This window comes from Rhizophagus irregularis, chromosome 26, assembly GCF_026210795.1.
Source record: "Rhizophagus irregularis chromosome 26, complete sequence".
Classification (NCBI taxonomy): Eukaryota; Fungi; Glomeromycota; class Glomeromycetes; order Glomerales; family Glomeraceae; genus Rhizophagus; species Rhizophagus irregularis.
In genome coordinates this window covers 1,235,421-1,376,911 of record NC_089454.1, presented here as the reverse complement: position 1 = coordinate 1,376,911, position 141,491 = coordinate 1,235,421, and the positions used below count along the sequence as shown (strand labels likewise).

Sequence of the window (141,491 nt, the reverse complement as noted above, 5' to 3'; positions counted from 1 at the left end):
ATTTGATTTGTGCAGAACACTATGCCAAGTCCACCCCGCAATGTATTTCAACATCTTTCAGAACTGCCATCTAATGATGATTTAAACTTGGATTTAAAATTGGATTTAGTACCTAATTCTCACAATTTATACCCCTATTGTGATAATATCTTACCAGATATTTTACCAGAAAAAATAAAAAACCAGTTAATATATATATATACAAAATCTACAAAATAAGCCAATCACAGAAAAAGAATGTTGGTCTTTTTGTATAATGCATTATGGTAAATTGAATATTATTCCACATGGATTATACTTCCATCACGCATAATCAAATTTGAAAAAGATCTCATTGAAATTATTAACGGAAATATTTCAAGTTACTATTAGGATATTGCATTTTCAATATATAAAGAAGTTGGATATAATAAAGCCAAGGTGCCAATGATGCTCATAAATCGATTTGAAGTTTTTCAGGTTGGTAATTATCTGTTTGAATATAAATTTTGTTTATATTTTATTAATTAGTTTTACTAATTTATTACAGTCAGGTTATTATGGGTTTAATGGGTTATATAATATTGTTAATACTTTAATAGATTTATTTGTTAACTCTAATAATCTTACAAAAGACTAAATGTACCCATTAGACCCTATGGATTTTATTTACGAAATTCTAATACCAGAAGTAATATTACGTCTGATTGAAGAAGACCGTAATAATAGTATAACATTTGAAATGCGAAAGAAATTTTAAATAATAATATTGAATTTGGAGTTTATATGCATAGCAACGAAATACAGTCAACTCTCTTTATAGTCACACATTTGGGACAGTCCATATTTGGTGATTATGAGCAAACAGTCTTATGACTTTATCTTTTATTATTAAATTAAAACGAAAAGTACAATAAACAGATCGAACAATATTACAAATATCAAATATAAGAATTAAACATAAAAAATAAAAAGAACTAGCTTCACGATTCATACAAGTAAAGAAATCTAAACAAAATAAAATTAAGTAAAGAAAAACTAAACTATTACAGAAACGCATACCCCATCTTTACCCGAAGGCCAGTGTGAGTCAACTATCCAGCATGTCCTAAGATCCAATCCGTTACCAAAAAGAAATCCTAAGTAGAGGCTGAACTGTTAAGCGGCGCCAAAAATCCAAATGCGAAATCCAAGATCCCCCACGGATTATAGAAGAGGAAACCCAAAAAACCCAGGAATCCAAGGAAGCTGTCGCCAAGGAAGGTGTCGAAGAGTCAAGAGGAATGTTAGAGGAAGGTCGAAGAATAGAAGAAGGCCCAAGAGCTGACGATTTCATTTTTTTTGTAATGCCGCTGAGCTAATTCCCAATGATGAAAGAAAATGGATCGGCACAACCAGATTTGAACATAAAGGTCAAAATGAAAGTCGTGCAAAGGTGTATCTAAGATAGACCATATGGTAGGTGAAGAAAAATAAATTCCAAGAAATTCTGTCAAAGATATCGGTATAAGTCCTCTTGTGAGTCGCAGGCAGGAAATTGAAGGAGGGTCACAATCCCAACAATTAAGAGCCATAAATTCAGCAGCAAAAGAGTCCGGTAAAGGGATTAAAGATGACGTGGAAAGGAAATTATCAAGATAAGTAGTCCGAAGAGCCTATAGTAATGTTTTAAAAGTTTGTAAAGGACTAAATTCCGGTAAAATATAAGGACAAGTCCACAAGTGGTCTAAAGTCTCAGGAAAGGAATTACATTGAGGACAAAGCCAACTTGGATTATAAAGATGAGGCTTTCGTCTCTGAAGAGTTGTAAGCGTTGGAAGCATATCTAAAAGTAGCTTGATACGGAAACCACAAAACTCGGAACGGCCATTCCGATGAGAGACAAAATGCTTATTGTTATTGAGACAAAATTTGGTGCAAGCCCAATCAATATCAGAAGTTGAAGAATAGGAATTAAATCTTGGTAATACAGCAAGAGTTAAAAGACTTTTGGCGTCAAAAATATTTCTAATAAATTTCCGGATATTCATATCCACAGGTAAGGAATTAAATTGTAAAATACAAGGAGCCATCAATTCCAATGGTGGGCAAGAAGAAAGATGTGAGTCAGTATGAGCGGCTTTGGCTAATGCATCCACATGATTATTCAAAGGGTCGTCAGCATGAGCAGGAACCTTGATCAAGGTAACATCCAGATTCTTTTGCAACATAATAGTGCGTATGGAGGACCACAACAGGTGGTTGGATTCTTTAAGCATTCTGGGAATAAAAGGAGCATCCACATATAAAGACCATAAAGAAAGTAATTGAGCACAATCAGTGGCGACAGTAATCTTTGAATTCCGAGGAAAGGAGTCTAATCCGTGCAATAAAGCAAAAACTTCTGAACGTAAAGCAGAAGGAAAAATGGAAGAGATGATATTATAATGGGATTCCAAAATAAATCCATCAGGATCTATAGCAGTCCATGCATAAGCCATCGAGGATGCCGGATGACTAGGAGGAGAAAGAAAGGAACCATCAATATAAAGGGTAAACACCGAAGAAGGAAGTTGGATATCAGAAATCCTAAGCACTACAGTGCATACAACCTAGTCCCAACAAAAAAATTTTTAAGCGGCCAAATTTTTTACATTATGTAATACTAATCCTGTAATTTTATTGGTCAAATTTATTTAATTTAAGTTATAATTCTTAATTCTAGCCAAATTTACATAGTTAATAATTAAACGAAAGTAATTTTGGCCAGACTTACATGTAATTCTGGTCAGAATAAAACGGCCAAATATTTAATTTAATAGTAAAATATTTCAACTTTGAATTGCTACTACTTTATTAAAAAATACTTTACAGGAAATTTAAAAACATAGTTTTATTAAGCTTAATCTGGTTTATCATTGTACGTTTATACTTTATGTTTATCTTTTTTTTTGAATGAATAGTAGTGATTTAAATTTCATCAAATTTAATTGCTAGGACTAAGTTGTATGCACTGTAGTTCATTCGTAGGAGGTAAGCGGACCGGAGCAAAAAGATGAAATAGTAAAAGAGATTTGGCATAGCCTAACGAGGCAGAAAGTGAAACCGAACAAGTATCCGCATGTATATAAGTACGAGGTTTCGTAGGATAACGGATCAAACTTGATAACGGAACATAAGAGAAACATCCTTCAGAGGGACATCGTTTAATCAAAGTCTTAGAGGTAGAGGATCGCGGAATAGCAGAGGCACAACCTTGGCATGCAGTAAATTCAGAAAGTAAATCATCAACCGATGACGCAATCCAATGTGAAATAAGAGCTTCATTACGTGGAGCAGGATAGGTAGTAATCACACGGCCAACGAGGAAAGAGTTAGTATTGCGATTAAAAGAAATAGCCCATTGAGGGTTAAACCAATAATTTCGACTAATATCTATAAAAGAAATAGAAGCTACGGTATGAGAACTAGGAATTCTAAATTGTTGTAAAATAAAAAAAGAAGGTGAATTAGGAATAACAATAAGATTGAACAAATAATTAAACCAAGCAGGCGCAGATCCTTTGTTCGATACTCGTTTAAGAAAGCGTAAATCTTTTCATGAGAGAAGTCGAGAGCCACACGGTGTAATCAATTGAGCAAGAAAATGAGTGCAGAAATTTTTTCGAACATTTTTCATGGAAGTAAATAAATCTTTTGGTAAAATAGACCAGAGTGGAATCGCCGGACGTAAATCTTTCCTTGGAGGTCGGAACAGTAAAGACCACGTGATATTTAAACGAGAAGAGAACAATAAAGAATTAAATAAAGAATGTGTTCGCAAAGAAAGGGTGTGGGACCATGGTTCCAGGTCAATAGTAGAAGGGCAGGCATCACAGTCCAAAAAACCTTGGAGATAAGTAATCATATAATTAGCAAAGAGCTTATATGAAGGGTGAGAGAAAATTTTCTGCCATGAAGCCACATGAGATGATAGAAATCGACCAAACGCTTGTTGAATAGAGAAAGGCAACAGTGTGAAGAGTGTGGAAAGAGGAGTGACTGAGGCCAAACCAGCCTTCTGACGAATAAGAGAAAGCATTGGAGAAACCATGCGATTAATGGTGGATTCTGCAAATAATATGGTTTGTAGGCGAAATTCTAGCCTTGGAAGTAGGACAACATTATAAAGATAAGCTATATGTTGTGCTAAAAGTTTTTTAGGACTGAGTAGAGCGGCCATGTCTTTGACCATGGAAACAGTTTGGTTATGAACGAAACGAGAAAAAGCCGAAAGGTTAAACCAAACACCTAAAAACCGAAAAGATGTAGATAAGGCTAACGCCTTTAAAGTAAGGGTATGAATCGTATTTAAAGAAGATGGGAATAGATCAAATACAATAGTTTGAGAAAATAGTTCAGAAGAAAGAAGGATATATTTTGCTGAATTTGCTTGAGTATTATTTAAAGTGTAAAATTCAGCAGTGATGGAAAGGCGATCTTCAATTCCTTGTTTAGATGAAGCAATCAAAGTAGAGTCATCCATAAATGTAATATGTGAAACAGGAAGATTATGTTGTTCATATTCAATTGGAGAATAATCCAATAATGCAGAAGATTTCAAAATAAAGGGATCACAAGCTTCTCGATTAAGTGTGGTAAGTAATGGATCCAAGTATATAACCCATAATAATGGAGAGATGATTTCACCTTGGTCAATACCAATTCTAACTCTATATCCAGAAGTATCACCATGATGTGTAATAATTTTATTATTACGCCTTGTAAAAGTTAAAAAGGTTAATGATAAATTTGATCAATAAAGACGGAATATGCGGGCGAATTAAAGCCAGTCTAAGCATGTTCAAATCAATTGAGTCAAAGGCCTTAGAAATGTCCTGAGAAACAACCCATAGTTCTTGGTCATCGCTTTTATCAAAGCGTCGTTGATGAATAATAGCATCAAGCATCTTAATAGGAATGTCGGTGGAGCCACCTGGTAATCCGGCAAAATTACCACCTTGGAGCACTTGATTGTCGGCTAGGATTTTTGATAGTCGAGTTGTAACGACCTTAACCACACATTTTCGTACTGTTTCCAATAGAGTAATAGGTCGCGTATTCTTCAATTGGGCGTCAAATTCATGAGGCTTTGGAATGGGATAAACAAGCGCTTCACGCCAATCGGCAGGAATATCTCCATGAATGAGACAAGCATTGGCTAGTACAAGGGACAAATTGAAAGTTTCTCCAGTTAAATGTTTGAGCATCTCATAAGAGATCTTGGAAGGACCAGAGGCTTTATTATTAGGCATAGAATTGAGAGTGTTTTTCCATTCATCGGCCAGAATAGGAGACATAACTAAAGTTGCTTGTCTAAACCTCTTCAAAATCCTACGATTAGTTTCGTCAAAATTTTACTATAGATTTATTATAGTTTCGGCAGAGTTTCGGCAGTTTCGGCATTTATAATAAGTTTCAGCAGTTTCGCCATTCTCCAAAGTTTCGCCAGTTTTTTAATATAACTTTAATATAGTTTCAGCAGAATTTTGCTTTTCGGCGAAACGCCATCTTGCCTAAACCCTTAGGTTTCGGCAAGCAACCTTAGACATAACCAAGTTATATAAGGACGAATCAATATCTGGAAGAGGAGTATAAGCTCGTTGCCATCGTGGAGGAAATGAATCCGTAGAAGAATACTGGACCAAAGGAGGAGTGACAACCGATTGGAAGTGTTTAATAGCAGCTTGTTTGATATCTGAAGGATCAGTAAGTAATGCGAGTTTGGAGTCAATAACAACCAAAACTCTATCAAGGACGATAGAACGATGTTCCACCGATAGGGCTGAGGAAATAAAAGAGCCCGGGGATGTAGAGAAATGTTCATCTTTAAGAGCAGTATAATATTCAATGGAATCTACACGATGCTGATGAAATTGTGTGGAAAGATAAGCTGAGACCAAAGCTTTTTGTGAACGTAAAAATTTGACAAAAGTAGGAAGCGGTGTTGTACTATAAGAAGGTATAGTATAATCTGTTAAAAGAGACTTAAGGAGGATTAATTGGGTTGGTAAAGAATTAATCATTTGTAAAATTTGAGCAGGACGACCAGGCCTAGATGTGGTCAATTTAAACAATAATCTATCCAAGAATTTGTTGACAGCAATAAGCATGGTAAGTTCAGGAGGATATTTATGGTGATGAGTATTGGATACATGTTGGAATGGTAGAGAATCAATGGCACCACCAAGAATAAAACGTTTAAGAGCGTGCCAAAGTTTGTCCAATGAAAGAGCTGAAAGTGAAGATACTGAAGGGTGGTGTGTGGTCAAGTATAACTCAAGACGTGAGTTTACTTCATTGGAAAATTTGTCCCAAGTGTCATCTTTCAAATTTTTATAAAAAAAGATGGTGCGTTGTTCGCTTTTCTGCTTTAATCGAGCTTTGGATAAAGTAGCGAAACATGAGCTAAAATCAAAGGCCGTTATAAGTACACGATGATCAGTAAATTGATTATCATTCAGCTTAGGACAAGTTGCAACTTGAGAGAAAAGACCGGGAGCAGGAAATCCAGGGGATGACCAGATATAATCAAGTCTTGAAGAACCATTTTGATGATAAAAGGTAGGACTAGAACCTGAAATTGAGGAAATATGGGATTGGTGATCCGTAAAATATCGAGAAGAGAGTGATCGTAAAATTTTCAAATGATGTTGAGGAAGATGTGAATGTGAAATTTCATCTGCATTAAAATCACCAAGGATAACTACGTGATAGTTATTGGAACGGGCTTTATCAAGCCATAAATTAAGTTGAACAAGAATAGCATCACGTTCTTTATAATGAATAGAATGATAAGGAGGAATATAAACAGAGATAATAGAAATTTTTGTCTGATGAAAAAAAAGATCTAATTTTAAAAGACGACCTTTCTAGGGATCAATCTTCTGAACATGTTTGTGTAAAGGATGGCGAAGTAAAAGACCAACACCATCATGTGGTCGCGAATTAGAGGGGGAAGGAGCCCAATAAGATTTAAAATTATATTGGGAATGTTCATTTTGATAAAGAAATTTAGCACGGGAAGAAGTGAGACGAGTATCATTTAAAGATAAAACGCCAAAAGAAGAATGAAGGAAATAATTTAACAAATGCAGTTGTCGTACAGGGGAACATAATCCATTAACATTGACTTGTCCAAAGTTAATAAGAGGGGAAGAAAAAGGAGGAGAAGGGGGATTATTAGGACTATTAAAATTAGGTATCGCACTATCAGGGGGGTGAAATCCCTGTGAAACACCCGATACAAGTTGGTGTTCAATCATTAGAAGGGGAGGGTTTTGAAGGAGAGAAGGAGTCCAATTTTTCCATAATCGAACCAAGTTGGGCAGAAAGATTCTTTTGTGTAGTAGTAACATTAAAAATTTCTGATTGCAAACGGGAAGTGTTAGCGTCGGGGGTGATATTAGTAGGTCGGGAAACAGGTAAGGGGACATGTCGTTTTGATAGGATGGAGCTAGGATCCAAAGCTGAGAAGGAAGCGTCAGGAGAAACGTCCATGAAGAAGAGGAAGTATGGGGAGGAAGATTGAAACCAGAATTCGTGTCGGGCGGGTTGGGCATCGTCCCATCCATTATCGTAAGAATAATTTTGATTTTCGTAGTCATCGAAGGCGGATACAAATCGAGTCACCAGGGGTTATCGTAATTCATCGTTGATTAATTTCAGATAGCCTATATTCATGGGTCGTGATAGTATCATTCATCCAAAAGACAGTTTCCTCGAGAGTATGGAGGGTGTTAGCGATCTCTTTAATCTGCGCCTTTAGGTCATCAATAATATGTTGAGGAAGCGTAGGGGCAGAATTGTTAGATAAAGAAGTAGGTGTTGTAGAAATAATAGGATGAGGTCTGTGCGGAGGTTGAGTAGGTCCGGAAGAATTTCCATTGTTCCTGGGATTATTATTATTATTGTTAGTCCGGTTACTACTTCGAGGAGTATTGGGACGAGAAGTGTTAGACTTATTATTGCTGTTGTTAGAGCGGGATGAAGAGGAATTATTATTGCGAGATCGAGAATTGGAACGCGATCTAGAACGGGAATTAGAATTGTCACGTGATTGTCGTGAATCCTGACGGCCACGTCTAGGGCCAGCATTGAAGCGAGAGTAAAGTTTGTTAAGGCGATCGTCCACTTTTCGTGTGGGGCGAGGGCTACATACAGAAGGAGAGCAACCCGAACGTCCACAGATATGACATGAAGTGTGAGCTTCATTAGGAGGGTGCCAAGTTAAACCTTTGCCGCGGAAAGCCACGGTCATCTCTTTGGCAGCTTCAAGAGATTCAAACGAGGAGAAGTTCAAATATACATAGGGTTTAGGCTTGTAGGAGCTGATAGATAGAGGAACGTTAAGGGCTTTAGCGTTAACTTGAGTAGCAATTTCCAACAGATCAGCTTCTTTAATATTCTTTGGGATGTCAGCAAGGATAGCGACATGTTCTCTACGGCTGTCGCGTTGGGTTTTCGAGAAAGATGCCGGGCAGACACGTAAAGAATTACCAAGGCAAATGATCGCCCAAATATCATTAAATTGGGTAACTGCATCCAGCGGAGGAAAACTGGATATGTCCATTATAGTAATATTTCTTAGGAGTAAGTTTGCACTTGATTACAGTACCATATCGGGAAAATGCCTGACGGACTTGAGTCTCAGTTAGGAAAAGTGGGATATCAGTGACGAATAAGGACTTCATCTCGTCACTAAGCTTGGCGTCTGCAGGGGAGTAATGACTGAAGGCCAAATCGAGGAGATCAGCACGTGGAGAGATGATACAATCGGTATAATCATCATGATTATTAAAGAAGACAAGGATTTTCTTGTTATCGCCTGATCCATCGCATCGTGCGCGAGCGCCATAAGAGGAATAACGGGAGAGTGAACAATCCACCTCATCACACATAGAGCGATTGGTGGTGAATTTAGCTTTGAGCGCGTCAGGCGCGTCGCGTAGATAGGCCGCAGCATGATAACAAGAGGGTGCAGATTTGATAGCAGCAGCATTACCATCGGGAAATGGTCGTCGTTCTGGGACATCAAAGACGACAGCTTTGCCTTTACCACTGGTGTTAAAGGGAGCATGGATAGAAGCGTCAACAGTTTCAACAGGAGTGGTAATATTTTGAGGAGATGTAAGCACTTGGACTTTGTTGACAGGAAGACCTGAAGGAACAGTAGAAGTAAAGGTGGGAGCGAGGAGCTGAAGGCGAAGTTATATCGAGCTTGTTCATCGCGTCATCAGAGACAGTACGTGTACGTTTATTGGGTGCGCCAGCGGTACTAGTGGGAGATAAAGGTCGGTCTCCAGAGGGAGTAGAAACAACAGGACGCAGTGGTGGCGAAATATCCGGGTTAATAACAGAAGGAGCTGGAGGTGTAGTCATAGTTTAGAGCTCAGTAAAGAGGAAAGCAACTGTGGAAATATTAGTATTTTGAACGAGCACTTAGAAATTTTCGAACGAAAATTTCAAAAATAAAATTTTATTAGTATTTTCAAAATTTCAGGAAAGAGTTGCGATGATCCTCCATATTTGGTGATTATAAAGAGATGTGACTATATAAAAAATTTCTTATATTTGTATATCATAATTCCGGCCAAAAATTAACATAATTTTAGCCATAATTATACTTAAAACTTTATTGTATCGTAACTTCGCCAATATTAATCGTAAAGAGATGATCTTACCGCCATTCGATTCGTCTTGATGAGACGGTTCTAATGGTATAAAATACGTTGAAATCCAATCACTAGATTAATTTCCGAAATTAAAAAAATATTAATGGTTTTTGTGTAATAACTCTGCCAACATTGATCCTAGAAAGACGATCTTACTACCATTCGATTCATCTTGATGAGACGAATCTAATGGTATAAGATACATCAAAATCCAATCACTAGATCAATTTCCGAAATTAAAAAATATTAAATGGTTTTTAAGTAATAACTCCGTCAATATTGATCACAGAGAGATGAACATACCACCATTCGATTCGTCTCGATGAGGCGATTCCAACGAGCTATAAATCGTCTTTTTACAATCACTAGGTAACGAGAAATATAGCAAAATGTTAAATGGCGCAGTAAACGTAAGATGTTTAACATTTTGTTGAATAACTCGTCAGCTAGTGATCGGAAAAGCATAAAACTATGGAAGGGTACTAGATGGTTGATGTTACCTGTCGAAAGTCCTCCATGAAAGTAGGTGCTCTCTAAAGGTCGTAAAATAAATTGAGTACCAGTATCGTGCAATGGATTAAAGATGAGTAGGCGGCGTATACTAAAGCTTAGATCAGCCTAAAATGGCTCGATGGGGGATGTCTTCTACATGGTGCTGTTACCTGAGGAATTAAGTACTCGGTTTAATGGTTGCCTATTGAAGATGATAGGACACAGATCCGAGATTAGTCTCATAAGAGGCAATGGGTGGTCTGGCCGTAAACAATAGCAAAGGAAAAGCATAAAACTAGGGTTGGTCACCCTATCTTGGTGGTTAGTCACTGAGACCCTCATTAAGCCTGAGTATGGTGAGGTCGCAGGTTCGATTCCCATGACCACGGAAATAAAAAGAATTTTACTGCGGACGCTACAACCAATAGCGTGAAGGTACGGGGATTAGTGTAGTTGGACTGCATCATGGTGAATTAGTGTGTACGGTTAGGCCGCACATTTCAACTAAGGGTCATGGTGTCCTTCTAACGTTCCCTATGAGGCCATTGGCATGTGCGCAGTCCTGTCCTTGAGGTCACTACTATACCTTGGGGGGGACTTCCTGTCCGGGTGGTCGCTCTACGATACCGCTTGGGGTCAGTAATGGCTAGATGGTCGTCCACAGATGGTAAAGCTGAGGGTGCAATGTCTTAGTGGTAGTTAGACCTTCTGTTAGGTCTTAGACCAACCAAGGTGTTTGTGCACAGAACAGGTAGCATGGCTATGGGGTTCGATTCCCTACTCCTTGGGTCCTGGTTAGTGATCCCTGGTGGTTGATACCCACCATAAGGGGTGATCCTGGACAGATGCCTGCTACTTCCTGTCTGAGTGGTCACTACAAAGTATACCACTTGGGGTAAACAACTGTACTATCGGTGCTAGGTAATCGCGGGCTGTAGTGGCCTTTGAGTGAGACTTAGTACCTAAAATGGTAGTATGGAAGGGAATGCTTAGATGGTTGATGTTACCTGTCGAAAGTCCTCCATGAAAGTAGATGCTCTCTAAAGGTCGTTAAATAAATTGAGTATCAGTATCATGCAATGGGTATAGGATGAGTAGGCGACGTGTACCTAGCTTCAGATCAGCCTAAAATGGCCCGATGGGGGATGTCTTCTATAGTGGTGCTGTTACCTGAGGAATTAAGTACTCGGTATAATGGTTGCCCATTGAAGATGATAGGACACAGACCCGAGATTAGTCTCATAAGAGGCAATGGGTGGTCTGGCCGTAAACACTTGCAAAGGAAAAGCATAAAACTACCACCATTCGATTCGTCTCAGTGAGACGATTCTAACAAGCTATGATACATCTTTGTACGATTATTAGATGCCAAGTTATTTAATATATTCTTTATATAACTGTGATTATAAACGGTTCTTTTTAATATAACAGATAAGATTTTTGAGGATAGGTGTGATAGTGACTATAGATAGATTGTGACTATATAGGATAGATTTTAATAATAAAGTGTTTTTAACATTCAACTGGTGTGACTATATAGTAGAATGTGACTATAACGGGAGTGACTATAGAGGGAGTTGACTGTAGATGATTGATTAATACTATTGTCTTTTAGTTGTAATAAAGACAAATTTTGAGAAAATAAAGATTAAATTTATGACATATGAATGTTGGCAATTTTTTGTTTTAAATGGCTTAATAAAAATATACAAGAAGCAGGAAACAAAAATAACGATTAATAAGATTAATAATTTGAAATTATTTAGTGGGTTATTAAAAATAAAGTCTCCAATGTGCAAATGCAAGATACAGTATGTCAAATCTATGCATGTGACCATGTGATACTAACAAATAATCAAAAACGATAGAATTTTTTTTTCAATAATCAAAAATGATACATTTATTTTTTTAATAATCAAAAACGATACAACAGTTTATACAACTAACTTCTATAATCAAAGAGCATCACCTCCTTAATTAAAAATGATATATTTGCCCAAAAAATTATCTGATTGATGATCACTTGACTAAATAATAAGTTGAACAAAAATTTACATTTGCAAAACTTAAATTATTAAATGTAAAAAAGCTGTAAAAAAACATATTTTACTAATAAAAAACCCATTTTTCATATATATGGAATTTTTAACATATATTATTAAAAAGTAAGTATATTTTAATAAAATATAAAGTAAAATAAAAATTTATATAGCCTTAGTAGCTATAAATGTTTATAAAAGTATAATAAAAATATTATATAAAAGATGGTATCATAATAGATATTTTCAAACAATAAAAATAATTATTTTATATTAGAGTTTGTATTACCATCTTTAAACGCAAATATATCAAGATTCACTGATCCGTTTTTTATAATTTTAGGCTCGTTGGAAAGCCCTTGTTCTGGACTTTATAGGCGAAAAAAGAGCTCGCCGATTGAATCATTAGATCCGGAGATATTTATGTTTAAAGTTGAAGTATGAACTTTTTAACATGCTTAAATGCAAATATCTTGGGATCTACTGATCTATTTTGTATAAATTTAGGCTCTTTGGAAAGCCCTTGATCTGTTCTATATAAACGAAAAAAGAGCTTGCCGATTGGATTACTGGATCTGGAGATATTTACGTTTTAAGTTGAGATATAAATTATAGTAATTGCTAAGAATTATATTAATTTAAAAGAAATATTTACCAAATTATACATGCCATCCAAATTATTTTGGGCTGCCGTAATTATAAGTAAAATCCCAAATTCAATTATGACATCCCAAATTATTTTGGCACTTTACATAGTAAATTATATATAAATTGAATGAATTACGACATCCCAAATTATAATTAGTATTTTGTATAATAAAAATGTAATAAAATTAATATTTTAATTAAAGGTAGACAAATCAGCCCATATGCATCTACTTTTGTCCAAGTAGTATATGTAGTAAGTTGTACTTCTGTCATATGATTTTATAGTAAACAATAATATTAAAATTCAAAGTTAACGATCTTTGCATCCAGTGATTCGATCTTTATGATCTTTACGCGGTTAGATTTAGCTCATCGAGAGGATTCCAATGATATGTATTTCATATCTGTAGCATCAATATTGACAGAGTTATTCATGTTTAAAATTTTATATTAAATTATAATTATAAAAATCACATGACTATGATGTAATTTCAACTATTTCGACTTTAATTTCGACTTTTGACCTTTCCAAGTCAAAATATTTCTACTTTTGGGCTTTAATTTCGACTTCATGTATATTCTGGAATGAGTCTTTTTTTGATAGTTTATTTTTAGGTCAGTTAAAAAAGAATGTGAAATATTGAGTCTAAATATTCAAAAATTCTTATAAATTTAACTTCACATTGATGATTTTATTCAAGTTTACCTACAAGTATAATATATAATTAGTATGTGATGTCCTTTATTTTATATAATCTTGAAAGCTTTATGCTTTAAAGGTAAAAGTAGTAAATAAATTAAGTTCTCTATAGAATACAATATGTTTATAATAATAGAAGTAGGAATATTCATTATGATAACTTGAAATCTTTTACATTTTTTATGTTATTTCAAATTCCAGATTGCAAAAAACTATCTTACTAATAATCCTCTTAAAGAAGCTGTCTAAACTTCTTTATTTTATTAATCCAAAGTTGTCTTATTAAGGTTTATAAAAACTGTTAACATGATATATTTTTTCTATATTTTCAACTTCTAAGCTTTGAGATAGTTTAGAATATCAAGTTAAATCCATATAAAAGGAATATTATATATAATTATTTTTCAGATATTGTCCCTAAAGAAAGCTTTATATCCAGTTTATATAATTGAACTAATTTTTCTCTAGTATATGCAGTTGCTTCTTGACTTTATTATTGAAGTTTTTATTATTAGTTTAAAAGAGATTTTTTCTGCTATTTACTTCAAAAGTACTATCATCACTATTGGTATAAATTACTTTTCTGTTCTTGTTTTTTAAGATAAATAACTTGACTGATATATCCAAAAGTTTTATTTGTTATACAACAAGTTTGACCAGTGATTGATATTTTGGTTCTTCAAAAATTTTCATATTTGTAGATAAGGTGATTGGAATAGCAAATATATTATTGGATGAATTTGATGCTGAAATTTTTTTTAGAAATGTGATTAGTGATAAGAGTTCTTATAATACAGTTGCACCTCCATAAGCGCACTCTCTATAAATGCATTCCCTCCTTATATATATACCTAGTTTGGCTAAATTAAACTAAAGACTTAGAGTTAAGCATACATCTTTATATTCTACATATATATATAATTCTAAATTCTGGATATATCAAAACACTTTTCATAAATATATTCATGTAATAACTATATAATATTGATCAATTATTAATAGTCGTTGATAAATAAATTGACAATTTACATTTTTTCAATAAAAAATAGGGTTCAATCTTTTTAATACAGATTATTTTTTTATATGCAATTTTTTCATTAAAATAAAAATATAAAATAAAGGTAAACTTAAATAAATATTTTCTCCAATTACTAATATTGATTTCTTTTCTATTGGCTATTCTTTAAGTGCATACTCTCCTTAACTGTATGTACATGGCCAGGCCTCAAATGCGTATACTTATAGAGGTGTAACTGTATTTTGTATTTTTTTTTACTAATTGATTTTTGATAAAATTTACTATATATAATCACCACTGGATATAACGAACCTGCTGTTCCAAGCGTTTTAGTTTAGTATATGGTGAATTCAATATATGATATTTATATCATATACCGAACTGTTTAGTATATGAATTTTATCCAATTAAATTATAGCAGCATATACTGTAATATTTAAAGTTCAGATGATTACATGACAGATAACACTATATTTTATTTAAAATTTATGTGTTCATCAATTTTTTAAGTATTTACCAGCTATTTAAATGAAAATTTTATCTGATACTAGCAGAAATAATTTTTTCGGTAATCTATTCTTTTATATTACTAATTAAAATCACGTGATAGTTCGGTATACTAAATATGTAACTAATATACTTGGGCTGGCTAAAATAAGTTCGGATGTGGTATATAGTAATTTATTATGTGATTTCATTATATCCAGTGCAATTAATTATAAAAAAATCAGTTTTGTGAAACTTGGTTCAATACAACAAGTTTACAGTACAAACAGGTTCGTTATAACCAGTGGTGACTGTACTTACAAAAAAATTCAATACTAATATAAAATGTAGATTATCACAATTTTATATAATTAAATAAATATATAAAGATTTATTATATACAGTCGGCCCCTTTATAGTCATACTTCTTGGGACTGAAAAAAAGGGTGTGATTATAAAAAAAGTTATATGTTGTGACTATAGAGGAAGTTTTTCTAATATATTTATTAGTACATTAGGTCAAAACATGATGTGCTTATAAAGGGGAATTTTATATGATGTGATTATATGGGAGGTGACTATATAGGAAGTCGACTGTACTTAAAAATAATAGTAATATTAAATTGCTTAAGTAGTTTGAAAGTAGTTTATTAAAAATTGATAAATTTCATTTATAATAACTAATCTTTTAGCTAAGTTTAATTAATGAAGTTAAACAATTTAACTGAGAAATCAATATTTTTAATTATTACTAGGAATTGGATTCAAAACTGATTCAGTTATAAAGTAGTTTGAAGCAATTATATATTTTGAAGATTATTTGGTTTTATTGGCATCAATTTTTAGGTAAAGTTACTTATTAGAGTAAAGTAATTTGAATCATCTGTATTTAATAATTTCAAAAATTATTCAAATCACTTTTAAACTATTTAATATTTTTAAAAAATAACAACTTATTTTATTATAAAATTACTTATTTATAAATACATAATATTTATTTAATATTTATAGTATATATCTTATTAAATTACACTAAATTTATTAAATTTCATTTAATTTATTGATTACATTTATTAATATTTCATAAAGAATATTTAGCAAATTTTTACAATTAACTTATTTTTGGGTAATATACAATTATAATGTTGCTTATTTTTAGTATTTACAAACAAATGCAGTAATAAAATTCTATTATAATATATAGAATCCTTTAATTCCACATAATTAACAATAATTATAACTATTCAATTAATTATAATACATTAAATTAAACAAAAAAACTTCTTTAAATCTATATAGTATAAAAAATAAAATCTATTATTATACATTTTAAATTATTATAATTGTAATAATTTATAAACTGCAGCAGGTAACATCTTTATTTTTTAAAACTAAAGTAGCATCTTAAACTATTAATAATAATATGCAAACATTATAACCTATAAAATTTTTTACTTATATACAAAGTTTAGGGTTGTTGATTTATAGGTAAATTTAAAGCTTGGCCAAGATTAAAATCACAGTTACGTAAAATAATTATTTAAATTTATTTCATTAAAATGTAATTTTATTACACAAATATATAATAGAATTTTATGTGGCTTATTTTCAGTTAATAAACATAACTATATAAGCTGTTCGAATTTACAAAGCGGCTAGATACTACAATGAGGTCAATATAAATAAGCTTTTGACTAATCAACTTTTTATTTCACATTTCACCTACATTAAAGAATAGTTTTAGTTCATTATATTTATCTGTCTTCGGCCCATTCATTCTCCTTTCGAATCTGCTCTTCCTCTTCGGGAGTAAAATCATTGACTATATTAAACGTATTGCGAATCTCCTCGGGAGATTTGCCTTTGATCATGTTGGCGACAGTTTTACAACCAATATCCCTAAAAATTTAAATAAAAGGATTATTACTAAAAGATTCATTAATTTATTAATACGTAGCAAAAAAAAAAAAGAAATTTACAATAATGGCTTGATATCCAGATAATTAGCAGCCTAATAATTTTGATTTTGAATAAAACATAAATTAACAATAATATAAAACTTGAAAACTGCTTTTCATCGTTAAAAATAAATTTTTTACCAAAATAATCTCGAAGAGCATGTCTTGTTCAACATTTAAAAACCTTTGGTCCCAGTCATCAATTTCAGTATTTCTTCTGCGAGAGTCATCGTCATCATTGGTGGGTTGAGGGTCGTTTACGTGGTGTTGACACCATTCCAGGACCTAGACAAAAAATACAAATTTATTAATCATTTTATACAACGACTCAACATAAAAAACAAACACTTTAGTTTATGAATAGAATTACCTTTTTTAGGACTTTTTCATTGACGTTAGGAAGCGGAATGGATTGATCGGTTTCGCCAACGTCTATCATAAAATAGTAAGGTAAACGCGTTAAATGTTAGGGTATACGCGCAAGTAGAATCCTGTTATTTTAACAAACAAGATCTTAAACCAACATTAAAGATATATTACTAAAGTAATATATAGAAAGGAAGTTTATATTCCTTTCACTTATATTATAATTTACACATATTTAACTATTACAGAAATTACCTTCAATCATGTTCTTAAGTAAGATGGAACGACTTGCTACCGGTATTTCAACTTTGAATTCAACATCGTCACAACTTTTCAAAGTTACCTTCTTGCCTTCGCTGCTTTCACTGGTCATTTTTACTAATTGTATTTAAGATTTCTTTACTTGTTTGAGTGATTAATTATTTTAAGGCGAAATATTAAAAGTTGTGTGTTTACTTTTTGAGAAGCTTGCTATTTCTACTCTATAAAGATAGAACGTAAGCTGTACATGATCTGACACGAAATTACCAACAAATTTCCGCGGATTACACATAGTTCTAGTTCTTTCTTTCTTAGTCGTAATCTTCCGCAGCTCATACAGCTGCCGGACTTTATCTTCCTATTTAAATTTACAATTTTGGAACAACCAATAATGATATGACTTTTATGATGTGGTTTATGAATGATGTGCTGTAATTATTATTTATAAATCATCAAATATGATTAATATATATTAAATAATTATGAAAGTTTATATTAGAATTATAACATATTGCGCAAAATACACTAATAATGAGGTTGCGTTTGACCCCAATGATGTGAAGATTGTGGAGGATATTCTCGATATATATTAGAATTGTTAGAATTTGGATATGTATCATAAGACAATATGGGCGATTGGTTGGAAGGAAAAGGATAACTATCAGGTGGATACGAAGGTGAAGTAGTCGAATATGAGTTATATGCATTGTGATAAGAAGATTGCGACGAAAGGGGATAAGAAAATTGTTGTTGTGGCGGTATTCCGGGCGGAGAAGGTGGTAATGAACGCTCATTAGGACTTGTGGGTCGTGAACTGTATCCTTGATAAGGTCCCATTGGATAAGGTTGCGGCGGATTCGGTGGACGCATTGGACTGTAGTAATAGTCTTGACCAGGTTGAGATCCGAGTGGAAAATGTGGGGTTGATTGTTTTATTGGATCAGCTTCTACAACATCTTCTTCGAATTCAGCAAATTTTGGAACATTTTGATCCCTAAAACCACTTATTCGTTGTTCTGAACGGAAGTCTTCACTTTTGCTATCATCAAATGACGACGATTCTTCTGATTTTCTTCTTCGTTTATTCATAATTCTCCCTACAAAAAAACTTATTGTAGCTAAACCAGAACTTACAAGACATGCAATCACCAGGTAATACGCGATATCAAATTCTGCTAAATAAACGGATCCAGCTTTATTGTTTATAGGTTTAACAATTCCATTATTAAACAAGATAAAATCTACTATAAACGCAAAAAGAACGAAAACAAAAGCAAGAGCAGAACTCTGTGCTGCTACTCTTATGAGGCCTCTATCTCGATTTTTGCGCGTATGCGCAAATGCACCAACGCACGTTACGATAGATAATGTAATTAATGCTATACATATGTAAATTATTTTTTTTGTTATTTTTTCTCAAGAGAGTCGACAATTAATGATCATTAAAGCTTACCAACTATATGAACCACGGTCAAATAGCTTAATGCTATGTTCACAGCACCAGGTAAGTCAGGAGCCAAATTAGGATTTAGTGAAGTGCTCGCATCTAATTTTCAAATCTAATATTTAGAAAAATACTTGATATCACACTCGAATAAAGAAAAAAATTGTGCTCACCAAAAGCAAACCCTATTTTTGGTGATGTACATCTTTTTGATTCGCCACTATTTTGTGCGCAATATCCCCATAATCCAATTGTTAATTCTTCAGAAGTACTCTTCCGTAATATTTTTACGAAATGTAATGTTTTGATGATTGGCGTTATAAGGTTTACTATTAAAAGTAAACCAAAAGAAATAATAGTCAAGATCGTTCCCGGAGTTGCTTCGCGACCAGTATAAGTCATAATTGTTAAGATTTAATAAAATATCACTTAATTAACCTTGTCGAGGAAAAGTCCAAATTGCCTTCTTGAGTGATCGGCTGTGATAGGAAGGACAACACCAGTGGTACCGACAAAAGTTTCGGGTTCACGTGATTTGGACGTATTGTCACGTGAATTTGACTTTGACTAAGAAAATAAAGTTTATCAATAATCCAGGCAAAGTAGATCAGTCCCTGCAGCGTCCTGTCTGTTTCTAAAAATAGATTTTTCACCGATATCATCCAACCGTGTCTTCATTTTTATTAAGATATTAAATTAACAAAAAAAAAGCATTTGAAAAATTTTGATTTAAATATGCTAAAATTTAGATAAACTAGAAGTTGAGATCTAATGTATACAAAAGATCTATACAGTCGAAATCGCTACTTATTTTTATTGACCATTTATTTTCTCATCCCCATTTTTAATAATCTACTGTATTACAATATATTAAATGATAATATTTTTTGTTAATATTAAAATTAATGTAATAATATATAATCATATATATACAAAATAATATATACTGCAAAGAGCCAAAGGACCTATATTAGAAAAGATTGGTGGAATAAGTTAATTACTTTATATTACTGTTATATTTGTTTAAATGACTTTTCACATCAGAATAATATAACACCGGATAGGTTTATTTCACCATTGTTAATTGCTCAGTAGAGGGAGACCTTTAAATCATCATTTGATAAATTTATTATGGAAAAAAGAAGAAAAGAACTTGTAAATTACATACCATTATTCTTATGATTTGGCAGGAGGACGAGTAGACATATTGCGTGCGTTTCTACTTGCACGCTGTGAGTTTATACCATTGTGAGAATAAGAATTGCGATGATATTCATATCGACGTGAATCATGATATTTTGCTTTTCTTTCTTCAACAACAACATGTCCAAAATTCGGGACATCAATTTCTTTTTGATTGAGAGCCTGTTGGTAAGCTTCTTGATTGCCAAATTCTACAAATGCACATGACTTGAAAAAATTCAAAAATAAATTTTTAGGTAAACATTTGTGGTCATAAATGAACCGACACAACCAAATTATCCATTGTTACCTTTGCTATAACAACATCCACATTTTTTACAGCTCCAAATTTTGAAAATGCTTTCTCAAGCGTCGTTCTGTTCATTCCATCGATGATTCCTTTGACATATAATGAAAATTCTAAATAGAAATAAAGTTAAGTAAACGCTTATGTATAGATAAATGCAAGTTTAAAAGTATTAAATACCTTTATTATTGACAGTATTACCGCTGTTTCTTGTGTTCTGATCTCTCTGATCTCTCTGATCTCTCTGATCTCTCTGGTCTCTCTGGTCTCTCTGGTCTCTCTGGTCACGATGTTCACGATTTGATTGTTGAGATTGTGTCCTTGTTAACGGTGGCTGAACAACTCGTCCTTTAGATTCTGCTGCAAGCTGAGAATTACTCCACTTTTGGGAATCACTAGCAGCCAAATTAGCCCACGTAGAATGCTTCGATGGTGACCGTGATTCTGTAGGTGAAATTGTCTGATTGGTAGCATTTGAAGATGTAGTTGCCAACTTTTCAGTTTGTACATTGATCGGACTTGGCTGGACTTTTGAACGAACATCTGATAAATTAGAGTTTTCAATTTCGGTAGAATTTTCATCTACAACTTGATTTATTGAATCTTCTGTCGGGGACTTGGCTAAAGATGGAGTTTCCGTTTTTGTAGGCGGGATATCGGGGACATTGTCTTCGATTACTTTTGATTCTCGACTTGACTCTTGAGCCGATTCTTCATTAAGAGTCCCTGTAGATGAAACCGTATCTTCTCCATTAGCTGATTTTTCTTCATTTAATGTGGACAAACCATCTTCAATATACGATGGTTCTTGATCTATTGATTGTTGTTTAATAACATTGATATTTTCATCTTTCAAATAACGAAATATATCACTTAAAACGTAATATCTGTCATTGTCATCCGTATGTTTGACAAGAATAACGGTACGAACAAACTTTTTATAAGCTTCGCCTTTATTGGAAATTTCTCCAATAACTTGAATAACCACTTTGCCGTCAAGAAAATCCAGACTATCAACATTAATGATTTTTATCAATGTGTCTTTTAATTGCATTTCGGTAATATTTTTTTTGATTTCCTAATATAAAAATTTTATTAATTAAGAAAAATTTTTTGTTAAAATTGAAAAAATCTCTAATTAAAAAACTTTTTCGCATATTCATATTGAGGCTCTTAAAGGCTTTTAATAACTTGAATAAAATTATGACCATTATAGGAAGGTAACATGGTTTAGAAATACTAATTAAATATTTAAAAAATATAGAAATAAACTATTTTCTATAATGTTCTTTAACAAAGTATACCTGCTCTCCTTGACATATTTTAACTTCTTCGCCCTCCAAGCCACGAATAAGACTTGATTGCTTGTCATAAAATTGAAACAAAGTCTCAGGATTCTCTCGTAAGTGATTACAGTACTCTCGTACAAAAAGCCAACCAACTTCTTGCGCCGAACGGTTAGAATTATCATTTGCAGTAGACATTGTTTCCCAATAGAACTAAATAAAACTTGGTCTTTATTCCTGAGTAAAAAGTATAAAAAAGCACTCAAATTCAAAAGGAATCAAGCAAAAAAAAAATCAATGAAATTTAATAAAAATCTGATTAGTGACTCTCGTTTGACAAATTTGTAAGCAGTTAGTTTTGCCGGATTATTACACGTGACACCTGCGGTAAGCCGTAAGCTGCGGATTTATTAAGTTACATAGTCAAAGTGAGTCAAATGCCAGCACTATCTAACAAAGGAAAGATATACAATTTTTTTTTTCGAATATAAATTAATAAAATGATCAAATATTTTTGGCCAAAAGTTTTCGCAAAAAAATGTCCCAGACAGACGGTAATTTTAATAAAATGCAAAAATATTGTCTTTTAAAACTGTTAAGGCCTTTTAAGAAAGTTTAAGACAAATTTACTTTTATAGGCCAGTTTAATTTTCCAAAAGAAGAAGAAAAAATCCTAGAATTTTGGCGTGAAATTGATGCTTTCAGAACACAAATTCGATTATCCGAAGGAAAGCCTTCCTTTTCTTTCTATGATGGACCTCCTTTCGCAACTGGATTGCCCCACTATGGGCATTTGTTAGCAGGCACAATAAAGGTATTTATTTAAGCAAGCGCGACGTGTTTTAGAAGGATCAAAGCTTGTAGAAATGAGTAAAAATTGATTCTCCATTAATTGAAATAGGACATTGTGACCAGATACGCTTCATTAACAGGACATTATGTTGAGCGCCGATTTGGTTGGGATTGCCATGGGCTTCCAGTCGAACATGAAATAGATAAAACTTTTAACATTAAGGTATAAGGAACAACCTAAAATCATGCTTATTATTACTTATATATTTATATCAAAATATCGTTACAGGGGAAAGATGATGTTTTGGCGATGGGTATAGATAAATATAATTACGAGTGCAGAAGCATTGTCATGCGGTATGCTGATGCTTGGCGAGAAACAGTAGAACGCATTGGTCGATGGATTGATTTTGATAATGATTATAAGACTCTTAATACATCTTTTATGGAAAGTGTTTGGTGGGTTTTCAGCCAACTTTATAAGAAAGATCAAGTATATCGTGGAGTTAGAATTATGCCTTTTTCTACTGCTTGTACAACTCCGATTGCAAATTTTGAGGCTGCTCAAAATTACAAGGATGTTAATGATCCTGCAAGTAAGATCTATTTTTCCCCCTTATATAACCTAATTATCTTTATAATATATATGCGAATTATCATCTATTTCTTAGTTGTCGTTTCTTTTCCATTGGTTAATGAGCCTGAGACTTTATTACTTGCCTGGACAACAACTCCGTGGACCTTACCTAGCAATTTAGCACTTTGTACACATCCTGAATATGAGTATATTAAAATCAAGGATGAGCTGTCCGGACGAACATATGTACTTTTAGAAAAATGTTTGAATGTGTTATATAAGGATCCGAAAAAAGCAAAATATACTATAGAACAAAGGTTCTTTGGTAAAGACATGAAAGGATGGGAATATATTCCAATATTTGACTATTTTGTTTCCCAGGTATAAAAATTTAATATTCTTATTATCTATCTTAGATTTATAGAAATTTAATTGCTTATGTTATTACCATGTTAACATATAGTTTAAAGGTAGAGGGTTTATTGTTTTAAATGATACATATGTTACGGATGATAGTGGAACAGGAATTGTGCACCAAGCTCCAGCATTTGGCGAAGAGGATTACCGTATATGCCTCGAAAATAAAATTATTACTGAAGATGGGTTCCTTCCGTGCCCAGTTGATGAACAAGGTCGTTTCACTCAAGAAGTGGCCGATTTTGCCGGAATCTACGTTAAAGTACGTGTAATTATAAAGTATAAACCTAGAATAATGAAAATAATAACTATTTAATCCCTACTAGGAAGCAGATAAAAACATCCAAAAAATTTTGAAACAAAAAAACCGGTTAATTATTCAATCTCAATTGAAACATAGTTATCCTTTTTGCTGGCGGTAAGTAAGGAGTATTTAGGAATCATACGTGATATTCATACTTTAAGCTGTTTCTTAACTTTTTGGTGTTCGAATTAGATTGGTAACGCTTATAAAAATTTAGTTCAGATACGCCGTTGATATACAAAGCTGTTCCTTCGTGGTTTGTTAGAGTCAAACCAATCATAGACAAATTACTAAAAAATAATAAAGAAAGTTATTGGTGAGTTAAGTATATTAGCAAAAATTTATAAATCTAATTAATTCATGATAGTCTAATGCTTTTTTGTTTCATTCAGGGTCCCTGAAGCTATTAAAGAAAAGCGATTTGTTAACTGGATCACAAATGCACGTGACTGGAACGTTTCTAGAAATCGTTATTGGGGTACTCCGATTCCTCTTTGGGTTAGCGATGACTATGAAGAGGTAAATGTACCAATTTTTTTTTTTGCTTTTTTTAAAACTTTCGTGCTTATCTCTCATCAAAATGTTTCTAACATCACTTATTCCATTATTCATAGATTGTTTGTATTGGTTCGTTAGCAGAATTAGAAGAATTGTCCGGATGTGATAAATTAACTGATATTCATCGTGAAAAGGTTGATCAAATAACTATTCCTTCGAAAAAAGGAAAAGGTCAACTGAAAAGAGTAGAAGAAGTTTTTGACTGTTGGTTTGAATCTGGCAGGTTTGAAGGATTTTTATAAAGTTACTTTTCGCAGAATTTTACTGAAGTGTTTTATTTTACTAATAATGTTTATGAAAAAAAGCATGCCGTATGCACAATGTCATTACCCTTTTGAAAATAAAGAAAGATTCGAATCCTCTTTTCCCGCTGACTTTATTGCAGAAGGTTTAGATCAAACACGAGGATGGTTTTATACTCTTATGGTATTATCAACGCATTTGTTTGATAAACCTGCATTTAAAAATTTGATCGTTAATGGTTTGGTCTTAGCATCGTATGTACTCTTTTTATATTACTAGGAATTGTGGAAATTTTAGTTAATTATTTTTTTTTTTTTATTTACAGTGATGGGAAGAAAATGAGCAAAAGTCTCAAAAACTATCCTGATCCCATGTTTATCATTAATGCTTATGGTGCTGATGCATTAAGGTTTGGGTTTAAAAAACCTGTGTATATAAAATTTACATATATTGATATACTATGTTTTATTATGAAGGTTATATCTTATTAACTCTCCAGTAGTCCGTGCTGAACCATTGAGATTTAAAGAAGATGGAGTTAAAGAAGTAATTTCAAAAATATTTTTGCCTTGGTATAATGCCTATAGATTTTTCATATCACAGGTGGCCCTTCTTCAAAAGGTTGGTTTGATCTGATTCGATAATGAAAAATAATTTGAATACTTATTTATATCTAATAATTAAATTTTCATTATGTACAGGAATCAGGCATAGAATTTCTTTACAATCCATTAGCAAAGAAATCAACAAATGTTATGGATAAATGGATTTTAGCATGTTCGCAAAGTCTGATAAAATTTGTGAGAGAAGAAATGAAAGGTAAAGAAAATTTTCATTTTTCTTCATTTCAAAAGTAATATATTATTTCATGTTACAAGTTATTATTCATTACTAGCATATCGTTTATACACGGTTGTGCCTCGGCTACTTGGTTTGATTGAACAGCTGACAAACTGGTATGTTAGATTTAACCGCAAGCGCCTGAAAGGAGAAAATGGCCCTGAAGATACTATAGATGCTCTCAACACACTTTATGAAGTATTATTTACGTTATGTCGTTCTATGGTAAAAAATTTAATCAATACACAAACCTTAGTCTTTGCTTAATTAAAAATTAAAAAAAACAATTTTTTTTTTATAGTCTGCATTTACTCCTTTCCTTACCGAATATATGTACCAAAGATTACAGAAATATTTTCCATCATCCGGTACTAATGAGGAAGTTCGTTCAGTGCATTTCTTATCATTTCCAGAAATTCGAGAAGAATATTTTGACTTAGAGATTGAAAGAATTGTTTCACGTATGCAAGCAGTTATTGAAATGGGTCGCTATATCCGCGAGAAAAATAATATTGGTCTTAAGGTTTGAAATTTTTTGTATATTATACCTTCGCAAAAATTAATTAAATATTTATTTACAAACTTTATTTATTGCATCATATAGACACCATTAAAAGAACTGATTGTCATCCATTCAGACTCTCAATATCATTCTGATATCCTCTCATTGAAAAATTATATTATTGAGGTATCAATTAAATTCAATATATTTATTAAAAAAAATCGGTGCATTTACTTATAATGATTTCTAAATAATTAATAAGGAACTGAATGTTAAAAATCTTGTCGTCACATCTGAAGAAGATAAATTTGGTATTAAATATCGAGCAGAAGCAGACTGGAAAGTATTAGGTCAGAAACTGAAGAAAGATGCTGTAAAGATTAAAGAAGCTTTGCCTAAATTGACTTCTGAACAAGTCAAAGAGTTTGTTAAAAATGGAGAGATTACAATTAATGGGATCAAAATTTTTGAAGAGGACTTACAAGTAGTCAGATACTTTGAGGATGCTAATAGTCATTATGAAACAAATAACAATAAAGATGTTTTGATCCTTTTGGATATCCAAGTTTATCAAGATTTGCAGGAAGAAGGATATGCACGAGAAATTGTAAATCGTGTGCAAAGACTCAGGAAAAAGGTAAAATGATAATTATTTATTAATAAAATTTAATATTCTTTATAATAAATATATAATATTTTACCGGTTAATAATTTTACAGGCAGGGTTGCAACCTATCGATCCAATTTTAATGTATTATAAACTTACAAAGGATACTGAAAATCGGATTGAAAAAGTTCTACAATCTCAATCAGATTTTATTGTTAAAGTTTTGAAACGTCCTCTTTTACCTATTTCTGAAAAGTCTGAAAGTAGTGAAATTATTATAGAAGAAGAACAAGAGGTAAATATGATGATTAATTTATTTGATTTGTACTTATTATTAACCATATATTATTTTTTCATGTTATTAGGTTAATGAATCAACTTTTATTTTATTTTTTATTAAAGATTGGTAATATTTTTAAATATAAAAGCAACCAGTATTTAAATCCATCCATCGTAATGTAATTTTTACTTACCATTTAATGATGTGTCACTATCCATTGGAATATAATAAATATAATATTTTAAATAGTTGATTAAAAATTTTTAAAAAATTAAGATTTTTACAATAATTATAAATGATTTTAAAATATTAAAAAATCACCGAAAATACTTGTAGTATTCTTTATTAAATAATTTTTTTATTTTGATTTATACAAAAATGCATAAAATACAATATGTAAAAAAGTCTATCTATATTATGCAAGACTTATAAATAAAATCCAATAAAATTATGCAGATTTTTATGGACTAATATTGCAGAATTTTTATATACTGGTTAACTAATATCTTTAGAAACTTTGAGATTTTTATCATCTGTAAAAACTTTACAAATTCCATGAATTTGGGATTTCCATTACCTGTAGAAACTTCACAAATTTTATAAACTTCAGAAACTTTTGGATCTTTATCACCTGTAGGAACTTTACAAACTCCATAAACTCCATTGAATCTAATACCATTATTGGATACATCCAATAAAAGACCATTTGAAAAAAGGAAACTTCAGCAGTAAGTCTTATTTTCTGCTTTCTACATAATATTTTCACAAACAAAAGATATTTAACAGTATTTGTTTCTTTTTTATGGACAGATATATCTACAATATTTTCATAATTTATGCATTCAGAAAAATAACTGAGATCTGACAAAAGAAATAGAAAAGAAATTTGCTAGAAAGATGTTAACCATAAGAGACATTAATCCTAAAGTGTAAACATCTACTTTAAAGAATTATATTAATATTATTCTTAATGAAAATAAAGAAAATTTTAAAAATAAGACTTAGAGTAAATTATTAGATACTGAAAATGAACTTTTTTGATTATATTATGAAAAATTTTCATCAATTTATAAGTAAACCAAATGTTCATCACAAGTCAAAAGGACACTATTGTCCAAATTTCAAAAAATGCAAATTCCACATTTTCCTGGAAAATGGTGAAAATTTGTGAAAAATGCTGTATTATACTAAGCAATTGTTTGAAATAATATTGTTACAACATTGTCCGATTTAGCAAATTTTATGAAAATTTGGATGTTATATTATATCTCAAATGTAACATTTAAGGTTGCTTGCCGTAACCTAGGGGTTTAGGCAAAATGGCGTTTTGCCGAAAAGTGAAATTCTGCCAAAACTATATTAAAGTTATATTAAAAAACTGGCAAAATTTTGGAGAAAGGCGAAACTGCCGAAACTTATTATAAATGCCGAAACTGCCAAAACTCTGCTGAAACTATAATAAATCTATAGTAAAATTTTGACGAAACTAATCGTAGGATTTTAAAAAGATTTAGATAAACAACCTTAGTAACATTTCATAATATTATTATAACATTGTCAATTAAAAAATTAAAATCAAATTTTGCTTTTTTTTTGTCAAATATTTCCAAATGGTACATTTTTATGAAAATTCTGCATTTGCCACCAATGTAATATTATTGTAACAATATTTCATAATATTGTTATAACATTATCAATTAAATCAAATTTTGCTTTTTTTTTGTCAAATATTCTGATTTTCGTCAAATAGTGCATTTTTATGTGTATCTTGTATTGTCACTAATATAATATCATTATAACAAAAATCAAATTTTACTTTTTTTGTCAAATATTCCAATTTTCTGCTAAATAGTGCATTTTTATGAAAATTTTACATTTTAATAATATTTCATAAAATTGTTGTAACATTGTTAATTAAAATCTAATTTTGTTAAATATTTTGATTTTCTGGTAAATGATGCATTTTTTATAAAAATTCTATATTTTTAGTAAATTTTACGTCTTTTTAGTCAAATGTTGCTTAATAATAAATATAGCATTACACTGAAAAATGTAGTATTTTACTAAATTATACTAAAAAGTATCACAATTATCACATTTTTTGGAAAATTCCATATTACATTAATTGCCGATCTGCCTAAAATCAGCACTGCGTTACTAATAAAATTTGGGAATAATAGCGATAATAAAAAAAAGCATTTTTTGCATCTTGCGTGCAAAATAAGTTTCAACCATTTTACAAACAGAAATATCATAAATACAATATTTTCTTTCATTTTATAACAAGTCATATTTGCCAAAAAATTTTATAATTATATTTCTGTAACTGGGTTTCTTCAATTTTCACTTGTTTTTAATAATAAAAATATTTCAAAAAAGCTTTTAAAAACAACTTTAGAAGCTAAAAATTATAGGTTTTTAATGTAAATAATGCAATATAGTAAAATGAAATATTGAAATTTGGTATATTTTAAGGTGTAAATCTGACGCGCACGCATAGTAAACTCATTATTTTGCAATATGAATGTATAACTTTTTTTTGCAAATTCATTTTTTTCAAGTATTTTTTCAGTATATCATATGATTTTTTTTATACAGTGTATACAACCTAGTCCCAACAAAAAAATTTTTAAGCGGCCAAATTTTTTATATTATGTAATACTTAATCCTGTAATTTTATTGGTCAGATTTATTTAATTAAAGTTATAATTCTTAATTCTAGCTAGAATTATACGTAATTTTAGCCAAATTTACATAGTTAATAATTAAACGAAAGTAATTTTGGCCAGAATTATATGTAATTCTGGTGAATAAAATGAACGAAATATTTAATTTAATAGTAAAATATTTCAACTTTGAATTGCTACTACTTTATTAAAAAATACTTTATAGAAAATTTAAAAACATAGTTTAATTAAGCTTAATCTGATTTATCATTGTACGTTTATACTTTATGTTTATCTTTTTTTTTGAATGAATAGTAGTGATTTAAATTTCATCAAATTTAATTGCGGGGCTAAGTTGTATCGCACGTAGTCAATATGTTATCTATGAGATATCCTTTTTTGAAGTTTGTGTTCTAGTACAAAATCGGCAAATTTAACCCCAAATTTTATTAGTAACGCAGTACCGATTTTAGGCAGATCTGCAATTAAATTATACTGAAAAATGTAGCACTATACTAAATTATATAGCATTACACTAAAATATACTACAATTATACTAGACAATAATATAGTATTACACTAAAAAGTACTATAATTATCATATTTTTTAAAAAATTTTACATTATACTAAAAAATGTAACATTATGCTAGAAAATGTGGAATTGCACTAAAAAAACATAAAAAAATACTATAATTATACTGGATAATATAGCATTACACTTGATTACATTAAAATGTAAAAATTTTTTATTTATTTATAAAAATCACAAATATTATTAAATTTATAATTAATATTAATAATGTATCAATATAATGTATTATAATATGTTGTTTAATTTAATACTAAATCTTATCATATCCGCCGATCTGCGGAATTAACAAAATTCGTCTAAATTAAGGAATTTGACAATAATTTAATAAAAATTAGGTAAATTAAGTTTTGCAAAAATGATCACACTTGTGCTACATGATCATATGACAGATATTAAGAAATTACTTCAACAAAAAGTAGCGTTAAAAAAATTTTTTTCTTTCGTAAACTCCCTATTAAACTCCCCATCAACTTCCCCATCAACTTTTCAAACAGTTTTTACATCAAGTAAGTTAAGAATTTTTGCAAGTATATTTGTAATTATTTTATATTAGATACAACTTGGAGCTGTTTTTTTATTTTTTTTTTTATAGTTTATAGAAAAAATTTATTTAGAAAGCAAAATTATTCAAAAAAAATCTTTTCAATAAATAAATAACTCTAAATATTAATAATGATGTTTTAGCGAATTTAGATTATGTATTGATTAGTTGTTTAATTAAAATCTATTTGATATTTATTATTAATTATTTTTCAGTTAATTTTTTTTCGTTAAATCATTAAATATTCTGAATTTTGTAAAGTTTTTCTTTTGTTTTTTTTAATAAACTAACTTTATAATATTTTTTTCCTTTTTTTTCTAGAAACTTCTTTTACTGGCTTCGGATTAAAGAGGTAAATATTTTGGGAGAGATCTTAAAAGTTTTTTTATATATTTTTTGACATTTTTTCTTATGTAGGAACGGGTTTTGATCGATTTTAATCGGTACTGCACCACATAACTGATGATCGGCAAATTCCGCAAATCAGCGGATATGTTACTGAAGACTTCCTTTTTTTATTACTATAAATAGGCAAAGAGAGTAGTAATGGTTTTCTTCCTATAGGTACTTTATGGTCTTTATCTGTTTACAGAAGAGGAGCTTTTCGTAAAGTTTATTAGTTAGATATATATATACATCTATCCTATTTATATAAAATTATATATCACTTGTATAGTTATATTATGTGATATTACTTGATAATTACCACAGCTTAGCTGCAGTATAATAAAAAAAAAATTAAGCTTTTTTTAGCAAAACTTAATTTTTTTTCTTACGGTCTTTATTTCCACTTTTTTATCATTTCACCTTTTCTTTTTCTTTTTTCCTTTTTCCTTTCATTCTCCTCATCCCTTTTCATTTTATTTTTTTTTCCTTTTCGTTCTCTCCTTTTTTTTCATTTTATTTTCCTTTCCCTTTCATTTTTTTTATTCTATTTTTTTATTCTTTTTCATTTTCTCTTCTCTTTTCATTTTATTTTCTCTTTCTCTTTTTTTCTTCCTTTCTTTTTGTCCTTTTCCTTTTCATTTTCCCTTTTCTCTTTTCATTCTTCTTTTTCCCTTCCCTTTCACTTTTATTATAAATTAAAAATATTAGAAATTTCCTTTCAGAAAAATAAAAGAGTAAATTTTAAATCATTTATTAATTCAAAACTTTGATATTTTTTGAAAACATTTTAAAAATGAAACGGTAAGTTTTGAGGTGTTTACCTCAAAACTTTTTTTTAAAAAATCTTTTTAATTTTCTTTTTTTAGAAAACATTATATATACTATTAGTATACTATATTTTCATATTTTGCAAACAGTATATTTATAGTATTATTACATACTGTATATATTCAATATTTTACATACCCATATGGGAGGACCCTGAACAATACTGATATAACTCACATTTGAGAATATTATATTATACTCTGGAAGGAATGGTCATCCGTATAAGACCTCATCACACATGTCACAACACCCTAGAGTGGTCAGCACCATATAGGATACTAACATCAGTGGGTTGTCATATAGTACATCCTGAAACCATCTTGGGCCAAGACCTAATCCTATATGGCCTTCTCTACTAACCATTCACCCACTGTAAGGTAGCCTCTAGCCAGTATATTTTTGTCAAGAGTTCTCCAGCTAATGGTACAGTAGTGGTTTTCGTGATATCGAGTAACCTTCTATACCACCATCTTAGGTACTAGGTCTCACTTAAAGGCCACTACAGCCCGTGATTACTTACTACCGATGGTACAGTTGTGAACCCCTAGTGGTAGTTGTGAAGGTACACTAACACAAACTATAAACTATAACCACCAGGACAGGAAACCTCAAGGAATCTCCAGGATCACCTTTTTATAGTGGCTACCATACCACCAAGGATCACCAACCAGAAGCCGAATACGGTGGGAAATAGAACTCCATACCTATCCCCAATACTATTGGTTCAGGAATATACAGGTTGGTCTAAACCTATTAGAAGGTAAACTACCATGAAAACATTGTTACCATTTATAAAACTCTTTCCCGAATACATTTTTTACAAAAATTTCTGCGTAATAATTTTTTAAAAAAAATAATCCCCTTTATTAAATTTTATTACATAAAAATAAAAAATGTCTATGGATAAGAGCCGAACATCGAACAAAGAAGCTTTAGACTTCGTTTCCAAGTTTAACGAAATTTATTTTCAAACTTTTACACACCACTTAAGTTCTTTTGTACAGGACGGTTTCCTCAAGGACTTATTTGAAAAAAACCCCTCAGTACCTAAGGATAAAGCCCAGATACTGATAGAGCGGTTTGGCAAAACAGCCAACCCTGCGAACTTCACTTCACAAGCCCAAGCTATGAATATACAACCCACCATCCTTTCGCTAATATTTTCTATAGCGCTATATGCTGCGTCCAGGTCTTGAGATAATTTTTCACACCAATTCCTTTGCAATTTTGGCGATATGGGTGATGACGATGATGACGATGATGATGAATCTCAGAATACTGATGATTATCTGATGGATGCATCACATATGCCGCTTGATGAAGATGATCTTTTACGCCAAGGATTCCAAAAACCACCAGATTCAGTACCTATTAAGCTTCCATCAATGCCTGATATAGTAATGACCCCGGTTGATCCTCCTGTAATACCCGAAAACTCCCAGAAGAAAGATAAATAAAGGCGCGTGTTACAGATGATAAACAAGTCGCGAACCAATCAACAAAGGCAAAACCTGATGTGAAAACATCAGCCAAAAATTCCCATAAGGGAAAGAAATCATCTGAACTGGAGGCTACACAGATACTGACAGGATACGAAGCTGTCGGAGAGGAGCAAGAGCGAATCTGAGATATAATAGTTTACGATATCCCGTATACCTGGGACCTGCAGAAAATACTAGCAGAGTTAAAACTTTGGGGGAACGCTATTAAATGTTCCATTAAACGGCAACATAAGTATCAGACTCTTCAAGTCAAAATAGCACTTTCCTCTTTTGCCCTTTCCCAGTTTAATAAATATTGGACGACAGACCTGGGAGGTATACCTGTTAGATGGTTCCCTGCAAGTTGGACTTTACGAGAAAGAAAACAACGTGAAAAGTTCCAAGCCGTTATTCATGACATTCCGGAGGATATGACGATGGCTACCTTGTGGATGGACTGTAAACCATGTGAACTTTTAATGAAGTGCAGTGCTAGCTCATTTAAAGTTATTCAAACAAGTAAAGGAAGGAGGAAACTTGTGGCCTATTTTGAGAATTGGGAGTAAGGTTGCTTGTCTAAACCTCTTCAAAATCCTATGATTAGTTTCATCAAAATTTTACTATATATTTATTATAGTTTCGGCAGAGTTTCGGCAGTTTCGGCATTTATAATAAGTTTCGGCAGTTTCGCCTTTCTCCAAAGTTTCGCCAGTTTTTTAATATAACTTTAATATAGTTTCGGCAGAATTTCGCTTTTCAGCGAAATGCCATCTTGCCTAAACCCTAGGTTTCGGCAAGCAACCTTAATTGGGAGACCACACTAAGGGCCTTAGATACGCCACAGTTTTTCGTACCTGATGGTAAGGAGTTAAAATGGTGTCGACACTCCATTCCTACCTTGAAGAAAACACACAATAAACTGAAGACTAAAAATACACCGAGTACGAAAAAGTCAGGTAAGTCTGATCAAAATTTGGAAAGTAAACAGCCTAAGAAGAAGGATAAACCTACATCTTCAAAGAAAGTCCCAAAAAATAATAACCAGAAGGAGAAACACCCAAAAAATCAGAAGAAGGCAAAGAATACCTCGAAGATTAAGGGTGGTAATAAAGATAACAAGGTGGTTTTAGCAGAGATTTTAACTTTATTACAGAAACTAGTTTAGTTTATGCTTTAATTAGCGGTTTTACAAATTTCAGAATTGTATTATTTTTTAGGATAGAATAGATTTATGTGTATGCACCACAATTTCTTGGAAAGGGGACTTGTCCTCTCCACTTTTTTTTCCCCCCCTATTTTTCACCCAGTGTGTTCTTCTGGATTATTATCGGTAGTGGTAATAGTGCAGGTCTTTTATTTTCAGGAAGTTCAGGTTGGGCTCCAGCTCCTCTGGAATTCGATGGTAGGCTTTAGTTGGGTTGTATTACTTCAGAATCATGCTCAGTTTTATAGTCCCTGCCGGCTTTACATAAAATAAATAAAATAAATAAATATTGTTACCATTTATGGTACCCATCTAGCACGACAAACTCCACACAGTAAAGCTTGTCACACTCTTAGTGGTATAGTTCTTACCAGTGATCACTAAGACAAGACACCACCCCTAAGGTATGCAAGCAGTGACCTCAAATACAGGACACTGAACCTACCAATGACCTCTTAGGGAACGTAAAAAGGACATCAAGGCTCTTTGTTAAAATATGCGGCTGTTACCATACATACTAATACACCAAAATGCAATCCAATCCAACTAATCCCTATACCTTTATGCTTTTGGTAGTAAAAATTCGTTTTATTTCTATAATCAGTGGAATTGAACCTGGAACTAGTGCTTCGATCCGGATGAAATCTGTCATCCGGATTATACAAAAAAAAATCCGGATTATATCTGGTTTGATTTGGATTGAAATCCGGGTCAGAAATCCAGGTGAAATCCAGAATCCGGATCAGATTTCATATATAAAATTTTTTAAATTGCATATGACGATCCATATTAGAGATAATGATACTTATTAATACAATTTAGTAGGTTTTTTTTAAATTTTGTAGCCTTTTTTCCGATTTGATTATTGAATTTGAATTAGCTTATTTTATCGTAATTTGGACCGGCACTATTAATTTGGCCTGAGTTACAAATTTTATTCAAATTTTGATAAAATCAGGCTTAAAAAACAATATTGCGTCTTAAATTATGATTTTACTTAATAAGATTAATAAAAATGTAAAAATAATTTTCACTTTAATTATATTAAATAAATTAATAATAAATAAATAATTTTTTACTAATCATCAATTTATCATTGTTCATGACAAAATTTATATATTACAAAATTATTTATCAGTTGCGAAACTAATAGACTATTTATTTATTACAAAATCTATAAAAAATATTAGAAAAAAATTTTTTTTTCTATCCGGATTCTAGATGAATCCGGATATTTTTCATCTGGATCAAAATCCGGATCAAAACCGGATATCCGGATGAAAAAAAAATCTGGATTCATCTGGATTCATCCGGATGGACTAGAAACGGATCGAAGCACTACCTGGGACCTCACCATACTCAGGCTTAATGAGGGTCTCAGTCATATACCACTGAGATAGGGTGATCAACCTTACATAACTCACATTTGAGGATATATTATTATACTTTGGAAGGAATGGTCATCCTAAGAAGGATCCCATCGCACTTGTCACATTCCCACAGGGGCAGCACCATTTTCATGATACTACACTACCTATACGGGGTTTGTATAGCACGTCCTAAAACCATCTTGGGCCAAGACCCAACCCCATGTGGCCTTCTCTACTAACCATTCACCCACTGTAAGGTAGCCTCTAGCCAGTATATTTATTCACGAGTTCCCCAGCTAATGGTACAGTGGTGGCTTTCGTGATATTGGGTAACCATCTAGAACCCTTCCATATTACCATCTTAGGTACTAGGTCTCACTCAAAGGCCTCTACAGCCCACGATTATCTATTACCGATGGTACAGTTGTGAACCTCCAGTGGTAGCTGTGAAGAACTAATAACACAGACCGTGACCACCAGGACAGGAAACCTCAAGGAATCTCCAGGGTTAACTTTTTATAGTGGCTACCATACCACCAAGGATCACCAACCAGGAGCCAAGTACGGTGGGGAATCAAACCCCATACCTTATCCCAATACCATCTGTTCAGGAACATACAGGTTGGTCTAAATCTAACAAAAGGTAAACTACTATGAAGACATTGCAACCTGACTTTACCATTTAAGGTATCCATCTAGCACGACTAACTCCACGCAGTAAAGCTAGCCACACCCCCAGTGGTATAGTTCTTACCAGTGACCACCAAGACAAGACACCTCCCCAATGGTATGCAAGCAGTGACCACCAAGACAGGACTCCGAACATACCAATGACCTCTTAGGGAACGTGGAAAGGACATCGAGGCTCTTTGTTGAAATATGTGGCCGTTACCATACATACTAATACACCAAGATGCAATCCAATCCAACTAATCCCTGTACCTTCACGCTATTGGTGGTAGCGTCCGCAGTAAAATTTGTTTTATTTCTGTGATTGGCAGAATTGAACCTGCAACCTCACCATACTCAGGCTTAATGAGGGTCTCAGTCACATACCACTGAGATAGGGTGATCAACCCTTATAACTCACATTCAAGTTTGCGTAAAGTTTATATTAAAATTTTTCAAAAGTTGTGTATTACAGGAGTAGTTTCAAAATTTTGTTATCTTACATACCCTGTTTTTAATACAACCAGTAATTCGATTTTAATAAAATTTATATCATTAGATTCGTCTCGACACAGGTCAAAATATAATATACCGGTCATCAATCGGTCATATAACTGATTGGTACCTTATTGGTAACTGATCTGTTACTGATTCATTTATTCAGATACCAACCGGTCATCAATCAGGCATTTATTTCAATCGGCTACACATCAGTTGTATGACCAATTGGTGCCAATTGGTGACTGATTGGTGCCAGTTTAACAATCGGTAAACAATCAGCCATCTGTCATCTATATTGGAAGTTGACCGATTGGTTGCCAATTAGATATTGTTGACCATCAGTCATCAATCAGCTATCAGCAGGTTGAATTATTGTCAATTGGGTACCAATCAGGCATATGTCCAATTGATACAGATTACAGCTATTTGCGAAATAATGGACCACTTACAGCTATTTGTGAAAATAATGGACCACCTAATTCATTTTTCGACTGCGTATGAAATTTTTATACGCAGTCATATGCATGGTAATATCTTTCCAGACCGTCAAACTCATTTTTTGAATTTTTCATATGCAGTCATCCGCAGTTATATCACAATAATTCTAGCATGTATAACTGTGTATAGCTGTGTATGAAAATTTCATACACAGTAAAAAATCGGATCAGGTGGTCCGTTATTTATGCAAATAGCTGTAATTCATTTTTCGACTGCGTATGAGATTTTCATATGCAGTCATATGCATGGTAATATCTGCCCGGACCGTCAAACTCATTTTTTGAATTTTTCATATGCAATCATCTGCAGTTATATCACAATAATTCTAGCAGTTAACTATGCGTATATGACTGTGTATGGCTGTATATAAAAATTTTATACGCAATCGAAAATCGAATTAGCTGGTCCGTTATTTTGCAAATAGCTGTAATAGATGATTTGTATGTAGCCGATTGATGCTCATTCAATAAATGTGCTTTATGATTTTATCTGATCTAAAACTTATTTTTAACTGTTACTAGTAAACCGAACAATGATGGAAATCATAATAAAAATGTATGTACCCACATTATTTTTATATTGCATAAGCTAATAAATGATTTATTCTAAATAATAAACAATTTTGTCACCAATTGTATTAAAAGATTTAATAATTCTCCTAATTACCCACTGAAAATTTATCATTTGACTATACATGATGAAATAATGTGTACAAAATGAACAAGGGAATATACAAGGAATGATATTTAATAAAGAAAAAATAGGCAGAAAGTCGAAGATTTTTATAAAAAAGAACATCGTTGGATGATTAAAGAAATAATTGAAAAAAGAAATATTACAATAATATTATTTGAAGGAAGTATTTTTAGAAAAAAAAAATTAACTGTATGTACTAATTAATATACATAAAATTATTAGTGAAAAATAGGTAAATAGAATACAAAATATAGGAAATCACCACCATCACAACACCACCACCATCACTACCATCAATCGTCCATTTCAAGATAATCATTATCAGAAAGTTGGCCAGAAGGTTGTTGGTTGGAGGATTGATCGGAAGGTTGTTAGTTAGAGGATTGGTTAGAAGATTGGTTAGAAGGTTGGTTGGAAGATTGGTTGGAAGGTTGGTCAGTACTTGTTAATAAAACAGTCTCTTCCATTTCTTCCTCCCCTTCTCCAACGTCGCATCATATCCATCATTAAAGGACTTTTCACTTTCCGCAAATTTCATCAAGTCATACTGCTGGTCTTGACGCTGGTCCAGCTGCTGGGTGAGCGATCTTTAACTTTCCTTTATATCCAGAATGAGTCCAATGCGGCGCCAATAAAGGCGCCGCCAGTTCATTATTACAAAAATAATTGCCCATAACTCGCTCACGTAATTTTCTATTATTGGGTTGTTCAGTTCTTAATCGGTCAATATATTCACACAAAAATAATCGTAACTTAAAAATTAAAATAGTTAGTAAAATTAAAAATAGTTAGAAATAGTTAGTAAATAAATTAAAAATAGGTAGAAATAGTTAGTAAAATTAAAAATAGTTAGAAATGGTAAAATTAAAAATAATAAAAGCAGGAAGAAATATTCACTGTGTCAGATCTCCACTTAAGATCTTTGACAATAATATTGCTTCTCACGTTTTCGCAATCAGTCTCAGATTCCTTAGGTGAATGGTAAGCGTTATTGTCAATTATTAATTGTAAGTCTTCATCCTTAAATTTCTTGACTAATGAATTTTTCACCATCTGTAAATGTTTTATTAGTCTTCCCCTTTTTAATCTTTTCTGTATTAGATAAGAAGTTAGTATTAAGCAAATATTTACACTGTACAAACTTTATTTACTCACGTCGTGGCATCTGGAATTGGAATGTTTTCTTTTTTCTTGCAGTTTTTTCTTGACAATGACCGATTCTTTTTAAGGTGCTCTTCATGTCGATGACGATGAAGGGAGTGAATTATATCATATAAAATTTCGTTAGAAATAGGAAATATATTATTATTAATATTTTCCATTATACTAGGTATAATATCGTTAATAACGCGATTTTGCTGATTACACAGGTCAAAATCGAGGCTATCAGTTGCATATCGGGTACCAGATATATGTAGGATATGTATATGATATGTATACGATATGCAACAATTACACACATATCGGGTACCTGATATCTGTAATGTTTATGCAGAAGTTCGGTGATATATATTATAGATATCGTGCACATATTACACATATATCGGGTAGTATAATATCAGGCACATATCTTATACATGTCGTATAAATATCATATAGATATTGGTCAGTATAATATCGGACACATGTTATATAGATATCGGGTAAATATAGGATACATATCGTACATTTATCTGACAATACGATAGATAATTTTTTCATATAATATTATAATTTAATCTGGGCAAAATTATAATTTCAGATTAATTTTTAATTTTAATTCGGGCTAAAGTAAAATTTTATTACACAAATTTTATTATTTTCAATTAAACTAAAAGTTTTATTGTTTTTTAATTAATAATAAAAAAGATTACAAAAAATATATTATTCTATATAGCTATATAAATAATTAGATATCTGTTATCTACAAATAGCGCTTATTTTTATCTGTTTAATATTTAAAAGAAAGAAATAGTATTTTAGTAATAAAGATATTAGTATGAATAATGTATTCGTAAAAGAAAAAGAATAGTATTAAAAAAATGTTAGTAAAAAATGGTTAGTAATAGAAAATGTTATTAGTATGTTTAGTAGTAAAATATATTAGTAAAAACAAACGTTAGTAGGTTAGAAAAAAAGAAAAGAAGTGTATAATATAAATAAAAATTAGTAAAAAATATACCTTTGTATTTATTTCACCTCTTTTTTGAAGTTTGCTGTTTAAAGAGAAAATAGATCTTGTTAATTATTTTTCTTTAATAAATAAAAAAAATAAATATTTAAATTACCTTGATGTGCGTTACTCTCATATTCTTCTGAAGATATATGATTAGATCTTCTTTTTCTTGAGTTTACTACAGTGCATACAACCTAGTCCCAACAAAAAAATTTTTAAGCGGCCAAATTTTTTACATTATGTAATACTAATCCTATAATTTTATTGGTCAAATTTATTTAATTTAAGTTATAATTCTTAATTCTAGCCAAATTTACATAGTTAATAATTAAACAAAAGTAATTTTGGCCAGACTTACATGTAATTCTGGTCAGAATAAAGCGGCCAAATATTTAATTTAATAGTAAAATATTTCAACTTTGAATTGCTACTACTTTATTAAAAAATACTTTACAGGAAATTTAAAAACATAGTTTTATTAAGCTTAATCTGGTTTATCATTGTATGTTTATACTTTATGTTTATCTTTTTTTTTGAATGAATAGTAGTGATTTAAATTTCATCAAATTTAATTGCTGGGACTAAGTTGTATGCACTGTATATATAAACCAAATTAATTTTTGATTAAATTTTTTTAAAAAGAATGCTTAGATTACCTTGATATGTGTTGCTTTCAAATTCTTTTGATTTAGAGTTTTTTTTCTTGAATTCGCAGATATAGGATTACCATCTTGACGCACAGTATCAAAAAATGTCCGCCCTTGATGTGGAAGGTACTTAGGAACCACCTCGTCTCCCGATTAATGAGACCCTAAGTCAGAGGAGGCTAGCCTATCGGGTACAAGTACCTACAACTTCATCCCTAGGTAGTCAAAAATCTCGGGTGGTTCCAGACCACAGCGTACTACATGATTAGTCTTTGGACATGTTGGGATTTGATAAGTGAGAGAAAAAATAACTCCAGCGCCAGCGTTTTGTAAAGAATAATAAAATAATATTTTTAAGTTAGTTCTTTCTTTATTAAATTTTTGAAAAAGTTTTATTTCTTAAAATCGTAAAAAAATGCTGGTTGCTACAACTGACAGACAACGACAAATTGTCAGGCTACCCCCAGACAAAGTAATTGGAAGGCAGAAAATGTCATAAAATATCCAGCCCTATTTCATAACATTTTCCTCCAGGCTAAAGCAAATATTACAAAAGAAATTGCAAATATATTTAACAAGCAATAGATACATGGCAGTTGAAAAATATATTCACACTTCATATTGTAATACCACAGTCTAACAAAGAAAGCAAATATATTTAACAAGCAATAGATACATGGCAGTTGAAAAATATATTCACACTTATGCCACAAAGAAAGACTCAAACCACTATTGTAAAGAAAAATATGAAAAATACGCGTATATCCTATTTTCATACCTTGCTTAACAGTTCCACTATTTATTTAAAAGAGACTTTTCTCTTTTTTGTATGTGGGTAGGGGTACATTTTTTCCTTTTTTTTATTCTTTTCTTTTGTATATGGTAGATGAGTACGTCTTACTATATTAAATATATAAACTAAAGTGCCAAAGTATTGTTAATATTGTAAAAGATAAGTAAAGTATACTTGGATAAAAGAGAAAAGAAGAGACGAACCGTAAAGCGTTAATAAAAGATAAGTAAGAAGAGAAAAGTGTATTTTTGAAAATAAACAAAAAAAATCGCGCATTAATTTTAGATATCACATGTATGTAATCAAAGCGATTTTAATTGGTTATTAATATACATGCATAAATGTCATGTGATTTTAGTGACCTATACAAAAGATAAAAATTATTTTACAAAAAATACGTTTCCAACCTTCCAACCAGTGTATAAAATCTGGAAAAAAAATGTGCACACGTGCACATAAGAATTTTTTTTTGTGCACGTCACGAACTCAATTTTTAAAAATTTTTGTGCACAAAAATGTGCACTACAGTTCACCCTCGCTATAGTGAATTTTTATATAGTGAATAACTCACTATAATGAAGAAAAGTCTAGGTACGGATTTTTTTATAAATAATAATTCTTGATATAGTGAATTTTATAATAAATTTTCTGTATCTCGTAATTCGAATTTAAATACTGGAACCAGTGTTAATAAAATGACCCTTGATATAGTAAAGATTTTTGCTATAACAAATTTTTCAAATGTTACACAATTAATTAGTGAATTTTTTATCACGTATAATTTATTTGAATTCGAATTTGCCTTTAGAAGCTAGAATTTTTTCGTGATTTAAACTAAAAAGGAAAAGTATCATATTTTATTTTGATTATAATAAAAGTAATCCTGATCTAGTTAATTATTTTTTTCACACACTATGCCCAAAACTCAAAATAAAAGAACTTCGCGTACTCAAATAACCATAGGCAAAGGTATAATATCCCAAGAAAAAACTTTGCCAAAAAGAGCCTCCTTGACTCTTGCCCAAAAACATGAAATATGTCTTAAAAAAGTTACTGAACCTTCTCTAAAAAATAAAGAACTAGCGAAATTATTTGATGTTAGTGAAGGATGTATTAGTAGTATGTTAAAAAATTCACAAAAATGGCTTAAAATTGATCTCCAAGCACCTGAAGCTAAAGGTAAAAGACAAGTTAGGGTGATTTTTCCAGAAATTGAAGAAGCACTTACGTTATGGGTATTAAAAGCTTTGGAAAATAGTGTTGATATTAGTGATCAAGTTTTACATGAAAAAGCTATGATGTTTGCATCTTTATATAAGATTGAAAATTTTAAAGGAAGTAATGGTTGGATTAATGGATTTAAAAAAAGGCACAATCTTTCTTGTTATTTAAAGCAAGGAGAGGCTGCAAGTGCACCACTTGAGAAACTTGATGAATTTAGGAAAGAGCTTCAAGATTTGATTCGTGGATATAGTCTTGATGATGTTTTCAATTGTGATGAAACTGGTTTGTATTGGAAAATGGAACCTAAAAGAACGATTTCTGATAAACCTATATCTGGACGAAAGCAATCAAAAGATCGTGTGACAATTCTTCTTTGTTCTAATGCAACTGGTAGAGAAAAGCTTAAACCAGTATTTATTCATAAATACAAAAACCCTCGTCCCTTGAAAAACTTACCCAAGTCATCTTTACCGGTAGAATATTACTGGAATATAAAAGCTTGGATGCAAGTCTCCATTTGGAATGATTGGATTCGTCAATTTGATGCAACAATGAGATTAAAAGGAAGAAAAATTCTTCTTCTTGTAGATAACGCTCCTGTTCATGCTTTATACGAAGGTGTAGAATTGACTAATATAGAAATTAAGTTTTTACCTCCTAACACAACCGCGCATCTGCAACCTTGTGATAAAAATATTATTAATAGTTTTAAGGTAATTAATTCTGAAAAATTTTAATGCAATTTTTTAATTATTACGAAATTAAACTTACCATATTTATATATTTGTAGGCACACTATCGAAAATTGCTCCTTAAAAATCGTATCAAGGCCTTTGATTATCAACAAGAAACAGGCAATAGTAAGTCACCAATTGATATCAAAAAAGCTATTAAGTATGTGGTATCAGCCTGGGATAAAGTTCTTTCTCAAACTATATTTAACTGCTAAAGAGATGCAGGAATTTTGCCATTAGATGATACAGATTCTCAAGATGAAATAGAAGAGAATGAACGTGAAGAGAATGAACGTAAAGAAATCCAAGATTTAATTGATAAACTTGAATATATACATCCCCTTACCGCTGAAGAATATATTAAATTAGATCACGAGAATGAAATTACTGGTGAGACACTAACTGAAGAACAGATAGTTGCCATTCTTAAAGAAAATAACTCCATTTCTGATGATGAAAGTGATAGGGAAATTACTTCAGTATCTAGCTCTGAAGTTTTGGCCGCGTTTGATAAAATTTTTATTTATTTAGAACAAAATAAAAGTCAAGATATTATTGATAAAGGTGCTTTTAAAGCTATGAAAAAAGCTAGAAGGGAAGTTTACAGAAATAATTTTTTTTCAAAGAAGCAAATGAGTTTAGACCTATTTGTTAAAACTAATGATAGCGTTGATGGTGTTGATAATAATAATATGAATAGAATAGGTGATAAAGATAATATTATGGACGTTGATAATATTAATTTTGAAACTTTATATTTTAACGAAGGGGACTTTTATAATCATGAAGAGTGTGAAGGTTTTATTGAATACCAAATCGATCAGGATAGTCTTTATAAATGATTGTATTGCGTTTATCATACTTAATAAAGTAATAATCTTTGAGTGACATAAATATAAAAAGTATTTATGCGCAGGTTTACAAAAAAACAAAGAAAATTTATTTTATTGCATGTGTTTTTTATAAAAATAAGCTTAGTCGTCGTGACTTTTAATTATTACTATATAATATACATCACGTGATAATAATGGATTTTTAATATAGTGAAAATCTTATCTTTATTTACTATACGTGATTAGTGAATTCCCTTACTATAGTGAATTTTAGTTTTCAGCCCATGAGCTTCACTATAGCGAGGGTGAACTGTATATTAATTTATAATATAAAACGTCCTAACTTTTAAATCCTAAATTCCTAATTATATTATAGATTTTATTTATAAAATATAATTAATTACACTAAAATGTTCCAAAAAAATGAAAAATAAATCACTATAATTATTAAATTGCCCGATCTTTAGAAGCCCAATGATTGTAAGCTGCTAAATAATTGAAATTTTCAAAATTTTGAGGGCCAGTTAAAGAAACATGTAAATGCATATTAAGAGTATCAATATGCACTCTGTTTCGAATGTCAGTTTGTTTTGATTAAATTTTGCCTAGAAAATACACGCTCCACCACATTATCGACTAAAAAAGGAAAAGAAATTAATAAATTTTGTATTTACGACTAAAAAAGAAAAAAAAAATTAATAAATTTTGTACTTACCATTTCGATCTTCTGTATTTAGAGTATTCGTATTTTGAGTATTCCAGCTCCCACATGCTATAAAATAATTAAGAAAATCAATAAAAATTTATAATTTGATTAAACTTTTATACTTTACATACCATTCCTTCTGTTTCGTCTGCGTTGAGTTATATTAACACCAATTGAAGCCTGTACAAACTGATCATCTAGAAACATATTAAATCATATTAAATAAAACAATTTACCTCTTTAATATAATCATTTTGTTGATTATGTAATGTTGTTAGATTTAAAAGTTCTTACCTGGTTTCTCCCAAAACTGTGTATTCATGACTTCAAAAAAAATGGCACCAGCACGGCTTCTTGCCCCTCTCGGATCGTTTGCAATCACTAATAATTGATCCTAAAGTATTAAGTATTAAATAAGTATTAATAAGTATTAAAATTACTATTACAACAAATTTTTATTAATATTTAACTCACGTGATAACCGGTCACTAATCCATTGAATTTTGTTTGGCACTGTTTGCCCGAATAATTGCTCCCACACCTCTCATTTACTTTATTCGCAACGGAATTCCAGAAATTTTTTCTACTTCTTCCTGCAATTTGATAATGGTACTCGAAGTTTCTTGACCTCCGCTGCTCAATCAAAGCAGCGATTTGGTCATCCGACCACACCACCCGGCCAGAAGAATAAGTTATAGTGTCAAAAATGGAGGTAGTATTGACATTGATGGTATTGGTATCATTGATGGTGGTTGAATCAGTTGAAGATGAGGACATTGTTTGAAATTTTGTTAAAAAATTGTTTAGAATATTTGGAAACATATTTGATAAAAAAAAATGTATTGATTATAAAAAAAAATATGTATTGATTATTAATTAGTATTGATTATCAAAAAAATGCGAGAAAGTTCTTGTAACAATTCTAATTATGCCATTCAATTATCATGATATTACATCATTTCATTTTTTAATTATTAGTACAATTTTTAATGTAACACCATTTCAAAATGATTTCGTTGATTCATGATATTATATTATAAAATTCACAAAACATAGAATTCGTAAAACTCCGTCTCTTGTCCATTAAAAGTGATTAAAATGTCGATCTTCCATTGTTTTCCATCGTACAAAAAAAAAATTAGCCATTAAAAGTGATTAAAAATTTTGTAAATTAGGCCCGGTATTATTCTTACGTAAAAATTAACATTTATTTATTACAACTTACTAATGCGAAAAAAAATTAATTAATTTTATTAATTTTACATCTCGGATTGATTTAATGTTAATTTTCAAATGTTGAATTAATGTTGAGCGCGTTAAACGAATTCGTTGAGCAAAAATTATGCTTATGTAATACGCGATTAATAATTTTTCATTTGATGAAAGTCACGAGACATACTATCTTCTTGCTTATATTATACACGATTATCACTAAGCTTGAAATGGAAATCAAATGTGTCATCATTTTCTTTATTTGGTGTGGCATACTACAAGTTAAATCTTCTATTCAAAGGTATAATCGACAAATATTTTTGTTTTCCTACCGTAATATTTCTAAATTTTGTAGCTCGACATAATATCCTATGAACCGCTAACAGGGAATCACAACCTTCTTGAAAGTATTCAGCTTTCCATAATTCGGTATTTGATATTTCTGGCTCCATAAAACTATGTTTAAACCGAATACTAGAAGAAGTGCAGGTTTATACCACTTGACATATGCTAGGAGGTGAGTTTTCGTTCCTTCTGGAAATCTAAGGGCATGCTCAAAATAATATTGGACTTCACCCGGATAAGTGTCAACTGAATCATCATTAGCTGCTTTCCATTTTGCAAATATATTCGCATTTTTTTCATGGCGACCAGAAATCATAGATCCAAATATTTCGGCGCCAATTTGTAGTCTTGCATGCTGATTCATATGCAAATCCATAAATCCTAACACATCTTCTTTTTCCCTTTCATATAATATTGCATACCATTCACATAGAAATCCTCGCAACTCCAAAGGCATAACGACATTGATATATGATGGGTTAAGCATTTGGCCAGGTAATGGTTCAGTGCCATATATTTTGGAAATCATAGACGTATTATATCTCATGAATAGAAAATGCTGCAGTTCCTCCCTTTCTGCTGTGATTGCTAAACTTTCTACAGCTTTTTTTGGTACAAGAAGATGGAGAGATTCATCTAGAAGGCCAGATGTCCATTTAAATGATAAGTGATAATCCACCAAAGTGTTTTTAAGAACAATTTTCATTAATTCGGGTTCTATTTGTCGGTTACTATTAGGATATGATCCTAAATAACAGGAATTTTTTTAATAAAGTTACTAAAGACAATTGAAAGACACTGAAGTAAATTTACCTATATATCCATTAAGTCTTTCAAACGGGAAAAGCCAAAAACTATATATAGGACCATAATCACGACAGCAATCAGGGATATGAAGTGCGAGATGTATATTGCTTGTTATAAATTCTGGTCCATATGTATATTCTATAAGGTAGGCCATATCTTTTAACCTCTCTTGCGCCTCCTTCAAATCATCATCTGTAATAAATCTTGCTACTAAAAGATTACAAGCTCGAACAAAATGCCCTAAGATCTTTCTATCATTATCATCTAGCATATCCCATAATATAGATGTAGAATAAATCATAATAAAGGTCTTCCATTGATCAGCAGTTAAGTTAGAAAACCCATCATTTCCGATTGCAATCTTTGGAGGAATTCTACCAATGTCAGAAGGTAAATCAATATTATCCATTCTGTTTTGTGCTACACGAAGTTGTTCCATAGTTAATTTTTTTTGGTTTACAAAAATGGATTTGATTATCCATTTTGCAACACTGAGGAAAAGACAATGCATAGGATCCACTACAGCAAATCGTATAGGATCCATGTATGGTAGGCGAAGCACTTCAGTCCATCTTATACCATGTACTTTAAAATGTGCTTCTCTGGAGGACTTTGAGTTACATTGCAACCATTCATGAGCATATTGCCTATGTAATAAAAGATCTGCAGGCTTTGTTACCCATTCATTATAGTCTTGCATTCCTCTGTAATGAGTTTTTCTAAATTCCTCGCTATAAGTGGTACGTTTATCACACCTATAGCATTTCATTACTGCAGATCCATGACCAAATAACTTTCGTGTAGCTGGAGTATCAGACGATCCAACAATTAACGCAACTTTTATTTCTAAACCATTGGAAAATTGGTGAATTTTTGGTACTTTCCACCCCTTCCAAAGTTCTAATAACTCATCTACAATAGGAGCTAGATAATGATTAATGCGTTCCAACCCTGCCTCTTTTGGTCCTGGTAAGAAACCCAAATATATAATATTTTCGGGCTTATTCCTTTCTGACCTTGGAAGATTGCAAATAGACGCATAAATAGCGCCAGTACTATGCTGCGTGTAGGAGAATGGTTAGAACCAATCAAGATTAAGGAGAAGACCTAGATGGGTTGTGGCAGTCTCTGTTGTAAAAAAGGTACTACCATCAAATGGAAAATTTTTCCATACCTTACCATCGTAAATATCTGAATAGATATTATTTTCGTTTCTTTGAGTCCCTGATAATTTTAACATGTTCTCAAAATCTGGTCGTTGATATAAAATGCTCAATTGCTGACGAATGTTTGGCTTAGGATAAAGCATGCGAGGTACCGCAATTGTTGCATTTTTATTTTTTTTGAGAATGGAAAGTGGATTATTGCATTGGTGATTACGACTTGATATTGGATTATTTGGATACTCTTTATACGGGCAATTCATTATAGCAACTTTTCCTTCTTCCTTATATGCAATAATATCTTTAACATTATGCAATTTATGGCAATCGGTACATGCAGCTAATTGCATTTTCGGTTGAAAAATGTTTAACCATATTTTTGCCATATATAATGAGGTAGGAAAATTTTCAAATTGCAACTTATCAAAGCGCATAAGAATTATATGAAAAAATTTTATTAAGGATTCAAGTGCAATATCAGGCAATCGAAATCTTTGTTGAAATTTAAATAGCCATATTATAATCTCAGTATTAATAGAATCACTTAAGCTTTCCATTATAAATGCTTCTTCATTGTCATTGTCAATCTTAGGAGATGCGAAAAAATTTTCTACATCATCATTCTCCTCTCCTTCATCCACATCATCATTCTCTTCCTCATCCATATTATCTACATCATCATTCTCCTCTTCTTCATTCACATCATCATTCTCTTCCCCATCCATATTATTTACATCATCATTCTCCTCTCCTTCATCCACATCATCATTCTCTTCCTCATCCATATTATTTACATCATCATTCTCTTCCCCCTCATTTATATTATCTACATTATAATTCTCACCAAAATAATTGATTTCATCATTATTTTCATCAATTGTAGGTGCTGGAATACGAAAACATGAAGGTTTTGATGAAAATAATGTTATATTTTCTTCAATATATTGGAAAGAGGGACCAGGATGGGAAGAGTCCTGATCCGGACTAGATGTACTGGAGTAATTATTTCTTTCTCGCTTTTTTGATATGTTCAATTTTATTTCTGTATTTATATATGTATTATTAACAGATGATGTTTTTTTCTTTCTTATCATGATGGTATTTTCCTGATTTTTTCTAGAATCTTTTGATCTCGATTCCCACAAACTATCATCATACGTATGTTTCTCTTGAGTGCGAGAATCAACTTCTGCACCTTTGCAACGAGCACAATTGCAAATATACAAATACTTTTTTTTGGGCTTTATTAAATCAGCCACAAAGGTTTCAGAGGTTTCAACTTTACGTTTTTTATTACTCTTTATTAATTCAGATACAGAGTTACATTTTTTATTACTCATTTTTATTAAAATGTATAAAATATATTTTTTATTCTATCACTTTTAATAGTTAGTAATCAAGACGTTCAGAAACGAGCTTTTAATAATCCTTATCATACAAAAGAATTGCACAAGAATTTCATGAGCGCGTTACTTTTACCTGGTGAGAATTGCGCAAACGCGTTGCTACCTTTGAGCCTTGATCTGCATCCTGAAATCTCCGAAATCATTATAAATTTGCACACAATCAACTTTTCTCGCGTTCTGAAATCTCTACTTTATACGGGATTTTTTTATTTTACAAAATAACAAAAAGATTTTATACTTCGTAACAATGAATAGTGATAATGTATCATCTAGTGATGAATCATCATCATCATCATCCTCCTCCTCCTCCTCCTCCTCCTCCTCCTCTTCTTCTTCTTCTTCCTTTTCTAAAAGTTCTTATAACACGATAAAAGCAAGTATTTGATTATTTTATATATTATTTCTGCTTTTATCCTATTTACATTTATCTATTATTTTACAGAAAGAAGTGTTTATTTGGAGCAACTCTGAGCTAAAAGACGTATACAGTATTAACTATGAGCTCACATGGGCTGAGCAAAAAGATAACATAGTCACCCAGTTGCTTCCACCACTTTACAAACTTGTAAATAAAAAATATAAAGTCTCAAATAGTGATTTATTAAAGATGTTATATGGACGTTGGTGATCTCGCCATCGTGTTAGTAATATTAGAAAGCAAGGGGAAGCCCAAATAAAACGTAACAAAAGAAGAGCAATGAAGAATTCAAGGATGCAGGATGTAAATTATTTAATTAACAGAAGCTATTAAATTTAGTTTTTTTTTTAAATTAATTATATTGTGCTTTATAATTAACATTGTTAGAAAAAAAAAAGAAGAACAAACGCGGCCAATTACCTAATACAAAACAAAGATAAGTACATTTGCCGATATCCTGAAAAGGATCTAGTTCAAATTTTAAAAGATTCAGGCTACCATTCCGAAGAATGGGAGGAAACCGACGAATATGATGAAGATGATGAAAATGATGAAGAAGAAGTAGTCACAAAAAAAAATTCGATATATATTTATGAAAGATGGTGGAGATCTCCTGCTGTATGTATATTTTATTATTTTTTATCAAAGTATAAACACTAATTTATAGTTTAATTTCTTTATTTAAGCTTCAACGTTTATTACATGATCGTATTGATCCAACGGTAGAGTTATTAAGGAAAAAACCACCAAACTTAAAATGTAAAAGAGTTCTAGACAAAACAGAAACAGCTAGTGTGCCACCTGCCGGCGCACCAAGCTGGTGTTTGAATAGAGAAGCACTTGAAAAATTCAACCGTTTAACCAAAAATATCCCGGTTTATGATTATGATACTGATGAAAGCATTATTCAAGACAACAATGGTGCCGATGATGATGTTGATAATAACGTCGTAAATAACAAAAATAACAACAAAAGGAAAAAAAAGAAAAATAAATCTAAATCAAAAAATAAAAAATCAAAAAAATAAATTTTACAATTATTACACTTTTGCCTAAATAGGTTTATCGTAAAAAATACTAATCAGACTTTAATAAAAATCAGAATTCAAACATTTTCATTTAATTTTTTTAAAAATTGATTGATTAAATTAAAAATATCATGGTTTGATAAAGCTATAGATTACAGTTTATTTTTTATTAATAAACAAGTTACGGTACTGATTACTTTATTACAGTAACAATTTAATTACGGATAAGGTATTTAATAAGATATCAAAAACTGATTAATAAAATTTTCTATATTAACATACGATAAATTAGATTAATGAGCTAAATACGATAATATTATTTTTTCAAAAAAATTAAAATGAAAATATACACAAATTTTTGTTTTTGGTATGTAAGTCAAATTAAATTACTATATGCTTAAATCATAACTCATAACCCAAAGTTGAGGATTAACCGGGTACCTTGCTTTAGATTCAGCGACACTTCCCAAGTCAGATGAGGTGCTACAGGTACGCTTTAAGAAAACTCGCTATGATAATAAGGATAAGTATATTCGAAAATACCATTTATGAATGAACATAGGATACGATGAATAATCTCAAATAGAAAAATAAAAAATAAAAAAATAAAATAAAATAAAAATAAAAATATAAAAAATAAAATAAAATAAAAAAAATATTTTCAATTAAACAAAGCATCCTCGTTCCTTCCTGGAATTCTCATTTGACTAAATTATTATTGTTTGTAATTTGATCCATTTGAATCCACCATAAATTGCCAGACAGGGCGAACCCTTATTAGACAATTATAGCTTCATCACCAAATGGCTGCGATGTGTTTAATGATATGGCAACCTGTTTAATTCATTTTTAAATGAGCAAACGTGGCCATAAAACTCATTAAAAAGGTAGGCTACAGAGTGCAATGCAACCTACCTAACCTAACAAGTAGGTCTAAGGGTTAGGGAATAAAATATACCCTAAACCCACGCAGTTGGTATGGAAATAAAAGTTTACAAACGGAAGTTTCAGACTGTGCCTGACGACAAAATGGGTGAGGTGCAATCAGGACTTTTTCCTCTAATCCAGCCCGGAATTATAGAGGCAACATTGTTATCGTACAAAGCACATCGACGAAAACGTCTCTCAAAGAAATTAATCAATAAAGAGTATACTTGGGCAATAGCCAATCTTCATCATCACCCTATAAACTCCAAAAGGACAGGGATCAGCGCAGGCATTTTGGCTTACGTATTTCTTTAAAGATTAATTAAATTGAAAGATAGGATCCAAATTCAATATGACTGAATCGATCGCCTCCGGTTATCAAACTTCCATCAGAAGTGATCGCTAGAATCAAAGATACCAATAATCACCCTTATCAGTAATGATCAAACTAAAGATGTTGGAAAAATAAAATCCGTCATTTATATGGAATTAGTTTGTATTACAATTTTATTACGATTTGGGTAAAAAAAATATCTCCTTAAAATTTATTTTTTTTCAGGTATCCTGGCTATATGGAAAGATTCCTAATATGGTAATAGTACAATACACCTTATACGCCATTTTGCAAATTCAGTGTAATAGTTTACAAAGAAAAAAAGGGGAATGTATTTATTTTTTTGCCATGAGAAATTTAATTACAATAAGTGGATTTCAGAAAATCGCGGTAATTTGAATAATTTGTATATGCTTTTGATAACGGGTTTGAAGTTTAGGTATTCTCTGGCCGCACTACGATAATATTAAATAAACACACAAATTTTTTTAAAGATCGTACAAATATCGGTGACCGATATATATTAGATAACGGATTGGTGACTAATAGTTTGGATATCGGACACTTGGTAATTTACATTTTTTTAACCATATTTGAAATTTGCGCATTATGTGACAAATCGGGTACCCGATATGTTGTTAATATGTAAAAATGCCCGATATGTACCTAATTAGTCACCGATATATAGGTACCCGATATGTGTGAGATAGATCATTTTTTGACCTGTGTTAGTGAATGTTTGACCCAAATCAATCCTTCTCCTTTCTGGTAACGCATCATATTTCCAAATAACTTCCTTCTATATAAAATCAACAATATCAGTTAATAAATATATATAAAATTAATTTGGGATATCCTTATTTACCCTTAAGGCTTGCTTCTCTTAAATCTTTTGGCATATCACTCTTCGTCAAATAAAAGGGAGTATTTGAACTATTTGAGCTATAGGAGCTGTCCGAATCACTTGAATCGTCTGAACTTGATTGGACTGGGGCTTTTTCCTTTGCTTTATCACTGATGGCTTTTCTGGAATTTTTGTCACCATCGTTAGTATTTTTTTTTGGTGGCCTTTTTAGTACCCTGTATTTTTCATTAGTAGCGCTGGTTACAGCGCTTTCATCTTCTTTTTCATTAGTGGCGCTGGTTACAGCGCCAGCGCTTTCATCTTCTTTTTCATTAGTGGCGCTGGTTACAGCGCTTTCTTCACTTTTTTCACTAATACCGCTAGTTACAGCGGTGTCGCTTTTTTCCATTTTAATTGTTATATCCTCATCTGACGATATAAGAATTGGTTCATATTCGTATGAAAGACCAATAACTATAAGAAAAAACTGGTATGAATATAAGATAATTGTTAAGAATGTTTATTATTATATTAAAGCGGAATCAGTTTATATAAAAAAAAATCAATAACCGTAAAAAAGAAACTGACAATTACAATCCACTTTCAAAAAAATTTTCAATCATAAAAGATGACTGGCAGAAAGCTGATGAACTTATTTATCATGAGTTTTTTTATAATCGGCACAATTTTTATTGCTGCTTACAGACTAATTACTCATGCATGATTACCTTATAAGAAAAACAATCAAATAAATTATATTGGAACTTTTTTATTGTAACTTTAATGCTGCAGTGGCGTATTGGTTAGGGAATGTAATACCTGGATTATATTTCTGAGTTCAGTACCTGCTGTATGCATTACTTTCCAGAATATTTGACCATGATCGTGAGTTCTCTGGACCGGTTGACTTGGATGCCGTGAGTCCTTTGGACCGGCCCGAGTCTTGATATTCTGATCTTTTTTGTATATTAACAACAGTTGAAGGGTTATTTAACTATCATTTTAGTTACTTGAATTGAAATAGTCGTGTAACTAATTAATTACTCAAAATAAAAATATAATACATCGTACACTTCCATTAAATGTTAAAGTAAATCTGCATATTTAAAATTTATATTTTCACCAAACAATAGAATTCTATTATACCAGTAAAAATTCTCACAAATGAAACTGCCTATCTATTGGGATTACAGCATTATATGTGATAGGATTCTTTTTGCCAATTACAAATTCACCAGATACAAAGCGACTATATAGGTAATGAATTGGAATTAAACAATCTCGCTCCATCTCATAAAATTCATTTCGCCAAAGTTCAATATTTGAGCTTTTTTCATCACCATCAATACTTGTATAAAATCAGGTTTTCTGGTTTGGCGCCGGTTTATACCATTTAACAAATATTAATCAATGTGTTTAAGTTCACCCGAAACTCTCACAGTATGTTCAAAATAATACTGTACCTGACCTGGAAATAAGTCAGTCGTTTCATTGTTTTGGATAAATTTCACCAAAAAATTCGCATTTTTCAGGTATCGGGATGCCAATGCTGATCCAAACACTTCACAACTATTGCATCTCTTGAACTGGTTGATGTTGTCTCAGCAATTGTTACAAATTGCAAGTCATAAGCAATATTATAATATTCGGTTAGGATTTGATAAATATCATCAGGCAAGGCAACCCGATTTTTACATGGTGTAAGCATTTCTCCAGGAAATGGTTCGCTACTAACAATCGTTTCATCAACTTCTTGGAAGAATACCTTTCTAAATTGATACAGCTCAGTGTAATTAAAATTATCATAAGCTGCCAACTTCCGGAAGTTAAAGCTTCAACAAGCTTAACATTATTTGATTGAACGGATACAAAGTTATCAAGTCTCCAATTCCGCATTATAATTCGTAAAAGTTCGGGTTCAATTTGATGATTACTATTGGGAAAAGAGCCTATTGATATATTATTTAATAAATTATTAGCAAGCTTAAACGATTAAACAGTTCACAAAATACCTACCGAGGATACCGTTCATTCTTTCAAAGGAAAAACACCAGAAAGAATATAATGGATCATAATCCTGACAACAATCGGCAATATGAAGACACAAATGGAGGTTTGGGGTTATTCTTTCTGAACCATAATTTTCTTCAATTAACGTTGCAACTTTGAGCAAATGTTTGTGAGCTTCGTTCAATATGTCACAGTCAATAATTCAATAAACTAGCAGAGAACAAGCTCTAACGAAATTCCCCAAAATTTGTCGATCTGGTTCAGCAAGCAAATCCCACATCAACGGGATAGCATAAATTAAAACAAACGTTTTCAATTGGTCAGCTGTAAATCCAGAAAATCCTTCTCCAGTTGCGATTTTATTTGGAATATGCCCCAAATCCATGGATATTTGTATGTATTTTGCTCGCTTTTCCATTTTTCTAGATCTTGTTTCGTGATCTTGTTGCCATCGATCCATAATTTTTTAATTATCCAATGGGCTATTCTGAGGAACAAACAGTGCATTGGATCTACGACAAGGTACCTTATCGGATTAAAATACGGCAATCGAAGCAGTTCGGACCATCTAACATGGGTTGAACTCACATGACGTTTTCTTTCCTCCTCAGATTTACACAGTCTCTAAAGCTCAGCATTCCATCAATGTTCATCCAAATCTCTTTCTACAAACCAGTCAACCATATCATCAAAGCCACCAAAATTTGACTTATTTCTATTTCCATTTGAATTTGCAGTTTTATAACACCTATAGCAGCTCACTGATGCTGATATGTGACCGCAGAGCTTCCTCGCCGCAGGAATGTCATTCGAACAGCATATTAATGCCAATCGGATATTTTTTTCAGCGGCGGAAATCTCAATCCCATCCCAGAACTCTAATAAATCATCAACAATCAGAGCAAGATAATGGTTAATTTTGTGTAACTTAACCTCGCTTGGTCCTGGTAGTAGACCAAGTGTCAACATATTTTCTTTTTTAAATCTAATTTCACGCTGTAGGTTACAAATAACACCATAAATAGCCCCACAGCACTCGAAAGGCTGAAACCAATTGAGATTAATCATAATTCCCAAGTTGGAATCTGCAGTCTCCGGTGTAAAAAATGGGACGTCTGAAGTGTCTGGAAAAGTTTTCCAGATTTTACCGTCATAAATATCTGCTAACATACCATTATTTACATCCAAATTGGTCCATTTTTGCAGTTGTTGCTTGAATTCTGGTCTCTGGTACAAACTGTTTATCTGTATTTTCAAATTCGGCAATGGAAATAACAATTTGGGGCATCTTTTATTTCCATTACCTGCACAGTTAATTCCATTCTGCAAAATTTTTCCTTCAGTTTCATTGGAAATTCTATATGCGTACATTTAAATCCTTCATCCGCAACAACATCAGCTATATTATATAATGTATTACAGCTCGGACATACTGCGTAAGTCATAATTGGTTGTTGATTCGTAATAACTTGGGAAATCTTTGAATCTCGTCTGATTAGCATCCATTAATACTTGATGAAAAAACTTTATTAAAGAATCTAGTGCAACATCTGGCAAGCAAAATCTTGCTTGATATTTGAATATCCATGTTAATATCCAAGAATCCGCAATATTAACATTTGTGTCGGGATATGCAAATTCTGAATCATTTTTGAGCGCAGCAAATTGTTTAACAGAATCATCGTCCAAATCCATATTGTCTTCTGGAGAAATGTCACCTTCATATTCATACTCATTAATCGGTTCATTCCTTTCCTTATTGGTTTCTAGTTCTCGAAACTGGTCTTGTCTACGCTAGGGGTTCGATCCGTAATTTGGTAAATTCGGATTGATCCGCTCATTTGAATAAAAATCGGATATCCTTATCCGATGATTTCTGACGGATGGATCCATAAATTTATCAGATTAAGGATTGCAGATCATCCAGATTATAATCCGGATTGTAATAATATAAAATTAAAAATTTTAAAATTATGTCAGTCTTTCAATCTTAGCATTAAATTTATTTTTTTTTCGCAATTCATTTTTCTCATTTTGGACTATTTTCACACTGCCTTATACTTATTTTTATCATGTTCCTTTTGCCCTCAAACCATTCCTATTTCATTCCTTTAGCCCCTTACGGGACTTTTGCTATTTTTTTTTCTGAATTTTAAAACCTTTACTATGGCAGATAGTTCAGATTTTTATCCTGACGAAGATTTTAACTTTGAAATACCAGATGTTATCTTGGAACAGCAAATCGAAGCACCTGGAAGTTCAGAAATTTTGCATGAACCAGTAGTTACTAGAAAACTACCTGTCGTTCAAAGAACCCTTTCCTTTTCCACAATATCTTCAGGAAACAAAGAAAAAGGTACTGAAGTTTAAATTTTAAAATTATAAATTGCAATAAATTATTATTTATTTTATTGATGTAATTGTTTTTTATCTAGGCAAAGGAGCTGAGCTTCCTGAGATTAATAGTAAATATAAGCGTAAAAAACCATCATTTACTCAGGAATATTTTGAAAAGGAGGTTAATGATAAAGGTGAAGACATTCGAATTTGCAATATTTAGACGGAAGTGGTATAAAATGTGGCCAAAAATATAAGTGCAGAAAGAGTGGAAGTTTAACAGGCAATCTTATCGTGCATCTTAGAGACAAACATAATATTGTATCATCTGATGATGCAGATATTTCAAAAAAGGTAAATACAGCTGTTGACCGTTATGTATTCATTAAATTTTTTTTTAAATACTGTCATATTGTTAATTTTTAGCCACGCAACTCTAAAATTACTGATTTTGCACGAAATCATAAACCTCATCCTAAACATATTCAAAAAAGACGTGAAGAAGCAACCCTTAAATGGATGTTACTTACAAATCAACCTTTTTCTGCAGTTACTAATGAAGCCTATAAAGAAAAAATGGCAGAATTCGATCCTTCCTTTATTAGTCCAGGAGAAAAAAAAATTAGAACAATGGTTGTTAAGAGTTATAAGTTTAATCGGGAAAATTTGCAGAATCTCCTTACCGAAACTGCTGAAAATGTTTCTCTTACAATTGATCTCTGGTCCAGTAGAGCCAAGCATGGATATTTAGGAGTTACTGCAACTTGGATTACGTCAAAATTTGAAATCAAAGATACAATGCTAGAAAATAAATATGTCCTTTTCCACATACTAGTAACATTATTGCCAATGAACTTCATAAGTGTATTGAAGCATGGAATCTTGGAAATCAAGTGACTTCAATCACAACGGATAATGGATCTAATATGGTAGCAAATTTCCTTTATTGAATCAGAAAAATGGATGTGAAAATATCTGACATCTTCCTTGTACGGCACACACTCTCCAGTTGGCAATTGGAAAGGGATTAGCTCTAGCAGAAATTTTGGTAGCACGCACAAGGAGACTAATTAATTTTTTTCAATATCAAAAACAAGTGGAAAGATTAGAGCAGGTGCAGAGAAAACTTGACTATACAGATATTTTGCGTTGTATTCAAGATGTATCCACACGTTGGAATTCATCGTACTATGCGTAAGATTGTTTATTTTTTTTAAAGGATGCTATTACTCAACTTCAGGCCGATTTATCCACATCAACAGATTGTGAAATCAAAAAAGATGGAAATAGATTGAAGAGATTGTTACTTACGGATGATGAATGGGAGTTGCTGGACCAACTTGTTGATTTGCTAATGCCATTTGAAGAAGCAACTCATGAATTTTCTGGAAATTCATATATTACCTTAAGCCGAGTTATTCCAATAATTAAAGAAATGATTTTTGATTTAGCTACTGAAGTACCGTCAAATAATGATGATTTTTTGAATGAGGATACCATATTTGGATCGGAAGCCCTAGAAATACAACAGACTGACTTTGATGACGATGAAGTTATAAGTAATATTACAAAGAAGAAGATTTCAATTAAAAATCCATTAAATACAGTAGGTATTTTGGAAAAAATAAAACAAAATATTTATAATGCATTGATATATTACTGGGATATTCCAAATGATCTTGGCTTAATGGCAGCTTTATTAGATCCTCGTTATAAAAACTTAGATTTTCTAGATGATGATGAGAAACAACGAATTGTCCAAAAACTCCGCAGTGAATTGGGTGGAGTAAAAACATCAACATCCGAACCATTAAACAATCCATCAACTCCACTTAATGCAGAATCTTCTATGCGTTCACATAAAGAGTATCGTCAACGGTGGCAAATGAAAAATAAAAGAGGGGATAAATCATATCCAAATACACCAATTATTTGAAAATCCTTTATATTGGTGGAAATTACGATTACAAATGTTTCCAAAACTTGCCAGAATTGCCCAAAAGTATCTTGCAGTACCAGCAACGTCAGTGTCAAGTGAACGGTTATTTTCAGATGCTGGAAATCTTATTAATACTAAAAGGACCAGTTTAGATACAAATTTGGCAGCTAAAATGCTTTTTTTAAAAAGAAATCTTAATACAATGCATGCTTTTGCATCAGAATGGAATGATGAAATGAGTCATATTGAGATAGATTAAGGGTTTCAGTTTCTTAAATAAAATTTTTTCAGTAAAGTTTTTTCAATAAAGTTGCTTCAATAAAATTTTAAAAAGTATAATTTTTAAAATTATTAAATGAAAATTAATTATAATATTTAAAATAATTTATTTTTGCGAAATATAAATTAATAAAAATAATAAATTTTGATTTTTTTAAATTTGATGGTCAGGTTGATCCGGAACTTACATATTATCTGTAAAATTTTCAAATCCGGATTATTATCCGGATTTGGCGGATACATTAAAGGGAATCTGAATTTGTATGAAAACACCCTACATTTCAAAAAAGAAAAACAACAATTTTATCATTGCAATTGTTGTAGATTCAACAAAAATATGCCATTAAATAAATCCGATTTTATTTATGCAGAATGGGGTATCTTCTAAAGAAGTATGAACAATGACTCTAGGCTAGGAATTATGTCGATTGGGGAAGTATTCGTGTCCAATACGTTTATTGAATTATATAACAACTGGCTGAACACAGATATAGGTAAAAATTATAAAGCAAATAAATTAATTGCTGTATATGTCACGAAGCTAGACCTAAGCTGGACTGCAAATAACTTTCGGTTGGTGGATAACCTTAATGTGAACTTGCAGTTTGTGAAAAGTTAGGAAGACACAAGATTAAATTCATCATTGAATAATTTTCTGTTTTGATGTTTAGTGGGGTTTTCTTTTAGTTTTTTTAAATATTTTTAATTTGTAAATTCATGTAGGGATTTGTTTTTCAGTTATACAGTATATATATATATATATATATATTTCTTTCTTTTAAATTTTTTTGTTTGCTTAATAAATAATAAATATTCAGTTATTCTCATTAAAAATTGCATGAATTATTGTTGGATGATTTAAACTATATAATAGTCTAATGCGGCACGTAGTGCCGCATTAGACTATTATTTATAAATAAACTTTTGCCTCATCAGCATAAATTTACAAGACGCTCCTTCAAATATGTCGCTATTTGCAAATATATTGTTATAATTAGAGCTCCGAAACCTGACCCGACAGATCAGGTGACCTGATGGGTTGACCTGAAATATTCAGGTCAGGTCATCAAATTCATGACCTAAAAAAACTCTTTCTCCTTTTCATTTTTACAAAAATTTCTGCAAAACTTTTTTTATAAATTTTTTCACTTTATTTAAAATTTTTTACATAATTAAAAATGGCTAACATGGGAAACTCAGTTGAGAATATGTCTGTTGATGACTTTTTAGAGTTCATTTCAGCAGAAGGGGAAACGTTCTTATCTTATACAACATTTCAGCTTGGACAGTTTGTTGAGAACGGTTTCCTCAAAACTTTGTTTGATAAAAACCCACAGCGACCTATGGATAAAGCACAGCTTTTAATATATGTTTGGCGAGTCTGCCAACCCAAACAACTTTGCGCAACAGGCGGCGGCGATGAATATACAACCAACCACCCTTTCACTATTATTTTCTATAGCCCTTTACGCTTCGTCCAGGTCGTGGAATAATTTTGCTACCTGCGCCTATACTAGATTTGGTGATATGGGTGATTCAGAGTCGGAATGTCCCTCCGCTGATGACGAATTTGGATCTACATTTTTATCAACTCTGAAAACTACACCAAAACCAGTACATGTTACACCCCCAATACTGCCTGATGTGGAAATGACTCCTGTTGATCAAACTGTGACACCCGAAACTTCCCAGAAGAAAGATAAACAAAACGCGCCATGTTGCAAAAGATAAACAAGTTATACACCAATCATTTATGGCAAATCCTGAAGCACAAACCCCGGACAAACAAAATACCCTTTTCTTAGGGGCAAAAACTACCGCACCTGGGGTTACACATATACTGACAGGATACAAAGAAAGCGATGACGAGCGAGAGCAAGTCAGAGATATTATTATATACAACATTCCGTATACCTGGAACGTTGAAGAAATCTTAGGAGAATTAACGTTATGGGGCAAAACTATTAAGTTGTCATTAAAATGGCAACACAAATATCAGACTCTTAGAGTCAAAATAGTTTTAAACTCATTTACCTTTCCCCAATTTAACAAGTTCTGGACGATTGACTGGGAGGTATACCAGTGAGATGGTTCCCTGCAAGTTGGACTTTACGAGAAAGAAAACAATGCGAAAAGTTCCAAGCTGTCATTCACGATATTCCGGTTGACATGACGATGGCTACCTTGTGGGCTGACCGTAAACCACAACCGTTTTTAACGACGTGCAGTGCTAGCGCGTTTAAAATTATACAAACAAGTAAAGGTAAGAGGAAGCTCGTAAAATATTTCGAGAATTGGGAGGCTACACTCAAAGCCTTAGGAACTCCTCAAGTTTGCCTGGAGAATCACTAGGAGTTGCGATGGTGTCAACACTCCTTACCTACCTTGAAGAAAGCACCAACTAAACAAAAGGCTAAGAATGTTCCTGACAAGGAAATCAAACAATTATTGGCTAATGCCAGTTCGATCAAAGTTTAGTCCTTATGGCCAGAAAGCTGTACCATCAATGATTTCCAAGAGATTATTTTTAAGCTTATGAATACGATCTGGCAATTCTTCAAAATTAATTACAGAAGGGTAATTATTTGCCACGCCATCTGAAGTGACTGATATCTCTGCAAAATGAATAAAACAGAAAAGAAGCCTGGAAAATCCACGCAACAGTCTGGTAACGTTAACCTTAAGAAGAAGGACCAGAAATTCTCAACTAGTGCTAAGAAGCAAGCCAACTCTACTAAAAACCCGTTGAAGGATCCCAAATCCCAGAAGTCAAAGTCCAATAAGAAGTCTATGGACAAAGGAGGTAATAAGGATAACACAGTGGTTTTAGCAGAAATTTTATCCTTACTGCGGAAATTAGTATAGTTATTTCTGTCGGTTGACTGCCGGCGATTCTTACTTTTTTTTCTTAATAATTTAGTAGTTATAAGAATAATAGATTTTATTCAGAATAGGCAAAATTCTTTTTTTTTTTATCTTTGACTGGGAACTCTCGCTAAATTAGTGTTTGAGTGTCTTTTTTTGTTCTATTTGGTTCGTAGCTTGAGTTGCGGCTAAGCCTGCGTTTCTTGTGGAGCGAGGCTAGGTGACCCTTCAATTCGTTCGAGAGGTTGGGTTTTTTCATTAATTTGGAACTATGGTTTTACTTTGTAGACTCCTGTTCCTATGTATCGTAGGACCCCAGTACTAGTCTTTATTTTAAAAATAAAAATAAAAATAAAATAAAATAAATTCATGACCTGACACAGGTCGGGTCAGTGCTGGTCGGTACCTGACCAGACCCGTTGACCTGACATATATTTGGGTCAAATAAATTAAATAACGCCAAAACTTATAATGATTCCAGCGGTTTTACATGTAAAATTAAAAAAAAACGCTAAAACTATCAGTTTCGGCATTTTTACATGTAAAATCAAAAAGAAAAATGCCATAACTAATGATTCCGGCATTTTTACATGTAAAACCAAAAAAGAAAAATGCCGGAACTAATTATTCCGGCGCTTTTACATGTAAAATCAAAAAATAAACGCCGAAACTATCAGTTTAGTCGTTTTTACATGTAAAATCAAAAAGAAAAACGCCAGAACTAATGATTCTGGCGTTTTTACATGTAAAATTGAAAAAAAACGCCGAAACTATCAGTTTCGGCATTTTTACATGTAAAATCAAAAAGGAAAAATGCCGGAACTAATGATTCCAGCATTTTTACATGTAAAATCAAAAAATAAACGCCAAAACTATCAGTTTCGGTATTTTTACATTTAAAATCAAAAGAAACCCGCCAAAACTAATGATTCTGGCATTTTTACATGTAAAATCAAAAAGAAAAATGCTGGAACTAATGATTCTGGCGTTTTTACATGTACAATTGAAAAAAAATGCCGAAACTATCAGTTTATGCATTTTTATATGTAAAATCAAAGGAAAAATGCCAGAACTAATGATTCCGGCATTTTTACATGTAAAATTGAAAAAAAAATGCCGAAACTATCAGTTTCAGCGTTTTTACATGTAAAATCAAAAAGGAAAAATGCTGGAACTAATTATTCCAGCGTTTTTACATGTAAAATTGAAAAATAAATGCCAAAACTATCAGTTTCGGCGTTTTTACATGTAAAATCAAAAAGAAAAATGCCGGAACTAATGATTCCAGCATTTTTACATGTACAATTGAAAAAAAAATGCCGAAACTATCAGTTTCGGCATTTTTACATGTAAAATCAAAAGGAAAAATGCCAAAACAAATAGTTTCGGCGTTTTATATATAAAAACAAAAAGTAAAAAACGTTACAAAACGTTTTTTTACAATATTTAATAATAAAACTTCAAGTAACCTGAGTTACCCAAAGTGACCCGAATACTTTCGGGTCAAATGGGTCAGGTCGGGTCAGAACGGTTTACCCGACCCGACCTGACCTGAAAAAAAATTTTAGTTCAGATTAACCAGGTAACCCGACCTGACCCAACCCGTTCAGAGCTCTAGTTATAATACGTAAATAGTCCAATTTTATTAGTGATCTGGATCATCGAAATTTAATCTGATTGGTCAGATTTCTGTTTGATTACGATAAATATGGAAATAAGCACATTTTGTTTACAACAGGAAACAAATATTTTTTTTACCGTTTTGCCTATTTGCAAATTTTTCTTTTTTTTGCCGTTTGCCTATTTGCGAATTTTTCTTCTTTTTGCCGTTTTGCTTATTTGCAAATTTTTCTTATACCATCTTACGAATGCGTTACCTATTTTTTGTTTATTTTTGCTTATTATATCGCCATTTACTTTCTACGTCCATAATATATGGTGTAAAATTATTGGACTCGTTCACTGACAATGGTTGATATACTGGTATGTCAGTTACTCAGCTGAACGAGTTTATAACAAATTAATAATAATAAGCACTTTCACATTCAACAATCGTAAACGGGAATATTCCAATTTTATTCTGGAGACAGATACAGAATCTGTTATTTATCGCTAACCTTCACTATTTCCTTTTTGTAAAACAGGTTTCATTGAGTTGTGTTTCAAATATCCTCCTGTTTTTATAGGTGCGAGAACATGCCAATTTTTTGATGAATTTAATGCTTCTTTGCTCCTCACACTCAATTGAAGTGAAATATAGAACGACGTTGCATATTTCTTTCGATTTTCATTTTACTGAGTGTAACTTTAAAAATGGTAAGCGAATATTTGTACTGATCTTCACTTCTAACAAAATAAACTTTATTCGTTTTTAGCGATCAGAAATGAAATGTATATATACCGATTTTGATAAACTTCATTTAGAGGCAAGCCTGACTGATGGGTCTAATGGTATTATGGTAAGTAATAATAGGTATACTTTTTTTGATATAACATTCTAGTTATGTATTTTTTTTCATGCATATTTTTACATATAGTACGCTGTGGTCTGGAACCACCCAAGATTTTTGACTACCTAGGGATGAAGTTGTAAGGTGCTTGTACCTGATAAACTAGCCTCCTCTGATCTAGGGTCTCATTAATCAGGAGACAATGTGGTTCCTAAGTACCTTCCACATCAAGGGCGGACATTTTTTGTAAAATCACACGTTGGGAATACTATCTCGTAACGGATACTTCAAAGACAAAAGGAGCGAAAAGCCTTCAGTTTGTTGTTAGCGGTGAAGATATAGTGGTCGTGCCATTTAATGGTTGCGTTGATTGATTAAAGGTGAGTTCATTCCTAGCACAATTCGTTTAGATAATTAACATGACGGTATCTTTAAATTGTTCCTACTTTCAGCAATCGGCAAATTCGATCTCTGATATCAGTCACGTCTAAATCGGATATCGCATGGCAAATTGCATATAGCGGTGTATATAACACCGATACTGTAAATGGTACTATCATATGGCTGAAACCAATCAAAATTCAGCATCAAGCCAAGATGAGAATTGGACTTCGACTTCTAAAATTTGGGATTCTTCAACGAGTCTTTAGTAGATTTAGCTTGCTTCTTAGCACTAGTCAAGGAATTCTGGTCCTTCTTCTTAAGATTAACATTACCAGATTGTTGCACGGATTTCCTGGGCTTCTTATCAGGAACATTCTTTGCCTTTTGTTTGGTTGGTGCTTTCTTCAAGGTAGGTAAAGAGTGTTGACACCATCGCAACTCCTAGTGATTCTCCAGGCAAACTTGAGGAGTTCCTAAGGCCTTGAGTGTGGCCTCTCAATTCTCAAAATATCCTACAAGCTTTCTTTTACCTTTACTTATTTGTATTATTTTAAATGCGCTAGCACCGCACGCTGTTAAAAATATGGTCATTCCACAAGGTAGCCATCATCATTTCTTTCAGAATATCATGAATGACAGCTTGGAACTTTTCACGTTATTTTCTTTTTCGTAAAGTCCAACTTGCGGGGAACCATCTCACAGGTATACCTCCCAGGTCAATCGTCCAGAACTTGTTAAATTGGGGAAGGGTAAATGAGTTCAAAACTATTTTAACTCGAAGAGTCTGGTATTTATGTTGCCATTTTAATGATAACTTCAAGGTTTTGCCCCATAACGTTAATTCTCCTAAGATTTTCTCAACGTCCCAGGTATACGGAATATCATATACAATAATATCTCTGACTTGCTCTCGCTCGTCATCACTTTCTTTGTATCCTGTCAGTATATGTGTGGTCCCAGGTGCGGTAGTTTTCGCCCCCAAGAATAGGGGTTGTTTGTCTGGTGTTTGTGCATCAGGATTTGCCGTAATTGATTGGTGTATAACTTGTTTATTTTCTGCAACACGCGCCTTTGTTTATCTTTCTTCTGGGAAGTTATGGGTGTCACAGTTTGATCAACAGAAGTCATTTCCACATCAGGCAGTATTGGGGTGTAACATGTACTGGTTTTGGTTTTCAGAGTTGATAAAAATGTAGATCCAAATTCGTAGGACATTCTGACTCTGAATCACCCATATCACCAAATCTTGTATAGGCGCTGGTAGCAAAATAATCCCACAACCTAGACGAAGCGTAAAGAGCTATAGAAAATTTTAGTGAAAAAGTGGAAGGTTGTATATTCGTCGCCACCGCTTGTTGAGTAAAGTTGTTCAGGTTGGCTTACTTGCCAAATATATCTACTAAAAGCTGTGCTTTATCCATCGGTTGTTGTGGATTTTTATCAAATAGTGTTTTTAGGAAGCCGTTCTCAACAAACTGTCCAAGCTGAAAAGTTGTATAAGATAAAAATGACTCCCCTTCTGCTGAAATAAACTTTAAAAAGTTTTCTTCAGATAGTCGACATTTTTATTTTATGTAAAAAATTTTAAATAAAGTGAAAAAATTTAAATAAAATTTTTGCAGAAATTTTCGTAAAAATGAAAAGGAGAAAAAGTCTAAATTTTATCTGTATATTTAATACCGTATATTGCGGGCCACAGTACCCCGGGTATCTTGCAAATTTTGGGCATTTGGACCTGTACCCGGGGGTATATTACATGAGTGGGTACTATACATAGGAGGGGTACAGGATTTTTAAAATACCCGGGGTACTTGCCATGTATAATATCCGAGTATTATGGATAATCACTATGATGTAATCTCTTGTTAAGAATTTCTAAATGTATCCTATTTCTCATATCTTGATACTTTTTCAAGATATTTTACACAAAATTACTTATCTAAATACCCCTATTCATACATAAAAATGTCTTTGTTTGATTTACGTGTCTTTATTTTACGCGTTTTTTTTTTCTTTCTGCTAAAAGTAAAATGGCAACAAGAAAAATAAAAAAACACGCAATCGTTTACCACAAAAGAAACGAAGACAATGGAATGTAAGGGAAAATTAATGATAGTGCATTATTATGAAAATAATAATAGAAATATACGTGGAACTGCCAAAAGATTTGATATTCAGCCCAAACAACTGCGTGATTGGAAAAATAAAAAAGGAACTTTGTTAACGACTGCTCCTCATGTGGCTAAACTTCATCCGGGTAAACCTGCCAGATATCCGAAATTAGAAGATGATTTATTTGCATGGATAAGTGAAAAAAGAGCCAATGGAAATGCCGTTACTCGAAAATTAATTACCAATAAAGCCATTTCCTTATCCAAAAGTCCAGAATTATTAGCAAATAATCCGGGTATTGCTGGGTTCAAATTTTCTAATAAGTGGCTTAAAGGATTTCTAGGAAGATATGACCTTAGTGAGCATCGTAGAACAACAGTAGCACAGCAACTGCCATCAGATTTAATTGAAAAGCAAAATATTTTTTTGAGTTATATTATGTACCTAAGAATTCATAATAAATATGAACTAAAATATATAGGCAATATGGATGAAACGCCCATGTGGTTTGATTTGCTGAGTAATACAACTATAAACCAAAAAGGAGCAAAAACGGTAAGTATTCGTACAACTGGTCATGAACGATCATCATTTACAGTTATACTTGCATGTATGGCTGACGGTACGAAACTTCCTGCAGTTTGCATTTTCAAACTGAAAAATATTCTGAAAGAAAATTTTCCACACGGTATTTACATAAGAGCTAATGAAAAAGGGTGGGTTAACGAACAGGAAATGTTGTGGTGGGTTGAGAACGTTTGGACTTCAAGGAACCGTTTTGGAAATCCACGTTCTATGTTAGTATTAGATTCTTTTCGTGGGCATATAGTAAATTCTGTCAAAAATCGATTTGTGGAAAAAAATACAAACATTGCCGTAATTCCTGGCGGTTGTACATCCAAATTGCAACCATTAGACGTTGCAATTAATAAGAGTTTTAAATCTAAGGTAATTATTCGATCTTTTTACTTCAATTTTATTCTTATTAGTTACTAATATTAGTGAAATTATAGGTTAAAGATCGGTATAATAATTGGATGATATCAAATATTCATACTTTTACTCCAGCGGGAAAGATTAAAAGACCTTCTTATTCAACAGTCGCAACATGGGTTAAAGAGTCATGGGATGAAGTTGATGAAAATCTTATTCAAAGATCCTTTAAAAGTTGTGGAGTTTCGACAAATATTGATGGTTCGGAAGATGATTGTATTTTTGATCATGATAATTTATTGAATAGAAATAACGAAGTGTTAGAAAATTTTGATAACTCAACCGATGAAAATTATGAAGAAGAATATCCCGAAGAAACTAACTACGAGAATAAATGGGAATTTAAAGTTGTTGTTGAAGTTGGTCGGGAAGAAGTTAATGACAAAAGTGAAAGTGAGAAAGAGGAAGATGATGGTAATTATGATTACCAAGATTCTGATGATCATGGAGAAATGCGTCATAGACTAAGCGAATTAAAAAAAGTATATAAGGTAAATTTTTTTATATTATTTTATTCCATTTTATCAAATAAAATTGCTAATTATTAAACTTGCATATAATTAGAAATAAAGAATCGATTAAGGAGTATATTACTATAAATATATTTGTATTACAATAATGAATAACTAATAAATAATACTCCGTTTTAATAAATAAAGTTGTATCCGGGATTTATACCCCGGGTATTTTACAAATTATAAGATTTTAAATTGAAGATTTCTATGTAAAGTATCCGGGTACTTTAAAATTCCGATAAATTTTTTTAAAGGGGTACTGTGCATAGGGGGGTACTGTGGCCCGCGATATACAGTATATTTTTTATCTTTAACGATTATTAATAAAAATCTTTTCCAAATATTATTAATAGGTGTTGCTGTGCGTGCTAAAGAATGCATAGGATATTCTGAATCTGGAAAAACAATTTGTGACGAATGCTTAACACTAAAGTATAATCCCATATTAAATCATTGTCTTACTATACCAAAACCTGCACCTGAAAATCTCAAATTTACGTCAAAATTCTATTTTGAGAATAAATAATTCTTTAAAAAAACATTTGCAAAATTAGGATCTTCATGAAATTTGAACTATTATTAAAGATGATTATAATACAAATGTATGGATTACATTAGCAGATAAAGCAAATAATGGTGCATTTAAAGAAAAACCTGTATTTACGGGACTTTGTGATGTAATGGTTCAAGCTGCAATTTGTAAAGATAATAATAAAGGCAAACAAAATATTCAATATAATGAAGATTTTACAAATTTTCTTATTATTAGGAAGTTTTAGTACTCGAGCTCTTGATCTTTTTCGTCAAAATTTGGAAGGACGTACAATTCAAAATATACGGTATTTTATTTATTTTATTTATTTATTTATTTATTAATATTATTTGAAATTTTTTCTAAAAAATATCTTTATTATAAAAAAATAATAGTAAACTCTGGACTAACAATGAAAATACACTTACAAATCCTGCTCTTACATTTGAGAATGTTGCCAAATTTAAAAGGCTTATCGATACACTAAATTATCGGGACTAATTGTTGCTATGTCAGATAATACCAAGTTGAAACCTGCTCTTCATTATAGTTCTATTTTAGGCTGTATCAGTAGATCAACGTTACCAATTGAACAAACTAAAATTAATACATATAAAGATATTCAACCAATTATTAATGATATTAAAACAAAAAAAGCGATTGCGAAGGATGTTCGTGCTTATATATTGCAGGTAATTTATTTATCTAAATGACTAAATCCCTTAATTATATTAATAATGATTTACTATTCTATTTTACCAATTATTAGATACCATTACCAAACTTCCCTCCAGTAATTATTGCATTAATTGTAAATGACAGATCTGATAATGCATCAACTATAACCAGCTTTCATCAAGAATTATTAACTCAAATAGCACCACAGCTTAACCTTCCGATACTATCAATTGGATCAGATGGTGCTATTGTTGAATTCAAAGCTCAAGTTGCAATCCAATTATATTCAACAAGTGAGCTGTTAACTTTTCAAAATAAAAAACTTGGTGTTGATTTTAGCTGTCTAGTTTTTCCAAATATAGGCCCTATTATCCATGTACAAGACCCTAAACACGCCAAAAAAACTAGTCGGAATGCAATTATGTCTGGTGCATGTCTTCTTACTTTAGGAAAGTCAACAGCATGATTTGAACAATTATTAAAATTGTCAAACCTTATCATGTAATAAAGCTTGACCGCCAAGACGATGGTGCAGCATATCGTGTATTTTGTTCAAGAAATCTACAAAATTGCCGTGATATTGAAGACATACAAGGACTTTTTGTATACCTTTTTATTATGGGTAATAAGTTGGATAAAAATAATTTTATTATAAATAATAAAATTTTTTCATTATTTTTAATATATCTTTTAAATTTGTTATTAGGTAAACTTATTGATAGTTACTTAAACCGTGAAATAACTCCATTAGAAAGAATTAAAATGTCAATGACATCCTTTTTTTTCCTACGAATTTGAAAAGAATATATAACGAATATAAGTGAAAAGTATTCCGATTTTGTTTCTGTGAGCAAGAATTTTTTAGTGGATCAAAGCTTCGCAATTTTTACTTCTCTTGCGAAGTCTATGGTTTTATTGGTAAAAGCACATCGGGAATATTACCCAAATTATCCATTTTTACCATGGATGCATGGATCAGAGGCTTGTGAACACTTTTTTGATATGGCATGTCAAATTAATTCAGATTTTAATTATTCTGAATTATTACAATTAGTTCCAAAAATTTCTCAATGCGCCAAAGCATTAAGAACAAAAAATATTATATTAGAAAAAGAAAATCTGTGTGTGAAGGTAAGGGTATAATTAATAATTACGAATATATTTATTAAATTATTTATCTAATTTTGATATATTTTTTTTTAAAATAGGATACCATTTTGATTATAATATAGGAAATATTAATGCAAGCAAATTAATGACATTGTGTACTTGGCCATCAGATACCGATATTACTTCAACTATTAAAACTTCATATAAATTAGCATCGGATCTTGCCAAAGCACTTGATATGAACTCTACTCCAAATGAGAAATTATTACAATTATTTATACTAATAGAGGAGCAAAATTTAGAAGTATCAACTGGAATTGAATTAAGTTCAGATAATCCAGATGAATTTTTTGAAATCGATAGAGAAGTTTCTGATGCGATCAGTCAAGCTTCCAAGCATACTACCAACACGATTGATAATGTTTTTAATTTTTCAAATATTGAGAACGAGAATATTAATGATCAAAATTATCAACAACAAATTATTTCAACTTTAAATAATACTACAAGAATCTTTCACTGCATGGTATGGTATTATTAGCTTTTAACAATATATTATTATTAAGTATTAATATAATTAATAATTTTGAAAAGATTTTTCTATTAATAGATATCTTCTTCCAATAGGAGAACTGGATTATTCAACTATGATTGCATTACAAAAACGTCATGAAGCATATAATTCAAGGCTAGTTGAAAGACAAAATCATACACATGCAATCAGTCACGAACAAACAAACACTATTAATTTGTGATTCACCGATCAGTAACATTAAATTCTCAGTGTAACGTGGGGCAAAAATTTTGCCGATCACTAATTAATTCTGGAAAATTACGGAAATTAGCCAATAAGTAACACAAATTTATATGCAATTTTCAGCCACTTCCTTTTTGTAAATACGTCATTATAACCACATGTTTCAATCAAAATGACTTTTCGATAATTTTGTTTTTTAATTTCAAAAAGTTTATTATATAGGCTCTTTCATAATTTCGATCTTTACAATTCTAATATTTGTTCAAATTTTGGGGTTATATTTTAATAAACTTGTTCTAATAATAAAAAAAAAGATAAAAAAGTCATATTTTGTTTATTTTTGGCGAATTTTTATTGAAATTGCTGAAAGTCAAACACAAATTTCATATTATCAAAAAAGGTATTTTTCATTGTAGCAAAACTATTGGTTGTCTGGGATAACCAATTTTAAAACGTAAAATTTATTACAATCTTTTATTCGCAATTTATTTATCAATGCATTTATTCTTCTAAAAACCGTTCTGCATGTTCTTTTTTCGATAAACTTGAATATCTAGTAATCCAATTTTCTATCGTTTTTAGAGAAGGTATTACTTCAGTTGTAATTTCGCCATTCTCTGCCATTTTTTTCAACCCATCCAGCATATCCTTTGCAGTGTATCGGTCACTAGGATCACGTTGTCCAACCATAAAAAAGTGAGTTAACGCCGTTACTACTTCTTTTACTAGTCTTTTTCCACTGCCTTTTTTACCATATTTCTGATTGCATTTAAGTGCCCATCCAAGTTGTAGGTGAAATATTTGATTCCTATTATATTTTGAAAGTTTTTGAACATTTGATCAATTATTTTACATAATAAAACCAATTTTTACTCACTCATCTATATCTGTTTTTGAGAAATCTTCTCTTGATTTTTCACCAATTTGTGATTCTTCTCCTATTTCTTGCTTCAACAAATTCGCTAATTCACCTTGTTCATACCAATATCAAAATGAATATTTCTTCTGTTCAATTCATCTTTTAATTTATCAACTGTCCATCTTCTTAAATCCCAATGATTAGTATTTGTCACTACCAAATGAAAATTGTTCAAATGAATCATACAATAAGTGTGATCTATTAAATTGAAACGCCATTAATGCCATTGAAAAAATAAGCTTGCCTGAAGCTCGATATATTGGCATTGTCCATTTTAAAGAAGCCTTGGAATGTTCACCCACCATTGGTTCAGGCTGTACAAGTTCTGTTTTAGTAAATTTACTCACAGAAAAAGTCATCATTTCTCCAAAATTGGGAAGGTCGCGTGCACAAATATATCCAGCTAAGGGACCCTCCGTTGGCCAAGACCATTCAAACCAATTAGAAATTCCTGGTATGGTTTTAACATTACTTTGACTCCTTTGATCACGATTAGGTTTCAAGTAAGCTATTGCTGTACCACTTAAACCATCTAATGCCTTTTCAATATCTTCACCAGTAGTTAAATCAAACCCTAATCGAACATATCTCTTAATAGCATGTGAGATCTTAGATTGATTGAATTAAAAGAGATGAGAATTGCTCAAATGAATATATTTGTCAAAAAAAGCAAAGTAAATATGATTATTACTTGTGCATGGTGACTATCAATTGAGGTTTTAGCTTCGCCTGCCTCTAAAAAACACCACTTTTTACATTCAATATTATACCATTCTGCCCATTTTGAACCAATGCCATTGTTTCTGAACAATGGTAGTGTGGGCCATTATCACTCATTACGATAACCCATTTTGGCTTTGGATCGAGTAAGGTAAATACTGCATCAAAGGATGAAGCAGTAAACCATGCGTCCTGTCTATTATCATTTGACCAATGGTCAAATGCTTGAATTTCTAATTCGTTGCTTTCTTGATTTTTAGAATATACCAAAACAGTATGCAGTGCCCATCCACGTTTTGCATAAAAGTCTTGTTTTGTTTCTCGAATTCGTTTTGGTAGTATTCGCATCTTATAGTCCACCACAATAAGAATACCATCGTTATTAAGTTGCAAAAGATTTGCATTGAATTGACTGTTCAAATACCCTTTTCTTGTTAGGTGTGCAAGGTAGTATTCTAGCATTTCCTGAAATTCTCTCAATGTTTCTTGTTGTTCATCTCCAAGTAATAATCGCAATTCCTCAAATAAATTGAAGATTTCGTTACATTCAACACACTCTGATATATGATCCTCATTACAATTACCAAATGCAAATGGTAGGCAATGATTAATACAAGGGTCATGCGATACTTTTCCATCACATGTCACATGTAAATGTTTTGGATAATCACGTTTGAGAAATCATTTAGAATTTTCAATACTTTTAAGTAAACGCGTCTAATTTACAATTTTGTTATTAGTTTTGAATATTTATAATTATAGAAACAAAAATTGGACGGAATAATACCTGTAGTTCTTGATTTTCAATATTTTGTAAAATTAGATTCGCCAAATCCTTAAATACATCATATCCATATGTACTACAAGTACTACAAAGTCCGCCCAAATCCTCTTGATATACAAATGGTCCATTTCTCAATCTTTCCAAAAATGCTGATCTCTTCATTCCTTTAGGGTACAATTTGTGAAATTTTTCCTAAAGAGCTTCTTTCTGATCACTAAGGTATTTTAATGGCAACCCTGTTTTGGCATCGACCTTGTAAGAACTTAAATTCACATTTTCTTTACTGCTCATGAACCATTCAAATTGATCTTCATGCTCTTGAGGCATAATTTTTTTTCGCATTAGTGGCTTAGGTGCGACTGGACATCCATGGCCAAATATACGTCCATGTATTTTTGCATTGTGAATTGTATGTGAAGAAACCTACAAAAGATAATGAATTAACTAGCGAAAAATTTATTCAAAGGTAATTATAAAATAATTACATGAAGTCTGGTTTGTAATTCCTTATAAAGAAACTTATCTGCAATTATTGAAAGTATTCTTTGTTTTCCATTAGCGCCACGTTTATTTAAACTCAAACTATGCTCAAAACTTTCCCAGAATACTTCTGTAGCATTGAACATATTACTTGGTATTGTTTGTAAAAAACCATTTTGATAAAGCATATTTATCATTGCTTTATCTGATTCAGGATCAGATGATTGCGTCCAAAATTCATACTATAATAATTGGTAAGAAAATTTATTAGTTGAACATTATTTTTTATTTATAATAGAACAAAATTTAATATGTGCTGTTCATCACAGAATTTATATCACGATATACCACCATCATTAGTTATTACCATCACTACCAGATTCGTGAAATATTAATGTGAGATTTTTGCTATTGAAAGTAATAAATTTGTTTAAAGCTTACCTCCGATTCTTCTTTATCAAATGGTGTTATATTGATACATCCTGTAGCACGTAATATCGCCCGCCATGCTCTCATTTCTCTTTCTGAGAAAATATAACCATTTGGATATAACGAAGCTAATTGACTATGTAATTCAATTATTGGACAATTATTTTCTTTCCATTCCCGAAATAATAAATACCAATCAACTTGACTACATGTTCTTTTTTGTAAATGATATCTGAATATTTGCTCCATTTTTGAATAATCGTGCCATTCATTATAAAAACATACAAATTTTTTCAATTGTTCTAGTTTTTTTTTTACGTTAGAATTATCTAAACCAAATAAAGTCTCGCCTAACCATTCTTTTAACATGCCCATTTTTTTCCACACACTATTAGGATCTGATCCATGAAATTCTTCAGATAGTTGGTTTTCTTTGTAAATATAAATGGAACTTTCATTCTCATTGACAGTTTGGAAAAATAATGCACGTTCTTTAGACCTGGTGTAGATAAAGGATGATGCGAATCCACTTCCAACTCCTTTGTTTGTTGACGCGCCAATTGAATGTATTGTTATATTGATTTTTTGCATATTTATTAAAAAAGGTATAAAGGACAAGTCCGATACAATTTCACTTAGAATGTCATTGTCATCCATACCCATTAACAATGTTCCAGAAAAGCGCGTTTCAGTTTGAAATATTCTTTTATAGAGGTTTGAAATAGCACTAGTAGGGTCATTTTCAACTTCTTCATTAGATTCAGATAAAGATTCACAAAAAAATCCCAGTAACAAATTGTTATGTTTATTTCCTTGAACTATTCGAATAATAAAAGGTCTGTTTTTCAGCTCAACCTGTGTTTTCATACCAATTTGAAAAGGATAGTATTGTTCTACTTTCATTCCGTTCTCCTGTAACGATCTAACATGCCACCAGTTTCTTAAAAAAGGCCCAAAGTGTAAGTCAGGAATAATTATACCAGTAGCAATCAATGTTACTGAAGGTTTCCATTGTTTTGACATGTTTAAACAGTTTGTTATAATATTTAATAACGCGTTGTCAGATTGTTACAAGTATACTCGTTCAAATATATTGATTATCCCCGCCTTGATTATTACTTGCATATATGATCAACATCCTGTGATCGGCAAATCACGAATTAATCCAAATAAGGCTAGTCATATAATTTCACATTTTACAAATAATGATAATTCTGAAATGCGATTTATAAAACAACGTGAAAAGCGATAGAAAGAAAATTGGAAAACAATGACAGCTAATCTTGCAAATTTACAACAAAATGAATTATCAAAATAGAAACGCATTGGTAAAGTTGCAAGTAAAAGTAAGTATAATATATTTTAAACATAATATATTAAATTTATATAATTTATTAATAATTTATTATTTAATGCAGTTATGTGTATTGAGTCAGCAAATATTACTCAAGATTTTCCATTGCAGCAAAATGATTATGTAATTGTACTATATGGAACAAAAATTTGTATTGGCAAGGTAATAGCAATGTATTATGAAGGTTATGGTAACCATTGTTATAGCCAAAATGCAGTCACTCAAATTGAAGATTTATCCTATATTTCATTGCAAATTTATTTACCAATTCATCTCAATATTTTTGCAAGTCAAACTGTGGAAAGTTATACGCTATTTACTCATCATTGCTCAAAATATTATATATCATATTAAATCAAATGGGTTAATAATTGGTGATAGTTCGTTAACATTAACAGGAGTAGCACGAAATATTTTTAATTATTTTAATCGTGATACTGTTAAAAATAGTATTATTAATATGATTAATAAAGTAATGATCATAAATGAAAAATTAAAAATTTTTTTTAGTAAGTCACAAAATAAATTGCTTAGTAGCATGAAAAAATTTAAAGTCATAATAAGAGTTTGCTTAGCAGCATTGAAAATAGTTTGCTTATTGATCTTAATAAATTTTAAAAATTTCATCTGACCTATATATATATTGTTCGGGTCCTAGCACGCCTCTAAAGGATGTATTAAAATCTTCAATTTTTTCTGAAAATATTTTTTAATTACTGTAATATAAAGAAGTTTTTTTTTTAAAAGTAATTTCATAAGTCTCTACTCTCTATATCAATAAATTGAAATTTATGTAAACTTTGATATTAAAATTCTTTTAAATGAAAAATAATATTATATTAAATATCATGAATAATAAATTTTATCATATAAAAGTTTACAGTTTTTTTACTATAATATGCAGCATGCAGATCTCTTAATTAAAAATGTTACACAACCGACATGCACACTGACTGTTATAATGATAATTTCATTAAAATTTGCTGATCATCTAATTCTGATCAACATTATATGAACCTATAATTATACAGATGATCAAGATCTTATACTTTAATCTCGAAAATTTTCAATTGTGTAATTTCTAATTTCTAAAAATATGAGGGGTCGGATACCTAATACCGCTACCGTAAATTTGCCCGGAATCCTTATCTAGGTATAAAACTATATAAAAACTGAAAATTAGTCATTTGTAACAGCGAAAATAGTAAACGAGGTTTCTTGTGTAGTAGTGTAGATGCATTTATTCTATCTTTAGTTATTATTGGAATCAAACCAGAAAGGAATAGCGATCGGAAATTTTAAATTTTTGCCCCTATCTATATCACGTGATTAATTACTTTACTCATATTTATAGATCGGACTTTTAGTGGACAACAATTCGAATTTTTTCTTCGGATTTTTAACGCGTCAAGATAGGGAAACTTTAAAATGCACTTAGCAGTCATACGGAGGGTAGTATTTAGCATTTCAGCCATGCATTCTTTGCGTTATAGTTCCAAGCTGGTATCAAACACAACTCCTGTTGTTGTCCGAAATTCGCTTTTAATGCAACGACGAATTTTCCACAATGTCAACGGGTCTTTTATTAATGATTCAAAAATCACAAGGTTGGCATCTTTATAAATCAATATCAACAACTCCTTGTCCCAGTTACCAAATAATTGAAATAAATTGGAAACGAACCAAAATCTGTTATTTGTGATTGGGGAAATGTTGATTTAAATGTTTTAATGCGATATGGAATGGTTTGCGCGCTCTGATTCTCAGGTTATTTATCATTCAGAAATATTTCATTGCCAAAATTATTTGCTAAGCAGATACAGGTTCGAGAATATGGTGAATATTTCGTATCTTTTGAGTTCTTTGATTATTTGAGCGGAGTTAATTAGAATTTTTTTTTTTAAAAAAAATGAAATAATAGCTAGTAAGGTAGTTAAAGTTCCTGCTTTAGCCGAATCAATTACAGAAGGCACCCTTTCGAGATGGAATAAAAGTAATATTATTTCTGGTGAATTTTTTCTCCGTTACGGTACTAATAATTTTCTGACCAAATTTTTACTGAATAGAGGTTGGCGATTTTGTTCAGCAAGATGAGGAAGTTGCGACAATTGAAACCGATAAGGTATGATCAAATTCATTTTAAGTAACTTATACTACGATCCTAATTTTCATAACTGTGTTGCAGGTTGATGCTCCTGTTAATTCTCCGTATACCGGCACGATAGTCGAATTATATGCAAAGGAAGATGATACTGTGTCCGTAGACCAAGATCTTTTTAAAATTGAAACAGGTGGAACTCCAGCAGAAGGTATGTAAGTATTTCATGTTTGATTTACATTACTTGATCACGTAACCTTGGTTAAATAATGACAGAAACAGAAACTACAAAGGAAGAAGCTAAGGAAGAACCAAAAGTGGAAAAGGAAGAACCAAAAGTGGAAAAGGAAGAACCTAAAAAGGAAGAACTAAAAGAAGAAAAGGAAGAACCTAAAAAGGAAGAACCTAAAAAGGAAGAGTCAAAAGAACGAAAAAAAGAACTTAAAGAACAAGAAAAGATACCCTCTCCCTCACCACCAAAGACTGGTAACGAATTCTCTGACTTTGAAAAAAAAAGTCGCAATTATCTAATTATCTTCAACATATTATTATTCAATAATTATTATCTATAGATTCTAAATCCGCTACAACCTTGTACGGTGATCGCGAAGACCGTCATGTGAGTGTTATATCATTACGAATGTAATCGATGAGTTTTCCTTTTATAATATTTGTTTTTTTAGGTAAAAATGAATAGGATGCGTCTACGTATTGCCGAAAGATTGAAAGAGTCACAGAATACAGCTGCATCTTTGACTACTTTTAATGAAATTGATATGAGGTTGAAAATGTTTTGTATTGGATTTTTATTAATGAAAATTTTAACTAAACACTTTTAAATATTTGATTTAGCAACATTATTGATCTCCGTAACACTTATAAAGATTCAATCATGCAAAAACACGGTGTTAAGCTTGGATTTATGTCCGCATTCGTCAAAGCGTCTGTTTTTGCACTTCAAGAAATTCCAATAGTCAACGCTTCTATCGAAGGCCCTGACGGTGGAGATACAATTGTTTACAGAGATTATGTTGATATGAGCGTTGCAGTCGCTACACCAAAAGGTCTTGTTACTCCCGTTGTTCGAAACGCTCACCTGTTGTCTTTTATTGAGATCGAAAATGCAATCGCGGAATTGGGTAAGAAGGTAATGGAATTCAATCATTTTTTGTGTCGCATGTTATTTAAGCATTAATAAACTTACTAATCGATAATTCAAATTTCAGGCTCGGGATGGGAAAATTACTATTGAAGATATGGCTGGAGGTACTTTCACTATTTCAAACGGTGGAGTATATGGATCGTTATACGGTACTCCTATTATTAACATGCCACAAAGTGCGATATTGGGAATGCATGCTACAAAAGAACGCCCTGTTGCGGTAAACGGAAAGGTATTTAAAAAGTTTTTATATAATAATTCATCCTATATTTATCTCGAAATATATTTTATTCTTAAATAGGTGGAAATTCGTCCAATGATGTACGTTGCTTTAACTTATGATCATCGCTTAATCGATGGGCGTGAAGCTGTTATTTTTTTGAAAACCATTAAGGAGCAGATTGAAGATCCTCGTCGTTTGTTATTAAGTATTTGAAATGAGTTTTTGAGAGTATTTATTCAGTGTAAGTATTAATTTTATGTCAACAGCTTAAATAAATCGTCAGTATAATTATTAATCATTATTTTTTTTTATTAATTAATAAGGTTAAATAAATCATAATGGATTGATTTGTACTCTGAAAGTATAGAATTGTTTTTTTTATTATTTTTTTGGTATATCTACGATTAGTTTATTTTCGTAAAGATTCCTTATCAAGATCCTTTGGATCGAACTAAATTTGATAAATATTTAATAAATTAGTGTATAACTAATATAAGTAATGTGAAGGGATTATTTGACAATGAATATTTTCATTTTTTTTCAAAATAATTTTTTTTATTTAGGAATAAATAATGTAACAAACACTTAATTCCAAACACCTCACTGAGATAGAATAAAGAGGCAGTTTGGACTCAACGGTATGTAATTTGATCGAAGGTTTTGAAAAACGAAACATCAAATCATAATTCAGTAACGTTTAATAAATTCAAAACTCTTATATGAAAGAATTACAAACCCTAGATAGATTGATAAAGGGATATGCATGTGACCGTAACTAGATGACGTCTAAGCTTTATATGGAACATCTACTTGATTTCGCGTCTTTTCACAACTTTTCGCGTTCGAACCATGGACACCAACAACAACAGCGCTTTTAAAAAACCTCCAAAATTACAACCTCCATTACAACAATTGCAACATTATAATTCTTTAAATAATCAATTAACTAGGTTACAGCAAAATATGGCGAAATTGGAAGAAAATATAAAACTTACGGTAGAACAATTAAAAAATATTCAAAGATTTGGTTTAGCTCATGGCGCTATGTAAGAACTTAGGTTAAATCATCACTATTAATAAAACTTATATTATATAAAACTTACTATTTTTGTATTTTTGTTAGTTTTATGGCTGCAAATCGTACCATGCGTAATAATGCTTCGTGATGTAAGTCAACTTTCTGTCATAAGTAGGAAATTTTGATTTTAAATTATAGAAAAAAAACATGTTAATTCAATATTTTACCGCATCAGTTCCACAAATCTCATTGTTGAATTCGAAAAAAGCACGGAGAGAACAATTAATAGTGTTTGTAATTCACGATTATGACACGAGTTAGTCAACACATTATTCATCGATCGTAATTTTTCTTAATAAAATTATAATAAATTTAATACACGAAAAAAATCAAGGATCTTATATATAAAGAAGAATTCATTTCCAATTTCCAATCAGCCATCAACCGGAAATACTTGCTGCGCTAAATAAAGTAACAATCTCTTTATTTGTCAATAAATTAAATTGCAAGCAGGTTTTTGCCGGACCGAAATAACGGTACTTTTGGGTTTTCCATATTGCTAATACATATAATTATATACGCTGTTAGTCGAGAATAGAAATTTTTGATACCGTTTAATTGTATTATAACGTATCACCACAGAAATTTGATTGTATTAAAAAAATGATTTTTGTTTGTTACATTGCCTATTTTAACAAAGTGTTCAAATATACGTTTCGTTGTACCCGATCAATTTTCTCTTAAATTCATAAGTAAGTAAATTAAGTAAAATTAATTTTTATCAAGTAACCAAGAAATCAAAAATTTTATCAAGTACTAAAAATTTAACATTATTTTCAACAGCCTTCGCGAGGCATTTTGCCTCATTTATCTTTAAAGGATTTGTGTCACTCTTTTCGTATTTCCACCTCCAAATTATTTATATCATAACCTACATTCATTTCCGTTTGATAATTTCCTTTCTCATTCATAACATTAAGTCGAAATGTCAGAGTCGCCAACATTAAATTTCCTGATCGGATTTTTGGTTTCTGTTGCAGCTTCAATTATGAATGCTGCTGGTCTAAATTTACTCAAATTAGATCACGTAAAAAATTCAAACCGGCCACCATCTTCACAAAGGAATGAGTGTGGAAGACCATTATGGCATATTGGTTTATATTTGTATATCGCCAGTCAAATGATTGGGAGTACCATTGCACTAAGTAAGTCTTATAATTATATATTTTTTCTATATTCCTCGATTCTAAAATTTCTTTTTCTTTCAATAACATCTGTTTAGATTTCCTTAAAGCTCAATGGGTTGCTCCTCTTGGCTCGGTTTCACTCATTTTTAACTTTATATTTGCTAGAATGTTAGTGGGAACCGAAATTACAAAGAAGGATATTGTTGGAACATTTGTTGTCATTTTTAGTGTGATTTGGATCGTCATATTTGGAGGAATGAACGCCGGACAGAATGGTAAGAAGATTTTACTTATTCCGAAAAACTACTATAAAAATTTATAAATCTTTTTTCTTTCTTTAGACGAGAATCTCACTTTGGAAAAATTAAAATCACTCATGATGCGCCCACTTTTCATTGTATACTTTTCCTTCCTCAATATAATCACCTTTACTTTATTTGGAATCGCTCTTTATTGTTATTGGATTCAAAAAAATAATGATAGGAAACGACGAGATAATTTTTTTAAGGGAATTGAGATCTCCCGATTAAAAAAAGCAATTGGTATGACTATGGCTGGCGTAGGTGGATTAGTTTCAAGCCAGACTCTACTTTTAGCAAAGAGTGGGTATGTATAAGAAAGAAAATAATTAAAAATTTGATTCAAACAGTGATGATTATTAATATGTGACGCATGTTCGAAGCGTCAAATTGTTTACTATTTCTATTGCAGGTGATAATCAATTCACTGATAATTTAAGTTGGTTCATTTTGATCGGACTTGCTTTTACGGCTGTATTACAAGTTAGTTAAATAACTGTGGTTCTTTTTCATGTTTTTACATGTAACTAAAATATTTTTGCCTTAGGTATATTGTTTAAATACAGCATTGAAACTTCATGATTCTGTTTTGGTTGTACCTATGTTTTATGGCTTCTATACAGGTAAAAATTTTTTTTTTTAATCATAAACATCCTTAGAGATATTTTTTGTTTAGTATTGTTTATTTCAATGTTATTTAAACAGCAATGGGACTTGTAAACACAATGATATATTTAAATGAAATATCAACGTATCCTCCTTGGGCACTTCTATTGGTTACATTGGGAATAGGTAGTTTAGTTTATGGAGTTTTATTACTTAGTGCGTCAAAAGAAGAACCTAACACGGATTCAATCGACTCTGAATTTGATGATGAAGAAGGAATGAAAGAAGAAAATATGTTAAGTGCGGGATCATGGGATGCAACTAGTACAAGTGGAACAAATAATTCAACAGGATCTCATATAGGGATGTTAAGTGGGAATGGAAAAGAAAATAATAAATCTAACGGAGAAAGAGGAAAAAAATTTGGAGATGGAAGATTTTTTTCAATTTCAAAGAAATCTTCGGTTAGTGAACCAGGTTTTTTCAGAATGTCATTATTAAAAGGAGGGAAAAATAAGTTAAGAGACTTCGAAAATACAGATGAATCTCATCATATAAACAATTATCCTACAACACCGCATATTAATATAGATGATGATGATTATATACAAGAGCAACCAGCAATAACACATTCTATCACATCTCCTGCTACAGCTGCAACAACTTATGATTTAATGCTTTTCTCACCAACTTCAACGAATATAAATTCATCAACTGTTACAATTCAACCAATATCTTCTGCATCTAACAATTTTACTCCTTTACCAAGGCATAGAGTAGTTGATCATATATACGAAGATGAATCAATAATGTTTACTAGGAGTTTTGATGATTTATTACATACTGATGAAATAACAATTGATGAATGGACTAATAAAAATAATAACAATAATAATGAAAATAATAAAAACTAATAAAAGTAATTAATTAGAATTAAGTCTATAAATGATTTAATATTCCTGGATAAAAAAAAGGATCGATTGTGAGTTTTGTAATTATAAGCTTTAAATTATTGACAATACATTTTCATTTAAAATATTAAATTAGGGATTTTTCAATTAAGTCATGGATTCTTATAATTTCTAATTAAAAAATACAGTTTTTGCATAAATATTACTTATTATAAAGAACAAGAGTTCTCTAAAAGATAGCAAATCTGAATTTAAACTATTAATTTGCTAAATTATTTAGGAATCAATTTGGTATTAATATATTTTTGAATTTATTCAGGGAGATGAATTCAGTTAATTTAGTTTCCTATCATTTATATGATTGGTTAATAAACCTAATGTCTTTTAAAAAAAAAATTTGATCACATGAAATCATAAAATTGATTGATAACTCTCACTGTTTATTGAAAAGGGAATGCAAAACTTCGCATTCTTTCGTCGTAACTATCGAAAACATACTAGTAATTTTATAGAAAAACTTTATAAATTTTATTCTACTAAAATTTCAAAAGCCGATATGCAAGCCAACAATCGTACTTATGAGGTAAATTTGTACTTTTTCTCTGTAAATTTTTTTTTTTTTACAAATAAAAAAATTATTTTTTTTTGATAAATAATAAGGATGCGATAAAATGTTTAAATTCTCTACAAACAAATGCTGCTATATTACAAGCTATTCGTGCTTCAGGTGGTCGTTTGAATGAAAAAAGTTTGCCAGAATTTAGAGAACTTTGCAGAGTAATTGGATACGATGTAAAAATCAATCATTTTTTATTGTCAGCCACGTGATTTAAAATTTCGAAATTTTAATTCCGAGTCGGCCAACTTTTATTCTTTAATAAAAGCCTAGTGACTTTAATCGATTAAATGTTATTCATATTACGGGTACAAAAGGAAAAGGTTCAACTAGTGCATTGGTTGAGTCAATTTTAAGACATTATAAACAAGATGAAAATATAACTCCGATTCGAACAGGTTTGTCAATTGATATTTCTGTTACAATTAATAAAATGTATAATTAATTTTCATAAAGGTTTGTATACTTCGCCCCATCTTATTGCCGTACGTGAAAGGATTTGTTTGAATGGAAATAAACTAAGCGAAGAAAAGTTTACGAAATATTTTTTTGAATGCTGGGATAAATTTGATTCAAATAAAAAGGTAAATCAAATATTTATATTCAATATATAATTAATAGAGATTTAATTCCCATCTTATATAGGAAGATAATAGTCAATCTGCCAAGCCGAACTATTTTAGATTTCTTACTTTAATGGCATTCCATGTTTTTATGAACGAAAATGTATGTTATATATAAAGATTGTTTAAATAATGAATACTAGCACTTTCTAAGTACTTTCTCTTTTTATTTCATTCTCTTCTAGGTTGATGTAGCTATAATGGAAGTTGGAGTCGGAGGAGAATATGATTCAACAAATATTATTGAAAAACCAATTGTATGTGGAGTAGCATCTTTGGGTATTGATCATCAAACAACTTTGGGTGATACAATTGAAGCAATAGCTTGGCATAAGGGTGGTATTTTCAAGGTAAATACAACAGAATAAGTGTTTTTAATGAAAATACGAAATTAGTGTTTCATTTATAATTACATTTAGAGAAATGTTCCGGCTATTACGGTTGAACAGCCAACTTCCGCTTTTGAAACATTAAAGAAACGCGCTATTGATATTAATGTAAGAAAGGGATTAGTTATCGTTTTTAAATTTTTTTCTAAAAAAATTTTTCTTGTATATAGGCTCCATTTATTCCAATTAGTTCACTTGATGAAGAAACACTGGACGGAATTAAACTTGGTATAACAATTATTATCAAATAATTACAATTAAGATAATTTTTTTTCTTTTTTTTTAAAAAAAAAATGTTATTTTATAGGATTAGCAGGAAAGCATCAATTTACAAATGCATCACTTGCAATTGAATTGTGTAGGATATGGTTAGAAAAACAAAAATCTGTTAAATTATCCGAAAAAATTCCTAAAGAATTTATTCCAGGATTAGTTCAAGTTTATTGGCCTGGAAGAGCGCAAGTATTAAAATTACCACAATATCAAAGTATAACCTGGTATTTTGATGGAGCTCATACGTCAGAAAGTGTACAGGTGTGTTTTTATTCTAATTATTATTATGAAAAAAACGGGTTTTAAATTTTCATTCTTTTATTTTAGGCATGCATTGAGTGGTTTAAAAGTAGTGTATTAGAAAAAGATAATGATCTAGTTGAAAGAATATTATTATTTAATTGTATTCATGGCAGAGATGGTGTAGAAATCTTAAAGCAAATTACATCAACAAAACCTTTTATTAAATTTGATCATGCAATATTTTGTTCAAATGTTACTTTTATTACAAATCAATTTAAGCTAGGTATAAAATAATTTTATTTATACTTATTTGTTATAACAGATGAATTTAAAGAATATATTGAAATTTTTTTTACTTCAATTATTTATAGATTTGCAAAGCAATTCAGATACAATTGATGAAAAATTGACATTACAAAAAAACCTTGCAGAATCATGGAGCCAATTAAATTCATCAATAGATAATTATGAAACTCATGTATTTTTATCAATTGAAGAAAGTGTGAAATGGATTATAGAATATTATCAACAAACAAATAGAGAAATTCAAGTATTAATTACTGGAAGTTTACATCTTGTAGGAGGTGTTATGGCTGTATTAAATATTGATGTTTAATAAATTCAACTTTATTTATTTTTATAATAAAATTACTCTTTACAAGTATTTAACAAAAAAAGAAAGAAAAAAAAATTAGTTAATCTCTATATTTAATTCTTTATGTAAAATACTTTTAAAGTAATCATTTGCTTTTACTGAAAATAAATTTTCCCTTTCATTTATATCAATTTTATGTCTTGATATTTCATCATGTTGTATACTAGAAAATCTAGTATAATTTTTACCACCAATTTGATTTAAAGTAATTGATATTTGTGAATTATTATGTTGTTGATTATTATCATCTAACATATTATAACCAATAAATCTTATATTATCCATATTTGAATTACTTATAATATCTTTAATTATAAATAAATCAGTTGTTGATATAAGTTTAACAATATCCCCTAAATTAATTTGTTCTGTTCCAATTAAAATGGAATTATAGTGATATAAATTTTTTTCAGCATCATAAAATGATGGAGAATATAATGTATAAGTTTTTTTTAAATAAGTAATACATAAAATTACTTCTAGGTATCTATAGTGAGAATGGCAAATAACTATTATAGTAATATAAATAATATTAATAATAATGATAAAAATAATAAATATATGATATTTTAATAATAACTTACCTTTAACTTGTTTTGATAGGATCTTATTTGTAATGTCTACCAAAGAAAAAGATAAAGGAGAAATATAATCTTCTAATACAATAATTTCTTCAACAACAATATAAATAAATTTAACTGTATATACAAATTTTGAAATAGAATTATTATAAGTTGAATTTGTTATAAGAGCAGGCCAATAAGGAATTCTAGCATTATGATTTGTAATAACTTTGTTGACATTCTCAAAAGTTTCCATTGAATCATCACTTAATAAGCAAATCCAAACTACTTCATTTATTCTATATTGTGCTTTACATAATTGATCAAGCGAATCTGATTGCTTCACTTGAGAAGAGGAGTTATTATTTAAAGAATAATAAGATATTTTTGATATTTGAGGATTATTTGGTGAATAAAATGAAACTTTTTGTAAAGATGATTCGTCCTTATAAGGTGGAGTAAGCGAAGAAAAATTATTCTTTGTTAAAGAAGTATTAGGTGTAAAATTTGAATTAAAGGAGATTGTTGGTAAAGATTTATTGTTGAAATAGGATTTATTATTTAGAAAGGATTTATTTGGTAAAGTGGAAATAGAAAGTAATGACGAAAAAGACTTAATTATCTTTTGTTTTTTAATAATATTTTTTGTAAAATTTAAAGGTGTAGATGCGGAATTTTCCAATTCTCTTTTCTTTTTTGCAGTACGACTATTCATTGGACAATAACAACATTTACAATCTTCAGATTTATCTGATATAATCCATATTAAATGTGGCGTAAATTCGTTAGTTGAACGAAATCTATACTTTCCTAAAAAAAAAAAAAAAGAAAATATAAAGAAGATATTTTCGATTAAAAATTCTTTCAATTTATAAGTTAATGTTAAAAAAATTATATGTGTGTATATATATATCTTAATAATTACCGAATAAATAATTATCCGTACGAACTTTAGTTTTTAATTCTGAATCATTATACGTTATAAAATCATAAAATTCGTAACCACTAGGAAAATTCAAAAGATGTTCTTGATCTATATAAAAATTGAAAAAAAAAATCAATCAAAATATATAAAATACGTATAATATTTATAATATCTTAACCGAACATGTAATATTTTTTATTTACCTTCTGTAATTAAAGTATTGTATTTTTGTCGTAAATAATTTGCGATAGCAATACCAAGTGGCTTTAACCATTTGGTTTGAATTTTATAATGATCAATAGTAATATGATCAATTTTAATATGTTTTGAACCATCTTTTGATATTTTAACTTTTTTATCATTTGGATAATTGATTTTTATGTTTGTTGCATCACTATAATTTATTATTATTCCATTTTCCTTTATACTAAAATTATTATTCATATTCATTTTTTAGATCTGATAATTAGGTGTGTAAAAAAAGGAAGAAAAATTTTGAGTTATATATCGTATTCGTTACGTATTTAAGATTTTTATTGTACGACAAAATGCAAAAAATGTCATGCGTATATTGCATGCATACATATATACTCATAATATTTTTTTTATTTATGGAACTAAACGAATAGCGCAGCAACCTACCACAATAAATATAAATATATATATATATATATAAGTAAGCGAAATATTTCGTATGATGATAAACTAGAGTTTTATCTCGTCTTTAAGAGTATAATTATATATTTATCTGCATATTTATTTTGCATATTTATTTACTCGCTAAATTTCTCCCATTATTTAATATTTGGCGAACTTTTATTCACAGCATAAATATTATACTTCTTGAATCGCGTCTATGATACTCTAAAGTCAATAGTAATAGTTCAAATTCATCTCTTACATGTCGAAAAAAATTATGTAATTGCGTATTGGCGTTTTTTTTTTTATTTATGCATTACAAAACCTATATTAGCATTTATTGTGAGGCATAAGTAAATTAATTAAGAAATATTAATAAAACCTTGATATATATCACCTATAAATCCACCATTTCTTAATCATTTTAAACCATAAGCATACACTGTGTAATAAATTTTGATCGAACCAATTAAATCAGAGTATTATTAATCCCATAATTTTTCAACTTACAAAAGGTAAATTATGAGCAAAGTTTTTGGTTTGATCTTTACAATTCATTTTGAGTTCATGGAATTCTATTATTTAAAGGAAGATGTGATATTATTTTTTTTTTTTTTTTTTTGGCGTTTTTCTAAATAAGAACAAAGGACACTGAAATTGCATAAATGTATGCATGGTGGGCCAATTTATCGGAAAGAAATCCGAATCATATGCATTAATGATAAGACACTTTATTTGTGTATGAGAATTTTCAAGAAATAATAAAGTAACTAGCTTTGTAATTATATCTATTATTCGTTAGTTTTTAAATAACATGATTTGAATGAATTAAAAATTAGGATAAACTGAAATAATAATAATTATAATAATAATAATAATAATAATAAAATAAAAATAAAAAAAATAATAATAATAATAATAAAAATAAAAAGTGAGAGTTGGTAAATTTAATTTCAAGTATTTCAAGTCCGCTATTATAAATATAATTGTTAAAGAAACTTTGATGTTTTTCCGTGTTCTAACTTTTTTTGGATGATAATTTCAAAGAATCATTCATGTTGTAAAATAAATTACCTTTTTTAGATTATGAATTTCTTCATTCTTTCAAACATATGGTTTCGCCATTTAAAAAAATTTCATTTCGGTATGTTGTGTAACCAAAAAATATTTTCTTTCTCATAAATCTTTAATTTTTAACTAAAGTTTTACGAATGTAACTGTATTATCTGATCGGAATTATATTTCAAAATTAAAAACTAATTTGAATATACAAGCGATATACTCTAAGGTGACGCAAAGTTATAAATTTGGTTTTCATATCACAATATCACAATTTGTCTTTTTTGACCCGGCCGCCCGGATTTTTATTTTAAATTCAAAAATTTCAACCAATAAAATTTAACTGTCCGATCAATAATTTCACCGAATCGTCCATTTCGCCGAACTCCATCCCATGAACATTTCGCCGAAAATGGTAGCGATTAACAAAAATATTCATCGCGAGCAATGAACATAAAAATTAAATTATTTAGAGATTTTTTTTTTTTTCCAGGATATTATCACTTTAACATTCAAGTAACTAATATTAATTGTTAAGCAATAAATAAATAACTTTAGTAAGTAAAAAAAAGATTAATGTATTATAAACAACAAGATAAATTTAATAAAAATCAGCTAATGCCCTATAAAAAATTTTTCAGAAAAATGATCACGTGTCTGAATTTCTTCGGAATAAAAATCATTTATCGGAGCTTTTTCCAGAATTTTTTTTATAATGATGTATTTAATATAAAAACAATAAAATAACCAAATGGAATAAATAATTTTTCGGCGAAATGTCCATTCAGCAAAATGTCAATTCGGCGAAATGTCCATTCGATAAAATGGCTTCGGAATTCGGTGAAATTGGGTTTCGGTGAAATGGTATTTTGGCGAAACGTCCTTTCGGTGAAATATCGCTTCGGTGAAATATCCCTTCGGCGAAATGGGTTTTAGTGAAATGGTTCGGCAAAAAGTTTGGATACCATAATTTCATATGTTAAACTGCGTTAAATGATATCATAATTATAAAATTGCTGATCTTTTTTTTCGTTAGAATAAGAAATTTTCTTTAAAGAAATGTGTTTTGTCTTTTATGTATGCGATTTAGTCAATTTAAAGATGTGGTTTCCGTGGTTATCACAATGATAAAAAAAAAATTTTGAATTTGTGATTTACAGATCCGGCCGGGATATGAAATCAAATTTATAACCGATCTGCCGCTGCTATAGGGGTTTTTATATAACTGATAATATGCATTCTGCAGATCTGCAGATATGTGATAAAGAATATAGCACGCGTAAAATACGCGGCTTATCTGGCTTATCTGTTGCTCGAATAACATGCCACGTGGTGATACAAGCTACAGACATTGCAAAATGAATCGTTTAAAATATTTGTAATGAATTTTTTGAGGCTTGAAAAATGATATTTATACGGTCCCATTTCTTTGCAAATTTTTATTATTTTCGTAATATTATTTATTAATATTACTCTATATTATATTGAAAATGAATTTTCATGTAAAAATCTTATTATGGTGCTTAACTCTCTTCATATTTATACAGTATTCGGAATGTTTTTATTGGTTTAAAATAGAGAGACATATGGGAACGAAGACCTTGCCAGTTATATTTACTGATAAGGCGAATCCGATTAAAATACCTGATAAATGTGAATTACAGCAATTATACCTTGTTTCTAGACATGGTAAACAAAATTATTTTCGTAAATAAAAATTGTATTATTATTATTATACAATTTTATAATTTATATATATATATATTTTAGGAACTCGCTATCCTACTGATGGGGATATAAATAAATTCATCGAATTAGAAAAAGTTTTTAAGAATGTTTCATACGCAAAAGAATGGGTAAGTAAAAAAAAAAAACAATTTTTTCTTGTTATATATCATTACTAATTTATTTTTTGTTTTAATAGTATGAAAATCCATTTCCATTATTAAAACAAGGGTTATTAACTTCAAGAGGTGAAAAAGAACTTTACTTTATGGGAAAAAGATCAAAAAAACGTTATAATAAATTTTGGAATAAGATATTACCTTATGATCCAAATATTATTAATTTTCAAAGTTCCGCTGTTTCAAGGTGAGTCTCAGTCAATTAGTTAAATATTATTTTAATTATTTATATTAAAATTTTTTTGTTTTAATAGAACTGGTATATCCGGATTTGCATATTCTCTTGGATTACTTAACGGAGAAGGAACTTTAGGAATAGATAACAGTCAATCAGTTTACATCTCTTCTATTCCAGTTGTAAGTGATTTAAGAAATTAGATAGTAAATGAATATTAAATATTAAATATTATCTTTTAATTATATTTTAGAAACAAGATGAAGAATTAGCAATGCATCAAGCATGTCCACGATGGGCAGAAACAGTAGATAAAAATAATACAATTCTTGAACAACAAAAAACTGAATTCACTACAAATTATATGACAGAAATTTCTCAACGTATAACAAAATCATTTAACATTACACCAGAACTATTGCCTAAACATGCAGATTCCATTTACAGAGCATGTGCATTTGCTATAGCATTTTTTGGTAAAACAAATACTTGGTGTTCATTATTTAATAAAAATGAAATATTGGAATTAGAATATTTTAATGATTTAGTAGACTATTATTCATTTTCTTATGGTAGTAAATTAAATGAAGAATTGGGTTGTTCATTAATTAGTAATATTATTAAGAATATAGAAGATTATTCAAATGGTAATTCTACTTTAAAGGCTGATTTAAAATTTGCTCATGCTGAAACTCTTCGATTCCTTGCAACAACTTTAGTAAGTATCTTTTTTTTAAAAAAAACTTTAAATTTAATACTTCAATTAATTTAATTTATATATTACCAGGGACTATTTAAAGATCAAACCCCATTAACTGTTGATACACTTCCTGAAAAACTCTTGAATAGAAAATTTAAAGATTCAACTCAATTATATTTTTCATCAAATATGTATTTTGAAGTTTATACTTGCGCTGAAAGGAATGAACGCACTACCACTTATATCCGTACATTACTTAATGAAGAACCTATTATCATACCGGGATGTGATTCGAAATATTGTGAATTGAGTAAATTTAAGGAATTATTGGGTGATAAATTAAATTGTAATTTCAAAAAAATTTGTGAATTGTGAATTTTAATAGAAACAAGATAAGAAAAGAAAAAATTTTAGTTAAAAGATGAATTTAAGAATCAATTAAATTAGATTTGTACGTATAATGAATATATCTGTTCAATACATATGTACATTATTATTAAGAAGTTTCATTCGGTTTCTTTATATTATTTATAAGAATTTTTCTTGATTAATTCAATAAATTTCAATAAATTCTTTAATCTTACATGAATTTTCAATGAATTTTGTTTATAATCAATGGGTTATGGTAATTAGAGATTATCGTCATAAAAATAAAAAAAAATTGGTAAGCATCCTTTATCTCTTATTGCCCACAAGCAACTTTTCACTTAAGGCTTATAATAGTGTAACCTGACTAACCAAGCAAAGTTGACCAACTTCTTTACTGTATGAAAAATTCATTAAGACTGAAAAACCGACAGACAATCCTTAAGTAGAATACGTTATATAATATTTATACTGTTCAATTTCTCCACTTACTCTAATAAGATTACATCTATTTATCTGAGACTAGATAGAATGATTTTAAATAACAGAAGTAATAAATTTTTAGCAATCATAGTACACTAATAACTTTGACGGTAATATCAATACAGGTTCATCCTGTGATATACGCAAGCAAAAAAAGATTAATAATTTATACAGAAGTACGAAACTTTTTTTCGTTAATATTGATCAATGTTCCGAAAATACACTGGAATGAGCCACGCGGCCGATCATTTATGTAATTCTGGTAAATATACAAATATACTACTAATACGCCAATTTTTTTTCTTTTATTATTTACGAAACTTTATTTACAACTTTTTTTTTAAATATGGTAAAAATAAATTAATTTCATTTTCTTTCTGTGATTATAATACAAATGGGTGAGGAAAAAAAATGGGTGAAAAAAAAGATATAAATGTTCATATTTCCAGACTTTCATGCTCTTGAAAAAAAAAAGATATAAATGTTCATTTCCAGACTTTCATGCTCTTAAAAAAAAAAAGAAAGGTTAATTATTTTTTACAATGACGACAACGTTTACCATCTTCAAATAAACTTTTCTCATGTTCATAAGTATCATTAATGTAAGGTTGACTGTAACTGCTACGTCTTGGATTATTTTTATCAACTTTAACAACTCTAAAGACTTCACATTCCTCAATATCAAAATACATATGAGAAGAATAAGAAGAATAATAAGAAGGTACATAACAACCAGTGTTATATCTCAAAATTAACCTTAAATCACCAAAACATGGACCGTCTTCTGATAAGAAATGCTTATATAATGTATCATATCTATTTAAAGGAGACATAACATATCTTGGAACTTTTTTTCGATTATCAAAAAAGAAAATAAAATTTTCTTTTACACTAAAACCATCCTGTACTTGAAGAGATTTCTTATCCGTAAAAAGTCCATAAGGATTAAATCCTCCAACTAAACATCTCTGTCCTGCTATTTTTGCAATTGCTAGAGTTGGACCTTGCTGATTACATTTTTCTGCAAAATTCCAAAATCCATCTTTTGATGAACGAAAAATAAGATCAAATTTATATCTACAAGCAGGTTTGATGGGTTTTTCTTCATCAAGTTCTTGATTATGTAAAGATCCTATCCATTTAATAAAATGTGCAGCGTGAACATGATTTATAAGATTTGAATCCTTTAACCCTTGAGAACCTTTTGGTTGATATTTTGTTAAATACCATTTTAAAGCAGAATTATCCATTACTTGAGGTGATAAAATTTTTTCATATGGAAGAATTTTTGAATGAACATCATTTCGAGAAATTTCTGTGAAATTAATTAATGGTAAAAGGTTTCCTAAAGTTCTTCCAAGTAATTTGAAATCTTCATCTGACCATTCTGATAATTTTTCCTTGTCAAGTGAAGGATTTTGTAATAAACCCCATTTGATAATGAGATCCCAACGGGCAGTATGTTCAAGGTTAAAATTATATTGAAGTAAAAGGGAGAAGAGGATCGATTCTTCTAAAGTACCTAAATCTTCAGCTTCAGTTAACCATTTAGGATCAACGTTAATCTTATTGGCCAAATGACGACGAAGTTTATAAAAAGATTCAATTCTAAAAATATAATGTAAAACTGGAATACACTCTTGATCTGGCCAAAAATCCATATTCTCCCCAGTATTAATTGGTATGTTATCAATAAGGTCATCTAACATAAATTCATCTGAAGCACTAAACAAACCATAAATTTCGTCGGCATTAAGATTATCCAATTTTAACTCACCAATGTACAGATACCTGAGAAATAGATAGCGTATAAATAATTGTACATTTAAATATAATCAAACACGTGACTTTATATCTCAATTTACCTGAGAATAATATCAAATACAATCGGCCTAACATTTGGTTTATCAATAATAAAAATATCGTTTTCTTTTCTGGCCCATTCAGAGGACAAAGCAGTGCGAAAATACTCAGAACGAGAACACAATATAATTGATCCAGCTTTAAATTCTTTTAAATCAGGTTCAATTCCTACACGAATGATTGTATCATATCTTCCTCCACCATAATCATTTTTATCGTCGTTACAAATATTACTATCATTTTTTTCATTATAATCACTGTATTCGTTCATCTTTTTGGAGGTAGGTCCGGCAGGTTTACCTAGTAAAAGGTCAAATATGTTCCCTTCATTTAAAATGTATCCAAAAGAATTCAGAGTGGAAGTTATAGTCGATTGAGTTTCCATGATTTTTTTTTATTAAATGAAGTGTTGAAAAGAAAAAAATTTTGATGTTTTTTGATGTTATTATTTGGAAAAAAAAAAAATGACGGGGTAATAAATCTTTTTGTTGTAACACAAGTACATGGGAAACCGTAAATAATCAAAATAATAACTTACTTTTTGAATAACGCAATTTACACTGTTCGGTAAGTACCAAATAACAAAAAAAAAACTTACTTTTATTAGGCGGCTATCGGGTGAAACCTTGATGACCCTTAAAAAAAAAATTATTAAAATTTTTTTTTTAAAAAAAAAAATATTAACTGCAAAGCGAAAAAGTTTTTATTTAAACAAATACAACCGAAAATTTTTCCTGAAATAAGAACGATCAACAGTGTATCATCTACAACTAAAGTGGCAATTGGCGAATTGGCGTTGATTTTTTATTTTATAGATTTAAAAATAATAAAAAAGACATATTTAATGCACATTTAAATAGCATTTATTGTCATCAGAACATCATTTCTAGTGACAGGTATCACAAGAAGAAGCAATACAACTTAAATTTTCATTTGTTTGGTGCATAATTAAGAAAATGATTACCCGAAAGATCCGTTCTAGATAATTTTCAACTTTACAAAATTTGAATATTTTTGATGTAAAATACAATATGGCTCGAATTTAGACTTTTTTACTTTTTGGCGTTTTTTTTTTTTTTTTTGAAAAAAAAAACAATGCTAAAAAGGAATTAATTTGTCTTATTTTTGGTCTTTGTACCTTCGTTTTCACGAGATTTTATCATTTTCGAGTTGGAAAGTTGGTAAATTGATTGGAATAAAGATAAACTTTGGGATAAAGCAATGCGTACTATCAGTAATTTATCAGTAATATATCACACATTTTAATCACATTAAAAATATTAACCAATTAAATAAAAGATCTAAACTCGATTGTAAACAGGTTTTTTTTTTGATTGGCGGTAAATTTATGTTTGTGTTCAATGAAAAAGAACAATACTATGTTACTTGAATGTAAAAAAAAAAATTTTTTTCTTCCTGCATTTAACCTCGTGATTTTGATTATCTTGAACCAATCAAATTTTTAACATTGGCAGTGATTATAATTTTTAGTAGGTCACCAAAAGCACAAAATTTGAAATTATTACCCGCCAAAAATATCCTTAAAAAAAAAAATGCGGGGTAAAAAAAAAGGTTTGTTTATTCACGAAATAAAGAAATAAACAAACTAACAAAATGTGGGGTAAAGGAATCCAATTCACTTGTTTTTGTCGTCGTAAAAAAAAAATAATAAAATAATGACGATTTAAAACTTTAATCAATGATGGAAATATGACGTTTCATAATAGTTTAAGTATAAAGCGACACAGAGATTATAAAAATTATAATGATTATAATGATTTATTTATATGATGTCATAAATTGGGATTCATAAAAAACAAACATGAATCCTAATATAATTCTTAAAAGAACATTGCATACATGATACTTGTACATTATGCATGTGAGTTATCTTTCCAAAAAATCCTTTTTCGCGTTTGATCTAATTATTATGTAATTATTTTCGTCATCGTAATAACTAATAATACAATAATTCAAAATTTATCTAAAAGAATATCAAAGTACTTAAAAGTAATTTATCAATTATTGATATCATTTATTTGTTATAATTTAATTCTAACTAAAAAAATACACAAAGTTTCCATATTTTTAAATTATTCCTAGCATCCTTGATTTATATATAAGGTCATCGCTCGGATAGATGTAAAAAATTTAAGAAACGTCATTTAGTTTATCATATTTAATGTAATGAAACGGTTTTAAAATAGTAAATACTAATATTTATCCGGTTGATGTCCGCTATTCGACTATCGCTCGGTAAGCCTACAATCATTTTTAAACCAGTGATAATTTTCCAGTTTTTGACTGAAATTTTATTAATTGTGTCGGATACCAAAAATAACTTACCTCGGATAAACTCTTGATGCTACGTGTGATGAATGGGATAAATGGGAGGAATAAGAGGGATAACAATTATATTATTTTATCCCACGGTTTCTAGTTAAAATTTGTGCTTTTTTTTCTTGATATTCTCACGGGTGGTGTTTATTTAAAAGATGGGTAAAAAGTCTATCAATATTGGAATAAAAAGTCAATCATTATTCAATATATTAAAGGGCTTTATTAGTACGGATACCCGTGAGTTATTTCACGGAGTCACTGGAATATCATGATTTTCACGGCTGCGCCGTGAAAGCCACAGTTCCCGTGAAATAACTATTACATATTTCATCTATACAATATTTACTAACTTAATCTTCTAGATATCAAATTAGGAAATTTGACATGGCTACACATATGTCACGCAGGTTAAAGCCATGGTTGTCATGTTGTGAAACAATTGTTATCTCCGGACCTCCACTATAAATCAAAAAAAAAAAGAAATAGTAATTTGGTATGGTATTCTCTTCTAAACATTTCTCATTATCTATGAAAAAAATAATTTTTTTTGGTTGTTTGATTTTAATCGCCAATGTTCTTGCGATACCAGTTGGCAATGACGAACATGAAATAATGCGAAATGTTCATATGAAATTAAGTGAAAAAACAAGTACCGAATTTTGGTTAAAAGTTGCTTTGACTGTATTTTTGGTTTTAATAGGCGGATTATTTGCTGGTATTTATTTTATTATGAGTTTAGCATCACAAAAAAAAACAGAAAATAATTTTTAACTTATTCGTTTTTAGGATTAACCCTTGGACTGGTAAATATCTTTTGTGAATTACGTAACTTTTGATAATTTCTTTATTCTAAAATGATTTTTAGATGAGTTTAGATGAGACGAATCTTCATATTCTTGCTTCATCAGGTGACCCGAAACAACAGTAAATAATCATTATCTTTATTCTCTTTAAACTTGATGTACTTGATGTTTGTAAAATATTTCTAATTATTCATCATTTTTTAATAGGAAATATGCTGCAAGGATTCAGGTATGTAATAAATCTATTCATTTTATTCAAATTTTACTCGGATGACATGTCTTATAAAAATTATTAAAAGCCAATTAGAAAAAATGGTCATTTGCTCTTGGTTACACTTTTACTCGCAAATGTAATAGTCAATGAAACTTTACCAATTGTTATGGATGATGTTTTAGGTGGAGGTGGGATAACTGCCGTTTTAGCTTCAACGGCACTTATTGTTGTGTTTGGAGAAATTATTCCTCAATCCGTATGTTCTCGTTATGGTCTTGCTGTTGGTGCTTTCTTCGCTTGGTGTGTATTTTTTTTTTTAAAGAAAAAATTATTTTTATATATAAAAATGATTTATTTATAATAAATTTTATCAGGCCAGTTAGAATATTGATATGGTTGACAGTAAGTTTACATTATATTTATTAGTTAAATAATGAGATTTTTCTAATATCAATTTAATATTTTCTTTGTAGTTTGTATTTTCATATCCGATAGCAAAATTGTTAGATTGGGTTCTTGGAGAAGATCATGGAATTATTTATCGTCGTGCTGGTTAATATTGAAACTTAATACGTATATTTATTTATACATAATAGATATGTGTCCTTTTTATTTAGTAATTTCTAAAATTTTAATATTATAGAACTTAAAGAATTAATTAAATATCATGAATCATCTGAACGTGGTGGTGATTTAATGAAGGATAGTGTTACTATCATACGGGGTGCACTTGATTTACAAGATAAAGTTGTTGAAAATGCAATGACACCAATTGACAAGGTAAAATTATCTTGTTGAGTACACTTTTTTTTTATAAAATAGTACTTTAAGCATTTTATAATGTTTTAGGCATACATGATATCTATTGATAGCATATTGGATAGAATCACTATAAGAGAAATTTACACAACTGGACACTCACGAATTCCTGTTTATGAGGGATCGCGAGATAATATCTTGGGCGTACTGTTGGTTAAGGTAGTAATTCTTTTAAAAAAAAAAAAATTTATTGTACATGTTTTTTATTTATAACAAGTATTTGTTTTTTATTTAGTCTTTGATAATGCATAATCCAGATGACTCAAAACCTCTGAGAGATTGTAAAATAAATAGCATTCCAACTGTTGAAGCCAAAACACCGTTGTTTGACATTCTTAACACATTTCAAGAAGGAAAAAGTCATATGTCATTAGTATTTAAAGAAGGAGTACCAGTTGGAATAATTACATTAGAAGATGTACTTGAAGAATTAATTCAAGAAGAAATTTATGATGAATCTGATGTAAGAACAGGTTTAGCAGTCAAATTGGAAACCGGAGGTCAATTGATTTTATCTTCAAAGAGAAAACGTACGTCATCCCTTAATAATAATAAAGGTAAATTCAAAAGTTCGAGTTCGCATCCCCTAACAAGGGCAAATACGGATACCGCTATAGATCCTAAAATTGATATGATTGGAGATACTTCGAAAAACGATAATGATCTGATTATTTTTGATGAACCTGAACATAAAGATTATAATCATTGAAATCTAGTTGGTTTAGCTATTTATTATATTATTGTTATTATTTAATAAATTCCAATTGTATTGCTTAATGAAATATATGATGAATATTTTATTAATATATAAATGGATCTCGGTGCTTATAGGAAATTTAATTAATAGAGTAAATATCATGTGTTCGTTTATTATGTTGCTATATTAGTCTAAAATCAGAAGTGGACGTTATTGGTTATTTATCTGAAATCACGTGAAAATAGATTTCATAATTCCATAAGTTTACGAAACTAACTAATAAATGGGAATACCGGAAAATGTTTTTCCGATCAAAAAAAAAGATATTTATTGTGAGGCGTGTTATTGTTTGAACGAAAAATATCTGGCGTAAGATCACAAGGATCAGTCAAACAAATAAAGGTAAATCAAAAAAAAAAATATTTTAAATTTATTATAAATAATTGGTTTGTTATCTATTATTGCTTTTAAATTTTTACTCTTTGATTACGAATAAAAATTTTTAAAAGATGCAATTTTTATATCAAATTGTTTGGACCAATGTTTTAGCTTTAATATTTTTTACGTCATCATATTATAAATTTGATATGAAGAGACATATGGGAACAAATTCATTATATCCCATATTTACTGATAAACAACCAGAATTAAATTCTCCTCGTAATTGTAAATTAGAAAAGTTATTTTTAATCGCTAGACATGGAACAAGATATCCCGAAGATGACGATATTGATAAATTTGATGTATTAGAAAAAGTTTTTCATGATGTACCTGGACGTAAAAAGCATAAGGTAATCCCTCAAAAAAAAAAATGCGAACAATTTTACTGATTTATTTATTTTGTTGAATAAACAAATAATTATATTACATAGTGGGAAAATAAATTTACGTTATCACAAGATGCTTTATTATATTTTCGAGGTCAGAAAGAACATTATCTATTGGGAAAACGTTCTTTTAAGAAATATCAAAAGTTCTGGAAAAAAGTTATTCCTTATGATCCTTACATTATTGAATTTAGAAGTACAAAAACTTCAAGGTATGTCTTAATTCATTATAATGTTAAATTAAAATTTGCTAACTTATACGTTTTTTTTTTAGAACTGGAATGTCGGGAAATTCATATTCTGTCGGATTATTTGATGGACATGGAATTTTAGGTAGAGGAGATACTCAACCGATTTATATTTATACCACTTCGCTAGTAAGTTTTATTATATATATATATTTATTTAAAAGATTAAATAAATTCTTAATAATATATTCTATATATAGTCAAAAGATTATGAATTAGCGATTCATCGATCTTGCCCTCTTTGGAAAGATACAGTAAATGATAATAACAAAATTCTAGGAAAACAAGTTTCTCAATTTACTTCAACAAATTTAACAGAAATTACAAATCGCATCTCAAAAAAATATAAAGTCAAGAATCTTCAACCAATTCATGCGGATTATATTTATAAAGCATGTGCATTTGATATTATATTTTTTAATGAACATAACAGTTGGTGCAAATTACTTCGTAAAAAAGATATTTTGACATTAGAATATTTTAATGATATGAAAAATTATTATCGATTTTCTTATGGAAATGATTTAAATAAACGATTAGCCTGTAAGTTAATTACTAAATTGGTAAATAGTGTTGAGAAGTATATGAACGGGACTTCTCCTGTTAAAGCGGAATTATTTTTTACTCACTCTGAAACACTCTCATTCTTATATACAATCTTGGTAAGTTATAAAAAAAAGTGTGGAAATTTTTTCTTTTCATTTTATCATTTAACAAAATTTTTTTTTTTTTCGATTTTTTTCGATAGGGATTATATAAAGATTCTAAACCTTTAATAGCAAATGTAACTTTAGATGAAGTTTCTGATCGAAAATATAAAAGTTCAGAAATTTGCCCATTTGCTGCAAATGCATATTTTGAAATCTATAATTGCGCCAATTGCGCCTCCAATGAAAATCTTTTCGAAAAAAAAGAAAAATCCATTTTAGTTCAAATAATTATCAATGAGGTTCCGGTTATTATCCCAGGATGTGATGAAAAGTATTGCGAATGGAGTAAATTTAAAGAATTAATGGGTGATAATATAGGTTGTGATTTTAAAGAAATTTGTAAGACTGAGAAGTATTAAGGAAGGATTCTTTTGTTTATCATTATACATATATTGATATATAATAATATATAATAATATATTGATATATAATAATATATAATAATATATTGTATATATAAATATATATATCTTAACCGAAATATTTATTTTTTTTATCCTATCTCTTAATAAAATTCGTTAATCTCGTTATCTTTAGTCAAAATTTTATATTCAATGAAACTATTATTAGAGAAGTAAAAAACGCCCAATTTTTCTTTTTTTTTTTTTTTTTTTTTTTTAAAAAAAAAATCTTTTTATTTCCCAAACTACTGTACTGTATATTCAGTGTTATATTAAAGAAAAAAAATATAATTTAATTTGTGTATACTTTGCTTGGACCATTTTTCACGAAGATACGTTGTGTCATTTAGATAAATAAAAGAAAATAATTATAATTAATAATTACTTTTATAAATTAGACCGAATATGTAAGCAAATTATCATTTAACGAGAATACGTTATCATATAAATACCATTTAAACTTGTTCGTTGACAAGACTTTATCTCACTTTGATCTACCAAATTACCAAATTAAAATTAGCGATAAACCTTTTAAGTAATCGGGTAAATTTCCGAATATTTCGAATATTTGTTACACGAAATGTCATTCGACAGAGATAATAATTAAAGATAAAAAGGGTCTGAAAATTTTTTTACTTTTTTTTTTTTTTTTAAAAAAAAAAAATTTATCATTATTATTATTATTCAATTATTCCATTCTCTATGGACCCACAGGATCCAAATTCTTTTCGACATAGGTTTTCATTTGTCAATGGCATAATTTATCGTAAGTTATTTTTATTACATATTATTCGTTTGAAAGGTTTATCCTAAGAATTTTTTTGGTTTATCTTCATATTTAAAAAGATTATGTTGACCAAGGAGAGGGACATGACAATGCTATTATCCTCTGTCATGGTTTCCCTGATTTGTGGTATGGATGGCGTTATCAAATTCCTTTTTTGGTATCTAAGGGTTATAGAGTGATCGCACCGGACCTCCGAGGCTTTGGACAAACTGTGAGATTTTTAACTTAAATTCATTCTTTTTTAATAAATTCTTATATAATTCTTTTCTTTAGGAATCTCCTCATTGTCCACCAAATGATATACATCAATATGGTTTCAAGAATATCTGTAAAGATTTATCTGAACTTATGAATCAGTTAAATCTAAAAAAAGCAATTTTCATGGGCCATGATTGGTAGTCAATTATAAAGATAGATACCTTATTAATTTTGGAAAGATGAAATGCTAAAAAAAATCCTTTTTTTTTATAGGGGTGGAGTTGTCGTTTGGCGAATGTGTATCCATTATCCAGAAAAAGTTCATGCTGTTATCAGGTAAAAAAAAAAAATTAATGATATCTTTATTTTTACATGATTTTCTCTTTATTGATATTTTTTTCTCGGTATAGTTTAAATATCCCATATATTCCTCCAAATGAACATTACCTTAATATTGAATCTATTGCAGAACTTTTACCAAATTTACAATATCAAGTTTATTTTACCCATCCCAAAGCTGAAATAGAATTAGATAAAAATGTTTGTAAATAAATTTTGGGGGGAGTTTTTTATATTTAGTTAAACTTTAAAACTTCTTTTTTTTTTCTAGCTGGAATTATTGTTTAAAGCTCTTTTTCGATCTTCTAAGAAAGAAGATCGCATCAAAGTATTCGATGGTAATTCAATGCTTGGAAATGTTCCTAGTAATCTGGAAAAAAGTCCAATGATTACAAATAAGGTCTTTTTTTTTTCTTTTTATTAAATAATTTTTGTGATTTATGTTCATTTCCACTTTTATTATTAATAGGAACTGGATTATTATGTCTCCCAGTATAAAGCTAGAGGATTTCACGGAGGGCTAAATTTTTATAAAACCAGAAAAGTGAATTTTCAAGATGAGAAAGGTATTGAAGTTTATAAAAAAAAATAAAAGTTATTTTTATTATTTATATTAAATCTTTTTATTCACTTTTGTTTACAGGTGCTAGAAAACAAATTCTTCATCCCGCTCTTATGGTAAATATATGATAACGATATACAAGTAAAAGTATTAATTATTTATATTTCTTAAATGGTAATGTGATTTTGCGTAGGTTAAAGCTGATGAAGACACCCTCACTCCTTCTCTTATGGTGATTAGTAATATGGAAAAGTATTGTAAAGACTTGACAGTAGTAGTAAGTATTTGAGATCGCACAATATTTACATTATTATAAACATTATTTATTTATTTATATATTTAACAGAATATTACTAATTGTTCTCATTGGGTTATGATTGAACAAACTCAAAAACTTCATGAGATTATTGGACCATTTCTGGATAATATATCACAAAAGATAAATGCTGAAAAGACATTTAAAGCTAAATTTTAATAGATTAGGTATTTATATATATACTGTATTTTGTATAAATATAATTTCATTTTTGTATGCCTTTCATAAATATTAAAAGTTATTTAATAGTAGAAATGTTATTTAGTCTATACGATGAGATGAAGATTAAATAGATTAAATGATTGAAGTACATTGGTTAACTTTTAATTACCGACATTCAATATATAAACATCGATTAAGGTTGTTGCCATCGTTTTTTATTTAATATAGTATATTTATTAAATTTTTGTGATTTTATTGTAATTTCAAGTAGTCATTATATTACCCATTGAAGATGGGTTTTACCTTATACTATATGTACATATATATTTTTTACTCAATATGGATTAAATCTAGAAATCATACTTTCGGATGCGATTTTTAAATTTGTAAGCGAATTTTTCAATTATAATAGGTATATATGATAAGGATTAATCAAATTTATCGTTTTCTTCGTCTCTAAATTTCAAAATAAAGTTCTTTGATGTTTAAATTTCATTATGTACATAGGTTTAACGTTTATAACTTAATAGTTTCACAAATTCTTAATACCTAAAAATTAAATTGAAGACTTTGCAGATTAATCATAAGATGATTAGATGGTCTATCCGGGAATTAAGAATCAAAGATATATACATCTGAAACTGTTCAGCTGGTTTAGATAACTCTAATGTGAATTCTATCATTATTAGAGTTCATATAAGCTTGGAACTGAGCTAGAGAGTGCATTTATGAAGGTGCATTTATGGAGAGTTTTATCCGGGCGCACCTGTGTGTATTTATATATTTAAGTTTGCCATCTCATAAAACATAAACATAGAATACGTAGTATAAATGAAATGAAATAGGTGCTGTATTCAAATTTGCTCCTAAATCTATCATATAAACAATATTAAAATTCAAAAATCCTAGATTAACGTTATTATTACTGAGATACGATATCCGAAATTGACCTTTGTTGTATCATTATTACATTTGCCCGCTCCTAAAATGTGCAATTATGGAAATAATCAGAGGAAACAGTATGTTAAAAGTCACGAAAAGATATTTTTACATATAAAGCTTTGAATAATTATGTGGAAAAGCCATTATACAAAAACATAATAGATTTTTACATGGATTTTTACATTATAATTTCTAATTATTGCATTTCTTTAGTATGCTATCAATTGCGCTGGTAAAAAAATACCAATACATCAATTTTATTGACCGAATTGAAACTTTCAAATTAATCTTTTTCTTGATAGTAACAATCGAAATAGAATAATTAAATACTTTATAACAACGAGAAAGAAATCTAGGGACAAAATTGGTAGAAAATCAATTTAATGATAATTAACAAATAACTTTAGTGTGCTACTTTTATTGTCATTCTATGTTGTTATGTTTAATCTAACAATTTAAGTGAAGACTAAACATAAAATTTTTAAATTAGTTAAAAACTGTATATTCTATAAGTAAATACATTATGCTCTATATTCGGCAGTCATCCATAACTCACAAGTTTCCCAACAATTAACAATATCTTCCGAATCTTCTAGCATTTGAATTTCTTCCCAGTTATTTAATACTTTATCATAATTTAAATATTTATGTAAAATTTTAACGCATTCTTTTGTTAAATTCCCTCTAACATCCGAAATATAAAAATTAAGTAATTCACGTCCTTTCCACATTTCAAAAAATTTTGACAAATCTAAAGGAGAAAATTCCCATCCCATATTTCCATGAAAAAATTCTCCAATACTACTTAAATTTATAATTTTCAACGATCGGGGAGCTTTATTTGCCAATATTATTAATAATGGTAAGGCTTTAATATTTTCAACAGTTATTAGTTTAATACCTTCCAATTTCTGACATTTTTGTAACATAATCTCTAAAACATCATTAATACCTTCTTTATACCAAATTGTGACAAATTCAATCTTTGGACAATGATTTGCAATAGCTAACACATAATCTTTTGCTTCTCTCTCACTTTCAGGTTCTTCGATTACATTCATGGCAATTCTAAGAAGTGTACCTTTGGTTTTCTTAATTATGTTTGTGAAAACATAGTATGGAGTGAATCTATCATAAATAATTTCCAGAAATTCAAGAAATGGAAAATTTGAAGAATCATGTAATATTATAGGTTTCTCCGCAGATAATTCAAGGTTCAATAACTTTAAGTTTGAAAATTTTGCAAGTATCTTTGGTGAAAAAAAGATTTGTCCACGAAAATGAATATTGAGCAGGGAATTTTCATGTTTTTCTAGACTATTCCCAATTTTTACAGAGTCTGCTTCACCTATTACATTATCGCACATTGATAAATATTGTAATCTTTTTTGAACTCGAATTAAAAAAGCTAATCCTTCATTGTCAACGACCGCTCTATTAATTATAAGCTTTTCTATATTAGTACAAACTTTTCCCAAATCTTTGAAAATCTGTGGTGAAATATCAGCATTACATGTAACTTCTTTTAAACCAGAAAAACAATATTCTGGGGTAGCCACTCTCAATAAAGGAAACCGAGGAATTTCAAGATATTTAATATTTGAATCGATTAAAAAAAAGTTGTATAGTAATCTTTCGACAATCATCAAATTATGATTCGTGTTATTCGTATTCGATAAATTATAAAGCTCAAAATCAAATACTCCATGTATTAACCCTTTAATATGTCGATGTTCTAAAACTTGAATATATCGAACATAATTAAATAAAGGAACTTTAGTCGTTGGAGGGTTTATTGAGATTCCATTAGTTATAAAAGCAGTCTTTATATCATGTGGTAAAAGGGCGTAAATGGTACTTGTTATTGACCTTGTTGATTTTTCTCTCCAATTAAACCAAGACAATGCCCAAGGATTTCTCCACATTACTGGAACGACAGTCTTGCACCATTTTCTGTTTACCAATAAGCAGGAACCTAAAGTTTCCAAATCATCACTTTCGTAAGCATATTCAAATATTTCACGAAGACATTCAGTCGGGAGTGATGAAGAATTCATTTTTAACCTATGACTAAAAGATCAAATCAAATAAATCAATATATCTAAATTCAATTTTTTTTTTTTTTTTTATAAAAACAATTTATTTAATAGTTTGAGAAAAGAGAAAGAAATATTTTAATAAAAGAACTACCCCTTTAAGATATGATAATCATACTGATAATTTTTTTTTTTTTTTTTTTATTGATTTTCAATGATTACATTAGAAAAAAAGTTTATAAGGTTCTTGGAATATACGTAATTATGATCAAAAGGAAACTGATAATTAATTTCTCCGCTACCATAATAACTTTTTTGTGAAAATTTTTTTTTTTTTTACGCTGTAAAATGATAATTCTTTAAATCTCGATTTTTATAAATAAAGAGCATATAGAGTTCATCGTCCGTCAAAACAATATTCTTAGCATATAATGATTTTTACAATGTTTGAATATTTTTACATTTGATTCGATTTGTGTTTTTGTGTTATTAAATGTCGGAGTTCCCAAAGTACCAAGTAGCTCAGATTAAATTGATTGATTGTACAACATTATAATAGCTAAAGAATTGTAAAATTTTAATTAATCAATATTTATTTTATTTTTTACATACCTTTATTTGTAAATATATACCGTATATATAATATATATAATAATATATATATAAGAATATATACGAATCGCACAATAATATAATTTTTTTTTTTTAGAAAATTATTTAAAATTTATTTAATCTTTCTACAAATTTCTCCTTCAGCTAATTCACTTTTAATTGAATAGCTTTTATAAAAATTTTGTAATATTATTTAATAATATAAATGATATTATTATAATATTTATTTGATTATTTTGGGATATTCATTATAAATAGAATGAAGAATATCTTCAAGTTCTACAATGCGAATGTTTATTATTTGAAAGAAGAAGAGGAATCGAGGATTTCTAACCTTGAATGTTCAATTAATGAAATACGGTGAACAAGAAAAAAAAAATTATGTAGTGATCAATAATGTGAGATTAACAGGTTTAACGCATGTCTAGCTTCTTATTGTAGTAACTTCTCCCGAAAATCCTTTATTATATCAAAAATGTACTTATTTTTCTTTGTGTTGTGTTTTTGGTGAATCAAATTTAGTAATAAAAAAAAAATCATATAAAAATTGATGAATGAATTTTTTAATTAGGAAATTTACGGTTTCATTTGTTTCTTGTTTTCATTTTTGTTGTTTCTTTAAGAAAGTGAAAAAATTTTTTTTTATACTTTCAATTAATTATTTTGTAATTTAATTTTTGTGGCTAATTTTTTTTTCTCCTTTTATTCAATTTCCATATCTTTACTTTTCAATACCCATATATTTATCCTTAAATTTCCATATATTTATCTTTCAAATTTTCATATATTTAAATTTCCATATATTTTACATATATTTATCTTTTCAGATATGGAAGGTGATACATTAGAATCATTAAGTCGCCTTTCAATTGACTTATTAGAGTTTTTATATAAAGAAGATTATCAGAGATTACTTAATATTGCGGATTCATTTCCTGAATATTATTGTAGAGAAAATCAATTCGATGTTATAGTAAAAATTGATGGAGAAGATTGTTATTGTAATTCAGATATACTAAGTTCGCGATCATCATATTTTCGAACTGCTTTATCACATGATTATGTTGTTAAGAAAGGTTCATATATCATTCTAGAAGAACCAAGTATTTCTCCAGATACGTTCAAAACAATGTTAAAGTAATAAAAATTATCATTTTTGTTTTTGTTTCTGTATTATCTGAAAAAAAAAAATCATGAATTAATTCTATTAACAAAAAAAAAAAACTTTTTTTTTTTTTATTTGTCTCTTTTGAATAGATTTTTTTATAGGGGAGGGATTAATTTGAATAATTTGGATGGAGAACTTTGTATTAGTCTATTAAAAGCAGCGGAACATTTTAGACTCGAAGAACTTATAGAAGAATTACAACGACATATAATACATAATAAAACTACGTGGTTACAATTTAATTTTATAAGAGTAATTAATGGAGTATTTGTAGAAGACGGAGATGAACGTATAAGACATCATTTGATTCATAAGGTTAACGATAATCCATGGTATTTATTAAAATCTGATGAATTAAAAATATTAAAATCTTCATGTTTCATATCAGTGATGGATGATGAATGTTTTTATGTTAATCAAGGGACTGTATGGGATATATTAATTAGATGGGGAATACAACAAAGTCCAACATTAAGACTTGGTGTACCAAATTGGACTTATGAAGACTGGATGACATTAAAAGAAGCTATTAAAGAATTAATCCCTCATATAAAATTTTCAAAGGTATCACGGAATGATTATTATGGAAAGATTTTACCTTATAACAAAGTTTTATCTACGAAAGAACAAAATTTGAATGATGAGGTATTACTTTGTTATCTTGACAAAGATGTTTTAACATCAAATAGTAAATTATTAAGACAAGTATTTTTAGATGATAGTTCAATAATCAATCATTTCCATGCTAATATTATATTACAATGGATTACTGAAGGTAGAGAAGAACGAGAAACATTTTCTTCTTATCCAAAAATCAAAAAATCATTTTTTGATTTTTTTTGCTTTAAAAAGAATTCAAACCATAATAGATCATTTACACCTACTCCATCAATAAAATATCGATTTAACTTGCTATTTAGTAGGTGTCGTGATGGATTTCCTACGGAAGAATATCATAAAAAATGTGATAACTTACCAAATACTTTAGTTGTAGCAAAGATACACGATTCGACTTCCATTATTGGTGGATATGCTCCAAGAGGTTTGGATTTAGGATTTCTTACATTATATACTACTGCGATTGATTCTAGTTTTTTATTTAATTTTAAGACCGGTGAACCATTAATTGAGAAAACTATACAATGTAAAATGCGTAAAGACAGAGATATTGAAAGTGAATATATTCCTTATTTATGGGTTGGTCCTAGATTTGGTGCAAAAGATTTAGCTATTGATTTACATAAGATGAAAGCTACTTCTATTCCTCAATATTACGATAAACCAATCCATGATGTTAAAGAATTTAATGTTGACGATGTTGAAGTTTTTCAAGTTGTTGAATATTAATTATAGATGTAGGAATAGAAGGTATTAAAAATTGTTTAAAAAAATTGGTTCTATTTTATATTTATTATTTATTAATTAATTATGTATTTTTTCTTTGTGTGATAAACTGATAATCAATTGAAACAATGTAATAGTAACTATTAAAAAAAACGACACAGAATGAATATATTAGCATTGTACTATGATATATTAAATTTTCCACGCGTTATTTTTGTTATATTTTGTTAACTATTATGTAAATTACTTATGAACAGCAATCTTGATATAAATAAATATATATTAAAGTTTCTGAATGATTCCTTGTTTCAATCACTTAATTCTTAATTATTCTTAAAATCTTTTCTTCTAAAATTTATTCTTCATTATTTTTAAGTTCAATAGATTTTATACGATAAGCCATTAAGCACGATTTAAATGGAATAAGTTTCTTATCATAAAACATATATGATTTGCATGCATAGTCTGCATAGTCCGTGATAATTCTCTAAATCAGATATATCGGATAACCTGCATCTGTACCGACTGTACGTAATCAACGGATATTTGCAAATCATGTGATATTCTTTGAGAGAAATTCTTATTTACATCACATGATATCAATATTTTGTCAAAATAGAAAAATTTTAAGAAAGAAATTCTATTTATTTAATGTTTATTGAACTTATTGAGAAAGGAGACAATGTGAATTTCGCTCAGACCATTTCGCGTGACTTACACATATCAACAAATCAAGGGTTGTTTTTTTATTATTATTATTAATCGGTCAATAAAGTTAACACGGAACTTCGGCATATTCCATTTTTTCCTAAATGTGGGGATTAGTATCAAAAATATCAAAATTAGGTAACAATATATTGATCACAAATAGGCTGAAATTATTTTAAGTGTGACAAAAATAACAATTTTTTAATTAACTAAAACGAAATAGGATTTTTCTTTATGAAAAAAAATAAAGTACAACAATAAAAAGTTGCTATAAAATTGTAGTGATCTGTAAATCAATTCCGAAATTGTAAAATAGGTCCGCCATGGAAATAATGTTATTATTATATAACGAAAGGTCCTCCTTTTTTTTATAAAAAAAGTTTTTGAAAAAAAAAAAACTTTTTTTTTTCTTTTTTTGTTCTCCTAAAATAATTTTTTCAATTAATATCATTTTTTTCATTTTCTTTTTTCTAAAAAAAAAAAAATGGCTTTTAACGTGTTTGGAAAAAATTCCGGAAATAAAGATTCATTACCAGCAACTAATCCTCAACAATCGACAAAACCTTCATCCATATTAGGTGCTGCGGGATTTGCTTTCAAAACCAATAGTCCAGGAATAAAATCTTTTTCAACTGAAAAGATATTTCATAATTCAAGACCACTTAACTCGGAAATTGATGAAGGAAGTGATAGTTCAGAAGATGAAGATGACGAAACCACAGGAAGTGACTCGGATGATTCTGTTACTAGAGTAGAACCGGTTAAGCCAAAATCTAATATCCAAAATAAGAATAACAAGTTTGTCAATAATGTAAATGATAATCGGGGTGACAAAGCACCATCTGTAATAAATAAAAAGCCTCACGCAACAAATATTATTTCAGATTTTAGTAATTTTGAATTTCATTCTAAGTTAAGAGCGTTAGGAGGTAGAGCAGGAAATGAAAATTTTTCACAATCTGAAATTTCTTTTGGAAACAAAAAATCAAAATCAAATAATTTAAACAGTTCTAAGTCTGACTTTGTTAGTGGCACAACCGCAAATTTACAAAAAAAAAAAGTTAACAATATGATGACAACTGAGGAACAAAGTTATAATCGTTCAGATATTCGATCAGATGTTTCCTGGGGAAGCGATCCAGGTCAACAACAACAATCATCACCACAAGTAAAAAGTCCAACCGTGAAAGTTAATCCTAATTTTATTATAGAAGGTCAAGGGTTTACCCCTAAATTATCTTCTTATATTAATAATAATGCACCTTCTTATCATCATACAAATACAAATGAATGGAATACAAAATCATCAAAATCACTCGATTCTCGTTCGGAAATTATGTATGGAGGAAGAGATAAAGATAAAGTAATATCTTCTAGGCATATTAATCCTGTAATTAGAAATCCAAGGTTTAATTCATCGCCAGGAATTCCAAAGACTATGTCAGATATAACTTATCAACCTAAAGAATTAAGAACAGAAGCTTCTAATTATGATAATCCCGGATATCCTTCTTACGGAGGAAATTTAAATCAACGTAAACCAACTGTTCAAGTATCTGCTCGTATTCCTTATTCTATTGATGAAAGTACTTCTTATTCCGGTGCTAGAGTTATAAATCAACAACAACATAAACCAAAGGTTTTTGTTGAACCACAAAGGAAAGTCTCTTCTTTTGCTCAATTGAATAAAGAAGATGAGGATAATCTAGTACAAAATGAAGAAGAAAAAGACGAAGAACAAGATGAAGAACAAGATGAAGAGATAGAAGAATTAATTAATATGACAGATGATGAAAATATTCAGAGAAAGGTAAATTGTAATTGTGTTTCTAAAATTCAAAGAAAAAACTTAACTAACATTTTGTTTTTTCTTTAGTTACTTGAACTTCACCTTTCTAATAAGGAACTTCTTACGTTAAATAAGTCACTTGAAGAACAAATTAGTGAACAATCATCTGAACTCGAAAACCTTTCATCTTTTGAGTCATTGATAAAAGCTCAAAAAGAACAACTTGAACATATAAATAGTCTTGAAAATATAATAAAAGATTTAACTACTAAATTATCTGAACAAGAAACTCAAATTAAAACGATTAAAGATGATGACAATGAACAAAATAAAAAGGTTAGTTATTTATTTATTAAATAAGCAAATTAAATAAAAATTTACGAAATATCTATTTCACTTAGACAAAGGCGACATTATTTTATGATCCAAGAAATCTTCCTCTTCATACTTTACCAAGAATTATATTTGACAGAGGTGAGTAATAATTATATATAATTTAAATTTTACATAATAAACTTGTAGATACTAACTAAAAATTTATACTTTAATAGTTTATGACGATTTGTCCATTCTTTATTTAGTTATCAAATCACTTCTGTATACTTTTTATATATTTCCAATATTAATCTTTTTTAGAGTTACAAAAAAAGTTTATGAAAAATCAAAGATTAAATTTATGGAAATTACTGCCGAATAAATCAATATTTTATCTATCTACAGTATATAGAATAGTAGAAGTTAAATTAGGATTTTTTCTTTGTAGAGGACATTTCTAATACGCTGGCCGGTATTTAGGTTTTTCGCTAATCCTAATAAACTTCTCGTAATGACGTAAATTCATTAAAGATATTAATAATGATTTTAGTCTATGACGGTCTATTAATTTAATAATAAAAGTATTGCGTCATTAATTAATATATTATTTATTAATTTGACATTATTTAATATTTAACTCCTAATAATTTAGAACTTTGTAATATATATTGTATTTGACAAATAAACAAATTTTAAAATATTAAAATTAGGATATTTTAAAAAGTGTACATGATTACATTGTCTAGTTTAATCGCCATTAACCTATAACTAGATGTGGCGGCGCGATGATACGATTCAGTACTTGAATAATTGAATAATTAACTGGAAGTAGCGATATTTACTTTTTTTACCAAATTGAACCAATTAGGGATTAGAAACTTGAAAGATTCGATTTTCAATTCCAACGCCTAGAGCCAATATTTATCCATAAGAGACTCTGATTTTGGCCAAAACAATTAATTAATTCATTAATCTGAAAATATTTATATTTATCTCTTGGCGTTTTTAAACAATATATTAAATTTAGGTTCATTGTGAATGAGTTTATTGGCTGACATATAAGGCTCGTATAACAAAAAATTGTCTTAAAAAGCCTTATAAATTCGTGGCTTTATTAAAAAAATTCTTAAAATAGGGTTGTTATTAAACGTAAAGGTCGAATATTACATGCATTGCCGAGCGTTTCGTGAACCCATTCGTTACAACGCCCGCTTAAGTTGTGAACTTTTTTTGTCAATAAATTCAACTAATTTTAGATTATTTGACTTATCAAATAGAAAAAAAGAAAGGAAAAATTTTATTATATCGATAATTAGTGTAATATATATTACAAGATTGTAAAATCTCGATTCATCAAGAAAAATGAAGTATTCAATGAAAATAAATTTTAGTAGAAGTTTTAGAACCTACAATATTTCAAAAATCATATTATAAAATTATTAAATTAAATCCTGTTGAGATTAATATTTATTTTGTTAAGGAACATTTGTAAATGGAACAAATGATTTATTTATGGTATTTGGAATTGATCTGATAGCTCACTTACAATCAAATTCTACTGGAAAGTGGAAGATTAAAAAAACTTTTAATTTTTAATTTTCAAAGATAATTATTCTGATTTTAATTAGGATATTTTATAATATCCTTTTATAGTAGGATCTTTAAAGAGTTTTATATGTAAACCTTACCTTAGGCTACAGGGTGACCTATCTTAATAGTAAGCGGGGTCCTGCCCTTGTTTTATTTTTTATTTCAACATTATCTTCATTAAAATTAAAGTGAAAAGAATATTTCTGATACTAAACTCAATTGACTTTAAATTAGAATCATTATTTAAATAACAATATATAATTGTTTTTTTGGTCAAATATTGCAAATATAGATTTGGCAATTTTTTTAGCTTGATTATTTTGTCCAATTGGAAGTTAAATTGTTAAATAATTTTAAAACTGTTGTTTGTCGGTAAATAACTTTTGTCTGTTAAAGTATTTTTAAATAGGACCCCAGAAAATACTTATATAGGTAAGATTCCAAAAATATTTTTTATTAGTAGCTCTAAGCATAAGTTTTTACTATGATCGCTAAGCATTATCGATATCTAACCTTAAAAATTATATAAAAATAAGCAAATCAATTTTCTAACCTAATTAAATTTTTATTATAACACATATAATTTATAAAATATATTTATTAATTAAATATATTTTATTAAATCCAATTTTAAATATGATCAATAAATTGTGAAGCTAAACAGCTAAACTAAACATAATATACAAGTAGATTAACAATATTTAATTAATAAAGTTAATAAACAATAAAAAAAAATTTGAAATTAATACTATTACAAAAAATGTAAATTTCTTCACAAGTATTATACTTACACCTATAAAAATTAATATGTAAGTAGTTTCGACCTTGCTGAACAATTTTTAATTAATTTAGAAAGTTGATTTCATTTGACCAAAGGGGTGTAATTACGCTCTGAAGTTGTAGACAGAGAAATAAAAAATTCAGAAGTTAGTACCATTATGAAAAATGCACTTTTCTCTATAAATATTAGACCTACACTCATGACAATTAATATATAAGTAGTTTCGACCTTTCTGAACAACTTTCAATTAATTTAGAAAGTCGATTTCATTTGACTAAAGTGGTGTAATTACGCTTTGAAGTTATAAATGAAAAAGTAAAAAATTTAATAGTTATTACCATTATAAAAAATATGCTTTTCTATATAAATATTATACTTAGCCTTATGAAAATTAAAATATAAGTAGATTTAACTTGCTGAACAACCTTACTTAAGCATAAAAGATAATTTGATATAACCAAAGTGGTGAGTAGTGAAATTATATTTTAAAGTAAAACATATTTACAGTAATTTTACTTAACAAAATAAACATATATAATATAGTAATTTTATATTAAAAATAATACACTGAGTTTAATAAAAATTAAAAAGATACTATTGAAAGATAATTAATAAAACATTGAAAAAAAAAAACTGAAATTTCATCAAAAAAAAATTTTTTGTTTATATATTTATATAAAATTGTAAAATGTAGTACAAAATTAACAATTACCGTTAGTGAAAATAAAATAAAAATTAATTATCCCTTAAACTGTTTTGCGGGCAAATTTGCCCGCAATTTCTAAATTAGGATGATAAACATTAAATTAATTCTTTAATTTTGGCCAGATCATCATATAATTTTGCAGATATATTGATCTACATTCTGGCCATAGAAATTATAGTATTTATTTTGCCGATCATTAAAAATTAAGGCACAAATACGCAAATAAACATGCAAGTTGGCACTTCGGAATTTTGGTTTTTTTCGTTAATTATTTATTTGTGGTTTTTTGTTTATTTAATTGTAACTTTTTTTATTTTCTATGATGGAAGCCTTGCAAGAGTATGAAAATGATGATTATATTGCTGAATTTTCACGAAATATTTCATTAATAAATGATGCTGATAATGATAATATAGATAGTAGTGGTGATATTAATGAAATAGAAGAAATTCAAGAAAATATTAGAGGTAGAGGTAGAGGTAGGGGTAGGGGTAGGGGTAGGGGTAGGGGTAGGGGTAGAGGTAGAGGTAGAGGTAGAGACAGTGGTAGTAGTGGTAGAGGTAGTAGTCATGACCATGGTGATAATGAACAGACTGTACAACTTCCACCTCCACCTTTCTTTAATAAATTTCAACATTCTAAACCTTTACATGAATTTACAGTAGCTTTACCAAGAGAACTCCTTTTACTATCACCCTATTCAATATTTTGTCTTTTTTTTTCTCTTGAACAAATAAAAATTATTGTTAAAAATACAAATATATATGCTTATGCAAAAAATGCAGGAGAAGGACGTAAATGGACAGATTTAACAATAAAAGAATTTAAAATTTGGTTAGGAATATTAATTTATTCTGGTATTTTTAAACAACCTTGTATTAAAGACTTTTGGAATAGAGATAGCAGATATCCCGAACATAAAATTACAACATTTATGACATTAGTTCATTTTGAACAGGTACTTTTAACTTATCTATTATTTTATTTTATTACTTAATTTATTTATGTTAATTTGAAATTATTATTTATTTAGATTAAACGCTTCATACATATTTCTGATTGTACAGTTGCACCTACTTTTTGGTATTCCAAATTGGATCCTTTAATGACACATATTCAGGCAGTTTCTAAATCAGTATGTATTCCATCATCAAACATTTCAATTGACGAAATGATAGCAAGATTTTCTGGTAGAAGTGTCCATACAGTTAGAATTAAAAACAAACCTACACCAGAAGGTTACAAAATTCTTTCTCTTTGTGATGCTGGATATACATATGCTTTTTTTTTTACATCTAGAATTCAAAATCAACCTGAAGTTCAACAAATGCCAGGTTTAAGTAAAGTAGGAAATGAAGTATTTCATCTTGTTTCTCAACTACCAAAAAACAAATCATTTAACATTTATATGGACAATTATTTTTCTAGCATTAAACTTTTTAAATATTTACGTGAAAAAAAAATTGGAGCTTGTGGAACTGTTCGTAAAAATAGTGCTAATTTTCCTCAAATTCTTAAAGTAGATAAGAAATTAGAATGGGATACATTCCCTATAAAAAGTCCACATCCTTAAAATGTTCTAGTTTTATGGTTAAAATATCCTTATACAGTGATAATATTCTTAAAATATACTAAAAATTGAACAGACGGTTTATTTAAATAGAATTTTATAATAATAAATTATTTTAAATTATACAAAAAATATACTGAACTTTTGAATTGTAATATTAATGGATATTTAAAATATTCTTATTGGATATGCAAAATATCCTTAAAATTAATTTACCAATAATTTAAGTATGAAATATTTCGATATTAAAATCGATCGGCAAAAAATATACTAAATATATTCTTAAAATAAAAATAAAAATGCCAACGTAATTAGATAATTTTTTTTTTTTTATCTGATGTAGTTCGATTTTTTATTTCAGATTTTTTTTTTAAAAAAGTCGAATTACGTATTACGATTAAAAAAATTTTATGAAAAATATTTAAAATTTCGTTTTTTTTGGTTTCTCTTTTTTTTCAAATTACCGAATTTCTTTTACCAATTTTATTGCAATTTGAAAAAAAATATGGACTTCTCAAAACCAGTAAAAATACGAAATATTCACCTACTAAAAACAGCTATTTTACCTTTTCAATTTAATAATACTTCTGCTCAGTCTGAAGAACATCCTGAAACAGGTTTGCAAAGTTAACTAATTAGATATTCTATGATTTCTATTTACGATTTTTTTTTACTTTAATAGAAACATCGTCTCAACAATATGATCATGAATCATCATCTCGAGTAACTACTGAACAGGAGGAAAATTCGCAAGTAAATAATAAAAAATGTAAGTCAATACAATACCACTTTAATTTATGTTACTTTTTTTAAGCAAATGATAATAATGAAAATAATTTAATAATTCAGACAAAAGAGTCAAGACTAAGTCATCACCTCAAGAAACAGGTTTGCAATTAAAATTATTATTGACGTTTTATTAAATTTTATTATTCCTGCCCGCGTAATAAATATTTGATATTTTCGCAGAAGATTCAAGAGAGATGGAACGAGAGATCAATAAATTTGGAACCAACTTTATCGATGTATTGTTTCATTATTTAGATAATATGAAACAACATGGAGTCTTAAGTGTTACATTTAACATCTCTGAAGGCACCATATCAGTCGTTGATTCTGAGAGTACATTAATATTACGTTCAAATCAGTACGCTGATTATTTTCAGAAGAAAAAAATTAAAGAAATTTGTCCCAGCGCTATTAATGTTGGCAAAGATTTACATATCTTATTAGGTTTATTCTTGAGACTTCCTCAAGAACCTCCTATGCGTGATAAGATCATATTTCCAAAAAAGAGATTTATCGTAAAGCCTTACTAGACCATTTAAAGATCATTTCTCAAAATAACCAAGAATTCAAATTCTTTAAAGGGACTTAGAGTGTAAATTTGAATCAAGTTGGAGGTAGTTTGGAATTGGTTACTAAAGTACCAATTAAGGTTCAACAAGGAGATAATTTTTCGGTTAATTTCAAATATATTGCAAAAAAATTAGCCGAAAATATTTATCAATCTGTTAATGGTGAAGTAAAGGAACAAATTAACAAAGAAATGTCCAGAAGGAAGGAATTAAGATTCCATGTTGAGGTGTTTAAGGCGTATACACGACTTCAAGCATTTTGTGCGTTAAATCTAAGTCGAAGTAAAAGCGAGACGGCAAGATCACAAGCAAAATCAATTGTTGTCAAATATTTTCCACAAATTTCTTTGCAAAATATGAGTTTAATGTTACAGCGGGCACCGAGAATATACCGATTACTCTTACTTTCAAATGAAGACTGGCGTTTAATTGATTCTTTTGAAGAATTAAGCGCGTGTTTTTTTAAGAGTTCAATGAATTCTGCCGCCAATTTTGAAATTTGGCTTAATTTGGTAAGGACGGGACAGATAGCTGATTACAAAAATGGTACAAGTATGTGCGAAGAAGGAAAGAAGTTCATGAAAGAAGTAAAGCTTAATATTATTAAAGAATATTTTGATGAAGTCGATGAAAAAAATCTAAAGGATTTTATTACTGATGATGACGATGAATAATAAATAATAATAATGTAGAAATTTGTATAATAATAATGTAGAAATTTGTATTTTAGATGTAAAAGAAACAATTTGTAGTATTCATTATAATGCTAATAATGCAATATGTTTAAATAAAAAATTTGTTAAATTTGCTAAATTCGCTTTATTACATTTATCAAAAAGAAAATTTTACTTTTTGTATAATTTTTTTGATTGAAAATAATATACACGTATTACAATAATCTTCATATATTATGGTACTTGTTCGCTATCAATAATAAATTATAGTTTTTTTTCTTTTAACTAATAATAAGTCTTTTTGGGATTATTCATTTCGGGATTTTGCCTTTCAGGCTTATGAAGTATCGGTATTATGAAATTTTTCGAAATTATGGCAATTCAGGATATCATTGTGCAACCAAATAACGATTATTCAACATCAAGCTTTATTCGTTTATTTTCTTGTGATTTTTTTATTACAAATTTAAACATATTTGAATTTTCTATTTTTTCTATTTTTACTTTACTAGTTAATTCAATTCTATCATATCAATAAAAGTTAGTGGATATGCATAATAATAAATATATAATTTATTAATTTAACAACTTACTTTGATGGTAATGTTATAACATATTCGAAATCGCCGACCGGTATCGATTTTTTTAAAATGCTTCCTGCAAAATCGAGTTCTTTATATTCTCCGGAAATTATTATATTTTCTTCGCCTTCCGTGAATAATTTGATTTCGTCCTTATTTGTAATAGAAGGAAGGCAAAGAACAATGATGAAATGGGAACTATATAATGAATATTAAAAGTAAACTATCAGTAAATTTTTTAATTTATATATTAAAATTAAAATGAGAACGTTACCTATCATCATAAAGGTTATAATATGGTTGCCAAGTAGAACCCTATAAGTTAATAAATACTTTAATAATAATAACTTAATAACTTATGCTTTGATATTTCTTAAAAAATTATCAAATTACAGGTTTATTACGGTATTCGCTATGAAGAGATTCGTTACTCTTTCTCTTGATAGGTTGAAATTTAACAGTAATATTTTTCTCCTCTTCAATTTTAAATTTAGCTCCTCTTACACTGTAAAAGAAATTGTCTTTTTCTTGTACATTATTAAAATGTATAAACCCATAACTAAAAAGTTTAAAATTCTCCATTAGTTCATTAAAAATTTAAAATTTTAAACCATTATTAATAAGTTTATACATACTCATCTTTTTTTTTTTACCACATGAACAAAATTTTGTGGAATCTCATCATTTTTTTTAATCAAATCTTCTAATGCTGAGGATTTAAGATCCTCAAGATTACTTCCGCCAAGAAACAGCGCGCAAGTGTCGGGGTGGCAAGATTCTTAAGTGTAAATGAGAAAAGAAAGGCATCATAAAAAGCCTTTATCAGAAAAAGGCGACATAAAAACCTTTATCAGAAAAAGGCGACATAAAAACCTTTATCAGAAAAAGGCGACATAAAAAACCTTTATCAAAAAAGGTGGCATAAAAAACCTTTATCAAAAAAGGCAACATAAAAAACCTTTATCAAAAAAGGTGGCATAAAAAACCTTTATCAAAAAAGGCAACATAAAAAACCTTTATCAAAAAAGGTGGCATAAAAAACCTTTATCAAAAAAAGGCAACATAAAAAGAAAACGCGACATAAAAACCTTTATCAGAAAAAGGCGACATAAAAAACCTTTATCAAAAAAGGCGACATCAAAAACCTTTATCAAAAAAGGCGACATAAAAAACCTTTATCAGAAAAAGGCGACATAAAAAACCTTTATCAAAAAAGGTGGCATAAAAAACCTTTATCAAAAAAGGCAACATAAAAAACCTTTATCAAAAAAGGTGGCATAAAAAACCTTTATCAAAAAAAGGCAACATAAAAAGAAAACGCGACATAAAAACCTTTATCAAAAAAGGCGGCATAAAAAACCTTTATCAAAAAAGGCAACATAAAAAACCTTTATCAAAAAAGGTGGCATAAAAAACCTTTATCAAAAAAAGGCAACATAAAAAGAAAACGCGACATAAAAACCTTTATCAAAAAAGGCGGCATAAAAAACCTTTATCAAAAAAGGCAACATAAAAAACCTTATCAACGAAGGTTAAAAACCTTTATTAAAAAGGCAACAGCGACATAAATGAAAAAGAGCAATATAAAAAACCTTATCAAAGAAGGTTAAAACCCTTTATACAAAAAAACTCACCACTCATTTTACTCTTTTTTCAAAAATAATAAAAATATTTACACGCTAGTTAAAAAGTTAAAACAATTGTGTATTTATTTGTGATGAAAACAGGGTGCATAAGATCATTAGCATGTGTACCCCAAAATAAAAAATTTTTTTTTCAGATGATACTAGCGCAGCCCTGTCCGGGAATGGAAGCTGGCCATCAAATTAAGAAAGTAATGATATGCCTTATTTGCAATGTGAATAGGTCTAGTTTTTTACTGTTATTATCATAAACTAAGAAAGTAATTATGCCTTATTTGTCATGTGAATAGGTCTAGGTTTTTATTGTCATTATCATATAAAAGATAAATAGAGTAATGTTATATATAATTTATGCAAATATTAATGAATCGTGTGAATGTTACAATTGTTTAGCGATTCGTCACAAAAAAATTTGTCTCAAAATAATAAATACATTAGTGATCTATTTTACTTATTAGGATTAGTACAAATACGAGGTAATCTAAACGTTTACATGTCTCACAATCTTTTTTTTAATTATATAGATTTAAGATATCGTTACATAATGTGATGTGAAAAAAAAAACTTCTAATTTACAGCTCTTATAATAATGCAATATTTTTGCTCTTGCCGTACCTGTAAAATAAATCCTGGTGGTGGAAAGTGGTTGTCTACCAAAAAAACTTTTAAAAAACATCAAGAAAAAGAAAAAGCATGTATTGAAAAAATTAATGAATCAGAAACAGAAAGCAGTAGTGAATCAATTTCAAGTTATAATGTAGCTGAAAAAAGAAAGTTTGATGAATTAGATAAATCGGATATAAATTCGGTGAATAGTCTTTCAGATAATGAGAGGTAATTAATGAAATTATAACAAAAAGTAAATTTTACTTTTTGCTAATTATATTATTCATCAAAGTAGTCTTGATAATGAAGACGATAATAATAATCCAAGTCAAGAAGATTATAATGGTGACAATGACAATCCAAGTCAAGATTATAACAATTATAACGAAAATTATAATGGTGATAATGATAATTCAAGTCTTGATGAAGATAATGGTAATAATAACAATCCAAATCAAGATTATGATTGTGATGATAATCCAAGTCTTGATAATGATGAAAATGATAAAGTAGAAGATATGGAAACTGAAAGTGATGTTTCTGAAGAGAATGATGAATTTACAGAAATGGACAATTAATTTAATGACATAGAAGACATAAACGATGGTATATATTTAATATTACATCGATAATTGTGATTACAATTTTTAATTACTTTTTTTATTTATTTTAGACGAATTGATCAAAGGCTTACGCCTTTTACATACAAAAGTACTTCATTCGATATCCGATATTGCATTTAACAAAATACTCGATAATATTAATTCTAATTTAACAATTTATAAGTTGAAAAAAAAATCAATAACATAATTCCTTTTAAACCGCAAAAATATGATACTTGCAAAAACAGTTGTATAGCGTTAAATATGAAAGAAAAGCATATTTTTGGAATGATGAACTTTCGGTAAGTTTCATCAATGGACGAAAGTTTTTTAAAATTTTTGTTTTACTGTTGTCTTACCATTATTTCTCCTATTGTCAGGGACCTCTCGCTACACTAAATTGAGATTGTCAAAGTGAAAACCTTCCCTTATTTGTTAAAATTGCCCTTATTTAAAATCAGCATAGTCAATTTTTTTACTTTATCTACGAATAATTAAAATTATCATTATACCTCCTAAAATATTAGCTAATATATCGTACTGTCATTGCTAAAAGTAAAAATTACTTTTACTAATTTACTAATTGTTGTTATAATATGACTTTAGTGACAGTAATAATCAAAGCTTTGATGTTCCATTTCCTTCAGTGTTAGAAGATACATCTAAAAGGTAATTGATCGATTATTTATAATAAAAAATATAACTTACATTTTCCTAATAATTACAATTATTTTAGCGATGATCAAATTCTTGATGATTATGATTATGGACCTTTTAAGATCATTGATAATTATGATAATGATAATTCAGAGACAGAAAGTGGTACTTCTGAAGAGTATGATGGTTTTGAGGAATTTGAAATAACAGCAGAAAAAGAGAATAAAATATGGGACGGTATGTTTAATATTATAAATTTAAAATTTTAAACTAGATCATTAATTAACATTTAATTTTTTAGATAAATTAATTCAAGGACTACGTCTTTTACATGTAAAAGTACTCCATTCTATATCTGATGAAGCGTTTAACAAAATATCGAACCAACTGGAACAATGTTCCAAACCATTAACAACAAATTGATGTAAATAATAAATGTATTAAAAAAAAAACGTTTTTAAATAAATACATAAAAACGTATACATAAATAACATATCGGAGTTTTTTTCATGTAAAAATAGGCTAAGCCACAAATTGATTTATTTATTTATTTATTTATGATAGTAAACGATAGCAATTATAGCAAGTTTATTTAGCAAATGTTAGAATGCGCAAACAATAAAAGATTGCATATTATTTAGCCTTTTATTCATGTAAAATTACTAAATTACTTATAATGTTAATTTATAAATACCTACTCATTACCAACCATCTCGTCAAAATTAACCCCTGAAATATCAAAATATTCCTTAATAATTTCAATTTTAATCCTCTTGTTTTCCCTATTTCTTTCTTGAGTTTTTAATTCTTCGTCATAACTAATCAGCTTGCCTGTACGGACCAAATTGATCCATATTTCAAAGTTAATTGCCGTCTTTACTCCACTCTTAAAAAAACATGCGCTTAATTCTTCGAAAGAATCTAAAAGTCGCCAATCAAAATTGGCTACTTCTAGTAACCTGTATATACGTGGTGCTCTCTGAAGCATCAATTCCAAATTCGGTAAAGAAATTAAGGGGTAAAATTGAGCAATTAATATTTTTGCTTGAGATTTTGTCGTCTCTGATTGTTTTCTGTTTAAGTTTATCTCACAAAAAGCCTGTAATTGTATGTATGACTTAAAAAACCCGACATGGAACCTTAGTTCCTTGCGTCTGGCCATTTCTTTATTTCCTTGCTCATTTGCTTCTCCCATTACGGATAAAAATATATCCTCCGATAAATCTTTTGCAATCTTCTTGAATTCATCGGATAATTCAGTAAGTGATGAAGTCTTTTCTTGCACACGAATTGGTAAAATTTTAAAAGAACTGCAACTTTTTTGATTGTCATCAGAAATCAAATTAATACGTTGAGTACCACGAAATAATTGAAAATCTTGTGTTGAATTAATCTTTTCCAAATGACTAATGAGGGCTTCTCTATACTCTTCTTTTTTACTGAAGATTGACCTATCACGTATAGGTGGATTATTTGGCAATTTACCAATATAACCTAGCAGCTTATGCAAATCTTCCGCCAATCTTATACTTGCCATATCCAATTCTTTGAATTTCTTTAATTCGATAATATTTGCCTCGAAGCTGAGATCCGAGGCTTGATTATAATCATAATGAGGAAAACTGGCATTAATTGTTATATCATCGGAGTTAACGTGATTTGGCTTTATCACTAATGTTCCTGTGGAATCCATAAGTCGTATATTATTATTAACCAAGTTCATTGTTACACTTTTAACTCCGGTATTTTTCAATTTGCTCAATGAATATAATAACGAATCTATTGTGGGACCTCCGATCTTATTAATGGCCAATAATATTTTTTCGTCTAAAGAAAAATATATATATTATTTCAAATTCAAGTTTCAGAGTTTACTTTCTGTGAATTATACAATACCCGGTTTAGCCCTTTTACGCATCGAGGTATCTAATATAATTTAAAATAACAAAAAGTAAGTATCTCTTTTGTTAATCAACAAGGTAAGAAAAAAAATGCGAAAATTTACCAATTTTCGTTCTTTTTTTATCATTTTTTTGGGTTGAACCTTATACATTACAATAAATAGAAAATAATAAACATAAATTTAAATATTACTGTTTGCTCTAAATTACTAAGATTATAAGATATAAATTGAAACTTACAAAAATCTTCGTTAGCATCATCAGTATTGGTATCCAATACTTTTACTTGATCATCTATAAAATATAAATAAGAAAAAAAGAATTTACTTTTTGTAAATAACAAAAGAAAAAGACGAAACAACCTACAAAATCATATTAATTTTAAAACTAACCTTGACCATGATCCTGTTCTTCATTCCTATCATCATTGTCAAAAAATTCATTATTTATATTTGGTTTTTTAGTGCCATTATTACTAAAAGTTTCAGAAACCCCAACCCCGACACTGGGAGAACCAGAAGAGCCATCGTCACTTGTAACACTTGGAGAAATTATTAGGACCAATGGTTCTTGTTTATCTTTAAATATATCCAATTATGAAATATTGATTCAAAATTGAAGTAGATATTAATTGATTGAAAATTTCTAAGTTTACACGGGGTGTTTGCACACGGGTCATATAAATATAATTTTTAATAGACTAATTTTTTGTTTTTTAATTTGAAATTGAATGCTACCGACATTATACTCTTTTACTTTTTATTCTTATTATATTACAGATAAATATATGTATTTTCACCTGCTCTGCAAGTTTACTTAAGGCATTAAAGGAGGTTTTGAATGCCGTTTTTAATCTACTAATATGACCCGTGTTTAAACACCCCGTGTACAAATAGAAATTGCCTAATTGATTTATTAGAATTAGATACAAAATAAATAATTAACTTTGCAAACCTGTTGCAGGCTGTTCTGTTTCGGGTTGTTCTTCAGAATCAAAATTATAAGGTAAAATACTTTTTTGCAGCTGGATAATTGGTATTTTTACTGATCTTAAAGAGTCCATGTTTTAAAATTGCGATAAAGGTGGTAGAAAGAATTCAGTATTTTTTTAAAAAAAGAAGAGAATTAGAGAAAGAAGAAAAACCAAAAAATGAATTTTTAATTTTTTTTTTGATAAATTTATTAATCGTAATATGTAATTCTATTTCATGGCTTTTTTGCTGCGACATATTAATCGTAATATGTAATTCGATATTGAATTACATCTTTACATCTTTTAATGGAAGCGGTGTATTTATACTTTAATGGCAAAGTGGGATTTGATGAACCAAAAATGGGTAAGATTTAATTGTGTTATAATAATGATGTTCCACCACCTTAGCGTGACACATTAAACTCTGTGCAACATCCACATTTCTCCCATTCGGTATTTTTTTTCGCAAATAAAAAATTTTCTCACTAAAAAAAAATGACAATTTTGATGGTAGCAGAATGTAACAGTTAGGATTGACAAAAAATTTTTTTTCTCTTGTAAAAATAATTATTAGATATATAATAAATAAATAAAAAAAATAATAGGTGGGTTATTAAACTTGCGCAATGTGCAATGCGATCATAAATTGGAATCATTACGTTAGACGTTTTCGTCTTACGAACCGAGAGACCTAAAAAAATCTTCAGGTAAAGAAAATTTATCATTCAGTTACACGTCGATTTTTTTATTAAGATTTATTTGAAATATATATATATATTTGCTGATTGACTTTAATATCACAACAGTGTTCGTACAGTATAACATATAATGTATAACGTCAGGTTAGGTCTGCATCATTTTCGTTTACATTCATTTATATCTTTCTTTTTTTCATTCTGTCTTTTGGCTCTTTAGTCATTTTATTCGCAATACCTGTAATTTTATTGCACTTTGTATTGTCACTACTCTTGCGCTAGATTTTATCCTTCATTCTTAAAACTAGTTTACCAAGCACGTCAATATTTACAACTTACAACAACGATAATAAACAATTTGTAACATATTATATTATTAATATTTATTAACATATAGATGAAAAAATATATTAGGAATATAAATAACATTATACAAAAATTTATTTTCCCCTTTTCCCTCGTCCCTGTCCCCTTCTTTGTCTTCTTTCTTGGCCTTCTTCATCCCTTTCCTCCCCTTCTAAACGAGTAATCCTAATAAAATAAAAGTGAAAAATTATATTAATTTAAGGAACCTTATTAGCAAAAAAGTTGATTACTTACTTCCTCTCTGCCTTCTTTAATTCATTATGTACACGCAGCAATTCTCTCTGGTCATCTCTGTAAGCCCGATCCATACCATTCACTTGCTCTTGAAGTTCCTGCACCTTTTTTTCCAATTCCTTTATGTAATCTAATGGGGGAAAAAAATTGGTTAACTTGATCTATGCGCAGCTCGACCAAGCGGGTTTCTCCATCTTAGGTTGACACCGATACCGCTTAGACGTCCACAGATTCGTTTTAGAACAGACGTCCACAAGTCACCTTTAGAACAATCCAAAGACGTCCACAGGATCATTTCAGGACAAACGTCCACAAGCCCTCTTTAGAACAATCTAAGCCCCCAGGATATCATAGAGAGGAACCCACCTGCAACTACCTGACGAGCACTTCCTCTCTTGCTCTTAATGCGAGCAATTCGTTTTTCCTTCGAACGTTGAGAGCGGTGTCTGACCATCGTGAATCTATTATATAAATTAAAAGTTATTCCTATCATTAAAACTATCTCGGCAGGCTAAAACCATCCAAGCAGCCAACCGGTTAAGCGCAGACTTACCTAAAGAGAGTACCACAGTTTTAGACGTTACGAAAACTTAAAATAATTTTTACGTAATTGGATTGTATATATAGGAAAAAATGCGTGAGAAAATACATGTTTCAAAAAGAAGGATTTTAGCAAATACACGAGAACGATAAGATTTTTTGTGAAATGGGAAAAATGGGGACAAAGAAAAGTACAAAATTAATTACAAACAACGTGCTAGAAACTTTAATCGGAATAGTACAGTATGCCGATCTGGTTGTTAACTGAAAGTAAAATTTACTTTTTGTCAGTATTCGTATTTTATTTTATAAATTATACAAATATTAAATATGAGCTATTAGTAATTACGTAAAAGTAGCAGATCTTCAATGTAACAGGATTGTTTGACAAACTCCTTTTCTCGTGAAAAAATGATTTTTTTTCTCACAAAACTTGTTTCGTATGGGAAGATATATCATTTTTATTTCATATGGGAACATATCATTTTTTTCTCCCATGAAAAAAAAAATTTTTCACGTAGTTCTTTGGGGAACAGAATAGTTGGGAGAACTGAATTATAATAACATATAATTTATTAACAAAATTATTCATTTTCTATACATTTGCAATTTAATAGTTTCATTTTCTAATTTATTTTCTATTTCTATTATTTGGTTTAACTTTTGTTGATATAATTCAACGGCAAATGTTTTTTGCCGTTTTAATTGTGTAATTTCTAAATAAATGTTAGTAATTGATATATATTATTTATACAATAATAATTTATAATTACCTTTATCTTTATTTTCAATTGTTTCGTTTAAAGAGTTGACCTAAACCAATTTTTTAATTAGAAACCAGATAACAACCGAATACAATTATATACTCCATCTTTTATTAAACCCTCCAAAAAAAAATAAAAAAATAAAAAAATAAAAAATAGAAGAAAAAAAATAAAAAAAGCTATCTAAAAGATCTGAAAAACTACGGGCGAACCTAGTAACCACTCTAGGCGGTTCTCAAGTGTTCACTCACCTTATCTCTTTTTCTTTTATTATTCGAAAAGGATTTATTTTTTCGTTCTTGTAATTTATTTTGACTTCTTTTGTGAACCATCTTCATTTGTAAGTTATCATAATTGAAGGGAAAGGTATTTATAAGATTTAAGCGATTTTTTAGAACAAAAAAGATTAAATGTGTAAAATTTCTTATCAAAGTAATTTATAGTGTGTAGATTATTTATTAATGATTAGAACAATTAAACATTGCGTAATGAGGCGTGGACAAATTACGCGTTACACAATTCAAATTATTTATGCGGAGGTAATCTAAACGTCTTCAAATTTTTAATTTAATTCGAATGAAATGCCGAATACTGATATAGTGTATGAGAAGATGAATTAACCAATAGTTTATCATAACAAGATTTATTGAACTAATTAAGTCAAAACTATGTATGATTCGTTTTATACAAGAACGAAGAAATTGTCATCTCCGAGATCAAGTTTATTTATTTACTTGATTTTGCTTTTCTTCCTCTTTTTTTGGGGACATTATTTTGATTTTCTTTGTCATTTACACGTTGTTTCCGGACCCTTTTTGGAGGATCACTTTGAACTTTTTCATTAGTACGTGGTTCTGGAGGCCGGACCTGAACTTGTTCATCAGTACGTGGTTCTGGAGGCCGGATCTGAACTTGTTCATCAGAAGGCTCAACTGGAGGCCGGATCTGAACTTGTTCATCAGAAGGCTCAACTGGAGAAGGAGGATCTTGTTGTGCTTGAGGAGATGGTGGAGGACGGTCCTGTAATGCTGGAGAATTTTGTGGTGGAACTCTTAAATTATTTTCTAATTCATTTTTTTTTTTCAGATAATAGCCTATTATAAATAAAATGAAATAATTAATTTCTACTATAAACCAACTAGGTATAAATAAAGTTATTATTAACTTACGTTTATTTTGTATAGTACTAACAAGCATCTCCTTTACAGCCCAATCGGCTGCGGTTATAGGGAAGTCAGGAGCCTTTTTTTTAAACTATAATATAATAATTTTTAGTATACTTCAAAAAAAAAAGAAATGACGAAAATTAAAATTTAATATTTACAGAACGAACTATTTGTGCAGTTATTGTATGCTTTTGACTCCTATAATCGGCGGTAAAATCTACATTCTTTTCGTAGAGACATTCTCGCATTATCTCCTATTACAAAAATTTACTATTAAAAAACAATTTTTATCTTTTATTAAAAATTAATAAATAGTTACCAAATAAGCAAGCCAGCGTTGCTTTTCATTTTTTAATCCTAACGCATCTTGTAAATTATATTTAGACGTAGGCTTATATATGGGCCTGAGCTATAATATAGTAATAAAGTAAGAATTTTTGATTATAGATTATTAAAAATATTTTTATATTTTTACTCTTATACCTCAGTTTCGGGTGTTTGTTCCATTTTCTTAAATTTTTTTTAAAAAAATGCGTAAAGAAATGAAGAATCACTAAAGATAGCATGTATTTATACTTTATACTTAAACGTGACGCGACTGACGCGTTGTTTATTTTTATTTTTTATTGATCGCGAAATACCATTTATAGTTGTTCGACACCATTTTCTGATTTTCTGTCCTGATGGTCTGACAAAGTGCCTCTCCAAAAACTGACTCATTACCCCTGTGAATAATATATTACGACTCGTTTATGCATCAAAGCCCAGCTCGAGGACACTAAGGAGACCAGTATCAAACATGTCTAATAACCGATATAACTTTATTTTAGGTTCTGACTGATTGAGAGCCTTGCGAACAATTGGTGAGAGGGAGTTACCTTTAAATATAACTTTTGCATTTCACTGTAGTGTTGGTGTCATAAAGAAAAAAATATCATGAAAATTATATTATGAAATTATTAATGAAAGATTATTACAAGTATTAGGACTACATTCTTGTCAGTATTAACACGGTTAAATTAACTTCATTGATAATAATACATAAAATATAATGATTCAATTTATCGGTCATCAGTACGAGCGTTGCTCATAACACAATCTCTTAATACAATTAGTATGGCTTTGTATGAACCGTTGCTCATAATAGGCTTTGAACAATTATTATGGCTTTTATATGAACCGTTGCTCATAATAGGCTTTGAACAATTAGTATGGCTTTGTGTGAACCATTGCTCATAATACAATCAGTATAATTATTACGAATATTGTCATTATTATATCATCTCTAATAACGATACACAATCTTGTAACACAACCTCTAACTTTAATGCGTAAATTTAATACAATCATGTAATACAAACTATGTGATTGTTTATAAAAATAGATCGTTACATAAATTCTATCACGTTTCAAAATGCCATTTCTTTGTTCTTGTCGTATTTGTAAAATAAATTCTAAAGATGGTAACGGAAAGTGGTTGTCTACTAGAAAAACTTTTAAAAAACATCAAAAAAGAGAAAAAGCAAATATTGAAAAAATTAATGAATCTGAAGCAGAAAGCGGATCAGAAACAAAAAGCGATAGTGAATCAATTTCAAGTTGTAACGCAGCTGAAAAAAGAAAGTTCGAAGACGATGAATCGGATAAATCAGATACAAGTTCAGAAAGCAATGTTTCAAATAACGATCATGTTCCTGTAATTTTAAAAGACATACCAAAAAGGTAATTAATTAATTGTTTTATAAAAAAAAGTAAATTTTACTTTTATTAAACATTATTGTTATAATAATACTTTAATAATCATCAAAATCATGTTAATTGCAGATCAGAAGATTATGATGATGACGATAGCGATGAGCCATTTCTTGACAACGAAGATTATAATAATGGTAATCCAATTCCTAATAACGAAGATTACGATAAGAATAGTGATAGGCAAAGTCTTGATAATAAAGATTGTGATGAAGAAGATGATAAAGGAGACATAGAAACTGAAAGTGATTGTTCACAAACAAGTGCATATATTTCTGAAGAGAATGATGAATTAACAGATGATGATAAAGAATTTGAGGAATCTGAAATGACAAACATAAACGATGGTACAGTTAATACTATGTTTATTGATTTTAATTTTGATAGAATAATAATATTTATTTATTTTAGATGAATTGATTCAAGGTTTACGTCTTTTACATACAAAAGTACTCCATTCAATATCTGACATCGCATTCAACAAAATACTTGATAATGTTAATTCTAATTTAACAATCTATAAGTTGAAAAAAAAATCAATAGCATAGTTCCTTTTGAACCTCATAGATACGATACTTGCAAAAACAGTTGTATTGCATTTACATCATCATATGAAAATTTAGCCAGTTGCCCTATTTGTGGTGAAAACAGATTTGATGATAATGGCAAACCTGTAAATACAACATTTTTTTTTTCGGTAAAAGAACGCCTAATAATTCAATACAAGAATAAAGAAAGAGCCGAAGAATTACAATATAGAAGTAATTATTCCCAAAACAAAGGAGAGGAGGAAATATATGCTGATATCTTTGATGGATTGTGAGTATAATTTAATTACTAAAGTAAATTTTTTTTAAAAAAAAGGCCATTAAAATATGTTTCTTTCAATAGGTTATATAAGGATTTATTACAAAGGGGTTTTTTTAAAGATGAACGGGATATCGCACTATCTGGGACATGTGATGGATATCAGATCTTTGAACAACGAACCGATGATTGTTGGGTCATCTTATTAATAAATAATAATCTTCATCCTTCTATTCGTGTAAAAAAAGAAAATCTACTGGTAACAATGATAATACCAGGTCCCCGTTCGCCAAAGAATTTTAATTCTTTTTTATGCCCTCTTATAAAAGAATTACAAGAACTCGAAGGTATAGCTAATTTTAATATCTAATAAAAATGTATTTTTTCTATAATTGAAATTTTATTTTGTTAAATATTATAGAAGGAGTTCAATGTATAGATGGACGAACAAATGAACCTTTTATTTTACGCGCACATTTATTAACATGGACGGGGGATGTTCCAGCGTTAAGCAAAAGCTTAAACCTCTCTGGACACAATTCGTATAAAGGTTGTCGTTTTTGTATGATAAAAGGGACTTGTCACCCATCAAATAAACACATATACTATCCATCATCTGCTCTTTGCAATATAAGAAATCATGATGACACGATCAATATGGGAAAATTAATTGAAGAAGAAACGAATAAAGATCGAAAAGATGAAATGATCAGAGAAACAGGTATGATTTTCTTGAGAAAAAAAGTAAAAGTATACTTACATCTCTGTATTAATTATTATTACTTTACTATACAGGAATTAAAGGGTCCAGTGAATTGTTAAAATTACAAACATTATTATTTCCATGGTCTTTCCCAACAGATATAATGCATTTATTCTTCGAGAATGTGGCACCGTCAATGTATGCACATTGGAGTGGAAAATTTTTTTATAACAATCTATTATTGTCTAGTGATTATGAGTTATCAAAATCACAGTGGGAAAGTATTGGCATACAAATGGAAAAAGTAAAAAAAGATATGCCTATTGAAATTGGTCGCCCTCCACGTGACATATTTAAATATCATAATGGTTACAAAGCGGTAGAATGGAGAAATTGGATAATTTTATTTTCATTACCATTACTAAAGGTGTATCTGGATAAAAGGTATTTTAATAAAAAGTAAAAAGTTAAATTAATACATTTTTAAATTTTTTTAACTAATCAAAAAGTAAATTTTACTTTTCGTTACATAATAGGCATCTTCAAGGATGGGCAAACTTTGTGAAGGCTGTAAAGCTTTGTTTAGAACCTGAAATATCTGAAGAACAAATTGATGATGTACAAATTTTGCTTAAAAAATTTTCAGATTATTATGAAAGGTAATGATTTCTGTCTTATAATTTATAATTGTATAATAATTAAAATAATGATTAATTATTTTAGAGAGTATTATCAGAACAATGGCCAACGTTTAGCAGCATGTAAGATAAGTTTCCATTACCTCTTACATGTAGCAGATTCTATTAAATATTGTGGCCCTAGTTGGACCCATTGGCAGTTTCCTATGGAAAGGGTGTGTGGTATATTACAACCACTCATTAAATCAAAGATCAAGCCATATAGCAACCTTGCAAATATGCTTACTTTGTTACAGCAATTTTATATGTTACCATTTTTTTCTATCTCAAAAGCTATTTTCAAAGAAAAACCGCTAAAACAATGGAGTAAGGAACGGGTCTTTAGTACTGAAGGGTATGACGAAGAATTTTATTCCCCTTCTACTCAATATTCTCTGCTAAGCCAAGAACACAAACATCTGATTAAATTTTACGAAGGATCAAGCAATATAAATCGTAATGATTTAGAAATGGTAATATAAAGCTTTATTTTATTTAATTTTAAATTCATCATTACAATAACAAAATAATTTCGTTTTTTAGGAGGTTAATAATTATGGTGTAAGATATGGAAGATTAAGAACTTCAGATGGACAATATATTAGTAGCTGTTGTATAAAAAGAAATAATAAAATTGCAAGAAATAATTATTGTGCTCAGGTAAAATTTATAATCTTTGATTACTATCATTGCTATTTTTTTGATATAATTTTGATTTAATTTTGATTTTATATTTTATTTATAAATATTTTAGATAAGACGCACAATAGATAAACTTGCCCACAGACCCAATGCGCCTCCTCAACTCGTTATTGTAGATATATATGGAATCGTAAATTATTATCTTGTCCATGAATTAAACCATCAGGTTTACATGTTAGCCTATGTACAATTAACATCAAAAATTGTAGAAGATGAATATGGATGTAAACATTTTACTCAATTCAGATCAAAAGAATTTATCGATGTAAGATGTTTAGATCATTGTATAGGTTTTGCTAAAATAGATAATAGATATTATATAATTGATAAAGAAAATGCATTTGATGACTCTAATTGGGAAAATATTGGGCATTGATTTCTTGCAGCAGTTCGCACTTATAATAAAACTTTTTATGTTCTAGTAAAAAACCCGATAATTAAGAATATTTGTTGTATATTGATTAATTTCTAAAAATAGCTAAACACGAATAAGATTATCCCATTAACTTTATTTGTATCTAAAAATAGTTAAACACGGATAAGCGATGATGAAATAGATGAAATAGCTATTATAAGCAAAACATTTCACTGTTTTTTTATTTTACCTTTTCTCTTTTCTGATAAAATATTGGTAACAAGTCTATGTTATTCTGGTAATAAGTCTATATTATTTATAAACTTACTGACGAAAAATATTTTACCAGGAATAAAGGATACAAGATACAAAACCTTGAATTTCTGGAATTAGAAAGTTTTAATTAACCCTACTTAGAAGAGAAGCTGACTATATTACAGGGAAAGACGGTATGAATACATAAATTTTCCACCACAATATCAATTATCCAATAGTTAGTTACTGTCGAAATTAATATTAACTGATTCTTTTATTTTTTCTATTTTAATGTAGCCGTGTCAGGTGTTAACTGTAGAGTGTAGACGTGTATAAGTATTTTTTTACTTAAAAATTATGTTTATTAACAGGTATGCATCAAACTTTATTGTATTGGATTTAAAATTAAATAATTAAATTACTAATATACCTTTTTTCCCTCTTTAACAAGTACATTAAATTAAATAGGTCCGTGTCGAGGTGTTAATTGTAGACGTGTATAAGTATTTTTTACTTAAAAATTATGTTTATTAAACAGGTATGCATCAAACTTTATTGTATTGGATTTAAAATTAAATAACTAAATTACTAATATAACTTTTTCCCCTCTTTAACAAGTACATTAAATTAAATAGGTCCGTGTCGAGGTGTTAATTGTAGACGTGTATAAGTATTTTTTACTTAAAAATTATGTTTATTAAACAGGTATGCATCAAACTTTATTGTATTGGATTTAAAATTAAATAACTAAATTACTAATATAACTTTTTCCCCTCTTTAATAAGTACATTAAATTAAATGGGTCTCGAGTTATTGTGTAATGGGTATGAAAAATAAGTTTTCCTAACTGTATCTTCTTTTCTTTATTTATTTTATTCTTTATTTAAAACATTTTACTTTACTATAGAAATTATTTGTATCATTGGTTATTAGCATAGCCTTTAAAATGTACACGAATTATTATTGAAATATAATCAAACCATATCGATATTGTATTTATATACTAAAAATATCATTATTATCAAATGTAAAAATGTAATTAAAATAATCTTTAATGCAAGTAAAAATGTATGCTATTTTTAATTAAAAGATACATAAAATATTATTTTATTTGAACTAAATTGACCTTTAAAACTACTAAAAATATATGTTATTTCTAATTGAAATATTATTAAAATATATGCAAAATACAATTGAATCATATTTATAATACACTGAAAATGGGCTTTAAATATACTTAAATATATATAATAACACGAAATAAAATTATCCTGAAATTAAGTAGAAATTAATGACATAAAATTTGCACTGAAAATATACTTAAAGAGGCAAAATTTAAGGGTGTTTTATGAGCTTTTTACATATTAAATACAGTATATTTAAACATAATTTAAGCATTATTTATGGATATAAATATCTTACATAAAATATGCTAAAATTATATTTAATTTATACTTATAATATACATGATTATATAGTTAAATATTCTTAAAATTCAGTATATTTTCAGTATATTTTCAGTATATTTTCAGTATGCGAATTTTCTTACTGGGATTATCTGGTGTAGTTGTTGACGATGTATTAGCTGTTTTATGGATGGATAATGGCCCAGTGACCATGCTTTCAACTATTCATCAAATTAATGGAGATGAAAATCGAATTGAAAGAATAAGACGTCGGCCACGAGAAACAAGTACTAATGCAACTAGCAAGTAAAAAATCTTTACCAATCCCCATAATAATAGATGATTACAACCATTTTATGGAAGGTGTCGATATTGCAGATCAACTACGAGGTTATTACAATACTCAATTATCTGTAAGAAGAACCTGGATACCATTATTTTTTTGGTTATTAGATACTGCAATTGTTAACTCATATTTAATATTAAAAAAAAGTGGTGAAAATATTGAACATAAGGAATTTAGATTACAATTAGTTTGGGATTTAATTAAAGAAGGATTGGAGGAGGAAGAAAAGCAACATACACGAAGCTATATTGATGAGTTAACAAATAAATTTGAACATATTCAAATTGAACCATCTAAAAGGTACCAATATGTTACATCAAATTTTGAACTTCCTTTGGAAAGGTTATCACCAGGTGGTCATTTTCCAGAGTGGAGAGAAGCAAGAAGTAGTTGTATATGGTGTAAATATTTGACAAAAAAAGTTCAGAAAAAAGCAGAAAGAGATCCTCCTCAATCTCAAATATATTGTATAAAATGCAGTGTAGCTTTATGCTGTAATAAGAATAGAAGTTGTTTTAAAGATTATCATACTCAAAAAGATGATAATAATTAAAATAAATATAAAGCTTTCATAATTTAAATCATTTTATTTTATAAAAATTTATTTTGCACTTTTATCATAAATTTTACGAAAATTGTTCTTTTTTTTTAAGTACTATGTAAAGTCAAAATCTTGTACCTAAAGTTAAAAAACTCGATTAATAAATGTTGTTCATCATAATAAATTCTAAATATTTTATTAAGGTTTTGGATAGCTACGATCAAATCCCAATGAGATCGCCAAATTTAAAGAGAATTTTTTTTAATTTCGCGGTTGTTTTTAAAAGTGCAATTATTTGATCAATGAGTAATCTTTAATTTTTTAATATATGATCGGTAAATTAATGATTGTAATCACGTGATCTATATGTTGATCTAATCGGGAAAAAAAATTTGTCAAAATAGCTTAATTATTTCTAAAAATAGATGAGAGCTGAATTTGTAGTAAAATTGCGGGCAAATTTGCCCGCAATTGCTTACAGTTTAAGGGATAAATTCAATATATAATATTTTAAAAAGTTCTATAAATATGAAAATAAGCAACTAAAAACTCTTAATATTTTAAAATAATACCAAAAATATGCAATTTAATTATTTTACATAGTATAAAATTTTCTCAAAATTAAGCATTATAAAATTCTTACATTATAAAATTTTTCTATGTTAGCTAAGCACCTTGGTACCTCACATATATAAGTATTTTCTGGGGTCCTTTTTAAATGAAAACCAAAAAAGTGAACTGGAATAATGTGTTTTAGTTTTAAAATTTAAAGCTAATTATAAAAATTATTTTTTGCATTAATAAAATACTTACTAATTATGATTTATTAATAAATAATTACATACTTTAGTATATAAACATGCTACATTTAAGCTTGATTTTTCTAACTTTATATGATTTTGAAATTTATCTTCATAGTATACCCAATGCCAACGTTATCACGTGCAAAACTGCAAATGCATAAATATTTTTTTTGTGTTGCTTCGTAACTGGTAGACCAGATTTTTTTTCCATATATTTAATTATATATTTTAGAGATTAGAACCGGTTTTATTTCTAAAAACCAGTTATATTATTTCTATAGCATGTGACTATAAATAAGTTCAGTTTTAAATTAACTAACCGGTTATATTTTCAGTTAAACTCAATTTCATATATTGAATTTATAACCAGTTCTAATCTCTAATACATTTGATTACTTGTTTTGTTTTCAAACTAATTTTAACTTCATAATTATCAGGTATTCAAAATCCTTTTTGACCTTTTGTATATTTGAGATAAGCAGCAGGTAAATAAGTTTCTTCTTTAATAATATTATAAGTATAGCTTTGTTTAGAATCAGAATATTGAATAATAGATTCTTTAGGATAATTATGAATTTCAACAGGTCTTTTTTTCTTAACTGATAAAGAAGCAGTATATTAAGTAAAAGTTTTCCAAATTAAATTTTGCATATAAAAATTTTATTTGTAAAATACATACTAAATTTATTATTAAAAAAAATAAAAAAAAGAATGTTACAAATAAAATATATAACAGGCTGTTACAAATACATTTATACTAATAATATAATATACTAATCAAATTA

The 141,491-nt window shown here is 29.3% G+C and overlaps 32 protein-coding genes across 35 annotated transcripts; 18 read left to right on the top strand and 14 right to left on the bottom strand.

Annotated features, from left to right (window-relative positions):
* Positions 1 to 16,572: 16,572 nt before the first annotated feature.
* Positions 16,573 to 18,050, bottom strand: OCT59_017470 (uncharacterized protein). Of its 2 annotated transcripts, XM_066137511.1 has the most exons (6): positions 17,835 to 18,050; positions 17,634 to 17,756; positions 17,383 to 17,444; positions 17,154 to 17,297; positions 17,034 to 17,065; positions 16,578 to 16,953 (listed from the first exon to the last, which is right to left on the bottom strand). In XM_066137511.1, the coding sequence occupies exons 1-6, from the start codon at positions 17,929 to 17,931 to the stop codon at positions 16,809 to 16,811; spliced, it is 603 nt and encodes a 200-aa protein (XP_066004089.1). In that variant the 5' UTR covers positions 17,932 to 18,050; the 3' UTR covers positions 16,578 to 16,808. The 2 variants fall into 2 exon arrangements, with proteins under 2 accessions (XP_025178878.1, XP_066004089.1); XM_025317119.2 differs by having other exon boundaries at positions 16,573 to 16,953; positions 17,634 to 18,050.
* Position 18,051: 1 nt separating this feature from the next.
* On the bottom strand, positions 18,052 to 19,552 carry OCT59_017469 (uncharacterized protein). The gene is made up of 3 exons (XM_066137510.1): positions 19,257 to 19,552; positions 19,093 to 19,185; positions 18,052 to 19,018 (listed from the first exon to the last, which is right to left on the bottom strand). Exons 1-3 carry the CDS (start codon positions 19,483 to 19,485, stop codon positions 18,165 to 18,167), a joined length of 1,176 nt encoding a protein of 391 aa, XP_066004088.1. The 5' UTR covers positions 19,486 to 19,552; the 3' UTR covers positions 18,052 to 18,164.
* Positions 19,553 to 19,814: 262 nt separating this feature from the next.
* On the bottom strand, positions 19,815 to 22,166 carry OCT59_017468 (uncharacterized protein). Its single transcript, XM_025317117.2, has 5 exons — positions 21,877 to 22,166; positions 20,753 to 21,650; positions 20,576 to 20,685; positions 20,252 to 20,493; positions 19,815 to 20,048 (listed from the first exon to the last, which is right to left on the bottom strand). The coding sequence occupies exons 1-4, from the start codon at positions 22,054 to 22,056 to the stop codon at positions 20,260 to 20,262; spliced, it is 1,422 nt and encodes a 473-aa protein (XP_025178875.1). The 5' UTR covers positions 22,057 to 22,166; the 3' UTR covers positions 19,815 to 20,048; positions 20,252 to 20,259.
* Positions 22,167 to 22,396: 230 nt separating this feature from the next.
* On the top strand, positions 22,397 to 27,245 carry OCT59_017467 (Isoleucine--tRNA ligase cytoplasmic; the record flags this gene model as incomplete). The annotated part of the gene is made up of 20 exons (XM_025317116.2): positions 22,397 to 22,412; positions 22,497 to 22,672; positions 22,760 to 22,873; positions 22,940 to 23,246; positions 23,322 to 23,608; positions 23,691 to 23,906; positions 23,971 to 24,062; positions 24,166 to 24,264; positions 24,341 to 24,467; positions 24,563 to 24,729; positions 24,812 to 25,003; positions 25,075 to 25,158; positions 25,226 to 25,370; positions 25,451 to 25,568; positions 25,645 to 25,814; positions 25,891 to 26,112; positions 26,194 to 26,277; positions 26,354 to 26,728; positions 26,811 to 26,993; positions 27,064 to 27,245. The coding sequence occupies 20 exons, from the start codon at positions 22,397 to 22,399 to the stop codon at positions 27,106 to 27,108; spliced, it is 3,219 nt and encodes a 1,072-aa protein (XP_025178874.1). The 3' UTR covers positions 27,109 to 27,245.
* An 11,709-nt stretch (positions 27,246 to 38,954) lies between these two features.
* Positions 38,955 to 39,734, bottom strand: OCT59_017466 (uncharacterized protein; the record flags this gene model as incomplete). Its single annotated transcript, XM_066137509.1, has 3 exons — positions 38,955 to 39,164; positions 39,358 to 39,499; positions 39,568 to 39,734. 3 exons carry the CDS (start codon positions 39,732 to 39,734, stop codon positions 38,955 to 38,957), a joined length of 519 nt encoding a protein of 172 aa, XP_066004087.1.
* A 4,233-nt stretch (positions 39,735 to 43,967) lies between these two features.
* Positions 43,968 to 44,807, top strand: OCT59_017465 (uncharacterized protein; the record flags this gene model as incomplete). Its single annotated transcript, XM_066137508.1, has 2 exons — positions 43,968 to 44,017; positions 44,183 to 44,807. The coding sequence occupies 2 exons, from the start codon at positions 43,968 to 43,970 to the stop codon at positions 44,805 to 44,807; spliced, it is 675 nt and encodes a 224-aa protein (XP_066004086.1).
* A 9,113-nt stretch (positions 44,808 to 53,920) lies between these two features.
* On the bottom strand, positions 53,921 to 54,846 carry OCT59_017464 (uncharacterized protein; the record flags this gene model as incomplete). The annotated part of the gene is made up of 3 exons (XM_066137507.1): positions 53,921 to 53,943; positions 54,010 to 54,475; positions 54,808 to 54,846. 3 exons carry the CDS (start codon positions 54,844 to 54,846, stop codon positions 53,921 to 53,923), a joined length of 528 nt encoding a protein of 175 aa, XP_066004085.1.
* A 17,491-nt stretch (positions 54,847 to 72,337) lies between these two features.
* OCT59_017463 (uncharacterized protein) lies at positions 72,338 to 72,865 on the top strand (the record flags this gene model as incomplete). The annotated part of the gene is made up of 2 exons (XM_066137504.1): positions 72,338 to 72,718; positions 72,803 to 72,865. 2 exons carry the CDS (start codon positions 72,338 to 72,340, stop codon positions 72,863 to 72,865), a joined length of 444 nt encoding a protein of 147 aa, XP_066004084.1.
* Positions 72,866 to 73,450: 585 nt separating this feature from the next.
* OCT59_017462 (uncharacterized protein) lies at positions 73,451 to 75,534 on the bottom strand (the record flags this gene model as incomplete). 2 transcript variants are annotated; one of them, XM_066137503.1, is made up of 6 exons in its annotated part: positions 73,451 to 73,757; positions 73,827 to 73,920; positions 74,026 to 74,476; positions 74,625 to 75,217; positions 75,290 to 75,305; positions 75,376 to 75,534. In XM_066137503.1, the coding sequence occupies 6 exons, from the start codon at positions 75,532 to 75,534 to the stop codon at positions 73,451 to 73,453; spliced, it is 1,620 nt and encodes a 539-aa protein (XP_066004083.1). The 2 variants fall into 2 exon arrangements, with proteins under 2 accessions (XP_066004083.1, XP_066004082.1); XM_066137502.1 differs by lacking the exons at positions 73,451 to 73,757; positions 73,827 to 73,920 and having other exon boundaries at positions 74,086 to 74,112; positions 74,171 to 74,476.
* Positions 75,535 to 75,564: 30 nt separating this feature from the next.
* On the bottom strand, positions 75,565 to 77,304 carry OCT59_017461 (uncharacterized protein; the record flags this gene model as incomplete). Its single annotated transcript, XM_066137501.1, has 3 exons — positions 75,565 to 75,795; positions 75,858 to 76,094; positions 76,294 to 77,304. The coding sequence occupies 3 exons, from the start codon at positions 77,302 to 77,304 to the stop codon at positions 75,565 to 75,567; spliced, it is 1,479 nt and encodes a 492-aa protein (XP_066004081.1).
* Positions 77,305 to 79,017: 1,713 nt separating this feature from the next.
* OCT59_017460 (uncharacterized protein) lies at positions 79,018 to 81,612 on the top strand (the record flags this gene model as incomplete). 2 transcript variants are annotated; one of them, XM_066137500.1, is made up of 13 exons in its annotated part: positions 79,020 to 79,242; positions 79,419 to 79,471; positions 79,557 to 79,628; positions 79,702 to 79,757; positions 79,821 to 79,944; positions 80,010 to 80,219; positions 80,306 to 80,352; positions 80,417 to 80,514; positions 80,586 to 80,880; positions 80,960 to 81,127; positions 81,197 to 81,216; positions 81,348 to 81,359; positions 81,442 to 81,457. In XM_066137500.1, exons 1-13 carry the CDS (start codon positions 79,064 to 79,066, stop codon positions 81,455 to 81,457), a joined length of 1,350 nt encoding a protein of 449 aa, XP_066004080.1. In that variant the 5' UTR covers positions 79,020 to 79,063. The 2 variants fall into 2 exon arrangements, with proteins under 2 accessions (XP_066004079.1, XP_066004080.1); XM_066137499.1 differs by having other exon boundaries at positions 79,018 to 79,242; positions 80,016 to 80,219; positions 81,197 to 81,359; positions 81,442 to 81,612.
* A 1,212-nt stretch (positions 81,613 to 82,824) lies between these two features.
* On the top strand, positions 82,825 to 85,512 carry OCT59_017459 (uncharacterized protein). The gene is made up of 7 exons (XM_066137498.1): positions 82,825 to 82,888; positions 82,980 to 83,341; positions 83,419 to 83,598; positions 83,665 to 83,929; positions 84,006 to 84,105; positions 84,170 to 84,245; positions 84,328 to 85,512. Exons 2-7 carry the CDS (start codon positions 83,122 to 83,124, stop codon positions 85,140 to 85,142), a joined length of 1,656 nt encoding a protein of 551 aa, XP_066004078.1. The 5' UTR covers positions 82,825 to 82,888; positions 82,980 to 83,121; the 3' UTR covers positions 85,143 to 85,512.
* Positions 85,513 to 85,593: 81 nt separating this feature from the next.
* OCT59_017458 (uncharacterized protein) lies at positions 85,594 to 87,923 on the top strand (the record flags this gene model as incomplete). The annotated part of the gene is made up of 11 exons (XM_025322463.2): positions 85,594 to 85,722; positions 85,800 to 85,931; positions 86,024 to 86,153; positions 86,212 to 86,339; positions 86,401 to 86,481; positions 86,564 to 86,728; positions 86,798 to 86,875; positions 86,938 to 86,995; positions 87,075 to 87,301; positions 87,368 to 87,566; positions 87,655 to 87,923. 11 exons carry the CDS (start codon positions 85,594 to 85,596, stop codon positions 87,897 to 87,899), a joined length of 1,572 nt encoding a protein of 523 aa, XP_025166208.1. The 3' UTR covers positions 87,900 to 87,923.
* A 51-nt stretch (positions 87,924 to 87,974) lies between these two features.
* Positions 87,975 to 89,876, bottom strand: OCT59_017457 (uncharacterized protein; the record flags this gene model as incomplete). The annotated part of the gene is made up of 4 exons (XM_025322462.2): positions 87,975 to 88,447; positions 88,523 to 89,311; positions 89,427 to 89,534; positions 89,630 to 89,876. 4 exons carry the CDS (start codon positions 89,874 to 89,876, stop codon positions 87,975 to 87,977), a joined length of 1,617 nt encoding a protein of 538 aa, XP_025166207.1.
* Positions 89,877 to 92,523: 2,647 nt separating this feature from the next.
* OCT59_017456 (uncharacterized protein) lies at positions 92,524 to 94,485 on the top strand. Its single transcript, XM_025322461.2, has 6 exons — positions 92,524 to 92,813; positions 92,895 to 92,980; positions 93,049 to 93,215; positions 93,283 to 93,385; positions 93,457 to 93,921; positions 93,991 to 94,485. The coding sequence occupies exons 1-6, from the start codon at positions 92,615 to 92,617 to the stop codon at positions 94,276 to 94,278; spliced, it is 1,308 nt and encodes a 435-aa protein (XP_025166206.1). The 5' UTR covers positions 92,524 to 92,614; the 3' UTR covers positions 94,279 to 94,485.
* A 595-nt stretch (positions 94,486 to 95,080) lies between these two features.
* OCT59_017455 (uncharacterized protein) lies at positions 95,081 to 97,000 on the bottom strand (the record flags this gene model as incomplete). Its single annotated transcript, XM_025322460.2, has 2 exons — positions 95,081 to 96,543; positions 96,618 to 97,000. 2 exons carry the CDS (start codon positions 96,998 to 97,000, stop codon positions 95,283 to 95,285), a joined length of 1,644 nt encoding a protein of 547 aa, XP_025166205.1. The 3' UTR covers positions 95,081 to 95,282.
* Positions 97,001 to 99,450: 2,450 nt separating this feature from the next.
* OCT59_017454 (uncharacterized protein) lies at positions 99,451 to 101,572 on the top strand (the record flags this gene model as incomplete). The annotated part of the gene is made up of 10 exons (XM_025322459.2): positions 99,451 to 99,670; positions 99,742 to 99,758; positions 99,821 to 99,879; positions 99,966 to 99,987; positions 100,058 to 100,272; positions 100,347 to 100,374; positions 100,446 to 100,524; positions 100,616 to 100,752; positions 100,822 to 100,950; positions 101,027 to 101,572. The coding sequence occupies 10 exons, from the start codon at positions 99,451 to 99,453 to the stop codon at positions 101,498 to 101,500; spliced, it is 1,380 nt and encodes a 459-aa protein (XP_025166204.2). The 3' UTR covers positions 101,501 to 101,572.
* A 425-nt stretch (positions 101,573 to 101,997) lies between these two features.
* OCT59_017453 (uncharacterized protein) lies at positions 101,998 to 103,632 on the top strand (the record flags this gene model as incomplete). Its single annotated transcript, XM_025322458.2, has 5 exons — positions 101,998 to 102,279; positions 102,361 to 102,527; positions 102,590 to 102,692; positions 102,764 to 103,225; positions 103,312 to 103,632. 5 exons carry the CDS (start codon positions 101,998 to 102,000, stop codon positions 103,630 to 103,632), a joined length of 1,335 nt encoding a protein of 444 aa, XP_025166203.1.
* Positions 103,633 to 104,376: 744 nt separating this feature from the next.
* Positions 104,377 to 106,418, top strand: OCT59_017452 (uncharacterized protein; the record flags this gene model as incomplete). Its single annotated transcript, XM_066137497.1, has 11 exons — positions 104,377 to 104,440; positions 104,521 to 104,672; positions 104,735 to 104,856; positions 104,933 to 104,995; positions 105,070 to 105,199; positions 105,270 to 105,398; positions 105,468 to 105,564; positions 105,642 to 105,676; positions 105,754 to 105,837; positions 105,907 to 106,043; positions 106,142 to 106,418. 10 exons carry the CDS (start codon positions 104,377 to 104,379, stop codon positions 106,033 to 106,035), a joined length of 1,005 nt encoding a protein of 334 aa, XP_066004077.1. The 3' UTR covers positions 106,036 to 106,043; positions 106,142 to 106,418.
* A 1,083-nt stretch (positions 106,419 to 107,501) lies between these two features.
* OCT59_017451 (uncharacterized protein) lies at positions 107,502 to 109,037 on the bottom strand (the record flags this gene model as incomplete). Its single annotated transcript, XM_025322456.2, has 1 exon — positions 107,502 to 109,037. The coding sequence occupies one exon, from the start codon at positions 109,035 to 109,037 to the stop codon at positions 107,502 to 107,504; it is 1,536 nt and encodes a 511-aa protein (XP_025166201.2).
* A 1,420-nt stretch (positions 109,038 to 110,457) lies between these two features.
* OCT59_017450 (uncharacterized protein) lies at positions 110,458 to 111,526 on the top strand (the record flags this gene model as incomplete). The annotated part of the gene is made up of 3 exons (XM_066137496.1): positions 110,458 to 110,765; positions 110,886 to 111,441; positions 111,512 to 111,526. 3 exons carry the CDS (start codon positions 110,458 to 110,460, stop codon positions 111,524 to 111,526), a joined length of 879 nt encoding a protein of 292 aa, XP_066004076.1.
* A 300-nt stretch (positions 111,527 to 111,826) lies between these two features.
* OCT59_017449 (uncharacterized protein) lies at positions 111,827 to 112,143 on the top strand (the record flags this gene model as incomplete). Its single annotated transcript, XM_066137495.1, has 2 exons — positions 111,827 to 111,838; positions 111,907 to 112,143. 2 exons carry the CDS (start codon positions 111,827 to 111,829, stop codon positions 112,141 to 112,143), a joined length of 249 nt encoding a protein of 82 aa, XP_066004075.1.
* Positions 112,144 to 113,219: 1,076 nt separating this feature from the next.
* OCT59_017448 (uncharacterized protein) lies at positions 113,220 to 115,557 on the top strand. The gene is made up of 4 exons (XM_025322454.2): positions 113,220 to 114,658; positions 114,725 to 114,973; positions 115,039 to 115,111; positions 115,189 to 115,557. The coding sequence occupies exons 1-4, from the start codon at positions 113,333 to 113,335 to the stop codon at positions 115,332 to 115,334; spliced, it is 1,794 nt and encodes a 597-aa protein (XP_025166199.1). The 5' UTR covers positions 113,220 to 113,332; the 3' UTR covers positions 115,335 to 115,557.
* A 2,794-nt stretch (positions 115,558 to 118,351) lies between these two features.
* OCT59_017447 (uncharacterized protein) lies at positions 118,352 to 119,602 on the top strand (the record flags this gene model as incomplete). Its single annotated transcript, XM_066137494.1, has 2 exons — positions 118,352 to 118,987; positions 119,063 to 119,602. The coding sequence occupies 2 exons, from the start codon at positions 118,352 to 118,354 to the stop codon at positions 119,600 to 119,602; spliced, it is 1,176 nt and encodes a 391-aa protein (XP_066004074.1).
* Positions 119,603 to 120,104: 502 nt separating this feature from the next.
* Positions 120,105 to 121,631, top strand: OCT59_017446 (uncharacterized protein; the record flags this gene model as incomplete). Its single annotated transcript, XM_066137493.1, has 5 exons — positions 120,105 to 120,216; positions 120,282 to 120,368; positions 120,449 to 120,487; positions 120,569 to 120,903; positions 120,978 to 121,631. The coding sequence occupies 5 exons, from the start codon at positions 120,105 to 120,107 to the stop codon at positions 121,629 to 121,631; spliced, it is 1,227 nt and encodes a 408-aa protein (XP_066004073.1).
* A 411-nt stretch (positions 121,632 to 122,042) lies between these two features.
* Positions 122,043 to 122,851, bottom strand: OCT59_017445 (uncharacterized protein; the record flags this gene model as incomplete). The annotated part of the gene is made up of 6 exons (XM_066137492.1): positions 122,043 to 122,154; positions 122,225 to 122,410; positions 122,487 to 122,527; positions 122,606 to 122,624; positions 122,717 to 122,771; positions 122,848 to 122,851. 6 exons carry the CDS (start codon positions 122,849 to 122,851, stop codon positions 122,043 to 122,045), a joined length of 417 nt encoding a protein of 138 aa, XP_066004072.1.
* A 1,593-nt stretch (positions 122,852 to 124,444) lies between these two features.
* OCT59_017444 (uncharacterized protein) lies at positions 124,445 to 125,271 on the top strand (the record flags this gene model as incomplete). Its single annotated transcript, XM_066137491.1, has 5 exons — positions 124,445 to 124,689; positions 124,757 to 124,992; positions 125,053 to 125,067; positions 125,135 to 125,172; positions 125,248 to 125,271. 5 exons carry the CDS (start codon positions 124,445 to 124,447, stop codon positions 125,269 to 125,271), a joined length of 558 nt encoding a protein of 185 aa, XP_066004071.1.
* Positions 125,272 to 125,378: 107 nt separating this feature from the next.
* OCT59_017443 (uncharacterized protein) lies at positions 125,379 to 126,143 on the top strand (the record flags this gene model as incomplete). Its single annotated transcript, XM_066137490.1, has 5 exons — positions 125,379 to 125,388; positions 125,444 to 125,477; positions 125,670 to 125,732; positions 125,800 to 125,957; positions 126,022 to 126,143. The coding sequence occupies 5 exons, from the start codon at positions 125,379 to 125,381 to the stop codon at positions 126,141 to 126,143; spliced, it is 387 nt and encodes a 128-aa protein (XP_066004070.1).
* A 271-nt stretch (positions 126,144 to 126,414) lies between these two features.
* On the bottom strand, positions 126,415 to 128,684 carry OCT59_017442 (uncharacterized protein; the record flags this gene model as incomplete). Its single annotated transcript, XM_066137489.1, has 6 exons — positions 126,415 to 127,547; positions 127,617 to 127,646; positions 127,726 to 127,764; positions 127,862 to 127,915; positions 128,014 to 128,199; positions 128,576 to 128,684. 6 exons carry the CDS (start codon positions 128,682 to 128,684, stop codon positions 126,415 to 126,417), a joined length of 1,551 nt encoding a protein of 516 aa, XP_066004069.1.
* Positions 128,685 to 129,729: 1,045 nt separating this feature from the next.
* Positions 129,730 to 131,531, bottom strand: OCT59_017441 (uncharacterized protein; the record flags this gene model as incomplete). Its single annotated transcript, XM_066137488.1, has 9 exons — positions 129,730 to 129,820; positions 129,890 to 130,019; positions 130,256 to 130,265; positions 130,322 to 130,350; positions 130,443 to 130,478; positions 130,779 to 130,861; positions 131,031 to 131,145; positions 131,203 to 131,242; positions 131,445 to 131,531. 9 exons carry the CDS (start codon positions 131,529 to 131,531, stop codon positions 129,730 to 129,732), a joined length of 621 nt encoding a protein of 206 aa, XP_066004068.1.
* Positions 131,532 to 131,919: 388 nt separating this feature from the next.
* OCT59_017440 (uncharacterized protein) lies at positions 131,920 to 132,866 on the bottom strand (the record flags this gene model as incomplete). Its single annotated transcript, XM_066137487.1, has 5 exons — positions 131,920 to 132,287; positions 132,363 to 132,447; positions 132,518 to 132,613; positions 132,679 to 132,768; positions 132,843 to 132,866. The coding sequence occupies 5 exons, from the start codon at positions 132,864 to 132,866 to the stop codon at positions 131,920 to 131,922; spliced, it is 663 nt and encodes a 220-aa protein (XP_066004067.1).
* A 6,277-nt stretch (positions 132,867 to 139,143) lies between these two features.
* Positions 139,144 to 139,915, top strand: OCT59_017439 (uncharacterized protein; the record flags this gene model as incomplete). Its single annotated transcript, XM_066137486.1, has 2 exons — positions 139,144 to 139,322; positions 139,510 to 139,915. The coding sequence occupies 2 exons, from the start codon at positions 139,144 to 139,146 to the stop codon at positions 139,913 to 139,915; spliced, it is 585 nt and encodes a 194-aa protein (XP_066004066.1).
* Positions 139,916 to 141,491: the final 1,576 nt, after the last annotated feature.

Bases quoted from the DNA above. Each gene is read 5' to 3' on its own strand.
- OCT59_017456 (XM_025322461.2), top strand. From the start codon at position 92,615: ATGAATTTTCATGTAAAAATCTTATTATGGTGCTTAACTCTCTTCATA. The intron at 93,216-93,282 runs GTGAGTCTCAGT...TTGTTTTAATAG, and splicing joins CAAAGTTCCGCTGTTTCAAG to AACTGGTATATCCGGATTTG. The intron at 93,386-93,456 runs GTAAGTGATTTA...ATTATATTTTAG, and splicing joins ACATCTCTTCTATTCCAGTT to AAACAAGATGAAGAATTAGC.
- OCT59_017448 (XM_025322454.2), top strand. From the start codon at position 113,333: ATGGCTTTTAACGTGTTTGGAAAAAATTCCGGAAATAAAGATTCATTA. The intron at 114,659-114,724 runs GTAAATTGTAAT...TTTTTTCTTTAG, and splicing joins ATGAAAATATTCAGAGAAAG to TTACTTGAACTTCACCTTTC. The intron at 114,974-115,038 runs GTTAGTTATTTA...TATTTCACTTAG, and splicing joins ACAATGAACAAAATAAAAAG to ACAAAGGCGACATTATTTTA.
- OCT59_017468 (XM_025317117.2), bottom strand. From the start codon at position 22,056: ATGTCTACTGCAAATGATAATTCTAACCGTTCGGCGCAAGAAGTTGGT. The intron at 21,651-21,876 runs GTATACTTTGTT...TTTTTATATTAG, and splicing joins AAATATGTCAAGGAGAGCAG to GAAATCAAAAAAAATATTAC. The intron at 20,686-20,752 runs GTATTTAATACT...ATTTCTATTTAG, and splicing joins TAATACTGTCAATAATAAAG to AATTTTCATTATATGTCAAA.
- OCT59_017469 (XM_066137510.1), bottom strand. From the start codon at position 19,485: ATGACTTATACTGGTCGCGAAGCAACTCCGGGAACGATCTTGACTATT. The intron at 19,186-19,256 runs GTGAGCACAATT...TTTGAAAATTAG, and splicing joins AAAAATAGGGTTTGCTTTTG to ATGCGAGCACTTCACTAAAT. The intron at 19,019-19,092 runs GTAAGCTTTAAT...ACATATGTATAG, and splicing joins GACCGTGGTTCATATAGTTG to CATTAATTACATTATCTATC.
- OCT59_017459 (XM_066137498.1), top strand. From the start codon at position 83,122: ATGTCAGAGTCGCCAACATTAAATTTCCTGATCGGATTTTTGGTTTCT. The intron at 83,342-83,418 runs GTAAGTCTTATA...ACATCTGTTTAG, and splicing joins TGGGAGTACCATTGCACTAA to ATTTCCTTAAAGCTCAATGG. The intron at 84,106-84,169 runs GTTAGTTAAATA...TTTTTGCCTTAG, and splicing joins CTTTTACGGCTGTATTACAA to GTATATTGTTTAAATACAGC.
- OCT59_017470 (XM_066137511.1), bottom strand. From the start codon at position 17,931: ATGTGTAATCCGCGGAAATTTGTTGGTAATTTCGTGTCAGATCATGTA. The intron at 17,445-17,633 runs GTAATTTCTGTA...ATTTTATGATAG, and splicing joins ACTTAAGAACATGATTGAAG to ACGTTGGCGAAACCGATCAA. The intron at 17,066-17,153 runs GTAAAAAATTTA...CAAAATTATTAG, and splicing joins TGCTCTTCGAGATTATTTTG to GCTGCTAATTATCTGGATAT.